This window comes from Lithobates pipiens, unplaced genomic scaffold, assembly GCF_037356315.1.
Source record: "Lithobates pipiens isolate NorthernLeopardFrog02 unplaced genomic scaffold, aLitPip1_a1.2 Scaffold_35, whole genome shotgun sequence".
Classification (NCBI taxonomy): domain Eukaryota; kingdom Metazoa; phylum Chordata; class Amphibia; order Anura; family Ranidae; genus Lithobates; species Lithobates pipiens.
This window is the reverse complement of record NW_027507811.1, coordinates 23572985-23690195: the sequence shown is the minus strand read 5'-3', so window position 1 is coordinate 23690195 and position 117211 is coordinate 23572985. Positions and strand designations below refer to the sequence as shown.

The following is a 117211-nucleotide window of genomic DNA, read 5'->3' as shown; positions in this document are numbered from 1 at the left end:
CTAACCTGCCTGCTTAATCTAACTCAAGCTATCCCTCTGTCCACGCCAACAACACTACACACAGCCGCTCTGTAAGCAGGCTTATATAGTGTGGGGCGTGGACTTAGTCCCCCAAGCCGTAATTGGCCAAAGGCTGTTTGGCGAATGGGAGAACTCCCGATGTTCGCCCCGAACATCGAGCTCATCCCTACTGTCTATATAGATCCTCGTAAATTTACAGGACTGAGCAATACCATAGTTCTACAAGTTACCGGAGCTCTTGTACTTTATCTATGATAATTTAACTTTGTCACACCTCTGCATCGGTAACGTCTTGTTAGTCTCATTTTCCGTCGTACTTTTCTTTTTGTTTAGGTTGTTATTTGTGTAAAATGAAAATGTTCAATAAACTGATTTTTTTTTTTAAATCCACATGGGATATTCCCATCACCACTATATTAGTTCTCCTCATGGTCACAGTGATAGGCTCCAAAATTTCAGTCAATATCTTCATCAGAGGTAACCCTCAAGTCCCATCATTGTGTCATGTCATGGTGATTACTGTTATCAGTCCTGCAACAACATGCAAGAAAACGAATGGTAATTAAACAATATCATGAACATAAATGCAAAGCCCCTGAAGATGTCATTGATTACGAAATGTGTAGGGTGGAGTGGAGGCCGGGATGCTAGTGTGCGTACATCCTCAAAGATTCTGGGAGTTGTAGTTGACATGCCTTTTTATGCAGAGCGTTCATGTGAGTGTTTTTAACCTATTTTAAATTAAATTTGTACCTGGCCTTGATTGCATGGAGGATTAAAGCGGACCATTGATCTGTACCATTAGGAATACTGCATTGCATTAGTGTTAGGAGATTCTGTCCAAATATGGACATACAGGGCATAGTTTCCAGTAAGTTTTCCCCTGCCATGCCAATCAACCACCCTGCCCACATCCGATTCACCCAGCTGCCTGGGCTCCATACAGGAGGACTGGTGGTACCCCCTTATCCACAACCCTGCCTGGGAGGATAAGGACATCTTGGGGAGACACTCCCCAACCTCCACCTTGTGCTCAGGTTGTATAGCATGTCAACAGCTATAAAGAAAGCAAGACATACCCTGTCTCTGAAAGATTCTTCTGCATGTGAGGAACCTCTGCCTCTCCAGTTAGGCCTCCCAGATGTTTTGAATACAGGGGATTACCAACTTTATTATCAAAGATGGCAATAGGGGGATTGAGGATGTGGTGTTTTGGTGCTTTTAAATTGTCACCAAACCCACATCATAAAAAACGATCAATAAATGGTGTATTCTATGCTGTTCATAGTCACTATGAGGTTAGTTTTCTGTATTCTGCAAAAAAAAAAAAAACCTGGTTGATCCTGTTGCTCTCTATCTCCCCCTTCTGTCCATGTCCCCATTTCAGCTAGGGATTTTTCAGAGCACTGTTTGCAGCTCTGCACATGCTCAGTGTTCAGTGAGTTTCTATTAGGGTTGCCACCTTTTCTTCAAGCCAAACCTAAACACTTTAGCACAGAGCAAATCCCCCCCCCCCTCATTGTATACACTATAGGATTTTTAAAAAGATCTGGGACATGTATGGGTTCCCCAAGGACAATAGTAATGCAGCTATACAGAACACTTTATATGGTTGCAGCCCAATCATTAAGGTTTTTTCTATTTTTTATTCTTACATATATATATATCATATCAGTGCTCATGCCCCCTATACTTTATACCTAGTAATGAAGCTATGTGCGCTGCACCAAACAGTGGGTGTGGCCAAACTGCTCTGGCTGACATCACCCCCCCCCCCCCCCCCCCAGTGATGCAGAGTAAACTCACTCATCCGTGTCTTTATGGACTTTGCTTTGTGCACTGGTGCGCAGTCATGTTGGAACAGGAAGGGACCGTCCCCAAAATGTTCCTACAAAGTTGGGAGCATGAAATTTTCCAAAAGGACTTGGTATGCTGACGCCGTAAGAGTTCCCTTCACTGGAACTAAGGGACCAAGTCCAACCCCTGATAAACAACCCCCACACCATAATCCCCCCTCCACCAAATGATTTGGTCCAGTGCACAAAGGAAGGTCCATAAAGACATGGATGAGCGAGTTTGGGGTGGAGGAACTTGACTGTCCTGACCTCAACCCCATAGAACACCTTTGGGAGGAATTCGAGCAGAGACTGCAAGCCAGACGTTCTCATCCAACATGCGAGCCAGGCCTTCTCATCTCATCCTGACCTCACAAATGCTCTTCTGGAAGAATGGCCAAACATTCCCATAGACACATCCCTAAACCTTGTGCAAAGGGTGGGCCAACCCAATATTGAACCCTACGGACTAAGACTGGGATGTCATTAAAGTTCATGTGTGTGTAAAGGCAGGTGTCCCAATACATTTAGTAATAAAGTGTATATATTTTCTTTTTCTTGTTTTCTGCCATGAGGCTGCTGATGAAGTTCCAATGTGCATAGAGCATTATGGTTCGGCACCCAGGAATTTGACTGAAATTCAATACATCCGTATTCTGGAAATTCAAGGACAACAGAGGATGCAGTTGTCGTTTTTTCCACAAGATGGCGATCTCTACATTTGCCAGAGGAATGTACAGAGGAAACTAAAACGGATATGGAGAGGCAGATGTGGCTTGAATTAGTGTTGGAGGGAAAAACAAGTCATTGTTGGAGCTGGCAGCAGAGGCGGTAAGAAGATTTTTTTTATATCTACACCCAGTAAATCCCCGTTATGTCCGTCCTCCTCTTCCTCCATAGTCACTGTGATGTCTATTATCTCCAGCAGATACTGATACACACATGATTGGAGTATAATAATCTGTACACAGATACATCCTAAAGATAAAACCATTTATCCAACTGTCCATTCAGAGCCTCTGGTTTATAGACCGGATACATCCTAAATATAGAACCATTTATCCAACTGTCCATCCAGAGCCTCTGGTTTATAGACCCGATACATCCTAAATATAGAGCCATTTATCCAACTGTCCATCCAGAGCCTCTGGTTTATAGACCCGATACATCCTAAATATAGAGCCATTTATCCAACTGTCCATCCAGAGCCTCTGGTTTATAGACCCGATACATCCTAAATATAGAGCCATTTATCCAACTGTCCATCCAGAGCCTCTGGTTTATAGACCGGATACATCCTAAATATAGAGCCATTTATCCAACTGTCCATCCAGAGCCTCTGGTTTATAGAGCGGATACATCCTAAATGTAGCGTTTGGTTGCTACTAGTAACTAACATCCACCATATAATTCCGCTGCCAGACTTCCATCTATAACCTCAGAGACAATGAACAGTCATTTGCGTTGTTTTGTTTTTGTTTATTGGGGGGGGGGGGGGTATAACTTGGTTGGGGGAAAGAGGATATGGGATGCCCACAGAACATGTTGCTTTTCCATCATATTAAAGAATTTGAGATATCTACAGTCACTTCCCCTGCATCACCATGCAGACTATTTCTCCTCCACTGCACCTCTCCAGCAGACTGTTGCTCCGAGGACTTCTATCCTCCTGCATAAACTTGACTGTAGATTATTATCTTCCCTATCACATCCTCTTCTATGAGCGAAAGAGTTTGCTCTGTACAGTCTCAATTGCGGGCTGCAATAGATGCTGTTACTAGGCCAGAGGTCTGCAGTTCCTCTCCCCGTCGGCCTAGTAATTTAGTAGCACTTGTAGCTTGGCGGACTACTGTTCCCAGCCAGTCCGGTTTGCAAATCCTGCGCCCTCAGGCCGCATGGACTTGACACTCTCCCCACAGTCTCTCCTCTGGCCTCGCACCCAGCTCCCCTGGCATGCCTCATCCAGTAATCCACTGTGGTCCACTCACCGACCTTATCCTTCCCCAAGTCCATGATGAAGAACTTTAACTGGACACACGTTCCGACAGCTTCTCCAGCCCTTCTGTTACAGAACACTCCATCCATGACCATGTAAGGATGTAGCTCCCTCCCAGCTCTCCCGGGCTCCTCCACTAGGCCTTGCACCCCCCCAGATGGAGATGGGGCCTCTGCTGCTGTCTAGTGCTCCATTCTCCAGGCCGACAGCTCCTCCCCAGTTGGCTGGGACCCAAGCTTATATGGAAGGCCTGCCCCCTGCCAATACCAAGTGGGGATTGGTCAGGGCTCCTCACATGAGCTCCCTGCCACTCCAGTCCTGTGCCCTGCCCCTCTTCCAGATAATTCTCCCTGGAAGCAGGGGAGGCGCCCCAGAACTAGAGCACAGGTGGTCACACCCACTGGTACACTAACCACTCCCTGCCCCCAGAGTAAAACAAGCAGGCCTAGCCTGAAGCATAGGCCTGCCTAAATTTACCTGCACTGACAATCTCCCTTGCAAAAATCCTACTCTAGCACCTACCTACGGTAGAGGGTGCTACATTCACCCCTCACCTAAATCACAGCTGTCCTCAGCTGCGAAAAAAAATAAAATTGCAAAATTATTATTAATTTGTTGGATGGGGAAAGGGTGAAAAGTTGGAAGGGCTATTCACAAATAAATAAGGTGCAAAAATAGAATATGCACAATCTGTTCACATATTTACACTGTACATTTTGGCATAGACATCCTAACTACAGGTCCCTGTAGCTAGCTACATACAAGACCAGCCAGAGCACTGCTCCCTGAGGAGGAATACTCTGCATAACACAGGTGCTTTTCAGATCTGTTCCTGTGGTGGAGATGGACAGCCGTCACATCCCTGGCGTTCCTTAACCACTTGAGATCTGCGCTATAGCCAAATGACGGCTACAGCGCGGATCTCCTTTTCCGGGACTACGTCTATTGACGTCGTCCCGTGCACGAGCGGCCTGCGCGCCCTGTGATCGGCGAGTCTATGAGACTCGCCTGATCACCGATCCGTGCAAGGGGTCGATCCCGACCCCTTATCACGTGATCAGCTGTCAGCCAATGACAGCTGATCATGTGATATAACGGAGCCGGTAATCGGCTATTATTCCTCCTCGGGCTGTCAGCGCAAGGAGAAAAAAAAAGCCGATCACCGGCGGCCGTGATCGGGACATTAGTCCCGATCATGGCCAGCCCTGCTAGTGCCCACCTGCCCCCTGCCAGTGCCCACCTGCCCCCTGCCAGTGCCACATTAATAAAAAGTAAGTGCCCCCTGTCAGTGTCACCCAGCAGTGCCCACAGTGCCACCCAGCAGTGCCACCCAGCAGTGCCCACAATCTGCCTCAACAAAGGTGCTGCACCCCAGTGCCACATATCCGTGCCCATCAGTGTCATCTACCAGTGCCCATCAGTGCCCAGCAGTGCCACCTATCAGAGCCACCTATCAGTGCCCATCAGTCCCATCTATCAGTGGTACCTATCAGTGCCACCCATCCGTGCCACCTTATCTGTGCCCATCTTTGCCCATCAGTGCCGCCTTATCTGTGCCCATCGGTGCCGCCTTATCTGTGCCTATTAGTGCCGCCTTAAGTATGCCTATCAGTGCCCACCAGTGCAGCCTATCAGTGCCCACCAGTGCAGCCTATGAGTGCCCACCAATGCAGCCCATCAGTGCCCACCAGTGCAGCCTATCAGTCCTGCCTCATCAGCGCACTTCAATGAAGGAGAAAAATTACCTGTTTGCAAAATTTTATAACAAACTATTAAACATGATTTTTTATTTTATTTTTTGCATCTTTTTTTGTTTGTTTAGCAAAAAATAAAACTCTGAGCTGTAACTAAATACCACCAAAAGAAAGCTCTATTTGTGGGAAAAAAATGATAAAAATTTCATTTGGGTACAGTGTTGTATGACCGCGCAATTGTCATTCAAAGTGCATCATTGCTGAAAGCTGAAAATTGGTCTGGGACTGAGGGGGGTTTAAGTGCCCAGTAAGCAAGTGGTTAAAGAAGACATAGACAAACATACAACCTAGCTATACAGATGAACTATACATTATCACCTCACCAGGCAGAGGGGGTTACAATCCTCTATGTGGTGACAGAAGAAATACATTCTCCATAATTTACAATAGTGGCATGTTTTTCCCTATTTCTCTGTCACTCCCTTAGGAGGGACCTAAGGGGACCTCCTGGTGGGCACAGCCAAAACATACATGCCGGTGACCATTAAGACCTTCTGATTGCTCCTGGGTGGAGGGGCCCCTCCTGAAGGGTAGGTAGAAAAAAGGTTTGACAGGGACAGTACACCCTAGTGTCCATGATACGCTCTCTTATCAGGCACCCTGGGCGGCAGGCAATCGCTGTCCTCTGCAGAAAGTTTTTTGGCTTTTGGAGAGAACCCACCCAAGCCCTGCCCTGATCTTGCAGTCCTGGTGGCCGCTCCTATTTGTGGGCTACACATAACAGCAGTCCTTCTCACAAATAGAAGCGTGGATCCGGCAACCTCCTCCGGCTATCCCCCCTCTCCTCTGACACTGAGTGACTCCTAGTAGACCGACCCGCCTTCACAACTAGGACCCTGTCTCGGTGGATTGCGTGGCCAAGTCTCCATTCTTCCCGAATGTCCTTAAAGCGGACCCACTCTCTGGCACCTGTAGGGGCTTGGGCACATGCAGATAGTCCCACACTCCCCAGAAGGCCTCAATGATGTCCATGATTTGAGGTGGGACATATGGGTAGTCCAAGCCCCACTCCAGGGCAACCCTCCGTTGTACCTCCCGCTGGAAACGGGAGAGCCTGGGCAGCTCCTTGGGTTTCCCCCTGCCAGGCAGGACACAGGCATCCTGGGCCTTGATGACCCACTGCCTCTGTGTGGATGCCCTGGTCTGGGTAGTAGAGGGCTGACTACTGAAAAGTCTATAACGAAGACCTCTAATCTGGTATAACAAACAGTATCAACTATTTAGAAATGCTGTGCAGACATTATTCATCCCGGTACAATGCAGATAATTCTCAGTTTATTACCTTACCCGTCTACAGAGAGCCTTGAGTCCCGTGTAGATCCCATGACCACATCAATGAAGATGACCAAAGATCAAAGTCACGTGACTGAGAGGATGTTAGATCTCACCCTGGAGATCATCTACCTGCTGATTGGAGAGGTGAGGAGGATTCTGGGAGGTCACATGACGTCACTTTTATCCCAGCCTGATTATGGAAATGTCTCAGCCTGAAGTTAGTAATCATTTACATTTCCCATGATGTTCCACAATAGGGTTACAGAGTAGTGAAGAAGACATCTGGTAAATATGTGACCTCCAGTAGGCACATCACTGTCCCTTCATCTGTAAAGATACTAGAGGTCACCAAGAAGATCATTGATCTGCTGACAAAAGAGGTAAGAGGTGTCGGGAATTCTGGGACATTATCCAGTAACAGACAAGGGATGTGTCCTGATGGTGAAGTGGAATAATAACGTATTGAACCAGGCAGGACTTCAGCAATGCAGGTTTATTAACAGCTGGTAACATACAGGTTTATGTTCAAAGTATTAGAAGATACTGGTCTAATTTATAGTTTTTTTTACAATGCAAGCATATTAGATATAGTTATTCTTATCCTCTAACTAAATTGAAACAATTGTAAATTGTTCTCACCTTGAACCAGAATGGGTCTTTTCTGCCAATTCTTGGGAATCCGTCACCTGATAGGGATCAGTTGGTCAACCAGTGGTCCGGTCCCCTCACAGAGTTTTGGGTTTCGGCTCGACCAAGTTTGTGAGGGAAATTCACCTGAGACCACACTCTGGAACATGGTAAGAAGTTTTCTCTATTTGACTCGTACGCGGAGACAAGTTACGGACAGATATTTTCCTATTGGTTCTGACTGCCTGTCATCCGTGCAATAGGGCTGCATAGTCAAACAGTCAGCCTGATAGATGCCTATCTGAACAGATAATTGCCCACTGGTTCTGACTTCTATGACCCGTGCAATAGGGCAGCATACATAGAGTTCAGCCTTATGAGCTCCTATCTGATTTGTCTGTCTAACAATTGTAAAACTTGTATTTATATACCCTTTTTACAAGCCTTATCTTAGCCATCTCTCCTAGATATGATTGGTTGCTAAGATCTATGTCAATGTAAGCCCTTGTACACATGGTCGGAGATTCCGACAACCAAATCCGTCGGATTTTTTCCGTCAGATTTTGTCCGACGGATTTTGTCCGAAACTGTTGTATACACACGGTCGCACAAAGTTGTCAGAAAATCCGATGTGATGATGTTATTTTGTTACGACGGGACTACGCTAGTAGCCAATAGCTTTGGTGTAGGAATTTGATCTGAGCATGCGTGGCACTTTGTACGATCGGAATTCTCTACACATAATCGGAGTATGTCCGATCGGAGCATTTTGTTGGGAAAATTTTACCGACATGTTGGAAAACTTGGTCCGTCGGATATTCCAACGGAAACAATCCAATGTAGACCACACACAGTCGGAATATCCAACAAAACAGTCCGATCGGACACATTCCGTCTGAATCTTCGACCGTGTGTACAAGGGCTCACACCTGTCCTACAACCAGACAAACTTAATTATTCCCAGAATTCCTATATGTTCATTAAAGTGATTTAAAACTGATTTTGTCCAATTAAAAACACCTGTGTAGAGACAGTATGACACCCAGCTGTGTTAAATCAAACCCACTCTTCATCTTGTTAAGATTTAACTAACTTCAAGGGTAACAGATTTACGACTTTGGGAGAATGAACTTTCAATAGCCACACCAAATGTGGTATGTCTTATTGTTTTTTTACTGTACAATCCTATGTGCAGGTATACCTATATGGGTTTCACAAAAAGTACTGTATTATCTACATTATATATACTGTGTGTGTGTGTGTGTATATATATATATATATATATATATATATACATACACATACATACATCAGTGTTATCCTATTCAATGTATTTTAACAGTTTTAATGAGGGCACAAGCAGACCTTTGTTTGACCCTGTCAAACTTAATTAATGTACTGTACATAACTTTCCCATATTCCACCTGTATAAGATGTTCTTATCTTATCTCTGTGATTTATATGCATTTCAAAACAATTCTATGTAACTTGAATCTATTCTAATGAACGTTCACACAGTAGAAATATCAGCATGAAGCAGAGAGGTCATCTAAATTTCAACATTTAAGAATGAAGACTTTCTATATCTATAGAATAACATAGTATGCATTAATAAATATTAATAACTATTGCTTTACTTATAATAATATTGATAAAACCACTACTATATAATAATAATAATATGAATAATTATATTATCAATAAAACATATGCAATTTAATATGAATAACATAAAATATATATCGGTTAATATAAAATTCTACTACAATGGTGACTGTATCATTGTGTGTGTCAGGTTCCTATAAGGTGTCAGGATGTCACTGTCTATTTCTCCATGGAGGAGTGGGAGTATTTAGAAGGACACAAGGATCTCTACAAGGACGTCATGATGGAGGATCGGCAGACCTTGAATGATGAAAAGTTAAGAATAAAGATATGTGGCTTAAATGAGATGACAATGAACCTCACTCTGGAGATCATTAACTTGTTGACTGGAGAGGTGAGGGGGATTCTGGGAGGCTCACATGAAAATCGCCCTGATCTCTATTGTTTATATGTTAAAGGTGACCAAATCTGCTCAATTTGGGTGGGCAAGATTATATTATATTTATTGCTGTATATCACAGGACTGTGCTGTAGTTATGAAGACAAGAATGAGAGAAAGAGGCCCCATCGCCACATCTCCACCAACCTTCCTGTCTCTTAAGAGAAAACGCAAGAAGAAGATTCTAGAAGCCACCAAGAAGATGATGGAGCTGCTGACAGGAGAGGTGAGCGGTGCCGGGAATTCTGGGACATTATCCAGTAACAGACAAGGGATGTGTCTGGATGGTGACTGTATCATTGTGTGTGTCAGGTTCCTATAAGGTGTCAGGATGTCACTGTCTATTTCTCCATGGAGGAGTGGGAGTATTTAGAAGGACACAAGGATCTCTACAAGGACGTCATGATGGAGAATCAGCCGCCCCTCACATCACCGGGTAAGAGGAGACTTTATTGTAAAGGAGAGAGCAGTACGGAGGCTCCACCTAGATATACTTGTAATACAGAAAGTATTCCAATTTTCAGTTTGCTTCTATGAGTATAAAGTATATAGTTTGAGCAGAGGAGAGGTGGAAAGCCACACTTCAGCATTGTAGGAGAGTTCCCACCCGTGGATCCCGTACCTACTGCCATCCATCACAGTTATCCTGTACTAATGCCTGCCGAGCCCTACTCCAGAGGCAACCGCCTCTCATGCACCCACGCTGCCCATATTTTAGCAAACTTTTTGGGGCAATTCTTTCCCATATATGTCAGTTTATACAGGGGCAGTGCTAGGTCTATCAGAGTCTGCCATTGTTGGACTGAGGGGGGAGGAACTTGTTCCATTATAGAAGGATCGCTTTCCATCTCCATTCCTCACTATGATGTCATATTCCCAACAAATGAGGAGGAGATACTGTACACCATATGAAAGGTCCATCTCCATTCCTCAATATAACGTCATGTTCCCAACAAATGAGGAGGAGATACTGTACACCATATGAAAGGTCCATCTCCATTCCTCAATATAACGTCATGTTCCCAACAAATGAGGTGGAGATACTGTACATCATATGAAAGGTCCATCTCCATTCCTCAATATAACGTCATGTTCCCAACAAATGAGGAGGAGATACTGTACACCATATGAAAGGTCCATCTCCATTCCTCACTATGATGTCATGTTTTGCTTTCCATCAGATGGACACCATGTCAGGAATACCTCGGAGGGAAATCCTTTTTTATCTCCAGATTCTGATCCAAAAAATGATCACATTGCTGAATATTCTCCTGAAATAAACCAAATGAGTCAAATTCTACACCACAGACCGTATCATGTGGAGACATCAATGGATCCCTCTAATCCTGAGGAATCTTCTGACCAATCACATCCTGTTACTTCAGACATCCATCTCCATTCTCACAGTGCAGATCCATCAACACCTCCATCTATACCCAAGGAGTCTTCTCTAATCCATGAAGGATTTCCCACAGGAGGGAGTTCATTATCTTGTTTGGAGTGCGGGAAATGTTTTAAGAGGAAATCTGAACTTCTTCTACATCTTAAAACTCACACCAGTGTGACCTTTTCATGTTCAGAGTGCAGGAAAGTTTTCTCTAAGGAAAGGAAACTTCTTACACACCAGAAAAGTCACAAGGGTAAGAATCCTATTTCATGTTCAGAGTGCGGGAAACACTTGAGTTTCAAGTCACAGCTTCTTACACACCAGAGAAGTCACACAGGTGAGCGTCCATTTTTATGCACAGAGTGCGGGAAAGGTTTCTCTAGCAATGTATACCTCCTTTTACACCAGAGACTTCACACAGGTGAGCGCCCCTATGCGTGTTCAGAGTGCGAGAAACATTTCACCAGCAAAGCAAACCTCATTTCACACCAGAGAATTCACACAGGTGAGCGCCCCTATGCGTGTTCAGAGTGCGGGAAACATTTCATCAGCAAAGCAAACCTCGTTTTACACCAGAGAATTCACACAGGTGAGCAGCTGCATTCGTGTTTAGAGTGCGGGAAAAGTTTCACTGTTAAAACAAATCTTCTTGCACACCACAGAACTCACACAGATGAACGTCCATTTTCCTGTTCAGAGTGTGGGAAAAGTTTCAAAAGCAAAGAAAACTTACGTACACATCAGAAGATTCACACAGGCGTGCATCCGTATTCATGTTCAGAGTGCGGGAAACATTTCACCAGCAAAGTAACCCTCATTTTACACCAGAGAAATCACACAGGTGAGCGTCCATATTTATGCTCAGAGTGCGGGAAAGGTTTCTCTAGCAATGCATACCTCGTTTTACACCAGAGAATTCACACAGGTGAGCGCCCCTATGCGTGTTCAGAGTGCGAGAAACATTTCATTAGTAAAGAAAAACTTGTTTTGCACCAGATAATTCACACAGGTGAGCAGCTGCCTTCGTGTTTAGAGTGCGGGAAACACTTCAATTTCAAATCGCAGCTTCTTAAACACCAGAGAATTCACACAGGTGAGCGTCCTTTCCCATGTTCAGAGTGTGAGAAATGTTTCACCAGCAAATCAAACCTCCTTATACACCAGAGAATTCACACAGGTGAACGTCCATATTTATGCTCAGTGTGCGGGAAAGGTTTCTCTAGCAATGTATACCTCGTCATACACCAGAGAATTCACACGGGTGAGCGCCCCTATGCGTGTTCAGAGTGCGATAAACATTTCACCAGCAAAGAAAAACTTGTTTTACACCAGAGAATTCACACAGGAGAGCAGCTGCATCCGTGTTTACAGTGCGGGAAACACTTCAATTTCAAATCACAGCTCCTTATACACCAGAGAACTCACACAGGGGAGCGCCCCTTTGCGTGTTCAGAGTGCGGGAAAAGTTTCAGTAGCAAAGCATACCTCCTTAAACACCAGCAAAATCACACTGACAAGCATTTGTATTCAGGTTCAGAGCGTGGGAAACGTTTTTCTGATGAAGTAACACTTAATAAACGCCAGAGAGAGAGTCCGTATTCATGTTCAGAGTGCGGGAAATGTTTCACTTGGAAAGGACACTTACATAATCACCAGAAAACTCACACAGGTCAGCGTTCTTATTCGTGCGCAGAGTGCGGGAAATGTTTTGTCAAAAAGAGAACACTTGTTATACACCAGAGAAGTCACACAGGAGAGCGTCCGTATTCATGTCCAGAGTGCGGGAAATGTTTCACTCATAAAGGACACTTTCGTAATCACCAGAAAACTCACAATGACAAGCATTTGTATTCAGCTTCAGAGTGTGGGAAACGTTTTTCTGATGAATTAACACTTAATAAACGCCAGAAAGAGCGTCCGTATTCATGTTTAGAGTGCGGGAAATGTTTCACTCATAAAGGACATTTTCGTAATCACCAGAAAACTCACAATGACAAGCATTTGTATTCAGCTTCAGAGTGTGGGAAACGTTTTTCTGATGAATTAACACTTAATAAACGCCAGAAAGAGCGTCCGTATTCATGTTTAGAGTGCGGGAAATGTTTTGCTTGGAAAGGACACTTATATAATCACCAGAAAACTCACACAGATCAGCGTCCTTATTCGTGCGCAGAGTGCGGGAAATCTTTTGCTGAAAGATCAAGCCTTCGTAAACACCATAGGGTGCACACCCGTGACTATGCATTCTCATGTTCAGAGTGCGGGAAAGGTTTTATTACAAAAGAAAACCTTCTTGTACACCAGAGAAGTCACATAGGGGAGCGACCTTTTTCCTGTTCAGAGTGCGGGAAATGTTTTGTCAAAAAAAGAACACTTGTTATACACCAGAGAAGTCACACAGGAGAGCGTCCGCATTCATGTCCGGAGTGCGGGAAATGTTTCACTCATAAAGGACACTTTCGTAATCACCAGAAAACTCACACAGGTGAGAAACCTTATTCATGTTCAGAGTGTGGGAAAGCTTTTGCTGACAAAGGCAATCTTCGTAGACACCAGGTACTTCACACAGGAGAGTATCCATTTTCATGTTCAGAGTGCGGGAAAGGTTATATTGAAAAAGCGGCCCTTCTTTCACACCATTTCATTCACACAGGTGAGCGACCTTATTCATGTCCAGAGTGCGGGAAATTTTATAGCTACAAAGGAAACCTTGATAGACATCAGAAAACTCACACGGGTGAGCGTGCTTATTCATGTTTAGAGTGCGGGAAACATTTCGTTCAGAAAAGACACTTGATTTCACACCAGAGGAGTCACACGGGTGAGCGTCCTTATTCATGTTTAGAGTGCGGGAAATGTTTCGCTCGTAAAGCACACTTGATTTTACACCAGAGGAGTCACACGGGTGAGCGTCCTTATTCATGTTTAGAGTGCGGGAAATGTTTCTCTCAGAAAGGAAGCCTTCTCATACACCATAAATCTCACAAAAGGAAGCATCCTTGACCATGTTCAGAATGCGGGAAAACTTTTGTTCATAAAAGAAATCTAAGTAAACATCAGAGAACGCACACCCGCTAAATCCGAATGACGAATGTACGGCGATTTTTCACAAAATGATTTTTAGGGTTTAATGAAGAAATGTAAGAACATTTTTTAGTTTTTAAGGAGGTACAACTCTGTAAAGGTGACATGGCGGGTGTCTGGTTTGCTTAGACATCTCCTGGCTTCTTCTATTTTTTGGACCCTCCAGTTGTGATCTCCACCTCCCACAGTTCCTGGTTCTGTTCCCGCACACCTTGAGGGGCGTCTAGGAGATCATAGGCTTCTCTAATCAGCCGCGGAGGCTCCGTCTTCCATAATAATTATTCTCTTCTGTGTTCTATATACAATGTCGGCGAAGAGTTCCTCTACAGCCTCGGCGCTAGAGATGTTTTTTTCGGCACCATCCAGAGAGAGGAACCTAGACTTAGGCCGGCCATACAGTGGGGGGAAAATAATGATTTGATCCCCTCCAGATTTTGTAAAATTTCCCACTTACAAAGAATTGAAGGATCTATAATTTTTATCATAGGTGTATTTTAAATGATAGAGACAAAAGAATATCAAGCAAAAATCCAGAAAAAAAACAGATGTTATAAATTGAGTTGCCGTTCAATGAGTAAAATAAGTATTAGATCCCCAAGCGAAACATGACTTGGTACTTGGTGGAGAAACCCTTGCTGGCAAGCACAGAGGTAAGATGTTTCTTGTAGTTGTTGACCAGGTTTTTACACATTTCAGGAGGGATTTTGGTCCACTTTTCTTTACAGATCTTCTCTAAATCTTAAGGTTTCTTGGCTTTATCTTGGCAACTCGAAGTTTCAGCTCCCTCCATAAATTTTCTATAGGATTAAGGTCTGGAGACTGGCAACGCCACTCCATGACCTTAATGTGCTTCTTCTTGAGCCACTCCTTTGTTGCCTTGGCGGTATGTTTTGGGTCATTGTCATGCTGGAAGAACCATCCATGACCCATCTTCAGTGTTCTGGCTGAGGGAAGTGTAACGGAACGTCCCACACTACTCTTGAGTGTTTCCGTCATATACCGCTTCCTCCAGTCTGAATATAGATATTAGATATTATAGCCGCATATTACAACCAAGAACTAGACAGGACTCATTTTGGCTGCAAAGCTGGAACATGAACTGTTTATTTGAATACAAGTACAGACTTTTATACACTTGAGAAGGAGATTCCCCTCTTCTCATTATTTTACCCTAACAATACAAACTGTAACCAAAAATATAAATTTACATGAGCTAATTAACTAGTCATTTAACAAGCCTAGGTGACTCAGAGGTCTGACCTTCCAGGTCACACTTGTTGTCTCCTAGCACAAACTACAATACACAATATCATAAGTATAAACACAGGACACCTTCACACAATAGCAGGAGACCACCGGTAGCAGAATATCCATCTCCAACATTGTACAGAGGCCAATGTGATCAGCGCTTTCAATTAACATGTATAGTTCAAATCAAATAAACCAGGAATAGCCTTTGTATATTTCCTGTGAGATATTGTGGATAAATATTACTGTCCCATTTGCTTGGTCACCCTGTGCCCCCAATAGACAAAGGGTAACTTAGACATAAGAGGGCATGGAGAGCTGAAACAAAGGTTTCCCTTAACAAACCAGGGCCCATAGCCAGTAGGCAGAGGCTAGTATTAAGTCCCCTCCAAACGCCTCTGTCCTGGGTGAGTCTATCACAGGAAGAAGGTTTATTGGCCCCTCAAGTCGGTCTATACCTTTAGCAGAAAAAAGGCCCCAAAGCATAATGTTTCCACCTCCGTGCTTGACTGTAGGGATGGTGTTCTTAGGGTCATAATCAGTATTTTCCTTCCTCCTTCAAGCTCAATTTTGGTCTCGTCTGACCACAGCACCTTCTACCAATTCTTCTCCGAATCATTTGGACATTCATCGGCAAACTTTAGACAGGCCTGTACATGTGTCTTCTTTAGAAGGGGGACTCGCCGTCTTTGAAGGAAGTAAAATGCTCATTAGGAGTCATGGAGTGGCCTAGCCAGCACTGGTAATGGACTAAAGAATTTTTTGTAACCAAAACATGTACGTTGTGCGTCCTGTGCCCAAAATACTTTCATCGAAGAGCACCTGGCATGTGTAGTAGGTCCTGCTCTTCTGCTGCTCCCCCGTTGCACCTGCCAGCAATTCCCTGCTGTCAAAATGGCAGCCTGGCGTCCTCGTGTAAAAAAATGGACAGCTTAACACAACATTTATAAATTGTTCAGATAGGAGATAGAGAGATATAAAGTAATATTGTGACTGCTCTGTTACATTCATCTGTGGATCAAATAGATGAGCTTCAATCTGTTTATTATACTAGGTATGTTAGCCTGGCTATACAAAAAAAACAATATATATATAAAAAAAAAGTTTGAATAATAAAAGGGCTTATATTTTTTTTCAATTTTGTGCTTTTTTTGTAATACAACACAAAAAAAGAACAGCAAAAAAAATTTAAAACTTAAAAAATAAAAATTGGTTATTACAAACGGATATTATTAAAATACATACATATACACAGTATATATATATATATATATATATATATATATATATATATATATATATATATATATATATATATATATATATATATATATATATATAATATACACATATATATGTGTGTGTATTTTAATAATATCCGTTTGTGATAACCTTTTTTTTTATTTATTTTTTACTTTTTGCCTTTATTCTTTTTTGTTGTTCTTTTTTTTTACTGTTGTACAGTATTACAAATAAAAGCTAACAAAAAAAAATCATATGTAAATTACTTTGCAATGCTTTGTATAAGGATAATAATTTTGTATTTTTAAATTTGACAAATGATATAATGGGTCTTCAAAACGTTACTGCACTTTTTTTTTAACTTCAACAAATAAAAAAAAAAAAATGCAGAAACTTTTTGAAGAACCCACGTAGAATGCAATGGGTATTTGCTATTTTTTTTTTATCTTATACTTTGTAGTGTGTTTTTTCTTTTAGTTGTGTTACATTTTTTTTGTCTATGGTTTGTATAAAATATTAAATACATTTTTTTTCAAAAGAAAGCCTTGCGTGTCTTAAAAAAAAAAAAAGTACCGTATGTATCATTTTGGTTTTAGTAATAGCAAAGTTATTGATGAATAAACCGGCCCATGGCAGTGTGTCCGTTAGGGATGAGCTTCGAGTTTGTTCGATTGTGTGAAGAATGAACATTATGGGCCATTCGTGCCAAATTTGAGCGGCGCGTCACGGCCACTAATGCACTGCGCAGTGGTTTGCTGGCTGATTATTGGCCAAGCATGCACTATGACCCCCATGCTTTGGCCAATCACAGCGCCGTAAGCAAACCGAGCCATAACTGGTCAGTTAGCTCTAGTATGTGTGTGTGTATAATATATATTCCAGGCTTTGTGTGTGTGAGATATATATTGTATACAGTTTAACTAGATCTCACTGCAGAGCGTTCCTGGTGTGTACTGTTCCTAATATACTACAGGCAGGCAGTTCATCCAGTTAGCTGCAGTATATATTGACTACTGTATCCTGTGCAGCTAGATCTTACTGCAGATCGTTCATGTTCTGTTCCTATTATACTACAGGCAGGCAGTTGATCCAGTTAGCTGCAGTATATTCAGTACTGTATCCTGTGCAGCTAGATCTCACTGCAGACCGTTCCTGTTGTTCTCTTCCTAATATACTACAGGCAGGCAGTTTATTCAGTCAGCTGCAGTACATTCATTTTGTGTGTGTGTATATGTATGTATGTATGTATATATATATATATATATATATATATATATATATAAAATCTATCCTAGCTTTGTGCAGCTACATCTCACTGCAGGCCATTCCTGGTGTACCTATTCAAATACATTACAAATACAGTATGTCTGGAAGGCCAACAAGGAGAGGCAGATGCTCACAGGCCACTAAAGGAGGGCAAGCAGACTCTGTGTCTACAGCCAACATTGCTGGTCCTGGACACGGTGCATCCTCAGCATGTGACCGTGGGGCACGCTTGTCCTTTTTTCGGCAGCTGGCTGTGTTGAGCCACAACATGCAGAAGAATTGGTAGAGTGGATGACCAAGCAGTCCTCATCCTCTGTCACCCAGACTCAGAGTCTTTGGCTGCCAATGCAGCTGCCAAAGCGGCCTCTTCCATCAGCTCAATGTAATCAGTCACTCCTTCCCTAGCCCCACCATCATCCCCTGAGGAGTCCCCCGAACTGTTCGACCACAGTGTTGGGTACATGCTGCAGGAGGATGCGCAGCGTTTTGAAGGCTCTGATGATGGTACGCAGATTGAGGAAGACAGTAATGTGAGCCCAGAGAGAGGGGGTGCCCAAGGACAACAAACTGGCAGTTATGTTCCCCCTGCTGCAGCATACTGCCAGGTTTGCTCCAGTGATGAGGAGGGAGGGGGTGATGAGGTCACTGACTCTACATGGGTGCCTGATAGGAGAGAGGAGGAAGCACATCTCCAATGAGGCAGGATGCCCTCCAGGGCCAGCTTAAGGGTAGCCAACTGACTGCATCACACCGCAGAGCTCCGCATGTGCAGGGCGCTGCTGACTCCACACATTTTTCCAAAAGTTCTTTGGTGTGGGCCTTTTTTTGAGACGTGTGCAGTAGATCGCACCATTGCTGTTTGCAACATATATCTGAAGAATATCAAGCATGGCCAAAACACATGCTTGACCAGACATATGTCGAGCTCCCATGAAGTCCGTTGGCAAGCGTACTTAAAAGACCCACACCAAAGAACAAGGCGGACCTCTCCTTGCTCCTCATTAGCTGGGATCTCCAACCCCACTATACCTTCGGTTCTCTCAGAAACCTGCACCGAGAGGAATGAAGGTGTACAATTAGGTGTGCCAAGTACTTGCGGGCAATCTGCTATCACTACAACAACGTCTGATTGTAGCAGGCAAATTTCCCTACCCCAGTTGCTAAACCGGCAAAAGAAATTCGGTCCCAGTCATCCACATGCCCAGCGGCTGAATGCTAGCTTGGCTAAATTGCTAGCACTCCAACTGCTGTCTTTTCAGCTGGTAGACTCTGCCCCCTTTCGTGAATTTGTGGAATGTGCGGTACCTCAGTGGCAGGTTCCCAAACGCCACTTTTTTCACGGAAGGCGATTCCTGCTCTCTACCAGCATGTGGAAGGCAATGTCTTGGCCTTGCTAGACAGGACGGTCAGTGGTAAGGTGCATATTACCGCTGACTCATGGTCCAGCAGGCATGGACAGGGACGTTACCTGTCTTTCACGGTGCATTGGGTGACCCTGCTGGCAGTTGGGAAGAATGCAGGACAGGGTGCAGTATTGTTGGAGCTTGTTCCGCCACCACACCTCCAAAATGCTACTAGTGGTGATTTGTCCTCGGAACCAACGGTGCTCCGTAGGCGTTCAAGGGGCTACGCAAGCACTCAGGCAAAAAGATGCCATGCAGTGCTTGAGCTGGTGTGCTTAGGGGACAGGAGCCACACTGGGGCAGAGATTCTGTCAGCTCTGAAGGGGCAGGTTCAGAGGTGGTTGATGCCACGCCAGCTTCAGGCAGGAATGGTGGTGTTTGCGACAATGGCACTAGCCTCCTCTCCGCCCTTCCAACAGGGACATTTCACCCATGCTCCCTGTTTGGCTCGCATCCTTAATTTGGTGGTGCAGCAGTTTTTGTGAAGGTACCCGGGCTTACAGGATCTCCTGAGGCAGGCCAGGAAAGTCTGTGTGCATTTCCGCCGGTCATATAATGCCAGTGCTTGGCTGGTTGACCTCCAAAAGGAATACAACCTGCGCAAGAATCTGTGACATGCCCACCAGATGGAACTCAACGTTGGCCATGCTGCAGCGTCTGCACATGCAATGAATACCTGTGCGACTATGGCACCGGGACAGGGTCAGGGAAGCTTGGCTTTTTTTTGCCACGCCAGTGGCTCATGATCAAGGATGCATGCACTGTCCTGTCACCATTTGAGGAGGCTACGAGGATGGTGAGCAGTGACAGTGCATGCATCAGTGATACTGTCCCTCTTGTCTACCTGTTGGAGCACATGCTGCGAGTAATAATGAAAAGCGCACTTGAGGCAGAACAGAGGGAGGAAGAGGAGGACTTCCTTACCTTTCAAGGCCCCCTTTATCCAGACAGGTTTTCCTGTGGACCAGCCGATCACACAGGTAGAGGAGGAGGATTGTGTCAGCATGGAGGTGGAGCCTAGCACTCAGCATCAGCAGCAGTCTTCAAGGGATCATTTACAGTCCCCAGAAACCCATGGACTTGTAGGTGGCTGGGAGGAGGTGGCTGCGGATCATCTCGTCCTTAGTGACCCAGAGGACTCCTGACCAAATGCCTCAGCAAACCTATGCTGCATGGCCTCCCTGATCCTGCAAAGCCTGCGAAAGGACCCTCAGATTTGTGGTATCAAGGAGAGGGATCATTACTGGCTGACAACCCTCCTTGATCCACGTTACAAGGGTAAGGTTGCGGAACTTATCCAGCTGTCGCAGAGGGAGCAGAGGATGAAACATCTTCAGGAGTCCTTGCAAAAAGGTTTGTGCAACGAGTTTCCAGAGCCTGGGAGGTTGCAAATTCCTGGTCCTGGACAACGTGTTGCTGAGGCTTCGGTTAGTCACAGAAGGAGGGGTGGAGAAGATGGTTGTCTGACATATGCGGTCAGACAATTTTTTAGTCCGCAGCCCCAAGGTCTGATCGGTTCCAGCAACCATCGCCCGCGTCTGATTTACATGGTGCAGGAATGCCTAGGGGCAAGATCAGACTTGGAGACCTTTCCAACTGAAAATCCTCTGGGTTACTGGGTCTTGCGGATGGATCACTGACCAGAGCTTGCACAGTATGCAATTGAGCTACTGGCCTGTCCTGCATCCAGCGTTCTTTTGGAACGCACATTCAGTGCTGCTGGAGGCTTTGTAACCGATCACAGAGTGCTCCTGTCCACCGACTTGGTTGATCGGCTCACCTTCTTGGATCACCAGCTACCAAGCACTTGATGCTTATGTAACCGAATATTTTTTTTTTATGAATGTGAGATCCCTTCAGGACTGCCTATGCTAATGCTGAGTGACTATCCTGTTATGCTGAGTGACTATCCTATTCCTCCTCAATGTTCATATTGATAGTTGTGTGTAGTTACAATTTTTGCCATAATATTTTGCAGCAGGACTTGTTACTGCGCTCAACTAGAGAATCTGTGAGGGGTTGCAGTGTTGTGGCACCAGCACCAGTGCCTAAAGCCCAATTTTTCTGCCCCTGTTCAACAGGGGCATGTAATTACAATTTTTGATCTAATATTTCACAGCAGGGCCTGTTCCTGCGCCCACCAAGAGTAAATGTGAGGGCTTACAGTTTTCTGGTACCACCAACACCTAAGGCCCAAATTTCTGCAGAATATATAGGGCAGGCCCCTAATTTCAAACATCCGACTTACAAACGACTCCTACTTACAAACGGAGGGAGACAACAGGAAGTGAGAGGAAATCTACCTCTAGGAAGGGAAATTCTCTCCTGTAAGAGTTAATATGGGAAAAATGTGTCTCCTTGTAAAAAATGTCTTATATATTGTTGATAAGACAAACTTATGATTGTGAGACGAATTTCCTTAATTAGTTCTGAGTCGGCGTAAATCAAAATGTGTGTTTTATTGTACACACCAAAATAGAAAAATAATACTTACAACAATAGTACAATGATAAAATTCTAGTATTGTTCATTAGTTTCAAAAGGTATAAAAAGAGTTCTTAGACAATAGACTATGTGGTCTATTGTCTTAGCTTTTAGAAATGGCCGAATAACCCTTTGTATGCTGAAGAATAACTGAAGAAAGTCTGTGTGCTGAGATGTATGTTGTATTCAGAGCTGGGTAGGTGAAGAAGGGACTCGTCTTCCAGCAAGCTTTTGCTTATATGAACTCAAAGCTTCTAAATTTGCGCCAAAAGAATACACACATACCTTCCATCCTATTAACATCACCTCCCCTTATGTTTCTCACAAGGGTGAGGGCTAAAGAGTGGTTATCTGAGCTTTTCAACATCTGGTATGCTTCAGCTATACAGACTTTCTCCTAATGACAGGAAGTGGGAGAAGGAGAGCCTTAGACTGTAAACAAAATATCAGTTACATAGGAAAATGTCTTTAAAAGCATATATAAGATTTACAATATCCATTAAAATCCTGACAGGTTTTAAATATTTACTTTTTCAGTTTCAGCATGTCATCATCTGGAGATATTAATCTGAAGTTCTCTTTCACATAATTATGGAGAATTCATATTCTAAATAAAGTATAATAATTACATTTTAGATATTAAGAATATAACACTCTTCCACTGATGCTTTATCACCAATCCTTGTTTCCCTAAAAACCCCAAATTTTCAAAATCCAATTGTCATTGGGACAGAAAGTGAGGTGAAATCTTCTGAATAGGGGCACAGACAGCAAAACAAATGTTACAGGGGTGATAACCCTTCCCTATGTTTTCCAAATAGCTTAAAAATAGATTTTTTGACTGGAGCTACACTTACAAAATGTACCAGTTCAAAATTACAAACAGATTCTACTTAAGAACAAACCTACAATCCCTGTCTTTCTTGGGACCGCCTGTATACTGCTGTTCAGCTAATGTGGGTGTGGGGGTTTCCCTTAATATCCATACAAGACCCAAAGGGCCTGGTAAGGGGGGGGGGGGGTTACCCATGCCGTTTTTCTCAATAATTTTTATCCATGTTGCCGGGACCCGACATTACATTACAGCCGCAAGCAGTTTTAAATGACTTTTATTTCTTTAGAAATGTCATTTTGTGCAGGGACTGTTCTAAAATTCGCACTTTTGATTTCTCACGTTCGAGTCCCATAGACTTTAATGGTGTTTACGTGTTCAAACTAATTTTTTTGCCTGTTCGCAGCTTCTGCTGCAAACCGAACCGGGGGGTGTTCGGCTCATCCCTACTTTTAAGTTGTCACCAAACCCACATCATAAAAAACGATCAATAAATGGTGTATTCCATGCTGTTCATAGTCACTATGAGGTTAGTTTTCTATATTCTGCAAAAAAAAACCTGGTTGATCGTGCTGCTCCCTATCTCCCCCTTCTGTCCATGTCTCCATTTTAGTTTGGGTTTTTGCAAAGCGGTGTTGGCAGCTCTGCACATGCTCAGTTTTCAGTGAGTTTTTATTAGGGTTGCCACCTTTTCTTCAAGCCAAACACAAACACTTTAGCGGCACAGGGCACCCCCCCCCCCCCAATTGTATACACTATAGGATTAAAGATTTAAGGATTAAACGATAAAAGACTTGGGACACATATGAGTGCTCCAAGGGTAGTAGTAATGCAGCTATGTGCGCTGCAGCAAACAGTGGGTGTGGCCAAACGGCTCTTGCTGACATCACCCTGCCCACCCAGTGATGCCGAGCCTGCCCCAAGACAGCCACCCTCAGCTTCCGGACGGCAACAGAATTGTGTGTGACTATCTCATTTACTAGGGGAATAATGTGTTCACAGGCAGACTGAAACCCGGACACATGATTTAAAACTCGGACAGTCCAGGTGAATCCTGGACAGGCAGTAACCCTAGTTTCCTTGCCAAGCATTTCTTCCCTATCACATCTGAGCAGCCCATGTGACAACAGAGTCACACAGTGGTAAGTGACAGCCCACTCCTTCCCTCCGCCACACCCACTAACCAGCTAAACACAATGGGGGTGGGATATTACATGTAGATTAATGGAGGCTTCACCTCCCTGTTATTCTAAGACACAGGCTGGAGGGGCGTGACACAGCCTATGACTGGCAGAAATCCACCCACACCCTGCCAAAAAATAATAAAGATTTGATTTCAAATATATATTGGTATGAAAATTTAAAACCGTTTACTGATATTAATCACATGACATCCAAGAAGATTTATCCCCCTTTCATTACCAGGCCATTGTTTGCGATATGGCACTGCGTTACTTTAATTGACAATATATTAGGATAAAATATGTCTCCCTTAAAAAAATAAAACTTAAAATATTCTCTCTAACCCTCTAATCTTTAATCCTAAACCCCAACCCTATAAGCGTTAAACCATACATACACTATATTGTCAAAAATATTGGGATACTGGCCTTTACACGCACATGAACTTTAACCACTTAAGGACCGCCGCATGGCAATGGTCGTCGGTGCAATGGCACTGACAGGCACAAGCACATACATGTACGTGCTCGCCTTCCAGCGGGTGGGGGATTGGACCCCCTCCTGCTAGATGCGGCGGTCCGTTTCGCTTCAGGAGCGATCCGGGATGAGGGGATGGCTGTTGGTTTCTGGCCACCCCCTCTCGATCGCTCCTGGCGAATGAGAAGCTTCCTCCCACTGTGTATAGTCAACACAGGCAGGGAGGAAGTGATGTCATTCTCCTCGGGGCGGTCTTTTTGACCGGACTACGAGGAGAAGTGAAAGTAAGTGTGCACCAACACTACACTAACACGTAGGCACACATAGGCACACAAACCCCCCCATCACCCCCCCCCCCCGATCGCCCCCCAATCCCCCCCCCCCCAGTCACAGTGTCACTGATTGCAGTGATCATTTATTTACTGATCACTGCATTCAGTGCCAGTTGTGACAGTAAAAACTGTCAGGACAGTTAGTGTTAGGTCCAGGGTAGCCCCCTACCACCCCCCAATAAAGGTTTAACCCCCTGATTGCCCCTAGAGTTAACCCTTTCACCCCCTTTTGCCAATGTCACTAAGCGATCATTTTTCTGATCGCTGCATTAGTGTCACTGGTTTCGCTAAGTAGCTAGTTATTTTTTTAGGTTCACCGCCAGGTTTTTATAGTGCTAGGTACCCCGATAAACTACCCAATAATGGTTTTAACCCCCTGATTGCCCCTAGTTAACCCTTTTCGCCCCCTTTTGCCAGTGTCACTAAGCGATCATTTTTCTGACCGCTGCATTAGTGTCGCTAGGTAGCTAGTTATTTTTTTAGGTTCACCACCAGGTTTTTATAGCGCTAGGTACCCCGATATACTACCCAATAATGGTTTTAACCCCCTGATTGCCCCTTGTTAACCCTTTCACCCCCTTTTGCCAGTGTCACTAAGCGATCATTTTTCTGATCGCTGCATTAGTGTCACTAGTGTCGCTAGGTAGCTAGTTATTTTTTTAGATTCACCGCCAGGTTTTTATAGCGCTAGGTACCCCCATATACTACCCAATAATGGTTTTACCCCCTGATTGCCCCTAGTTAACCCTTTCACCAGCGATCACAGTATAAGTGGCGCTGGTTAGCCAGTTAGTTATTTAGGTTCCCCGTCAGGTTTTTATATAGCGCCAGGGACCCCCATATACTACCTAATAAAAATTTGAACCCCCTGATTGCCCCTAGTTAACCCTTTCACCAGTGATCACCGTATAAGTGTTACGGGTGACTCTGGTTAGTTTGCTTTTTATAGCATCAGGGCACCCACCAATTATTACCCAATAAAGGTTTAACCCCCTGATCACCCGGCGGGTGATATCAATTAGGTTTTAGGGTCAGGGTCTGCGTCGCCCCAGGCAGCGCTAGGTTAGTGCCAGTACCGCTAACACCCACACGCAAAGCATAAACCTCCCGTAGTGGTATAGAATCTGAACAGATCAATATCTGATCTGATCAGATCTATACTAGCGTCCCCAGCAGTTTAGGGTTCCAAAAAAACGCATTGTTAGCAGGATCAGCCCAGATACCTGCTGGCACCTGCGTTTTGCCCCTCCGCCCAGCCCACCCAAGTGCAGTATCAATCAATCACTGTCACTTACAAAACACTAAACACATAACTGCAGCGTTCGCAGAGTCAGACCTGATCCCTGCGATCGCTAACAGTTTTTTTTGGTAGCGTTTTATATTTAAATCCAGAAGGCAGTGCTTGGTTTTCGGGGTCCCGTACTTGGCTAGGCTCCCAAAAAGTCCCCCACATGTGGTATCCCCATACTCAGGAGAAGCAGCAGAATTTATTTTGGGGTGTAATTTGACTTATGCCCATAGCATGTGTGAGCAATATATCATTTAGTGACAACTTTGTGCAAAAAATAAAAAAATTGTAATATTCCTGCAACTTGTGGCAAAATATAAAATATTTCATGGACTCAACATGCCTCTCAGTAAATAGCTTGGGGTGTCTGCTTTCCAAAATGGGGTTATTTGGGGGGGTTTTGTGCTGTTTTGGCATTTTATGGCCTTCGAAACTGTGATAGGTAGTGAGGAGTGAAATCAAAAATTTGCACCCTTAGAAACCCTGAAGGCAGTGATTGGATTCCGGGGTCCCGTACGCGGCTAGACTCCCAAAAAGTCCCACATATGTGGTATCCCCGTACTCAGGAGAAGCAGCAGAATATATTTTGGGGTGCAATTCCACATATAACTATGGCATGTGTGAGCAATATATCATTTAGTGACAACTTTTTGTAAATTTTTTTTTTTTGTGTCATTATTCAATCACTTGGGACAAAAAAAAATATTCAATGGTCTCAACATGCCCCTCAGCAATTTCCTTGGGGTGTCTACTTTCCAAAATGGGGTCATTTGGGGGGGGGGGGTTTGTACAAATAGAACTAGTTCCCCCACAAACAGGGTTTTTAGGCAGCAAGAGACAGTAACAGAAGCCAATAGAAGTAGTATAAAAGGTATTTTAATAATAATTGGTAAAAACAAACATGAGCTCTTCACCTGAACACTTGAATAACAGACAAAATCATGTATATAAAGTACATATAATGTCACATGTAAGTAAAATAACAGACACAACTATGTTACACTGTATGAGTAGATACCAGTGAGAGCATAAAACTAACGCGTTTCAACCCCAAAGGGGGTCTTCTTCAGAGATGGTGGTCTGTTAAAAGAAAAACAAGATTACACTGAATAAATAAATCCGGTATTGTACATGTTAGGGATACCCAATATTAATTTAAAATGGTTTACCCAATAATGTACTTCCAGGTAGGTAAGGTGGATTATAGTGCTTCGGAAAAAAGGTTCCCCCATAGGGCAATGTCTCAATTTCCTTTACGCATCTTGAGTGGTACCTGGTCCGTATGTATTGCCAAGATGCCAGATGGAAGAGGAGGTAGCGTCACAAACCCACTGGCGTGACTCGCGGGAGGTCACACTGTTACCTTGCCCCCCAGAAGAGGAAACTCCGGGGGGGGGGTAGGTGCAAGTAAGGGTACACCGAAGATATGGCGGGTCACACCTGCAGCGAGATCCCAACAATGGCAAAAAATTAATTAAATAATTGAAAGCGAGGATTATTTAATATTGGAAACATGGAGTGCATACATGATATGGGGCTAATGATATCATATCCTCATTATGTATGCCAAAGGTTGTACACATGTATATATATATACATACATATTTGCACCCCCAATTGTCCAAATGTCCATATAGCATGCTTTCTAAAACCCGGACAAAGAAAGAAAAAAGAGGGGGAAAGGGGACCATGCCTGGGAGTCCAAGGAGCTTAAGAAAAAGGGGAACGAAGGAAAAAATAGCCTGGAATGAGTAAGTGTGTGAATGTGTGCTGCTGTGTGAGCCATGACACGCAAGAGAAGGGGGATGGGGAAAAAAAAAAAAAGGAAAAAAGGGAAATGAAAAGGTGATGGGAAGTGGACTGGTGAAGACGGTGTAAGTGTACACTTAAGCAGAGAAAGAAAAAGTGCGCAAGGGAAAAGTGAAAAAAAATAAAAAATAAATAAATAATAATATATAAGGATCATGCATCAAACAAACAAGAAAACACCGCATGTGAAGGTGTGCAAAAACAAGATGAGCTAAAATAGGTGACAGTGGTAGGGGACATAATCAATAAGAGTGTCAAGTGCATGATGATATATACATACAAGAAAAGTGTGTGTGTGTGGTGTGTGAGAAAATACCAAACAGGTGTATTAGCGTCATTGGAATAGCCAGGCAAGTGGTGAGATTATTACCTAAATTGTAAGACCTAATGGGAGACTGTTCCAGAAGGTAAAGATGAGGGACGGCGACTTAGGCGTTAGTCCACAAGTGGTAACTGGCGCAGTCCCTACAACGTGTTTCCTGAAGTCCGATCTGTAAATTAGTTAGATCAGTCCTCATATTAGACAGCCAGTAAAAAGGCTTATTTTGGTGCAGTGCGTCACCAAATATAGGTCAAATACAAAGGGGAAATAGATGCTCACCAAACAACAGGTACAGGTTTCTTTCCTCCTGGATGAATGTACACCTCCTATGCAGGGGCGGATCCAGAGTCTAGTCTCGGGAGGGGCACTGCCAGAAAATAAGTTTTTTTTTGCGGGCAATTTATCGGGGACATGGCTGGTGCTAGCGTTTCAATCATGACGGCACCATGGTTAATATGGTGTCAGGATGTTGGAAGCGCATTATTTCTATTATTACATTGTTATATAGAATGTTATATAAAATGAAATGGTTCAACTCACCATAATGCAGAATCAGTGAGAGCCCAGAGTGTGTCACCCGTCACCAGTTGCAGATCGTCACTTGCCATGCCACACGTTGTGGACTGTCACTTGCCACGCCACCTGCCACCAGATGCCGATTGTCACTTGCCACGTCATCTGCCACACGTTGCAGATTGTCACTTGCCACCAGATACGGATTTCCACGTCACCTGCCACACATTGCGGACTGTCACTTGCCACGTTACCTGTCACACGTTGCAGATTGTCACTTGGCACGTCACCTGCCACACGTTGCAGATTGTCACTTGCCACACCATCTGCCACCAGATACAGATTTCCACGTCACCTGCCACATGTTGCGGACTGTCACTTGCCACGTCACCTGCCACATGTTGCAGATTGTCACTTGCCATGTCACCTGCCACACTTTGCAGATTGTCACTTGCCACGTCATCTGCCACCAGATACGGATTGCCACTTGCCATGTCACCTGCCACACATTGCAGACTGCCACTTGCCACATCATCTGCCACATGTTGCAGATTGTCACTTTCCACGTCATCTGCCACCAGATACGGATTTCCACATCACCTGCCACACGTTGCGGACTGTCACTTGCCACGTTACCTGCCACATGTTGCAGATTGCCACGTCACCTGCTACACGTTGCGGATTGTCACTTGCCACGTCACCTGCCACCAGATACAGATTGCCACTTGCCATGTCACCTGTCATTTGTTGCCAATTGTCACTTGCCACGTCACTTTCCTGCTGTCGGGGCGGAGGGAGTGATTGTGATGAGTATGGACAAGATGGAGGGATGAGGTGATGCAGGTAGGAGGGGCCAGCACACTCAACACACTCAGGGGCGGACGCATAAAGGGAAGATTGCTGGCGCTCTGCCTCTGTCACACAGTGCCCCTATAGTGTCATATTTTGCTCCCCATCACAGAATGCTCCGGAAGTGATGTTGCAGCCAGAAATTTAGCACTGCGCATGCACGATGCGTTCCAAACACTTGCACCATGCGTTTCAAATGATTTGCAACAATGCAGACCAGTGAAACAGTCCGATAATGTCAGAGAAGTGAGGGGAGGTAATCCCCTCCCTGAGCCACAGTTACCTGCTCTCTCTCCGCCGCTCTGTCTAAAGTTAATGTCACGATTACCTCCCCTCACTTCCGTGACATTATCCGACGGTTTCACTGACCTACATTGTCGGAAACCCTCTGAAACGCATGTGTAAGCATTTGGAACGCATCGCGCATGCGCAGTGCTAAATTTCTGGCCGCAACGCCACTTCGGGAGCATTCTATGATGGGGAGCAAAATATGACACTACACCGCTCCTCCAGGCAGCTCCTGTCACGTGACGTCGGCTCTGAGTCTGAGACTCCGAGTCTGACGTGAGTCACGTGACTGTCTCAATGACATCACTCGTTGCTAGACGCCAGGCGGGCAGGCGCTAGCAACGAGTGCAGGGTTGCCAAGCCAACGGCTCAGCTCCACCCACCTCCTAGCTCCTCCTGGTCCAGTGCCGCCGTGTAATACACCAGAGTCTCTCTCTCTCTCTGCGCCGCTGATCGCTGATGAGACAGAGAGAGAGACTTGGGCATAGCAGCGCTGCAGCCTGCAAGTCAGTCGGTGACAGTGTGATATTTTCGGGGGGGGCAATTGTCCTGTTGCCCCCCCCCTGGATCCGCCCCTGCTCCTATGAAGGAAGGTTCGTATATAAAGCCTGGGGATTGGCTACAGGTGCAAACGCCCACCAATCAGTCGGTGTATCCAAACGTATTGGCTGCCTGAATAGGATCAGCCTCGTGTGGCCGCCCCGGCGTCCTGGAAGGCCGGAAACCGGCCCCGAAATTTCGTCACTTCCGTCGCAAAAACGTGGCGTCACAACATCGCGCACGTTCGCTCGATCGAACGGACGCGCGCAAAGTATATGTCACGCACGTTCGCCCAAACGAGCGGACGTGCCTGAGGTGTGCGCCTGGAAGTGTCCGAGGATGCCGCCGGCTAGGGAATATGTGTCCACCATCCCTCAACAAGGGGGGAGGGGGAACCAGTGGAGAGGCCTGTCCGTAAAATACAGGCAGAAACCACTCCTACCCTTGCCGGGGAGTCAGAACAGGGGGCAGACCCATTATCCCCTCCTCACCTCTGTAAATTGGCAAAGGACCATTAGAGATTTCGAGGGAAGAGAGACATATTCTCAACGGGAGGGAAAAAAATTATTATATTATAAAATAAAATAAAAATTAACTAGTTGCCGACCGCCGGCCGTCAAATGACGGCCAGGCGGCGCAGCTACTGTGGCGGGAGGCCGTCATATGACGGCCTCCCGTTTAAACAGGGAATGCGCGCGATCGTGCGCGCGCATCCCTGTTTCTTCGGTGGCGGCGTGTCACGGAGACACCGCTCGCCACTGAAGGGGGTGAACAGCCATTCGTTATGGCTGTTTACCACGTGATCGGCCGTGATGAAGTCACGGCCGATCACAGATGGTAACACCCCCAACGTGCACGACGCATGTGCGCGATCGCGAGCGCGCTGCGCGTGCACGTCGGTGGCGGCGTGTTCCCCGGGAACACTGCTCGTCACCGACGCTGGTAAACAGCCATTGGCCGGCTGTTTACCCACGTGATCGGCTGTGATCCTTTCACAGCCGATCACTCAAATGTAAACAAACCGCGGTAACGGGATGTTACCGGGTTCTCCTCCTCACACACTGATCGTGTGTGAGGAGGAGATTGCGGTAACATCTCGTTACCGCATACAGTGTACACCAGACATACTGATTGCCCCCCCCCCCCCCCCCAATAAAGAAGACCTGTCACCACCCCTCATAGTACCTGTCAATCACAGTCCATCAGAGTACCTGTCACAGTCCATCAGAGTATTTGAGTACCTGTCACAGCCCATCAGAGTACCCGAGTACCTGCACGACCCATCAGAGTACCCGAGTACCCGTCCCGGCCCATCAGAGTACCCGAGTACCCGTCCCGGCCCATCAGAGTACCCGAGTACCCGTCCCGGCCCATCAGAGTACCCGAGTACCTGTCCCGGCCCATCAGAGTACCCGAGTACCTGTCACGGCACATCAGGGTACCCGAGTACCCGTCACGGCACATCAGAGTACCCGAGTACCTGTCACGGCCCATCAGGGTACCCGTGTACCTGTCACGGCACATCAGGGTACCCGAGTACCTGTCACGGCACATCAGGGTACCCGAGTACCTGTCACGGCACATCAGGGTACCCGAGTACCTGTCACGGCACATCAGGGTACCCGAGTACCTGTCACGGCTCATCAGAGTACCCGAGTACCTGTCCCGGCCCATCAGGGTACCCAAGTACCTGTCCCGGCCCATCAGAGTACCCGAGTACCTGTCCCGGCCCATCAGAGTACCCGAGTACCTGTCACGGCACATCAGAGTACCCGAGTACCTGTCACGGCACATCAGAGTACCCGAGTACCTGTCACGGCACATCAGAGTACCCGAGTACCTGTCACGGCCCATCAGGGTACCCGAGTACCTGTCACGGCACATCAGGGTACCCGAGTACCTGTCACGGCACATCAGGGTACCCGAGTACCTGTCACGGCACATCAGGGTACCCGAGTACCTGTCACGGCTCATCAGAGTACCCGAGTACCTGTCCCGGCCCATCAGAGTACCCGAGTACCTGTCCCGGCCCATCAGAGTACCCGAGTACCTGTCACGGCACATCAGAGTACCCGAGTACCTGTCACGGCACATCAGAGTACCCGAGTACCTGTCACGGCACATCAGGGTACCCGAGTACCTGTCACGGCACTTCAGGGTACCCGAGTACCTGTCACGGCACATCAGGGTACCCGAGTACCTGTCACGGCTCATCAGAGTACCCGAGTACCTGTCCCGGCCCATCAGGGTACCCGAGTACCTGTCCCGGCCCATCAGAGTACCTGAGTACCTGTCATGGCACATCAGAGTACCCGAGTACCTGTCACTGCACATCAGAGTACCCGAGTACCTGTCACTGCACATCAGAGTACCCGAGTACCTGTAACAGTCCATTAGAGTACCAAGTACCTGTCACAGTCCATCAGGGTACCCGAGTACCTGTCACAGCCCATCAGAGTACCCGAGTACCTGTCACAGTCCATCAGGGTACCCGAGTACCTGTCACAGTCCATCAGGGTACCCGAGTACCTGTCACAGTCCATTAGAGTACCGAGTACGTGTCACAGTCCATTAGAGTACCGAGTACCTGTCACAGTCCATTAGAGTACCGAGTACCTGTCACAGTCCATCAGGGTACCCGAGTACCTGTCACAGTCCATCTGAGTACCCGAGTACCTGTCACAGTCCATCTGAGTACCCGAGTACCTGTCACAGTCAATATGAGTACCTGTCACCGCCCTTCAGAGTACCCAAATACCAGTCACCAAACCATCAGAGTACTTGTCACCAGGCCATCCGAGTACCTGAGTACTTGTCACCAGGCCATCAGAGTACCTGAGTACTTGTCACCAGGCCATCAGAGTACCCGAGTACCTGTCACCAGGCCATCAGAGTACCAGAGTACCTGTCACCAGGCCATCAGAGTACCCGAGTACCTGTCACCAGGCCATCAGAGTACCCGAGTACTTGTAACCAGGCCATCAGAGTACCCGAGTACCTGTCACCAGGCCATCAGAGTACCTGAGTACCTATCACCAGGCCATCAGAGTACCCGAGTACCTGTCACCAGGCCATCAGAGTACCCGAGTACCTGTCACCAGGCCATCAGAGTACCCGAGTACCTGTCACCAGGCCATCAGAGTACCCGAGTACCTGTCACCAGGCCATCAGAGTACCCGAGTACCTATTTGCAGCCCATGTCTCATAGAATATACGTTGGGGTGTTTGCTTTCCAAAATGGGGTCATTTTGTGGGTAATTGCACTGTCCTGGTGGTCCAGGACCTTCAAAAGTGTGATGGGTAGGAATGAAATAAGATGTGTCATTTATGCTCCTAGAACGCCTGAACGTACTACTTCAATGTTCGGCCTCTCTATGTGGCCAGGCTGTGTAAAAGTCACACACATGTGGTATTGCCATACTCGGGAGGAGTAGCAGAATGTATTTTGGGGTGTAATTTTTGCTATATACATGCTATGTGTTAGAAATATCTTATAAATTGACAATTTTGTGTAAAAAAAAATGCGTTTTAATTTTTTCCCACATATTCCAAAAACTTCTGGAAAAAAATTAACCATTCAAAAGACTCATTATGCCTCACAGATTATACGTCGGGGTGTTTGCTTTCCAAAATGGGGTCATTTTATGGGAAATTCCATTGTCCTGGTACTCCAGGGACTTCAAAAGTGTAATAGGTGGTTGAGAAATGAGATGCGTCATTTTTGCTCGTAGAACGTCTGAAGGTACTACATCAATGTTGGGCCTCTGTATGTGGCCAGGCTGTGTAAAAGTCTCACACATGTGGTATCGCCGTACTCGGGAAGAGTAGCAGAATGTATTTTGGGGTGTAATTTTTTGTATGCATATGCTGTGTGTGAGAAATAACCTGATAATATGACAATTTAGTAAAAAAAATAAAAAATCTTCATTTTGCAAAGAATTGTGGGAAAAAATGACAACTTAAAAAAACTCACCATGCTACTTACTTAATACCTTGGGATGTCTACTTTGTAAAAAGGGGTCATTTGGGGGGTATTTGTACTTTCCTGACTTGTTAGTGTCTCAAGAAATGAGATACACCTGATGTACTGAAGGCCTGATCAGAAGTGATCAATTTTCAGTGATTGGCACCATAGTTTGTAGACTCTATAACTTTCACAAAGACCAAATAATATATACTAATGTGGGTTATTTTTACCAAAGATATGTAGCAGTATAAATTTTGGCCAAAATTTATGAAGAAAAATTACTAATTAGCAATAATTTATGACAGAAACTAAGAAAAAGGCATTTTTTTCACAAAATTTACGTTTTATTTTATTTATAGCACAAAAAATAAAAAACCCACTAGTGATTAAATACCACTAAAAGAAAGCTCTATTTGTGTGGAAAAAAGGACGCAAGTTTCATATGGATACAGTGTTGGATGACTGAGTAATGGTCATTCAAACTGTGAGAGCGCTGAAAGCTGAAAATTGGTCTGTCAGGAAGGGGGTGTAACTGCACTATATTGAGGTGGTTAAGCGATGTCGAAAGCCGAGACTAGCCAGGTACCCCCTGAGCACCCACCTGGGATCTTCGGGACTGATCAAGGAATGGGAAGTGTAGGGGTGAAGAGAATGGGAAAAAAAATATATATATATATTATAATAAAAAGGAGGTTGTGCTCGTGGGGGGGGTTTGTACTGCCCTCCCCTTTTAGCACCTCAAGAAATGAGATAGGCAGTCGTAAATTAAAAGCTGTGTAAATTCCAGAAAATGTACCCTAGTTTGTAGACGCTATAACTTTTGCGCAAACCAATAAATATACGCTTATTGACATTTTTTTTACTAAAGACATGTGGCTGAATAAATTTTGCCCTAAATGTATGACTAAAATTGATTTTATTTGATTTTTCTTATAACAAAAAGTAGAAAATATATTTTTTTCTCTTAATTTTCGGTCTTTTTCCATTTATATCGCAAAAAATTTAAATTGCAGAGGCAATCAAATACCACCAAAAGAAAGCTCTATTTGTGGGAAGAAAAGGACGCAAATTTTGTTTGGGTACAACATTGCATGACCGCGCAATTACCAGTTAAAGCAGTGCAGTGCGAAATTGTAAAAAGACCTCTGGTCATTAGGCTGAAAATTGGTCCGGGGCTGAAGTGGTTAATGGCATTCCAGTCTTAGTCCGTACGGTTCAATATTGAGTTGGCTCACCCTTTGCAGCTATAACAGTTTCAACTGGGAAGGCCGCCCCCAAGGTTTAGGAGTGTGTCTATGAGAATGTTTGACCATTCTTCTAGAAGCGTATTTGTGAGGTCAGGCACTGATGTTGGATGAGAAGGCCTGGCTCTCAGTCTCCACTCTAATTCACCCCAAAGGTGTTCTATCGGGTTGTGGTCAGGACTCTGTGTAGGCCAGTCAAGTTCCTCAATGCTAAACTAGTTCATCCATGTCTTTGTGGACCTTTCTTTGTGCACTGGTGGGCAGTCATGTAGGAACAGGAAGGAGTCATCCCCAAATTGTTCCGACAAAGTTGGCAGCATAAAATTGTCCAAAATGTCTTGGTATGCTGACACCTTAAGAGGTCCCTTCACTGGAACTAAGGGGCCAAGCCCAACCCCTGATAAACAACCCCACACCATAATCCTCCCTCCACCAAATAATTTGGACCAGTGCACAAAGCAAGGTCCATAAAGATATGGATAAACGAGTTTGTGGTGGAGGAATTTGACTGGCCTGCACAGCGTCCTGACCTCAACCCCATAGAACACCTTTGGGATGAATTAGAGAGGAGACTGTGAGCCAGGCCTTCTCATACAACATCAGTGCCTGACTTCACAAATGCTCTTCTGGAAGAATGGTCAAACTTTCTCATAGACACACTCCTAAATCTTGTGGACAGCCTTCCCAGAAGAGATGAAGCTGTTATAGTTGCAAAGTGTAGACCAACTCAGTATTGAACCCTACGGACTTAGCCCTTGTACACACGGTCGGCCATTCCGATGGACAATGTCCGATCGGACCGTGTTGTCGGATAATCCGACAGTGTGTGGGCTCCATCGGACTGTTTTCGTTGGAGTATCTGACGGACCAATTTTTCCAGCTGGGCTATAAAATTTTCGGACAACACGATCCGATCGGACTTTGTCCGATCATGTGTAGAGAATTCTGATCGGACAAAGTGCCACGCATGCTCAGATCAAATTCCTAGACCAAAGCTATTGACTACTAGCCTGAACGTAGTTCTGGCCTAAGAAATGACGTCATCACGTTAAGTACGATCTGATTTTCTGACAACTTTGTCCGACTGTGTGTATGCAACAGTTTCGGACAAAATCCGATGGTTGTCGGAATGTCCGACCGTGTGTACAAGGGCTAAGACTGGGATGCCATTAACGATCATGTGTGTGTAAAGGCAGGTGTCCCAATACTTTTGGTAATAAAGTGTATATATTTTCGTTTTCTTTTTTTTTGTTTTCTGCCATGAGGCTGCTGATGAAGTTCCACTGTGCATAGAGCATTATGGTTCGGCACCCAGGAATTTGACCAAAACTCAATACATCCCTATTCTGGAAATTCAAGGACAACAGAGGGTGCAGTTACCGTTTTTTTCCGCAAGATGGCGATCTCTACATTTTCCAGAGGAATGTACAGAGGAAATGAAATAGGAGATGGAGAGGGAGATGTGGCTTGCATTAGTGTTGGAGGGAAAAACAAGTCATTGATAGAGCTGGCAGCAGAGGAGGTAAGAAGATTTTTTTTATATCTATGCTAAGGATGAGCTCCGGCGTGTGCACAGCCCATGTCCAGAGCCTGCCAGGAAGTTGGCACTGCACTAATTACAGGCAATGAGATACCCGATGCACGGCTGCATCTTTCATCCCTAATCTACACCCCCTGTCATCCTCTTCCTCCATAGTCACTGTGATGTCTGTTATCTCCAGCAGATACTGATACACACATAGTTAGTAAGGTTGAATAAAGACACCAGTCCATTCAGTTCAATCTGAGTGTCTACAATTGTCCCTATCCCTGTACATTGCACACTCACATTGGTCCCTACCCTCAAGGAGCCCACAATCCAAGGTCCCCATTTATATACTAGGGCCAATTTTGGACAGAAGCCAATTAACTTACCTGCATGTCTTTGGATTGTGGGAGGAAACCGGAGTACCTGGAGGAAACCCACAGGCACAGGGAGAACATACAGACTCCAGGCAGGTAGTGTCGTAGTTGGGATTTGAACCAGTGACCCTTTTTACTGCTAGGTGAGAGTGATAACCACTACACCACTGTGCTGTCCACACATGTAGCACTTGGTTGCTACTAGTAACAAACATCCACCATGTCACCCTGCTGCCAGACCTTCATCAATCAACTCAGAGACAATGAACAGTCATTTGTGTCGTTTTGTTTATTGGGGGCAGGGGCATTGCTGGGTCTACAAAAGATCTGGGGGTAGAGCCCATAGCAGCGTAGTAAAGAAAGTCATACGCTTGGGCGGGCATACACATGTATATAATATCAGGGGCAGACTGCCCGAGGGCCACTAGGGGGCCCCATCAGGGTTGCCAGCCTCAATAAAACATGGGACAAAAAAAATCTGTGTTTTTTTTTTTTATATATCTGTCTCTGAAATGCCCCTTACCGACATCCTTTTGGTCTAAAAATCCTGAGATTATAGCTGCCCCACCTCTCCAGTACCTTCTCAGCCAATAGAAACATGTCTGTGTATACTGTGTGATTGTATACTGTGTGTGTGTGTGTTTGTGTATACTGTGTGGCCCCATAATCTCCTATTGCCTGGGGGCCCCATAATCTCCTATTGCCCGGGGGCCCCATAATCTCCTATATCCCGGGTGCCCCATGAGTTGTCAGTCCACCCCTGTATAATATACCTACGTAAGTAAGTGTGTGTGTGTGTATCTATCTATCCCCAGGGAGCCCCCCCCCTTACATCAGGGTCCCCGGAGAGCCCCCCCTTACATCAGGGTCCCCGGAAAGCCCCCCTTACATCAGGGTCCTTGGAGAGCCCCCCCTTACGTCAGGGTCCTTGGAGAGCCCCCCCTTACGTCAGGGTCCTTGGAGAGCCCCCCCTTACGTCAGGGTCCCCGGAGAGCCCCCCCTTACGTCAGGGTCCCCGGAGAGCCCCCCTTATGTCAGGGTCCCCGGAGAGCCCCCCTTATGTCAGGGTCCCCGGAGAGCCCCCCCTTACGTCAGGGTCCCCGGAGAGCCCCCCCTTACGTCAGGGTCCCCGGAGAGCCCCCCCTTACGTCAGGGTCCTTGGAGAGCCCCCCCTTACGTCAGGGTCCTTGGAGAGCCCCCCCTTACGTCAGGGTCCTTGGAGAGCCCCCCTTACATCAGGGTCCCCAGAGAGCCCCCCCTCCCCTTGGGGACCCCTGCAGAGACTCGGGGCTATAGCCCTAAAAGCCACCCCCTAGCAACGCCACAGATTGGAAGATATAACTTGGTTGGGGGTAAGGAGGATATGGGATACCCATAGAACATGTTGCTTTGCCATCATATTTAGTGAACATTGGTTATTTGGATTAGCCTTGAAGAACTGATGTACTTCTAACATTTAAAGTCTTTTCCTCTGCATCAACACCATGCAGACTATTGCTCCCAGGAATTCTCTCCTCCTGCACAGACTTCCGCTGTAAAACAATTAGATCCCGTCCCATCATCTTCAATTATGACAAAAAAAGGAACCACTCTGAATAAATCCCAGTTTGCTGGCTGTAATTGGTTGGACTTGGTGGTAGTTGACTGCGAAGTTACTAGGCCAGAGGCCTGCAATACCCCTCCGCGGAGGCCTAGTAAATTAACAGCTTATTCTGGATAATGGACTACTGATCCCAGCTAGCCCGACTTTCAAATCCTGCGCCCTCAGGCGGCATCGATTTGACACACTTCCCCACAGTCTCTCCTGTGTTCCGGGACTCCTCATCAATGACCGTGTAAAGATTAGAACTTCATCCATGACCATGTATGGACGAAGTTCCCTCCCAGACTTCCTGGTATGCCTCCGCACCCAGCACTCCACGGTGGAACACTTATCAACATTTTCCTATCCCAAGTCCATGATGGAGAACTTTATCTTGACATACGTTCCCACAGCCTCTCTCCAGCCCCTCTGATCCAGGAATTCCTCATCAATGACCGTGTAATGATGAGGAAAGGTGAAGTTCCCTCACAGCTCTCCCAGGCTCCTCCACTAGGCCTCACACCCCCTCCCAGATGGGGCCCCTGCCACTGTCTAGTGCTCCATGGTTCACTTCTGCCAACCGACAACTCCTCCATGATGGAGAATTTTATCTGGACATACGTTCTGACAGCCACTCTCCAGCCCCTCTGATCCAGGAATTCCTCACCAATGACCATGTAATGATGAGGACTTCACCAATGACCATGTAAAGGTGAAGTTCCCTCACAGCTCTCCCGGGCTCCTCCGCTAGGCCTCACATCCCCTCCCAGATGGGGCCCCTGCCACTGTCTAGTGTTCCATTCTTCGCTTCTGCCGGCCGACAACTCCTCCATGATGGAGAACTTTATCTGGACATACGTTCTGACAGCCACTCTCCAGCCCCTCTGATCCAGGAATTCCACATCAATGACCGTGTAATGATGAGGACTTCACCAATGACCGTGTAAAGGTGACATTCCCTCACAGCTCTCCCGGGCTCCTCCGCTAGGCATCACCACCCCCCCCCCCCGCCACTGTCTAGTATTCCATTCTTCACTTCTCCCGGCCGACAACTCCTCCCCAGTGGCATGTTACCTCAGCTTATATAGGAGGCCCGCCCCCTGCCGATACCAAGTGGGGATTGGTCAGGGCTCCCACATGAGCTCCCTGCTACTCCAGTCCTCAGCCCTGCCTCCTTCTCTAAAACAATCTCCCTAGAAACAGGGGAGGCCCCTCAGAACTAGAGCGCAGGTGGCCACACCCACTGCTACACTAACCACTCCCTGCCCCCCAGATCAAAACAAACAGGCCTAGCCTGAAGCATAGGCCTGCCTAAATTTACCTGCGCTGACAGTTTCCCTAGAAAAATCATATTCTAGCACCTACCTATGGTAGAGGGTGCTACACTCATGATTGGAGTATAATAATCTGTACACAGATACATCCTAAATATAGTAAGGTGACCAGATTTTTCAAATGAAATCCAGGGATATATTTTTTTTTTTATTGGAAAATCGTAAACTATTTTAGTTTTTACTTCTTCAAATTTTTTGGGATCTGACTACCAAATGTTAAGAAGATAGAGAAAAAACTTTTCAATGTACCTCTATATACTGTCATCTCCCCCTCCTGTCTCTCTCTGTATCAGTGGCGGTGCCTCCATTAAGGATGCACAGGTGCCGCCCCCTCTCTCCAGCCACCCCCCTCTATGACTATTGGATAGATTCATGCATTCTTACCTATTCAGGCATCAGGCGCCAGAATTCCAGCGGCAGGTGTGCTTTTAAAGCACCTGATTAGAGCCATAGGCTTTAATATGCTTAAAAAAAGGTGAACTTGGTGCGCAAAGCATTTGCGCTCAGAGTCCATCCAGGTGTGTTAGAACAGCGAATGAATATTCGCTTTCCTAACACTGACCCATCTCTCCACCAATCAGGTGCACTGCCTTTGGAAGCCTATCAGGAAGAGGGGAGGAGATGCATGGAGAACACAGGAGCCACTGTCTGACCCGCTGTAAGGTCCCATAGCGGGCGAGTGGGGGGGTTACAGAGGCAGCATTTGATGGGGCACAGTGGCTGCATTTGATGGGGCACAGTGGCTGCATTTGATGGGGCACAGTGGCAGCATTTGATGGGCACAGTGAGGCGGTAATTGATGGTATTTTATTCTGAATTTTTAAGTTTGTTTGTGCCCCCCCAAAAAGGTTGAGCACCAGCCAGCACTGCTCTGTATACTGTATCTCCCCTCTCTGTATTATACATACATACACACTGTGTGTGTGTGTGTGTGTATGTGTATAATCGTATGGAAAGTACATTAAGATTAATTATTTAGGCTTGTGAAATTTTTGTGAAATTGTGCTTGGTAACTCCAGAACTTGCACTCATCATGCTTAAATGTGATCACCTTGGAGAAGAACTGATTCTTTATAAACTATAATTTAGTGAATTCTCTAGTGTTTGAAACTCTGGATTTACAACAAACATTGTTTCTTGCATTCAGCTCTATGAAGCAGGTTTTACTATTTTAATAAGGTATATAGTCCCAGGCTCCAGCCACGATGATGAAGCAGCACCTTCCTTCCTTCCTTCCTCCTCCTCGGCTCTGTTCTTCTTTTTCTCCCATGCTGGGGTGGCCGCTACACTGACTCCCAGGCCAGTCCCTCCTCCCTCAGAAGAACACATTAAACTTGCACTGCTCTGGCTGCGAGTCCCTGTCAGACTCAGTCAGTCACTCGGCGGCTGCCTTCCTCCTGTGCTGTTGTTCACTGCTTCCCCCCCCCCCCCGACCCACGCGCACTGCCTGCCTGGGCTGTGGTGGGCGGCTGTTGCACAGACAGAGAAGAGATCACACAGCAGGACTCCACTAAAGTGGGGGGTGCTGAGCCCTGGCCGGGGCTTCAATACACAGTACACACATACAGGAGGAGAGAGAGCAGTGTGACAAATGGGGCGGAGCTCTGCATATCGGCTCCACCCATCCCCGACATCAGAGCTGCAGTTTGACAGCTCCACTCACTGTCATTGTGCGCACAGACCGATCTGAGGCATTTTGAAAGGGGGGGGGCAGTACAGTATGTGTAGTATTTGACAGGACACTGTACATCTCCGGCTTGCCCACCAATCCCTGGCTGTGCAGGATGGATGGTCACACTGCTGAATAGATGAATCCGAGGACAAAATTGGGGACAGACATGGTACGAGGACTGACCCTTCAGTCCAGGGACTGTCCCTGGAAATCAGGGACGTCTGGTCACCCTAAAATATAGAGCCATTTATCCAACTGTCCATCCAGAGCCTCTGGTTTATAGACCGGATACATCCTAAATATAGAGGCAATTATCCAACTGTCCATCCAGAGCCTCTGGTTTATAGACCGGATACATCCTAAATATAGAACCATTTATCAAACTGTCCATCCAGAGCCTCTGGTTTATAGACCGGATACATCCTAAATATAGAGCCATTTATCCAACTGTCCATCCAGAGCCTCTGGTTTATAGACCGGATACATCCTAAATATAGAACCATTTATCCAACTGTCCATCCAGAGCCTCTGGTTTATAGACCAGATACATCCTAAATATAGAGCCATTTATCCAACTGTCCATACAGAGCCTCTGGTTTATAGACCGGATACATCCTAAATATCGAGCCATTTATCCAACTGTCCATCCAGAGCCTCTGGTTTATAGACCGGATACATCCTAAATATAGAACCATTTATCCAACTGTCCATCCAGAGCCTCTGGTTTATAGACCAGATACATCCTAAATATAGAGCCATTTATCCAACTGTCCATCCAGAGCCTCTGGTTTATAGACCGGATACATCCTAAATATAGAACCATTTATCCAACTGTCCATACAGAGCCTCTGGTTTATAGACCGGATACATCCTAAATATAGAGCCATTTATCCAACTGTCCATCCAGAGCCTCTGGTTTATAGACCAGATACATCCTAAATATAGAACCATTTATCCAACTGTCCATCCAGAGCCTCTGGTTTATAGACCAGATACATCCTAAATATAGAACCAGGCTGAAATTGAGCTAGAAATAGAATCTCTGCTTTTCCTTCCAGTTAGGCTGATAACGAAGACCTCTAATCTGGTATAACAAACAGTATCAACTATTTAGAAATGCTGTGCAGACATTATTCATCCCGGTACAATGCAGATAATTCTCAGTTTATTACCCGTCTACAGAGAGCCTTGAGTCCCGTGTAGATCACATGACCACATCAATGAAGATGACCAAAGATCAAAGTCACGTGACTGAGAGGATGTTAGATCTCACCCTGGAGATCATCTACCTGCTGATTGGAGAGGTGAGGAGGATTCTGGGAGGTCACCTGACATCACTTTTATCCCAACCTGATTATGGAAATGTCTCAACCTGAAGTTAGTAATCATTTACATTTTCCATGATGTTCCACAATAGGGTTACAGAGTGGTGAAGAAGACGTCTGGTAAATATGTGACCTCCAGTAGACACATCACTGTCCCTTCATCTGCAAAGATTCTAGAGGTCACCAAGAAGATCATTGATCTGCTGACAGGAGAGGTGAGGAGGATTCTGGGAATTTTGGGACATTATCCAGTAACAGACAAGGGATGTGTCTGGATGGTGACTGTATCATTGTGTGTGTCAGGTTCCTATAAGGTGTCAGGATGTCACTGTCTATTTCTCCATGGAGGAGTGGGAGTATTTAGAAGGACACAAGGATCTCTACAAGGACGTCATGATGGAGAACCAGAGGACCTCGAATGATGAAAAATTAAGAATAAAGATATGTGGCTTGAATGAGATGACATTGAACCTCACTCTGGAGATCATTAACTTGTTGACCGGAGAGGTGAGGAGGATTCTGGGAGGATCACATGAAGTCACTCTGATCTCTGTTGGTAAAGGTGACCAAATCTGGTCAACTGGGGTGGGAAAGATTATAATATTATATTTATTGCTGTATATCACAGGACTGTGCTGTAGTTATGAAGACAAGAATAAGAGAAAGAAGAGGCCCCATCGCCACATCTCCACCAACCTTCCTGGCTCTTAAGAGAAAACGCAAGAAGAAGATTCTAGAAGTCACTCACAAGATGATGGAGCTGCTGACAGGAGAGGTGAGCGGTGCCGGGAATTCTGGGGACATTATCCAGTAACAGACAAGGGATGTGTCTGGATGGTGACTGTATCATTGTGTGTGTCAGGTTCCTATAAGGTGTCAGGATGTCACTGTCTATTTCTCCATGGAGGAGTGGGAGTATTTAGAAGGACACAAGGATCTCTACAAGGACGTCATGATGGACAATCAGCCGCCCCTCACATCACCGGGTAAGAGGAGACTTTATTGTAAAGGAGAGAGCAGTACGGAGGGTCCACCTAGATATACTAGTAATACAGAAAGTATTCCAATTTTCAGTTTGCTTCTATGAGTATAAAGTAGATAGTTTGAGCAAAAAATTTGGATAATTAACAGAACTTCATATTCTCTGGTTAGAAGAGATTATTTTAATAACGGTACACCAGGGGGATGTCTGTTTAACCACGTTCAGACCGGACCATTTTGCTGGTCGAAGACCAGACCACTTTTTGCGATTCGGCACTGCGTCGATTTAACTGACAATTGCGCGGTCGTGCGACGTGGCTCCCAAACAAAACTGACGTCCTTTTTTTCCCACAAATAGAGCTTTCTTTTGGTGGTATTTGATCACCCCTGCGGTTTTTATTTTTTTGCGCTATAAACAAAAATAGAGCGACAATTTTGAAAAAAAAACGCATTATTTTTTACATTTTGCTATAATAAATATCCCCCAAAAATATATATAAAAAACTTGTTTTTCCCTCAGTTTAGGCCCAACGTATTCTTCTACATATTTTTGGTGAAAAAAAAAAAAAAACGCAATAAGCGATTATTGATTGGTTTGCGCAAAAGTTATAGCGTTTACAAAATAGGGGATAGTTTTATGGCATTTTCATTAATATTTTTTTTTTTTACTAGTAATGGCGGCGATCAGCGATTTTTATTGTGACTGCGACATTATGGTGGACACATCGGACATTTTTGACACATTTTTGGGACCATTGTCATTTATACAGCAATCAGTGCTATATAAATGCAGTGATTACTGTGTAAATGACACTGGCAGTGAAGGGGTTAACAAGTGGGTGGCAGTGTAGGGGTTAAGTGTTCCTAGGGGTGTGTTACTAACTGTTGGGGGCTGGGCTTTCATTTAGTGAACAATGATCTCTGCTCCAATCACATGGAGTAGAGATCAGCGTCACTAGTTGCTAGGCAGAACGGGGAGATGCTGTTTACAACGGCATTTCTCCATTCAGCCACCCCGTGAGACGATCACAGATACGCCCGCAGCGATCAAGTCCGCGGGACCCGCGACTGGACTCACGGGGGTCCCGACCGGCACGCAAGCGCGCCACCGGCGGCGCGCTCGTGATGGCAGGGCGGCATTAAAGATTGGACGTACCTGTACGCCAATATGCCTGCCCGTGCCATTTTACGTGCATCATATGAAAGGTCCGTCTCCATTCCTCAATATAACGTCATGTTTTGCTTTCTATCAGATGGACACCACGTCAGGAATACCTCGGAGGGAAATCCTTTTTTATCTCCAGATTCTGATCCAAAAAATGATCACGTTGCTGAATATTCTCCTGAAATAAACCAAATGAGTCAAATTCTACACCACAGACCATATCATGTGGAGACATCAATGGATCCCTCTAATCCTGAGGAATCTTCTGACCAATCACATCCTGTTACTTCAGACATCCATCTCCATTCTCACAGTGCAGATCCATCAACACCTCCATCTATACCCAAGGAGTCTTCTCTAATCCATGAAGGATTTCCCAAAGGAGAGAGTTCATTATCTTGTTTAGAGTGCGGGAAATGTTTTAAGAGGAAATCTGAACTTCTTCTACATCTTAAAACTCACACCAGTGTGACCTTTTCATGTTCAGAGTGCGGGAAAGTTTTCTCTAAGGAAAGCAAACTTCTTACACACCAGAAAAGTCACAAGGGTAAGAATCCTATTTCATGTTTAGAGTGCGGGAAAATCTTTGATTTCAAGTCACAGCTTCTTATACACCAGAGAAGTCACACGGGTGAGCGTCCATATTTATGCTCAGAGTGCGGGAAAGGTTTCTCTAGCAGTGTATACCTCGTCATACACCAGAGAATTCACACAGGTGAGCGCCCCTATGCGTGTTCAGAGTGCGAGAAACATTTCACCAGCAAAGCAAACCTCGTTTTACACCAGAGAATTCACACAGGTGAGCATCTGCATTCGTGTTTAGAGTGCGGGAAAAGTTTCATTCTTAAAACAAATCTTCTTGCACACCAGATAACTCACACAGGTGAACGTCCATTTTGCTGTTCAGAGTGCGGGAAAAGTTTCAGGAGCAAAGCAAACCTTCTTACACACCAGAAAATTCACACTAAAAAAGTAATACTTAATAAACACCAGAGAGAGCGTCCGTATTCATGTTCAGAGTGCGGGAAACGTTTCATTCATGAAAAAAGTCTTCATAATCACAAGAGAATTCACACAGGTGAACGTCCATTTTCATGTTCAGAGTGCGGGAAAAGTTTCACTCAAAAAACAAGTCTTCTTTATCACAAGAGAATTCACACAGTTGAATGTCCATTTTCATGTTCAGAGTGTGGGAAAAGTTTCAGTAGCAAAGCACGCCTCCGTACACACCAGAAAGATCACACTGACGAAGTAAAACTTAATATACACCAGGGAGAGCGTCCGTATTCATGTTTAGAGTGCGGAAGATGTTTCATTCAGAAAGCACACTTACGTAATCACCAGATATCTCATACAGGAGAGCTTCCTTACTCTTGCTCAGAGTGCGGGAAATCTTTTGCCGACAAACAAAAACTTCGTAGACACCGTTCACGTCACACAGTTGATTATGCATGCACATGTTCAGAGTGCGGGAGAGGTTTCACTACGAAAAATAACCTTATTGCACACCAGAGAACTCACACAGGAGAGCGTCCATATTCATGTCCAGAGTGCGGGAAAAGTTTCACTTTCAAAAGACACTGTCGTAATCACCAGAAAACTCACACAGGTGAGCAACCTTATTCATGTTCAGAGTGCGGGAAAGCTTTTGCTGACAAAGGCAATCTTCGTAGACACCAGATACTTCACACAGGAGACTACACATTTTTATGTTCAGAGTGCGGGAAAGGTTATTTTGATAAAACAGCCCTTCATTTACACCATTTAACTCACACAGGGGAGCGACCTTTTTCATGTCCAGAGTGCGGGAAATGTTATAACAACAAAGGAAACCTTGTTAGACATCAGAGAACTCACACGGGTGAGCGTGCTTATTCATGTTTAGAGTGCGGGAAACGTTTCACTCAGAAAGGACACTTGATTTCACACCAGAGGAGTCACGCGGTTTAGCGTCCTTATTCATAGTTCAGAGTGCGGCAAAAGTTTCATTCATAAAGCACATCTAATTCAACATCGGAGAACACACACACCCGCTAAATCCACAGACGAATGTACGGACGATTTTTAACAAAATGGGTTCAATGAAGAAATGTAAAGAGGGGGACAACTCTGTAAAGGTGACATGGCAGGTGTCAGGTTTGCTTAGACATCTCCTGGCTTCTTCTATTTCGTCGGACCCTCCAGTCGTGATCTGACACACCATTTATAAACTGGGAGATGGAGAGATACAGAGTAATATTGTGACTTCTCTCTTACATTCATCTGTGGATAAAATGGGCGAGATTCGAACTGTATATTATGTTAGGTATATTAGACTGGCTAGCAAAAAAAAAAATACTAAATATATATATATTATATATTTTAATATATATATATATATATATACACACACACACACACTTGCATATACATATAATATATATATATATATATATATATATATATATATATATATATATATATATATATATATATATATATATATATATATATATATATATATATATATATATATATATATATATATATATATATATATATATATGTGTGTGTGTGTGTGTGTGTGTGTGTGTGTGTATATATATATATATATATATATATATATATATATATATATATATATATCACACTTGCATATACATATAATATTTGTGTGTGTGTATATGTATATATATATATATATCACAAAAGTAAGTACACCCCTCCATATTTTTGTAAATATTTTCTTCTATCTTTTCATGTGACAACCCTGAAGAAATTACACTTGTCTACAATGTAAATTAGTGAGTGTACAGCTTGTATAACAGGGTAAATTTGCTGTCCCCTCAAAATATCTCAACACACAGCCATTAATGTCCAAACCACTGGCAACAAAAATGAGTACACCCCCAAGTGAAAATGTCCAAATTGGCCATTTTTCCCTTACCCGGTGTCATGTGACTTGTTAGCGTTACAAGGTCTCAGGTGTGAATGGGGAGCAGGTCTGTTAAATTTGGTGTTATCGCTCTCACTCTCTCATACTGGTCACTGGAAGTTCACCATGGCACATCATGGCAAAGAACTCTCTGAGGATCTGGAAAAAAATATATTTTGCTCTACATAAAGATGGCCTAGGCCAGTGATTCTCAACCAGGGTTCTGTGGAAAGCTCAGGTTCCTCCAGAGGTTGCTAAGGGTTCCTTCAGCATTGGGCCATTTCTGCCTCTCAGATAAGTTCCCACTAACCCCATTGATCTTTTTATCTATCTGTAATGCCCCGTACACACGAGCGGACTTTTCAACATCCAAAGTCCGAAGGACCGAGTCCGTCAGACTATCTGATCGTGTGTGGGCTGCAACGGACTTTTGATTCGCCAAAGTCTGACGGACTTTAGAAATGAAGCATGCTTCAAATTTTCCCGAAGGAACTCCGCTGGACCCGGTCCCCTTCGAAAACTCCGCTCGTGTGTATGCTACTCCGACGGACTAAAACCGACGCTAGGGCAGCTATTGGCTACTGGCTATGAACTTCCTTATTCGAGTCGGGTCGTACGTCATCACGTTCGAATCCGTCGGAGTTTAGTGTGATCGTGTGTGGCCAAGTCCGTTCGGCCGAAAAGTCTGTCAGAACTCCGGCGGAACTCCGGCGGAACTCCTTTGGAAGTCTGTCGGACATAAGTCCTCTCGTGTGTACGGGGCATTAGGAGGTAATTCTTCCCAATGACCACAAGTGTAGGGACCATTCTTCCCACTGACCATCACACTAATGTATCATGAGTTGTAGATTTCGAATTTTTAGCAGGGTTCCCCCGAGACTGGAGAACTATTTCAAGGATTCCTCTGTGTTGAAAAAGTTGAGAAAGACTGACCTAGGCTATAAGAAGATTGCCAAGACCCTGAAACTGCGCTGCAGCACGGTGGCCAAGACCATACAGCGGTGTAACAGGACAGGTTCCACTCAGAACAGGCCTCAAAATGGTCCACCAAAGAAGTTGAGATCACATGCTCAGCGTCATATGCAGAGGTTGTCTTTGGGAAATAGATGTATGAGTGCTGCCAGCATTGCTGCAGAGGTTGAAGGGGTGGGGGGTCAGCCTGTCAGTGCTCAGACCATACGCCGCACGCTGCATCAAATTGGTCTGCATGGCTGTCATCCCAGAAGGAAGCCTCTTCTAAAGATGATGCACAAGAAAGCCCGCAAACAGTTTGCTGAAGACGAGCAGACTAAGGACATGGATTACTGGAACCATGTCCTGTGGTCTGATGAGACCAAGATAAACTTATTTGGTTCAGATGGTGTCAGGTGTGTGTGGGGTGACAACCAGGTGAGGAGGACAAAGACAAGTGTGTCTTGCCTACAGTCAAGCATGGTGGTGGGAGTGTCATGGTCTGGAGCTGCATGAGTGCAGCCAGCACTGGGGAGCTACAGATCATTGAGGGAACCATGAATGCCAACATGTACTTTATTGTTATTTTTTAGTGTTGTATTAGAAAAAAAACACAAAAATTTTAAAAAATAAGCCTTTTTAATATTCAAACTTTTTATTTTAGCTTTTATGCATTTTACTTGTTGTTTTTTTTCTGTTGTATTACAAAGAAAAGCTCCAAATTAAAAAAAAAAAGTCCTTGTTTTCATGTGTAAATGACTTGCAATGCTTGGTACAAAGGTTAATCATTTAAAAAAATAATCCTTTTTAATATTGAAACCTTTTTTTTTGTAAGCTTTTATTCATTTTGCATGTTATTTTTTTGTGTGTATTACAAAATACGCACAAAAGCCTTTTTAATATCATTTTATTTATTTGTGGCTGTTATTTTTTTTTTTTTTTTTGTGTTGTGTCACAAAAAAAGCCCTTTTTAATATCCATTTTTATAGCTTTTATTCATTTTGGTTGTTATTTTTTTTGTGTTGTATTACAAATATAAGCCCAAAATTTTAAACTGACTTTGCAGTGCTTTATAAAAAGGACAGTAATTGAATAAAAAGGCTTTTAATATTCCAAAAAATAATGTAAGTTTTTGTTTTGTTAATTTTGTTTATTATTTGTTTAATGTCATATTACAAAAAAACAAACAAAAAAACACGGGATTGAAAAAAAAATTGCGTTTTACCATTCAAACTTAAAAAAAAAAAAATTATTAGCTTTTATTCATTTTTTTATTTATTTTTATTTTTTTTATATTTTTTTTTGTGTTATATTACAAAGAGAAAAAAAGTCTGTTTTTATTTGTAAATGACCTGCTTTGTATAAGGATAATAATTTAGTCTTTTTAAATTTGACAAATGATATGAGGGGGTCTTCAAAACATTTCCACACTTTTTTTTAAACTCCAACGAATTAATAAAAGTGCGGAAACCTTTTGAAGAACCCTTGTAAAATGCAATGTGTATTTGTTATCTTTTTTTTATTTTTATTTTTTATCTACTGTACTGTAGTGTGTTTTTTCTTTTAGTTGTGTTACTTTTTTTGTCTATGACTTGTATAAAATATTAAACTCATTTTTTTCCCATTAACATCAAAAGAAAGCCTTGCGTGTCCTAGAAAAAAAAAAAAGTACCGTATGTATTTTTTTTGGTTTTATTATTAGTAAAGTTAAACCGGCTCACAGCAGAAATGTAACTATTGGACGGATCCATAAGCCCTTGTACACACGGTCGGAGAATCCGTCGGAATGTGTCCTATCGGACCGTGTTGTCGGATAATCCGACTGTGTGTGGTATGCATCGGACTGTTTCCGTCGGACCAAATTTTCAAACTTGCTGGAAATATTTTCCGACAAACTGGTTCGACCGGACATACTCCGATCATGTGTAGAGAATTCCAATCGGACAAAGTGCCACGCATGCTCAGATCAAAGCTATTGGCTACTAGCCTGAACGTAGTCCTGTCGTAACGAAATAACGTCATCACGTTCTGAAAGATCGGATTTTTCGACAACTTTGTCCGACCGTGTGTATGCAACAGTTTCGGACAAGATCCGACGGACAAAATCCGATGGATTTGGTTGTCGGAATCTCCGACCGTGTGTACAAGGGCTAAGAGGCGTTCAGGTGACTTCCTTATAAACAAAATAATTTTGTAGGACATCATCTTCTGGACTTGATCCAAGAAACAAAATTTTCTCAAAGTTTCAAAATGTTTTTATAAGGAAAAGTTTAGAAGACCTTGTTTAGTCTTAATACGTCAAGACTGACTATCCCGATGGACATGGTTTCTGGGTTCACAACAGAAATGTAACTATTGGACGGGTCCATAAGAGGTGTTCAGGTGTGAGAGCTGAACTGGATAACAGGTTGGTTTATTCTGTAGGAGACACGTAGACTTCCTTATAAACAAAAGAATTTTGTAGGACTTCATCTTCTGGGCTTTATCCAAGAAATTAATTTTCTCAAAGTTTCAAAATGTTTTTATAAGGAAAAGTTTGGAAGACCTTGTTTACTCTTAATACGTCAAGATTGACTATCTCGATGGACATGGTTTCCGGGTTCACAGCAGAAATGTAACTATTGGACGAGTCCATAAGAGGTGTTCAGGTGTGATAACAGGTTGGTTTGTTCTGTAGGAGACACGTGGTCTTCCTTATAAACAAAATAATTTTGTAGGACTTCATCTTCTGGACTTGATCCAAGAAACAAAAAATTCTCAAAGTTTCAAAATAATTTTATAAGGAAAAATTTAGAAGACCTTGTTTTAATACGTCAAGACTGACTATCCTGATGTACATGGTTTCTGGGTTCACAACAGAAATGTAACTATTGGAGGGGTCCATAAGAGGTGTTCAGGTGTGAGAGCTGAACTGGATAACAGGTTGGTTTATTCTGTAGGAGACACGTAGACTTCCTTATAAACAAAAGAATTTTGTAGGACTTCATCTTCTGGGCTTTATCCAAGAAACAAACATTTCTGAAAGTTTCAAAATGTTTTTATGAGGAAAAGTTTAGAAGACCTTGTTTAAATAAGTCAAGACTGACTATCCCGATGGACATGGTTACTGGGCTCACAACAGAAATGTAACTATCGGATGAGTCCATAAGAGGTGTTAAGGTGTGATATCAGGTTGGTTTGTTCTGTAGGAGACACGTGGACTTCCTTATAAACAAAAGAATTTTGTAGGACTTCATCTTCTGGACTTGATCCAAGAAACAAAAAGTTCTCAAAGTTTCAAAATGTTTTTATAAGGAAAAGTTTAGAAGACCTTGTTTTAGTCTTAATACGTCAAGACTGACTATCCCGATGGACATGGTTTCTGGGCTCACAGCAGAAATGTAACTATTGGACGGGTCCATAAGAGGTGTTCAGGTGTGAGAGCTAAACTGGATAAGAGGTTGGTTTGTTCTGTAGGAGACACGCGCACTTCCTTATAAACAAAAGAATTTTGTAGGACTTCATCTTCTGGACTTTATCCAAGAAACAAAATTTCTCAGAGTTTCAAAATGTTTTTATAAGGAAAATTTTAGAAGACCTTGTTTAGTCTTAATACGTCAAGATTGACTATCCCGATGGTTTCCAGACTCTCCCGCTCTAAGTGCCAAACTGGATAAACATCTCGGAAGGCTGAATAAACCTTCACGATTTGGGTTTGGATGAAAGAGTTAATCGTTTCCATATGTCTGCTCCTGAGAGCCTGGCTGGGAAGTCCTAAGGGACTAGGCCAACCTAAGCCCGAGTCCTTTGGATGATTGATGGTTTTGAGTTTGTATATTCTTAAGGAATTCCTATGTAATGTACACCTCACGTTGTTATAACTAGGATTGTCCAGTTGAGTTGAGATGGAAGGGCTCCTCCACCTCCTCCCTCATCTTTACAGCTAGAAGTGGAAATGCCTCGTACACATAACGAAAAAGTCGGACACAAAGTACAGCTTTCGAAGGGATCGTATGATAATCTGGTCGTCAGTACACAGCTTTCCATAGCTAATCACGGCAGTTCATGCGAAATTATCCAAAGGGACAAAGCTAAAAACGTTCTTGTACGATACCAACCGCTTGCAATTTTAATGCTACAGGGTGTAAACTCTGCGCAGGATGATGTAGAGTAAAACCTCGGACTGTGAGTAACGCGGTTTACGAGCGTTTCGCAATATGAGCTGTTTCCCTTTTTTTTTTTTTTTTTTGTCTCGCAAGACAAGCAGGATTCAAGCCTCTGGGGTGTGCAGTACCACATTTGGCCAGAGGTGCGGGGGTGCGTCGGTGATGTTTGGAGACACTCGGAACCGCTCGGAGACACTCTTAAAAACACTCCGTTCCCGCGTGTTTCTGTGTCTCTGAGCATCTCTGAGTGGTCTCAGAGCTTTTCTGAGTGTCTCCAAGCTTTTCCGAGTGTGTTTACGATTGTCTCAAAGTGGTCTCCAAGCTTTTACGATTGTCTCTGAGCCTCTCCGAATGGTCTCCAAGCTTTTCCAAGTGTTTCCGAGTGTCTCTGGCGCCCCCCACCTCTGGCCACATGCGGTACTGCATAGACAAGCAGTGGTTGTGGAACAAATTATCCGAGTTTCCATTGACTCCTGTGGGAAAACTCGCTTTGATATACGAGTGCTATTGGATTACAAGCATTCTTCTGGAATGGATTTTTCTGCTGTGGTTATTCACAGCAGAAGCGGATCTGCAGGGGCCGGGCACTGGATGTCCTCCGGCACCCGCTGATCGTCTGTAAGCCACACAGAACGGAGATCTGCCTGTTCTGGTTCAGGTGGGAAGGGATCCATCTCTTTCCCTAGTAAAAGTACCTCCCACAGAACACAAAAACACTGGCTAGGCACACCGTTAACCCTTTGATCACCCCTGATGTTAACCCCTTCCCTCAGTGTCATTAGTACAGTGACAGTGCATATTTTTACCACTGATTACTGTGATGAGTGTCACTGGTTCACAAAGTGTTAAAAGTGTCAGTTAGTGTCCGACTGTTCGCCGCAATGTCGCTGTCCTGCTATAAGTCGCTGAATGCCACCATTACTAGTATAAATATAAGTAAATAAATACAAATTCGATAAAAATATCATCAAAATAAAAGTAATCGAAAACCATTTTTTCAAAGGGAAAGTGTAAAAATCTAAAAATTTAAATAAAATAAACCATAAAAAAAAAAAAAAAAAATTGGGCTAACTTTAGTGTTTTTTTTTTTTTTTTTTTTTTTTATTCACGAAAGTGTTTTTCCCACGCCTTTGAAAAATTGCTGCGTAAATACCATGTGACATAAACGACTGTCGTTTTATTCCCTAGGGTCTCTGCTAAAAAAAAAAAAAAAAAACATATAATGTTTGGGGGCTCTGAGTAATTTTCAACCCAAAAAAATTATGATTTTTACATGTAGGAGAGAAGTGCTAGAATTTACCCGGATTGGGACTGGTTAACCACTTCAGCCCCGGAAGGATTTACCGCCTTAATGACCGGCCCATTTTGTTTGCGATACGGCACGGTGTAGCTTTAACTGACAATTGCGCGGTCGTGCGATGCATAAAAAAAAAAAAAATCGGCGTCCTTTTTTTCCCACAAACTGAGCTTTCTTTTGGCGGTATTTGATCACCTCTGCGTTTTTTTTTTTTTGTTTTTTTTTGTTTTTTTTTGCGCTATAAACAAAAAAAAGAGCGAGAATTTTGAAAAAATAATATTTTTTTACTTTTTGCCATAATAAATATCCCAATTAAAAAAAAAAAAAGTTATTTTTTCCCTCAGTTTAGCCCGATATGTATTCGTCTACATATTTTTTGGTAAAAAATGCATTTTTATTATAATTTTTTTTTTTTTTTACTAGTAATGGCGGTGATCTGCGTTTTTTATCGTGATTGTGGTGGACAGATCGGACACTTTTCACACTTTTTTTTTTTATACCACTGACTTTTAAAATTTGCACAGGGGAGCTATTCTGCCCCCGTCAGTTGGCAGGCGTTCCGCTAGTGGTTAAAGTAACGCAGTGCCGTATCGCAAAAAATGCCCTGGTCGTGAAGGGGGGTAAATCAGTACAGTTTTTTTTTTTTTTTTTTGTCCAACATTACTATACAATACTTCCGAATTTGTATTTTGTCATACAAGAATTTACGATATGAGACTAGCATGCGAAAAAAAAAAACAGATGGTCATCCCTTCGATTGTCTCATCTTGTGTACGAGGGTTTCTACTCAGATTTCAACTGGCTGAACTAGACTTCCAACCCCCACTGCGACATTCAAGTAGGGGGGGGGATGGGTGGCAGTAGAAGCCTCATGCTTGCCCGCCTTTAAAGCTTTACGCTTTAAGCTGGCCATAGATCGATCGCATTTCAGAGGAAAATTCTTAGGAAAAGTCTCAGGAGAACGTGTACGAAAAAAATTGTATATTGTTCAAAAAGATGAATTTGTTTCGAACATTTCATTTAATGATATGACTTTACTGAACAAAAAACACATACTGTACGCTGTTAAAAATTTGTTAATATGTCCAAATGGCCATCATTTCTGTAATAAATAACCACTTGCCTTTTTGGAAGGTTTACCCCCCTTTTCATGACCAGGCCATTTTTTGCGATATGGCACTACGTTATTTTAACTGACAATTGCGCAGTTTCGCAACGCTGTACCCAAATAAAATATGATGTTTTTTCTTCTCACAAATTATTATTATTATTATTATTCAGGATTTATATAGCGCCAACAGTTTGCGCAGTGCTTTACAATATGAGGGCAGACAGTACACTTACAATACAAATCAATACAGGAGGGATAAGAGGGCCCTGCTCGTTAGAGCTTACAATCACAAATAGAGCTTTCTATTGGTGGTATTTGATCGCCTCTGCCTTTATTTATTTATTTATTTATTTATTTTTGCGCTATAAACCAATAATTTTGAAGAAAAAAAAACTTTCTGCTATGAAACATATCCAATAAAAATCAAGTTTCTTCATCAATTTAGGCCAATGTGTATTCTGCTACCTATTTTTGGTAAAAAAAATCCTAATAAGCGTATATTGATTGGTTTACGCATAAGTTATAGCGTCTACAAAATATGGGATTTTTTTAAGGGAATTTGTATTTATTTACTTATTTTTATAAGATTTGACATGACATCATCTGTCGCCTCTTCCTTACTGGAAATATCTGCTGAAATATCTCCCACCCCCGGTAAAAGTGATCTTACAGCGGATCCGCCACAGAGACCACTTTTATACAGGTACGTTCATTTGCGTGAAGTGGTTAAAAAAAGCTTACACACTAAATTTTTTGCAAAAAAAAAGGCTTTTGCCTGCTAGGCAACAGCCATACCTCCAGACATTCTGAGATGAGAATGAGGGACACTTGGGGCAAAAGTATTTAGGCATAGAACACACCCCCTGCCACACCCCCTTAAAGGAGAATTGAGACCCTTAGTTTTTAATATCTTTATAAATGATATTGGGTCTGGGATTAAAAGTAACATTTCAGTCTTTGCAGATGACACCAAGCTATGCAGTGGAGTAACGTCCTTACAGGATGTCTCCAATTTACAAGCCGACCTCAACGCTCTGTCTAATTGGGCGACTATGTGGCAAATGAGGTTTAATGTTGATAAATGTAAAGTTCTGCACTTGGGGTCTAAGAATATGCATCATACATACTAGGGGGAGTACAACTGGGGGAATCCGTAGTGGAGAAGGATCTGGGGGTTTTGGTAGATCATAAGCTCAATAATAACATGCAATGTCAATATGCGGTTTCCAAAGCGAGCAATGTCCTTTCTTGTATTCAGAGAGGTATGAACTCCAGAGAGAGAGATATAATTTTGCTCCTGTTCAAATCATTAGTAAGACCTCATCTGGAATATGCAGTTCAGTTTTGGGTACCAGTTCTCAAAAAGGATATTGGGAAACTGGAGAAAGTGCAGAGAAGGGCAACCAAACTGATAAGAGGCATGGAGGAGCTCAGCTATGAGGAAAGATTAGAGGAACTGAATTTATTCACTCTTGAGAAGAGGAGATTAAGGGGGGATATGATCAACATGTACAAATATATAAGCGGTCCATATAGTGAACTTGGTGTTGAGTTATTCACTTTACGGTCAACACAGAGGACAAGGGGGCACTCTTTATGTCTAGAGGAAAAGAGATTTCATCTCCAAATATGGAAAGGTTTCTTCACAGTAAGGCCGCGTACACGCGATCGCACATACCGACAACAAAATCCATGTTTTTTTTCCCGACGGATGTTGGCTCAAACTTGTCTTGCATACACACGGTCACACAAAGTTGGTCGGAAATTGCGAACGTCAAGAACGCGGTGACGTACAACGAGCCGAGAAAAATGAAGTTCAATAGCCAGTGGCGGCTCTTCTGCTTGATTCTGAACATGCGTGGCACTTTGTGCGTCGGAATTGTCTACACATGATCTGGATTTACGAGAACGGATTTTGTTGTTGGGAAAATTTGAGCTCCAGATCTAAAATTTTGTGTGACGGAAATTCCGATGGAAAATGTCCGATGGTGCCTACAAAAGCTCTGATCGCACATTTGCCGTCGGAAAGTCCGACCGTGTGTACGCGGCATTAGAGCTGTGAAAATGTGGAATAGACTTCCTCCAGAGGTGGTTCTGGCCAGCTCAGTAGATTGCTTTAAGAAAGGCCTGGATTCTTTCCTAAATGTACATAATATAACTGGGTACTAACATTTATAGGTAAAGTTGATCCAGGGAAAATCAGACCAAAATGGGGGACAAATGAGGAGGAAAGAGGGGCAGAGGGACATTGTTCCAAATTAAACTGAAAAAATTTCACCAGCACACCAAGGATCTCCAAGAATGGGTCCAGAGCTTTATTAAAGATCGCATAGTTATAGCAGTGAGCAACGTTTCGGAGCCTCAAAGGACCCCTTCATCAGGCATGTGACGATTTGTTCCAAATCAGGGACAGTCCCTCGAAATCCGGGACAGTTGGGAGCTATGCAACAACATGTGCATTTCCAGACATCATCAGGCTTGCTAGACCCATGACTTCAAATCTGTCCATGGAGCTTGCATGATCAGTTTGAAAACGGACTAGCAAGCAAATCAGATGATTATGTTGTTGATTAGCAGTCAAAAGCTATTTTTCAAAGATGTGGTGTGTAGGCTTTGTTTCAGTTCCTGCAGTGGTGAAAATAACACATGTAATTAATATTGTGGAAATTTGAAACTCAACACTAAAAAATAACCTAACCTGCAGTCTCCATATTCTCCACAAGGTGGTGATCTCATGGGAAGTGATGTAAGGTACAGACAGGAAGTGATGTAAGGTACAGACAGGAAGTGATGTAAAATACAAACAGGTGCTAAGGCACATGTGAATCGAGAGACGTATAGAGGTGACATTGCTGGAACTGGTAGCAGAGGAGGTAATAAGATATTATTTTATATTTACACCCAGTAACCCCCGTCATGTCCGTCCTCTTCCTCCATAGTCACTGTGATGTCTTTTATGGTTTATATTACAGATTCACATTAACCATTTGACCCCCAGGCTTTTTGTAGCACTTTTGGTTTACATGTAACAATAAGTATTTTTTGCTAGAAAATTTCTTACAACCCTCAAAAATATAATTAGTTTTTTTTTTTTTAAAGCAGAGGCCCTAGAGAATATATCAGTGGATGTTGCAATCTTCCACATCAAAGGGTATTTTCTTTCAAACGCAATTTTTTTGGAGAAAAATACACTTTTTGGAATTTTAATGCAAAAATACACAATACCTAACCAAATTTTTTGGTAAACTATAAAAAATGATGTTACGTTGAGTAAATAGATACCAAACATGTCACGTGCAATGGTGACAAATTACGTAAATTTTACTATCCATAGGCGACGCTTTAAAAACACTTACAGGTTACCACTTTAGATTTACAGGAGGTCTGATGCTAGAATTACTGGCCATGATGTTCGTAGTGATACCTCACCGACGCATGTGTTTGCCTTTGCGTGCAAGCACAGGTGGTCGGGGGCACTTTAAAAATATATAAATTTTTTTATTTTAAGTATTTTTTTTACACTGTCGCTTACAATTTTTTCTTTTTTTTTTAAATCACTTCTATTGCTTTTACAAGGAATGTAAACACCCTTGTAACTATAGGCATGTGATAGGTCCTGTTTATGAAAAGATCTGTGGTCTATAAGGCCTCACGTACACAGGGTGTTAGAAAAAACGAGCTGCAGAGACACTACCAACGCCAAGAAAAAGTGGCTGTAAAAATTTGCTTTTAGTGGCTTTTTGCATTGACGTTAATGCCCTTTTAGCCACATTCGTTTTTAGCAGCGTTTATTGGCCTCTATTTAAAATCAATGGTTCCCAATGAGAGTCGTCTTCTGATTTGGCTTTCAGCCCATTGATTTGAATAGAAGTCACATCCATGATCCGGCTGGTGGCACAATATGTGCTCTGAGGATCTCAAATTTTTTATAAAAATGGAGTGGGGTTCCCCCCCCCCCCCCCAACATCCATACCAGGCCCTTTGAGTAAGGTATGGATTTTGAAAGGGAACCCCATGCCAAAAAAGAAAAAAAAAAGAGGATGTGGGTACCCACAAAATACATACCAGGCCCTTATCCAAGCATGCGCCTGCACCCCAAAGCACCTTGTCCCCATGTTGATGGGGGACAAGGGCCTCTTCCCGACAACAGTGGGCAGTGGTTGTGGGGGTCTGTGGGCAGGGTGCTTATCGGAAAATGGAGGCCCCCTTTAACAAGGGCTCCCCCCATGTGAATGAGTATGAGGTACATTGTACCCCTCCCCATTCACCAAAAAAAAAGGCAGTGTAGCGTAAATAAAAACGAGACGGTTTTGACAAGTCCTTTATTAAAAATCTTCCTCTGGTCTTCTCCTTCTGGTGTTCTTCCTCCGGTGGGTGCTGTCTTCCCCGCAGCTGCTGTTTTCTCCGCCGCCAATCCATGGGCACGCTCCATGGCTTTATAAGAACCGGCAGAGAGAGAAGCTGGCAGGACGATGGGAGACAAAGGTGGGAGCCCTCTTGTTAAAGGTGGCCTCCAGGTTCTGATAAGCCCCACTGCCCGTAGACCCCCACAACCACCGACCAGGGTTTTTGGGAAGAGACCCTTGTCCCCATCAACATGGGGACAAGGCACTTTGGGGTGGGGGCCTCAGAGCCCCCCTGCCCCAAAGCACCCACACCTCCCATGTTGAGGGCGTGGGGCCTGGTATGGTCTGAGGGGGGTGCTAGCTCACCCCCCCTCCTCTTTCATCATGATAACACGCGACATAGTTGCGACTTCCATTAAAATCAATGGGCTGAAAGTCGGATCAAGTAAGATAGCTCTCATAGGGAACCATTGATTTTGACAAAAAACGCTTGACACGGCTTAACGCTGTATTTTAGTGTTTACAAGCATTTTGCATTTGAAATGCTGATGAACTACAGTCCTGACCATGATTTATCTGCTTTCAAAATGTCTGTAAACTCACCTGCCTCTACTAACTAATATAAACGACTGAGTGTACATGTATGGAGCACACACTCCTGCCGCGAGCTCCGTGACCATGCCCACGGGACCCGCAGACTTGATGTCCGCCGGTGTCCCGCAGTCGTGTCATGGAGCTGCAGAACAGGGAGATGTAAACAAGGCATTTCCCTGTTCTGCTTTGTGACAGGACACTGATCTACTGCTCCCTGTCATTGGGAGTAGTGATCAATATCGTGTCACTTGTGGCCCCCCCCCCCAAGTTAGAATCACTCCCTAGGACACACTTAACCCTTTCCTCGCCCCCTAGTGGTTAACCCCTTCCCTGCCTGTGTAATTTACACAGTAATCAGTGCATTTTTATAACACTGATCTCTGTATGAATGACAATGGTCCCAAAATAGTGTAAAAAATGTCCGATGTGTCCACCTTAATTTCGCAGTCACGATAAAAATCACAGATCATTGCCATTACTAGTAAAAAAAATATTAATAAAAATACCATAAGCCTATCCCCTATTTTGTAGACGCTATAACTTTTGTGCAAACCAATCAATATACACTTATTGCATTTTTTTTTACCAAAAGTATGTAGAAGAATACATATTGGCCTAAACTGAGAAAGAAATATGTTTTTTTATATATTTTTTGGGGATATTTATTATAGCAAAAGGTAAAAAAAAATGCTTTTTTTTTCAACATTTTCGCTCTTTTTTTTTTTTTTGCTTATAGCGTAAAAAATAAAAACCGCAGATGTGATCAAATCCCACCAAAAGAAAGCTCTATTTGTGGGGGAAAAAAAAGGATGTCAATTTTGTTTGGGAGTAATGTCACACGACCGCGCAATTTGCAGTTAAAGCAACGCAGTGCCGAATCCCAAAAAATGGCCCGGTCATTGGGCAGCCAAATCCTTCGGGTTGAACTGGTTAAATTGCAGTTTACATTGAAGTAAACCGGAAGTGGGTTTGGCATTCCCAAACTTTTATTTATACTATTTGGCCTCCCAATAGGTCCACATTCATGACTGGCTGCACCCGGTTGCGGCAAACGCCTGTACATGCACCTTATGGAGCTATTGCCTCCTCTCTAAAGACCCTCTATAACATTATATTTCAGAGATCGAGTTTTCCGACCCGCCCAGGCACATCTATGCTAAATACCTCACTCTCCCTGTTTAAAATAATTATCTCAAAAATGTCAAAGGTGTCATGGTTCTTAAAAAGAACTATGAAAGAACTATGCTCTACACCTGACCCACAACTTTGGTACTCCAAAGGGGTTAAATACCTGTGTCATCTGTATGACACGCAGGGATTTAAATACTTTCAATACGGAGCAGGTCAATACGGATTGATTTTAATCTACCACGCTCATATATTCTTCTATTACCAACTCCGACAAGTCATGACCCTGTCATCATACCTCAGTTAGGGAAAATACTACGACACCCTGACCCTACTAAATTTATCTTCACATACTATGCTGCCCTTATGACTGACTGTAACCCTAGATTTCGAGTGCCCCAGACAAAATTGGCCTCTATCGACATTACACTTACAGAGGATGACTGGTCGGAATTCAGTGACACATACAAGTCCTCAGCAATATCCCCCAAAGATCGTATCATAAATATAAAAAAATTTCACCTATCCCACCTTACCCCTGCCAGGTTACATAAAATGGGATTGGCTCCCACAGCAGACTGTTTTAGAGGATGTGGCCAAGCGGCAGACCTTTTACACTGTTTCTGGACTTTTGGATGAAGATAGTCTTTCATCTCATCGGCAATAGGCCTGCTAAACATTCTCCACCCCAAGAATTGCCTCTTGAACATCTTTGGGGATCTCCACATTTCAACCCATGTAAAGAGACTTCTTCGTATCCTCCATTTCTACGCAAAGAAAGCCATTCTATTGTCCTGGAAAGGGTCACAGATCCCGTTAAAATTGATCAATGATTCTTTGCCTCTATACAAACTCACGTTTGAGGTTCGGAAAAGAACCAAAGCCTTTCACAAAATATGGGGCAGATGGCTGGCAAGCCCTCTAAACCTTACTACTGGCTAGATACTCTGCTGTATACTGTTCTTAAAGGTGCAGTGCACCTTACCATGTCAACCTCCCTGGTTGCTTCATGACTGGAGAGGTGCATGTTGATCATTTCCTGTAACTTTGTACTTAACAACCACAAGAAACATGTAAATTGAAATCTGTTTGACCGCTCAAGTGTATTTTTCCAAAATGCAATCCTATGAATAACCAAAGTGTTTCTTTCTTTTATATGTTGATGTAAAAAACTCAATAAAAATATCTTAAAAAAAAAAAAAAGAAGTAAACCCGAAGTGATGTCAAGTCATCGCTTCCAGTTTCCTATATCATAGAGATGAACTGAGTGGTTCTGGTCTTTATTGCCTTTGTGATCAGCTGGTGGAAGTGCTGGCTGTTGGATCAGATGTCCCAGTGGGATGAGACAGCCCGATGAAGCTGCACAAGGAGGCGGGGGGGGGGGGGGGATGTCCTCTCCCACTGTTTGTAAAAGCAATTCAGGAGCTAGTTAGCCATCATTCCAGGATAACCACTTGAAATCTAGTGATGTATAGGTTCATTGCTGGTTGGCAAATGATTTAATACAGAACTATTTATCCAACTGTCCATCCAGAGCCTCTGGTTTAAAGACCACAAGCATCCTAAATATAGAGCCATTTATCCAACTGTCCATCCAGAGCCTCTGGTTTATAGACCGGAAACATCTTAAATATAGAGCCATTTATCCAACTGTCCATCCAGAGCTTCTGGTTTATAGACCAGATACATCCTAAATATAGAGCCATTTATCCAAATTTTACTCCAGAGCCTCTGGTTTGTAGACCCAATACATCCTAAATATAGAGCCATTTATCCAACTTTTACTCCAGAGCCTCTGGTTTATAGACCAGATACATCCTAGAGCCATTTATCCAACTTTTACTCCAGAGCCTCTGGTTTTTAGACCCAATACATCCTAAATATAGAACATTTTATCAAACTGTCCATCCAGAACTTCTGGTTTATAGACCAGATACATCCTAAATGTAGAACCATTTACCCAACTGTCCATCCAGAGCTATAGGGATAGGTTGGTGTTAAGCTAAAAATGAAATTTATGGTTTTCCTTCAGTTACATTGATAAACAAGACCTCTAATCTGGTATAATAAGCAGGATGAACTATGTAGGAACTCTGTGCAGACATTAATTATCCCAGTACAGTTCAGATAATTTTCTGTTTTAATATTTGTCCACAGAGAGGATTATCCTGTTTAGATTACATTACCACATCAATCAAAATGGCCAAAGATCAAAGTCACACGAATGAGAAGATAATAAACCTCACCCAGGAGATCATCTACCTTCTCATTGGAATGGTGAGGACTGGAGGATTCTGGGAGGGTCACATGGCAACACTTTTATGCAGAATTGATGTGGGGGAGGTTCTGGGATTGCCTGCATTTAGTCATTCACATTTTTTATGACGTCTGTCAATAGAATTATACAGTAGTCAAGAAGACATCCGGTGAGTATGTGACCTCCAGTAGACATCCCCATGAGTCAGGACAGAGAGGGACCCCGAGAAACATCACTGCCACTTCATCTGTGTCTCTGACTCCTCTGAGTGACAAGAAGAAGATTCTAGAAGTTACCAAGAAGATGATGGAGCTGCTGACAGGAGAGGTGAGCGGTGGTGGGAATTCTGGGACATTATCTAGTAACGGACAAGGGATGTGTCTGGATGGTGACTGTATCATTGTGTGTGTCAGGTTCCTATAAGGTGTCAGGATGTCACTGTCTATTTCTCCATGGAGGAGTGGGAGTATTTAGAAGGACACAAGAATCTCTACAAGGACGTCATGATGGAGGACCAGCAGACCTTAAATGATGGAAAATTAGGAAAAAAAAAACTTTCCTTGAATGAGATGACATTGATCCTCACTCTGGAGATCATTAACCTGTTGACTGGAGAGGTAAGAAGGATTCTGGGAGGATCACATGACATCACACTTATCTCACTTATTTACAGTATCTCACAAAAGTGAGTACACCCCTCACAGTTTTGTAAATATTTTATTATATCTTTTCATGTGACAATGCTGAAGAAATTACACTTTGCTACAATGTAAAGTAGTGAGTGTACAGCTTGTATAACAGTGTAAATTTGCTGTCCCCTCAAAATAACTCAACACACAGCCATTAATGTCTAAACTGGTGGCAACAAAAGTGACTACACCCCTAAGTGAAAATGTCCAAATTGGGCCCAATTGGCCATTTTCCCTCCCTGGTGTTATGTGACTCATTAGTGTTACAAGGTCTCAGGTGTGAATGGGGAGCAGGTGTGTTAAATTTGGTGTTATCGCTCTCACTCTCTCATACTTGTCACTGGAAGTTAAACATAGCACCTTGTGGCAAAGAACTCTCTGGGGATCTGAAAAAAAGAATTGTTGCTCTACATAAAGATGACCTAGGCTATAAAATTGGCAAGACCCTGAAACTGAGCTTCAGCACGGTGGCTTGTTATATTCTTAATATCTAAATTTTAATTGGCTTTATTATACTTTATTTAGAATATGAATTCTCCATACTGTGTGAAAGAAAACCTTGAATCGGTTAATCCTATGTTATGATGTGCGATGATTGAAAAAGTAAAATCTGTCAGGATTTTGATGAATATTGTATATCTTATATACCGTATATACTCGAGTATAAGCCGAGATTTTCAGCCTCTTTTTTGAGGCTGAAAGTGCCCCCCTCGGCTTATACTCGAGTCATCGCTATCTGCCCGCTCGATCAGCGTGTCGAGCAGACAGACAGCGGCCATTCTATTCAAAAGCCGCGCCTCCGGCTCCCCCTTCGCCTGTGATAGGCGGAACACTGAATTTCCCAGCAGCCTGTGTTCCGCCTATCACGGACATCGTATCATCCTCGTACTACGGACGAGGATGATACGAAGGCAGTGATAGGCGGAACACAGGCTGCTGGGAAATTCAGTGTTCCGCCTATCACAGGCGAAGGAGGAGGCGCGGCTTTTGAATTTTACAATGGCCGCCGAAGAGGGCACGGGACGGAGGCAAGGCAAGGCAAGGCAAGGCAAGGCAAGGCACGGCACGGCACGGGACGGGACGGGACGGAGGCAAGGCAAGGCAAGGCACGACACGACGGCAAGGCACGGCACGGGACGGAACGGAGGCAAGGAGGCAAGGCACGGGACGGAGGCTCGGGACAAAGGTAGGCTGGACACACACACACACACACACACACACACACACACACACACACACACACACACACACACACACACACACACACACACACACACACACACACACACACACACACACACACACACACACACACACATATACACACACACACACACACACAGGGATGGGTGGATGGATGGAGACACACACAGGGATGGGTGGATGGATGGAGACACACACACACAGGGATGGATGGATGGAGACACACACACACAGGGATGGATGGATGGATGGACACACACACACACAGGGATGGATGGACGGACACACAGGGATGGACGGACACACAGGGATGGACGGACACACAGGGATGGACGGACACACACACAGGGATGGACAGGCATGTCTCACCCTCGGCTTATACACGAGTCAATAAGTTTGCCAGTTTTTTTGGGGGTAAATTGGGGGCCTCGGCTTATATTCGGGTCGGCCTATACTCGAGTATATACGGTATGCTTTTAAGAGATCTAATTCTATGTAAGTGATACATTGTTTAGTTTTTACTTCCCCACCTCATTATATATATATATGCTTTTAGAGATCTATGTCTATGTAATTGATATGTTGTTTAGTTTTACTTCCCCCCCATCTCATTAGTATGTTAACAGATGGTAGCTTTACTATAGTAACCACTCTTTAGCCCACACACCCTTGTGAAGGAGGGTTTATTCTTTTGGCGCGAAATTAGAAGTCTGTTTTATATAAACAAAAGTTAGGTGGTAAGACTTCCTGTTGAATGCTACTCACACAACTAAGCAGACTTTCAGCAAACATACATCTCAGCTACTTTCAGCATACAAAGGGTTATTCCACCATTTTAGTACAATAGACCACATGGACAAACTTGATATCTTTAATAAGAAACATTTTTAACGATACTAATAATTTTATTATTGTACTATTTTTCCATTTAAGTGTGTACAATAAAATACACATTTTTGATTTACGCTGACTCAGAACTAATTAAGGAAATTCGTCTCACAATCTCAATCGGTCTCACCAGATATAATATTTGCAAATATTTTTACATGGCTACAGCGTGTTTAACAGGACAGGTTCCACTCAGAACAGTCCTTGCCATGGTCGACCTAAGAGTTTGTGTGCTCAGCGTCATATCCAGAGGTTGTCTTTGGGAAATAGACGTATGAGTGCTGCCAGCATTGCTGCAGAGGTTGAAGGGGTGGGGGGTCAGCCTGTCAGTGCTCAGACCATACGCCGCACACTGCATCAAATTGGTCTGCATGGCTGTCATCCCAGAAGGAAGCCTCTTCTAAAGATGATACACAAGAAAGTCCGCAAACAGCATGTTTAACAGGACAGGTTCCACTCAGAACAGTCCTTGCCATGGTCGACCTAAGAGTTTGTGTGCTCAGCGTCATATCCAGAGGTTGTCTTTGGGAAATAGACGTATGAGTGCTGCCAGCATTGCTGCAGAGGTTGAAGAGGTGGGGGGTCAGCCTGTCAGTGCTTAGACCATACGCCGCACACTGCATAAAATTGGTCTGCATGGCTGTCATCCCCGAAGGAAGCCTATTCCAAAGATGATACACAAGAAAGTCCGCAAACAGTTTGCTGAAGACAAGAAAACTAAGGACATGGATTACTGGAACCATGTCCTGTGGTCTGATGAGACCAAAATTAAACTTATTTGGTTCAGATGGTGTGAAGTTTGTGTGCTGGTAACCAGGTGAAGAGTACAAAGACAAGTGTGTCTTGTCTACAGTCAAGCATGGTGGTGGGAGTGTCATGGTCTGGGGCTGCATGAGTGCTGCCAGCACTGGGGAGCTACAGATCATTGAGGTAACCATGAATGCCAACATGTACTGTGACATACTGAAGCAGAGCATGATCCCCACCCTTCTGAGACTGGGTTGCAGGGCAGTATTCCAACATAACAACCCCAAACACACCTCCAAGACGACCACTGCCTTGCTAAAGAAGCTGAGGGTAAAAGTGATGGACTGGCCAAACATGTCTCCAGACCTAAACCCTATTGAGCATCTGTGGGGCATCCTCAAAGGTGGAGGAGCGCAATGTCTCTAACATTCACCAGCTCCGTGATTTCATCATGGAGTAGTGGATAAGGACTCCAGTGGTAACCTGTGAAGCTCTGGTGAGGGTGAGGGTGAGGGTTAAGGCAGTGCTGGAAAATAATGGTGGCCACGCCAATTATTTACACTTTGGGCCCAATTTGGACATAGTCACTTAGGAGTGTACTTACTTTTGTTGCCAGCGGTTTAGACATTTATGGCTGTGTGTTGAGCTATTTTGAGAGGGACAGAAAATTTACATTGTTATACAAGCTGTACGCTCACTACTTTACATTGTAGCAAAGTGTCGTTTCTTCAGTGTTGTCACATGAAAATGCATAATAAAATATTTACAAAAATGTGAGGGGTGTACTCACTTTTGTGAGAAACTATATATAGAAAAGGAGACCAAAACTGGTCCAGAGAGGTGAGGACGATTCTAATATGTATTGCTGTATATCACAGGACTGTGCTGTAGTTATGAAGACATCTCTTGAGAATATTACAAAGAGGAAAAGTCCCCGCATGTCTACAAGAACGAGAGCAAGACAAAACTCCATTACTGTGTCTCCACCTATCTTCCTGACTCTTAAGAGAAAAAGCAAGAAGATCCTAGAACTCATCAACAAGATCATTGAGCTGCTGACAGGAGAGGTGAGCGGTGCCGGGAATTCTGGGACATTATCCAGTAACAGACAAGGGATGTGTCTGGATGGTGACTGTATCATTGTGTGTGTCAGGTTCCTATAAGGTGTCAGGATGTCACTGTCTATTTCTCCATGGAGGAGTGGGAGTATTTAGAAGGCCACAAGGATCTCTACAAGGACGTCGTGATGGAGAATCAGCCGCCCCTCACATCACCGGGTAAGAGGAGACTTTATTGTAAGGCTCCATTCACACTAGACGCTCAAATCTGCGCCAAAAAAACGCTGGATAAAAAACGCTAATATTTAGCGTGTTTTGCCAGGGTTTTTGCAGTGTATAGGAGTAGACGTGTTTTTGTTAAGGATCGGGAGTCTGCCAGTGTTCTTAACAACCAGTTAATAGCTGGTTTGGTGTATAATGGCTGTTAACCTCCCTAGCGGCAATCCCGAGTCTGGCTCGGGCTGCAATTTCAGTACCACCAGCGGTATCCCCGAGCCAGACTCGGGATCGCATCGCTGTATACAGGGAGGATACAGGGAGAGGTTACTTACCTTGTCCCCTGGATCCAGCGATGTCCTCCCCGCTGTGTGTGCGAACTCCTCCGCTCGATTCACACAATGCCCGAGTGCCGCCGAGCTCCGTTCCCTGCGACGTTACGACGCACGAGAGCGGAGATCAGCGCCAAATTAAAAAAATACACAAAACACATACAGTACTGTATAAAAAAAATACACATCCCCTTTGTCCCTAGTGGTCTGTCCAGTGACCTGCATGTAGTTTTATATTATAAATACAGTTTTTTTCTGCCTGGAATTTGGAGATTGTCCATAGCAACCAAAAAGTGTCCCTTTATGTTAAAAGTGATTTTAGACCAACTAGAAAACAGCGATAATAAATTATAATCACTTGCAGAATTGAGCGATAGCGATTTGTGGGGAAATTCGTCATCAAACGCTAAATCTAATGACAGCGACAATTCTGCAAATGAGCAAATTTCAGTGTTTTTGGATTTGATTACATTATTGAATAATTTTTATTATTATTTATTATCATTATTTATTATATTATAAACTTTATCATACCCGGGATGTCTACTAGACTCTTGTTTGAACAGATTTAAGAGAGTTATTCCTAAGAATTGCAGGCCTACAATATAAAACGCCAAATTTCCATGCAAAATAATTGTACCGCTTTCAGCACCTAAAATCAGAAATAATCATACCGCCAGGCAGGTTAAGGAGCGGGCTGAGAAGCCGGCGCCCGTGTCCTGAACAACGGATGACACATCAGCTGACAGTTGAATGTAAACACAGCGATTGCCGGTAAAAAAAGGTTGGGAAAAAAACAGCGTGGTAAACCCCCCCCCCCCCCCCCACAATTCATATTGGGCTCTTCCAGGTCTGGTATGGATATTTAGGGGAACGCCACACCTAAAAAAATAAAATAAAATGGTGTCGGCCCCCCATAATTCATACCAGACCCTAATCCGAGCATGCAACCTGGCAGGAATTGGGTGCCCCCCCCACACTTTAACCTTACTAGACCACATGCACTCAACATGGGGGGATTTTTTGGGGTTCCTGCCCCCCCCAAAGCACCTTGTCCCAATGTTGATGAGGGCAAGGGCCTCTTCCCAACAACCCTGGCCCTGTGGTTGTGGAGGTGTGGGTGGGTGACTTATCAGGATTAGGGATGAGCTTCGTGTTCGAGTCGAACGTACGTTCGACTCGAACATTGGCTGTTCGTGCGTTCGGCGAATTCCGAACGTTTTGGCCGTTCGCGTCAAAATTCGAGTGACGCGCGCGCGGACCACAATGCACTGCGTTGGCGCAGTGCATTGCTGTCCGATGATTGGCCAAGCATGCACTGTGACCCCGCATGCTTGGCCAATCGCAGCGCCGGCAGCGAGGAGAGCCATGATTGGCCACAGGCATCCTGCCTGTGGCCAATCATAGCTCAGACTGTGTAGTGCACGCCCCACACTATATAAGGCCGCCTTTAAGGCGGCCTCCTGTAGTGTGTTACTTTGCATCTGAAGCAGTGGGTGTTCTGTGTACCTTCAACACAGTACACACCAATCGTTTTTGGCTGATTTCCTATCTTGCTGCTGTGTAGTGGTTGTTGTCTGTGCCCTGACTGCAGTATACACCACTATATTCACCTCACCTATATAGCTAGTGATCTAGCTTTAACCACTTAACAACTGCCCATTGCCGATTAACGGCTTCAGGGCGGTTGTTTAACTCAGAGAGGCCGTTAATTAACGGCCTCCCAGAATTCTGCTCTCGCGTGCCCCGAGGTGTGCGCACTCGAGAGCATCCGTGACCGCCGGGTCCATAGGACCCGGCGCATCACGGTAAACGGCCGCTCATAGCGGCCGTTTACCACGTGATTGCTCCGTCAAATGACGGAGTGATCACTTGGAAACAAACCGGCGTCATGTTATGACGCCTGTTCCTCCCTCCCCTTTCTGTACCGATCGGTACAGCGGAGGGGAAAGAGATCGGTGTCAGCAGCGATGTGGGCTGCATCTGCAGTGCCCACATCGCTGCTCACCGAATTTAACCCCTCAATTCCCTGCCAATACTCTGCAATACCAGTGCATACTCTGCATTACCCCGCCATTACTCTGCAGTACCTCGCCATTACTCTGCAGTGCAGTACCCCGCCATTACTCTGCAGTGCAGTACCCCGCCATTACTCTGCAGTGCAGTACCCCGCCATTACTCTGCAGTGCAGTACCCTGCCATTACTCTGCAGTACCCCGCCATTACTCTGCAGTACCCCGCCATTACTCTGCAGTGCAGTACCCCGCCATTACTCTGCAGTGCAGTACCCTGCCATTACTCTGCAGTACCCCGCCATTACTCTGCAGTACCCCGCCATTACTCTGCAGTGCAGTACCCCGCCATTACTCTGCAGTGCAGTACCCCGCCATTACTCTGCAGTGCAGTACCCTGCCATTACTCTGGAGTGCAGTACCCTGCCATTACTCTGCAGTACCCTGCCATTACTCTGCAGTACCCTGCCATTACTCTGCAGTAACCCCCATTACTCTGCAGTAACCCCCATTACTCTGCAGTACCCCCCATTACTCTGCAGTACCCCCCATTACTCTGCAGTACCCCCCCATTACTCTGCAGTACCCCGCCATTACTCTGCAGTACCCCCCATTACTCTGCAGTAACCCGAATTACTCTGCAGTACCCCCCAATACTCTGCAGTACCCGCCATTACTCTGCAGTACCCCCAATACTCTGCAGTACCCTGCTATTACTCTGCAGTACCCCGCCAATACCCCGCCAATACTCTGTAATACCCAGCCATACTCAGAGATACCCAGCCATACACGGTGATACCCTGAAGTACCCAGCCATAGACGACCCCCACCCCTCACCGCCCTCTGGTGCTTCTACCAACTCGCCAGTACGATCAAAGCCAGAATCTTTTTTTTTAATTTTTTATTTCAGGCTTCCCAGCCTAGAGGTGAGATGTGGGGTCATATTGACCCCCCAGATTTCACTGTAAAGAGGACCTGTCATCCCATATTCCTATTACAAGGGATGTTTACATTTCTTGTAATAGAAATAAAAGTGATCAAAAATATATTTTTGGGAAAAAAAATGTCAAACTAAAATAAAGTAAAATGAACAATAAAAAAATAAAATAAAAATTAAAGCGCCCATGTCCCCATGTGCTCGCATGTGCCACACATGTGAGGTATCGCCGAGAATGTTAGAGCGAGAGCAATAATTCTAGTCCTAGACCTCCTCTGCAACTCAAAACATGTAACCAGTAAAAAAATATTTAAAGCGTCGCCTATGGGGATTTTTTAAGTAGCGACGTTTGGCGCCATTCCACGGGCATGTGCAATTTTGAAGAGTGACATGTTTGATATCTATTTACTCAGCATAACTTCATCTTTCACTTTATGCAAACATTGGGCTAACAAGTGGTTAATAATAGAGCTTGCAGTCAGTAGTGTTAGGAGATAGTGCGTGCTGTCTGCGTGCTCTGTACCCAGTACATACCGCTATAATATAGGGCAGGCCCCTACTTTCAAACATCCAACTTACAAACATCTCCTACTTGCAAACGCAAGGAGACAGCAGCAAGTGAGATGAAAAAAGATGGACGACAAAACAAAATTATACAGGGGTGATAACCCTTCCCTATGTTTTCCAAAAAGCTTAAAGATATTTTTTTTGACTGGAGCTACACTTTAAAAATGTACCGGTTGAAAATGACAAACAGATTCAACTTAACACAACAAACCTACACAGTCCCTGTCTTGTTTGCACCGCCTGTATACTGCTGTTCTGAGTATATAGGGCCTGGGGGCCACACGCATTTCCTTTTTTTAATATGGGTACGGGGTTCCCCTTAATATGTGTACAAGACCCAAATAGGCTGGTAATGGGCAGGGAGGGCTACCCATGCCATTTTTCTCAATGATTTTCAACCATATTGCAGGAACCAGATATAACATTAAAACCGCAAGCAGTTTTAAATGGTGTTATTTCCGTTTAATGTCATTTTGTGCAGGGACTGTTCTAAACACGGGAAACACGTGGCACTTCACAGGCATACTATAGACACCCCCCAGGCACCATATTTAAAGGAATATTTCACTTTTTTTTTTCACTTTAATCGTCATTAAAATCACTGCTCCCGCCAAAACGGCCGTTTTTAAAACTTTTTTTTGAAGTGACCCATGTCCCCTGAGGCAGGAGGCAGATCGCCAAACCCTTTTTAGGACACTATCTTGCATATTAGCCGTTAAAATTAGCACTTTCCAATTCGAACGTTCGAGTCCCATAGACTTCAATGGGGTTCTAACGTTCGTACCGAACGCGGGGGTCGTTCGCAAGTTCTGGTGCGAACCGAACCGGGGGGTGTTCGGCTCATCCCTAATCAGGATCTGGAAGCCTTCTTTAACACTGGGACTCCCATGCAAATGAGTAGTGTGTACATCCCTACTCATTCACCCAAAAAGTGTCAAAAGTAAATAAAAACAAACGTGGTATTTCACATGTCGTTTTTTTAAAAAAACAATGTCCCTCGGTGTAGATCCATCGTCAATCACGATGAACGATGGCCGACGACCTGAAAACCGAAAAAAAAAAGGTCTGTACCAGACTAAGGCCATCTCCATTCTTCACTATGATGTCATGTTCCCAACAAATGAGGAGGATATACTGTACACCATATGAAAGGTCCATCTCCATTCCTCTAAATAACGTCATGTTCCCAACAAATGAGGAGGAGATACTGTACACCATATGAAAGGTCCATCTCCATTCCTCAATATAATGTCATGTTCCCAACAAATGAGGAGGAGATACTGTACACCATATGAAAGGTCCATCTCCATTCCTCAATATAACGTCATGTTTTACTTTCTAACAGATGGACACCATGTCAGGAATACCTCGGAGGGAAATCCTATTTTTTCTCCATATTATGATGTGAAAAATTATGAGATTGCTGAATATTCTCGTGAAGTAAACCAAATGAGTCAAATTCTACACCACAGACCATATCATGTGGAGACATCAATGGATCCCTCTAATCCTGAGGAATCTTCTGACCAATCACATCCTGTTATTTCAGACATCCATCTCCATTCTCACAGTGCAGATCCATCAACAGAAGAGAGTTCATTATCTTGTTTGGAGTGCGGGAAATATTTTAAGACAAAATCTGAACTTCTTTTACACCTCAAAACTCACACCAGTGTGGCCTTTTCATGTTCAGAGTGCGGGAAAGTGTTCCCCGAGGAAAGGAAATTTCTTACACACCAGAAAAGTCATAAGAGTAACAATCCTATTTCATGTTCAGAGTGCGGGAAACAGTTCAATTTCAAATCACAGCTTCTTATACACCAGAGAAGTCACACAGGTGAGCGTCCATATTTATGCTCAGAGTGTGGGAAAGGTTTCCAGAGCAAGGCATACTTCCTTACACACCAGAAAATTCACACTGGCGAGCGTTCGTATTCATGTTCAGAGTGTGGGAAAGGTTTCAGTAGCAAAGGAAACCTTAATTTACACCAGAAAATTCACACAGGTGAACGTCCATATTCATGTTCAGAGTGTGGAAAGTGTTTCACTTTTAAAGTAAGTTTTGTCGCACACCAGAGAAGTCACACAGGTGAACGTCCATTTTCCTGTTCAGAGTGTGGGAAAAGTTTCAGTAGCAAAGCATACCTCATTACACACCAGAAAAATCACACTGACAAGCATTCATATTCATGTTCCGAGTGTGGGAAAGGTTTCAGTAGCAAAGGAAACCTTAATTTACACCAGAAAATTCACACAGGTGAACGTCCATTTTCCTGTTCAGAGTGTGGGAAAAGTTTCAGTAGCAAAGCATACCTCATTACACACCAGAAAAATCACACTGACAAGCATTCATATTCATGTTCCGAGTGTGGGAAACATTTTTCTGATCAAGTAACACTTATTAAACACAAGAGCATTCACACAGGAGAACGTCCTTATTCATGTTTAGAGTGCGGGAAATGTTTCACTCTGAAAGTACACTTTCTTAATCACCAGAAAACTCACACAGGTCAGAGTTCTTATTCATGCTCAGAATGTGGGAAATCTTTTGCTAACAAAGGACACCTTCTTGTACACCAGAGAAGTCACACTGGAGAGCGTCCGTATTCATGTCCAGAGTGCGGGAAATGTTTCGCTCAAAATGGACACTTAAGTTATCACCAGAAAACTCACACAGGTGAGCAACCATATTCATGTTCAGAGTGTGGGAAAGCTTTTGCTGACAAAGGCACTCTTCGTAGACACCAGGTACTTCACACAGGAGAGTATCCATTTTCATGTTCAGAGTGCGGGAAAGGTTGTGTTGATAAAGCAACCCTTCTTTTACACCATTTAACTCACACAGGTGAGCGACCTTATTCATGTCCGGTGTGCGGGAAATGTTATAACAGCAAAGCAAACCTTGTTAGACACCAGAAAACTCATACGGGTGAGCGCGCTTATTCGTGTTCAGAGTGTGGGAAACATTTCACTCGGAAGGAACATTTGCTTCAACACCAGAGGATTCACACGGGTGAGCGTCCTTATTCATGTTTAGAGTGTGGGAAATGTTTCGCTAAGAAAGGAAACCTTCTTGTACACCATAAATTTCACGAAGAGAAGGGCCCTTATCCATGTTCAGAGTGCGGGAAAACGTTTGTTTCTAAAGGAAATCTAAGTCAACATCAGAAAACGCACACCCGCTAAATCCACCGACGAATGTATGGACGATTTTTTTTTTTTCAAAATGATTTGTAGGGTTCAATGAAGAAATTTAAGGTGGTACAACTCAGTAAAGGTGACATGGCGGGTGTCTGGTTTGCTTAGACATCTCCTGGTTTCTTCTATTTCTTGGATGCTCCAGTTGGGATCTCCACCTCCCACAGTTCCTAATTCTGTTCCCGCACACCTTGGGGGGCGTGTAGGAGATCATAGGCTTCTCTAGTCAGCCATAGTGACTCCGTCTTCCATAATAATTATTCTCTTCTATGTTCTATAGACAATGTCGGTGAAGAGTTCCTCTACAACCTCGGAGCTAGAGATGTTTTTTCGGCACCATCCAGAGAGAGGAACCTAGATTTAGACCGGCCATAAATGGGTTGAATATCCAAACTTATTTTCTTTTGAAAATGAGAAATTTCGTGCAATTTGTAATCTGATGGTGCCACCATTTCATTTCAAAATTCGACCAACCAAGCCTTCAATTTCGCCTCATGTTGCTACAGAGAAGACTTTTCTTGGCCGGAAATCTTCTTTTCTTTCCAGGTCACAGCTCCATGCGCATTTCTTTTTTCGATTTATATTTCTCAGAAGATTCTCCCGTCATTGATTAGAAATTCGTTAGGTTTTCCCAAAATTTCCAACATGCCCGATCACTCAAATTTGAAGGCCACACGAAAATCGGCCATTGATGCGGCCAACTAATGTTGCGAAATTTGAACAGAAATTTGAAGAAAAGTTCTTAGTTGTGGAATTCGACCCGTTAGACCGGTCATACATGGGTCAAATTCCGAAAGAATTTTCTTTTCGAAAATTTAACTAATGAGAATTCCAAACAAATTTTCTTTTGAAAATCAGAAAGTTTGTTTGTTTTTGCCACCATTGATTTTAAAATTCCACCAACCAAGCCTTAAATTTAACCTTGTGTTGCTACAGAAAATAATTTTTGTGGCCAGGAATTTTCTTTTCTTTCCAGGAATTTTTATTTTCTTGTGCTCATGCACATTTCTTTTTCGATTCTTTTTTTTTTTTTTTTTTATAATTCTCAAACAATTCTCCCATCGTTGATTAGAAAATTGTTTTTACCAAAAAATTTCCAACTTGCCCGATCACTCAAATTTGAAGGCTGTTCGAAAAATTATTCATGTAGCCCAGTAATGGTGCAAAATTCGAACAAAAATTCTTAGTCTGGCCATACATGGGTCGAATTCTGAACACATTTTCTTTCGAGTCAGAAATTTTGTGCGTTTTGTTAATTAGATGGTGCCACCATGGATTTTAAAATTCGACCAACCAAGCCTTCAAATTCACCTCATGTTGCTTCAGAAAATAATTTTTGGGGTTGGGAATCGTCTTTTCTTTGCCCGATTTTTTTTTTTTTCTTGCACTTATCCACATTTCTTTTTCAATTATATTTCTCATGTGATTCTTCCATCATTGATATTAGAAATTAGTTAGTTTTTCCAAAAATTTCCAACAAGCCTGATCACTCAAATTCAACGGGCCATGCGAAAATCAGCCACTAATGGTGCGAAATGTGAACGACCCAATAAGCTGGCCATACATGGGTCAAATTCCAAAAGAATTTTCTTTTGAAAATAGAATTAATGCAGGCCATACATAGGAATTTCGAACAAATTTTCTTTTGAAAATCTGAAATTTTTGTGCGTTCTGTAATCCGATGGTTATAGATTTTGACTAAGCGAACCTTGATTCGTGAAATGCGTTGCCATGCCTGTATAGAGGTCTCATGATGTCTTATGATGTATCTTGATGGTTTTTTATCTTCAATAAAGTAATCATCACTGCTTCATACCTGAGTGTACACACCTGAGTGTGGTCAACCTTTCTTGAACCATTGGCTCTTATGCAGGCTGCTGGACCTTTACCACAAGATTGAGATTACTTGTATCAGTTATCTATAATTCTATGGTGCCACCATTGATTTAAAAATTCGACCAACCAAGCCTTCAATTTCACCACATGATGCTACAGAGAAGACTTCTTCTTCTTTTCTTTCCAGGTCACAGCTCCAGGCGCATTAGAAATTTATTTCCAACATGCCCGATCACTCAAATTTGATGGCCACAGGAAAATCGGCCATTGATGCGGCCAACTAATGTTGCGGAATTTTAACAAAAATTCTTAGTTGCTATTTTCTAAAGCAAATGCGTTTGGAATTCGGCCCGTTAGGCCGGCCATATATGGGTCAAATTCCGAAAGAATTTTCTTTCGAAAATCTAATGAGAATTGAGAATTCCAAACAAATTTTCTTTTGAAAATCAGAAAGTTTGTTTGTTTTGCCACCATTGGTTTCAAAATTCGACCAACCAAGCCTTCAATTTCACCTCATGTTGCTACAGAAAAGAATTTTCATGTCCGGGAATCTTCTTTTTTTTCCCGGGAATGGTCTTTTCTTGTGCTCATGCGCATTTCTTTCTTGATTTTTATTTCTCACAATCTCCCATCATTGATTAGAAAATTGTTTGTTTTTCCAAAAATTTCCAACATGCCTGATCACTCAAATTCAATGGCCACACGAAAATTATTCATGTAGCCCACTAATGGTGCGAAATTCGAATGGAAATTCTTATGCTGGCCATAAATGGGTAAAATTCTGAACACATTTTCTTCAGAAAAATCTGAAATTTTGTGCGTTTTGTTATCAGATGATGCTACCATTGATTTTACTTAATTTTATTAATTAATTTGATTTAATTCGACCAAACCTTCAATTTCACCTGTTGCTTCATAAAATATTTTTTTGTGGCTGGGAATCTTCTTTTCTTTTATTGTGCTTTTTTCGAAAATATATTTCTCACGATTCTCCCATTATGATTAGAAAATCGTTAGTTTTTCAAAACATATCCAATATGCTCGATCACGCAAAATCGACGGGCGCACAAAAATCAGCCATTGCTGCAGTCCACTAATTGTGCGAAAAAATTTGAACAAAAATTCTTAGTTATGATTATCGAACGAAAACGCGTTCAGAATTCGACCCATTAGGTCAAATTCCGAAAGAATTTTCTTTAGAAATTCTGAAGCATCAGGTGAATACATGAGAATTCCAAACAAATGAAAATCAGAAATTTTGTGTGTTTTGTGATCGGATGGTGCCACCATTGATTTTGAAATTTGGTCAACCAAGCCTTCAATTTCACGTGTTGCTTCAGAAAATAATTTCTGTGGTCGGGAATCTTCTTTTCTTTTCTGGAATTTTCTTTTCTTGCACCTATGCACATTTCTTTTTCGATTTATATTGCTCTCATCATTGATTAGAAAATTTTTTGATTTTCCAAAAATTTCCAATGTGTCCGATCACTCAAATTCGATGGCTGCATTAAAATCGGCCTTTGCCGTGGCCCACTAATGCTGTTAAATTTGAATGAAAATTCTTAAGCTCCCTACACACTATGACAAAATTGGGCAACCAAATGGCTGGTTTCTCTCAATGTTTTTTCACAGAATGTTGGATCCGAGGATAGAAATAATGTATGAAAATTCTCAAAATTTTCATTCGGAAGGTCGAAATCGGCTGTCGAAAGTTGTCAGAGATGCTATCAGAAAATCGTAGGATCGTTCCTCAGATGAAAATTGTTCGCCCGATTTTCTTATAGTGTGTACGAGCCATTAGATAATATTTTCGAAAGAATATTCTTACAAACATCGACCCGTGTATAATGGACTAAAGAATTTTGTATAACCAGTCATGTACACTGGGCGTCCCATGCCCAAAAAACGTCCATAGAAGAACACCTGGCGTGTGTAGTAGGTCCTGCTCTGCTGCTGCTTATCCCTTGCACCTGCCAGCAATTCCCGGCTGTCAAAATGGCAGCCTGGACTCCTTGTGTAAAAAATGGACAGCCTGACACAGAGTTTTTAAACATTGTTGAAATATGATAGAGATATATATATACAAATATAGAGGTCTAGAGCAATGGTTCTCAACCCGGCCTCAAGTACCCCCAACAGGCCATGTTTTCCTTTATCTTGCACAGGTGCTTTAAATCAGAGTCAATGGCTTGGTATTTTGGACAACAAATTTATCTAAGAGAAATTCCCCAAACATGGTCTGTTGGGTGTACTTGAGGACCGGGTTGAGAACCACTGCTCTAGACTTCACATTATACGAGGTCTAAAACTGCATTTAGATGAACCAAAATCCAACATGGATGGATGGATGGATGCCTCCAAGCCACTTGACCTTTTAGATCCTCCTCACACTGATATAAAGCCACAGGATGACCTCAAATTAGTTTGTTAAAATAAAACTATAGGCAAACAATTTAATTTTTTTTTCATTTTGGATAAAGCAAGCGAGGGCTATAACCCCTGTCAGATTTTTTTTCACCATCTGTGTCCTATTATGGAGATTTGCCTTCACTTCCTGTCCCATAGCCAAACAGGAAGTGAGAGGAAATCCCTGCAAATGAAGGGAATTCCAGAACTAGTGTCCCAATTGGAAGATTTCTCCTCTATCACTTTTCTGGGGGACAACCCAAAATATGGGGATTTCTTTTACTTTCACTTTCAATGATAATGGTAAACAGGACAAACTGAGAGGGTGAATCTCCTTGATGGGGGCACAGACCGCAATAAAAACTGACCGGCGTTCTAATCCCTCTCCACTCTATCCAAAACTAACAAAAAAAGTTTATAAAAAAGTTATACTTTAAATCAGATTTTATCACCATAGGTACATACGAAAAGAAAGATAAAGGCATCCCATAGTGATGTACTGTATAACAATTTATTAAAACCAAATGGAAGGGTATTCACAAACAGGGAGCAATATAAGCATTAAAAGACCGCACCGCCAGCGTGATGACGTCACTGCTATTCTCCACCCAGCGGCCTCCCTTTATCACATGGTGGTTGGTGCACTTTGGATCCATCAAGATTTTTTGCATGTGGACTTTATTTTATATTTAACTCTTTTGAACTTTATTTGTTTGCTGTAATTATTATTTTTTTATTGCTGAATGTGTGTGAGACACTTTTTCTCCATAGATTTGTTTAAATATTTGTTTGCAATATCAGTGAGTGCTGCTGTCACAATTACATTTTCTATTGAATTGCTTTGAGCTTGTCTAGCGCAGGATACTCATATAAATCCTTGGTTTGAAAAAAAAAAAATGTATATTTATTAATAAAATGTGTGCCTATTTAACCCCCTAATTAATCCTTAGTTTATCCCTGCCACAATTAACTCATTCTTCTCCTTTTCTGCTGAACTATTATTTTTCTGATGTTTTTTCTAATATTGTTCAAACTTTTATTTTTTTTATTTTTTTGTGTTGCATTACAAAAAAAAGCACAACATTACTTTTAATTTAAAGTCCCAGTATATGGAGATATACATTCCCCCCCCCCCCTTTTTGTACATTGAAAAAATAAGCCTTTTTAATATTCAAACTTTTATTTAGTTATTCATTTTGCTATTTGTTTTTTTCTTTTTGCTATTTGTGTTGCATTACAAAAAAAAGCACAACATTGAAAAAAATAAGCATTTTTAATATTCCAACTGCTTTTATTGATTTTATTTATATATTTTTTTATTGTGTTTGTATTACAATAAAAAGCCACACTATATTACCAAAAGTATTGAGACACCTGCCTTTACACGCACATGAACTCTAAGCCCTTGTACACACGGTCGGAGATTCCATCGGAATGTGTCCAATCGGAGCGTTTTGTTGGATATTCCGACTGTGTGTGGTCTGCATCGGACTGTTTCCATCGGAATATCCGTCGGACCAACTTTTCCAACTTGCCGGAAATATTTTCCGACAAAATGCTCCGATAGGACATACTCCGATCATGTGTAGAGAATTCCGATCGGACAAAGTGCCACGCATGCTCAGATCAAATTCCTACATCAAAGCTATTGGCTACTAGCCTGAACATAGTCCCATCGTAACGAAATAACGTCATCACGTCGGATTTTCCGACAACTTCGTCTGACCGTGTGTACAACAGTTTCGGACAAAATCCGACGGATTTGGTTGTCGGAATCTCCGACCGTGTGTACAAGGGCTAATGGCGTGCCAGTCTTAGTCCGTAGGGTTCAATAGTGAGTTGGCCCACCCTTTGCAGCTATAACAGCTTCAACTCTTCTGGAAAGGCTGTCCAATACTTTTGGCAATATTGTGTGTGTGTGGGTGTATATATATATATATATTCTTAATAAAGTTAATAAATAATATTTAATAAATGACTTTGCAATACTTTGTACAAGGATAATAATTTTATTGTCTTTTTAAATGGGAGAAATTATAGGATGTCCCATTGATTGTGCTCTCAACCAAACTGTCAAACCACCAAATGGCTGGTGGAAAGTGAATGGAAGTGAAAATTTCTATGTAGCACCCTGATGTTTAGGTAGAGTTGCTCCTAAATGTACCTGCCGGGTATAGTTGCCTTAGCCAATTGTTAGGGATCAATTGATTTCACCCTAACTGAAATTCTCGCACTTCTCTCTTCTATCACTAGATGGCATTAGATAAGACAAGGGCAAAGCAAGGACAGATTAGAAGTATATGGGGTATCTGAGCCAATGGGCAGGGGTTTTCTAGAATCCCTTGGCCTGCTGGGAGAACCTATATATTTGGGTAGAGTCAGGTGATCTATGTTCTGTGCCACCTGGACGGCTGTCTGGGTGGATGTGTGTTGTGCTGCCTGGGCTGCTAGGCCGAAGTTTGGGCCTATACTGGAGGCGTCTGGCTGTCTGAGGGCCTATCCAGAAGCAAGAGAGCTAGGGTTGCCAAATATATATAAAATAAAAAATAAAAAAAGGGGGGGGGGGGGCGAGTGGCAGGTATGGAGTCCTCCCAGTTGGTCTGGTTGAAGTATAGACTACCGGGTAATAAGTTGGTGGGGGTCTGTGGTCAGTTAGTGGTCCCCGAGGCAATTTCTGATGGCTGGGGACAGATGCTAACCTAAAGGTATTACAGACCAAAAAGTTGAAGATGGGGTCGTCCGGCACTGGCAACCAAGGTATTGGGATTGGAGCTGGAATGTTTTTGTAAATGACGGTTTTCAGTTGATTTGTTTTTTGTTTGTAAATGGCCTGTTCGGCCTTTATTTCCAGCAGGTGTCAGTGTCATTATTTTAATAATAATGGTAAGTCTGTAAACATGTTTGAGTTGGGGTAGACTCCTTAACGTGTATGTTAGGCCAAAACCTGAACTAGATTTGCATAGAGTGGGGAAGACTGGGCTTTAACTGCTATCCGGGGCTCTGTATAGGGGTCATGTGCCAACCAATCAGTGACATCAGTTGTGGATGTGTGACAGTTCTCTGTGGTCTAAACCTAGTTCATTTAAACAAAACACTCTCTGGGGACAGCAAGATGCCAGTTACAACGAGCTGCACTGAAGGCCCTCTCTGACATGAGAGAGATCAGACCAGGAGGTAAAGAAAGGAAAGACCCGGAGACACATCTGCTCTAACCTTGCCTCCCTAACACTGGATGTAGGAAGTACTTGCCACTGTTCCAGAGGAATGTGGTATAGAGAGGAACATGCAGGAACAGGAGAAAGAGCAGGAGGGGCAGTACTGGTGTTGCAAGATCTCTCTGCCATATGGTGCCCCCATTGAGCTTTGAGGTAGACCTTCATGTGATTTCACATGTACAGTATGTAGTGCCCAAGCAGCTCCTGCTCTTGCCAGAACCCGTACTTCAGACAGATACTGTATAAAAGATAACAAGTGTACTGTCAGCAGTAGAGCTAGTAAACAAATACTACAACTGTGGACCCATTCCCTCCGAGTTATCCTCCTCAGCACCCAAGTTAGACCCATTCCCTCAGAATTGTCCTCCTGAGCACCCACGTTGGATCCATTCCCTCAGAGTTGTCCTCCTCAGCACCCATTTGAGCCCATTCCCTCACATTTGTTCTCCTCAGCCCCCAGGTTGGACCCATTCCCTCAGAGTTGTCCTCCTCAGCACCCAAGTTGGACACATTACCTCCGAGTTCTCCTCTTCAGCACTCAAGTTAGACCCATTCCCTCAGAGTTGTCTCCCTTGGCACCCAAGTGCAATTTGACATGATATTATCTGCCACCTCTTTCTTACTGGAACTATCTGCAGAAGCCATGCAAACTGTGATTTTTTTTTTTTCTTTCCTTTCATAGGTTGAACCAGATGAACTTGTGTCTTTTTTTTTTCAACCTGATTAACTATGTAACATGTGATGATGTATAACCACAAACATCAGATCATGGGCAGTAATTCTAGTACCAGACCTCCTCTGTAAATCTAAAGCGGTAACCTGTAAAGGCATTTAAAGCATTGTTTATGGATAGTAACATTTACGCCGTTTGTTGCCATTGCACAATTTTAAAGCGTGACATGTTTGGTATCTATTTACTTGGCGTAATATCATCTTTAATACCTTACAAAAGAATTGGGTTATGTATTGTATTTTTTTGCATTAAAATTCAAAAAAGTTAATTTTCCTCCAAAAGTTGCATTTGAAAAACCTTTGCGCAAATAATGTGTGATATAAAAAAAATGCAAAACTTAACAATTTATTTTCTAGGGCCTCTGCTTTAAAAAAATATATATAATACTTGGGCGATCTAAGTCATTTTCTAGCAAAAAACAAAACAGCTGATTGTTATTTGAACACAAAGTGCCAGAAAAGACCTGGACTGGAGGTGGTTAAACAAAGCTTACACACTAAATTATTTGCAAGGAAAAAAGGCTTTTGACTGTTGAGCAACAACATGTGCATTTGAAGACATTATCGGGCTTGCTAGACTAGGGATGAGCCGAACACCCCCCGGTTCGGTTCGCACCAGAACTTTTGAACGGACCCCAAATTCGTACGAACTTTAGAACCCCATTGAAGCCTATGGGACTCGAACGTTCGAAATTAAAAGTGCTAATTTTAACGGCTAATATGCAAGATGCTTTCCTAAAAAGGGTTTGGGGACCTGGCTCCTGCCCCAGGGGACATGGGTCAATGCCTAAAATGTTTTTAAAAATGGCCGTTTTGGCGGGAGCACTGATTTTAATGACGATTAAAGTGAAATATTCCTTTAAATATCGTGCCTGGGGGGTGTCTGTAGTATGCCTGTGAAGTGCCATGTGTTTCCTGTGTTTAGAACAGTCCCTGCACAAAATGACATTTAACAGAAATAACATCATTTAAAACTGTTTGCGGTTTTAATGTTATATCTGGTTCCTGCAATATGGTTGAAAATCATTGAGAAAAATGGCATGGGTAGCCCTCCCTGCCCATTACCAGCCCCTTTTGGGTCTTGTACGCATATTAAGGGGAACCCCGTACCCATATTAAAAAAAGGAAATACGTGTGGCCCCCAGGCCCTATATACTCAGAACAGCAGTATACAGGCGGTGCAAACAAGACAGGGACTGTGTAGGTTTGTTGTGTTAAGTTGAATCTGTTTGTAATTTTCAACTGGTACATTTTTAAAGTGTAGCTCCAGTCAAAAAACCTATTTTTTAAGCTTTTTGGAAAACATAGGGAAGGGTTATCACCCCTGTATAATTTGTTTTGTCGTCCATCTTTTTTCATCTCACTTGCTGTTGTCTCCTTCCATTTGCAAGTAGGAGATGTTTGTAAGTTGGATGTTTGAAAGTAGGGGCCTGCCCTATATGCTCTGCAGAAATGGCGGAACAAGGTGTTGGTTTTGCCACAACATTGTAAGCCCTCAAAGTGACTCTTGGTGGACGCAGGAGCGCCCTGCTGTGAACGATTATATCAAGAATTGTAATTAAATGCCATTGTTGAACAGTGGTAGAAAAATTGACCTTTGGTGGTTGTGGTGCTGGTGCCACAACACTATAAGTCCTCACAGTTACTCTGGGTGGGCACAGGAACGGGCCCTCCTGTGAAATATTATATCAAGAATTGTAATTACATGTCCCTGTTAAACAGGGGCAGAAAAATTGTGCCTTAGGCACTGGTGCTGGTGCCACGACACTGCAACCTCTCCCATATACTCTAGTTTTAGTGCAGGAATTAGCCCTGCTGCAAAGCATTGCATCAAAAATTGTAATTAAACGCCCCTGTTAAACAGGGGCAGAAAAATTGGGCTGATGGCATCACCCAGAACCAGAAATGTTCTTCCAACATATCAGCGGAGGAGGAAGAGGATAGACAATCGGCATAACAGGACAGTCACTCAGCATCAGCATAGGCAGTCTTGAAGGGATGTGATATTTCCAAAAAAATTATTCGGTTACATCAGCTTCAGGTGCTTGGTAGCTGTGGGTGATCCAAGACTGATTCATCTTGATGAAGGTCAGTCGATCAACTGAGTCGGTGGACAGGCGCACCCTGTGATCGGTAACAAAGCCACCAGCAGCACTGAAGGTGCGTTCCAAAAGAACGCTGGATGCAGGACAGGCCAGTAGCTCAATTGCATACTGTGCAAGCTCTGGCCAGTGATCCATCCTCAAGACCCAGTAAGCCAGAGGATTTTCGGTGGGAAAGGTGTCCAAGTCTGACCTTGCCCCTAGGTATTCCTGCACCATGTAAATCAGACGCTGGCAATGGTTGCTGGAACCGATCATACCTTGGGGCTGCGGACTAAAAAATTGTCTAAAAGCATCGGTCAGATGGCCACCTTCTCCACCGCTCCTTCTGACCGATGCCTCAGCAACACGTTGTCCAGGACCAGGAGTTTGTAACCTCCCAGTCTCTGGGAACGCGTTGCAGAGACCTTTCTGCAAGGCCTCCCGGAGATGTCTCATCCTCTGCTCCCTCTGCAACGGCAAGATAAGGTCGGCAACCTTACCCTTGTACCGTGGATCAAGGAGAGTGGCCAGCCAGTAATGGTCCCTCTCCTTGATCCGAACAATACAAGGATCCTTCCGCAGGCTTTGCAGGATCAGGGAGGCCATGCAGCGTAGGTTAGCTGAGGCATTCGGTCCGGAGTCCTCTGGGTCACTAAGGACAACATCATCCGCAGCTACCTCCTCCCAGCCACGTACAAGTCCACGGTTTTCTTGGGACTGTAAATCATCCCTACAAGACTGATGCTGCCTCCACCTCCATGCTGACACAATCATCCTCCTCCTCCTCCTCATCCTCTTCCTGTGTTATGGGTGGCACAGCAGGAACACTGTCTGGATAAAGGCAAGGAAGTCCTCCTCTTCCTGCCTCTGTTCTGCCTCAAGTGCCCTGTCCATTATTCCACGCAGCGTATGCTCCAAGAGGTGGACAAGAGGTACAGTGTCACTGATGCATGCACTGTCACTGCTCACCATCCTTGTGGCCTCCTCAAATGGTGACAGGACAGTGCATGCATCCCTGATCATGCCCCACTGGCGTGGTGAGAAAAAACCAAGCTCCCCTGACCCTGTCCTGGTGCCGTAGTCGCACAGGTACTCATTGATGGCCCTCTGCTGCGTGTGCAGCCGCTGCAGCATGGCCAACGTTGAGTTCCACCTGGTGGGCATGTCACATAAAAGGCGGTTCTTGGGCAGGTTCAACTCCTTTTGGAGCTCAGCCAGCCGAGCACAGGCATTAAATGATCGGCAGAAATGCACACAGACTTTCCTGGCCTGCTTCAGGACATCCTGTAAGCCTGCCCAAGAACCACTGCACCACCAGGTTAAGGACGTGAGCTACACAGGGCACATGGGTCAGTTGTCCTTGTCAGAGGGCGGAGAGGAGGTTGGTGCCATTGTTTCAAACCACCATTCCTGGCTTAAGCTGGCGTGGCGTCAACCACCTCTCGGCCTGCCCCTGCAGAGCTGACAAAACATCCGCCCCAGTGTGGCTCCTGTCCCCCAAACAAACCAGCGCAAGCACGGCATGGCATTGTTTTGCCTGCGTATTTGCGTAGCCCCTGGAACGCCTACGGAGCACCGCTGGTTCTGAGGACAGAGCACTGGAAGAGGCCATGGAGGAAGAAGAAGAGGAGGGGGTGGAGGAGAGAAGTGTGTCACAACCAATAGTAGCATTTTGGAGGCATGGTGGCGGAACAACCTCCAACACTACTGCACCTTGTCCTGCATCCTTCCCAGCTGCCAGAAGAGTGACCCAATGGGCCGTGAAAGACAGGTAACGTCCCTGTCCATGCCTGCTGGACCATGAGTCAGCGGTAATCTGCACCTTACCGCTGACCGCCCTGTCCAGCGAGGCAAGGACATTGCCTTCCACATGCCGGTAGAGAGCCGGAATCGCCTTCCCTGAGAAAAAGTGGCGTTTGGGGACCTGCCACTGAGGAACCGCACATTGTACAAACTCACGTAAGGGGGCCGAGTCTACCAACTGAAAAGGCAGCAGTTGAAGTGCTAGCAATTTAGCCAAGCTAGCATTCAACCACTGGGCATGTGGATGGCTGGGAGTGAACTTCTTTCCCCGGTCCAGCAGCTGGGGCAGGGACATTTGCCTGCTATAATTGGACGTGGGTGTACTGCTAGCAGAGTGCCCGGAAGCACTTGGCTGTGACACACCTAATTCTACACCTTCATTCCTCTCAGAGCAGGTTTCAGAGAGGACTGAAAGTCTAGTGGGGTTGGAGATCCCAGCTGATGAGGAGCAAGGAGAGGTCTGCTTTGTTCTTTGGTGTGGGTCTTTGAGGTACGCTTGCCAACGAGCTGCATGGCAGGTCAACATATGTCTGGTCAAGCATGTGGTGCCCAAGCGGCTGATGTTTTGGCCACGCGAGATACGCTTGAGACATATGTTGCAAATAGCAGCGGTGCGATCTGATGCACTCGTCTCAAAAAAGGCCCACACCAAAGAACTTTTAGAATAACGCGTAGAGGCAGCGCCCTGCACAGGCGGAGCTCTGCGGTGTGATTCAGTCGGTGTGCTGCCCCTAAGCTGGCCCCCGGAGAGCATCCTGCCTCGTTGGACATGTGCCTCCTCCTCCTCCTCTCTCCTACCAGGCACCCACGTGGAGTCAGTGCCCTCATCATCCCCTCCCTCTTAATCGCTGGAGCAAACCTGGCAGTATGCTGCAGCTTGTGGAACATGACTGCCAGATTGCTGTCCTTCTTGAGCATCCCCTCTTTCTGCATTCACGCTACTGCCTTCCTCTAGCTGAGTATCATCATACAGAGGCTACAAAACACTGGGCATCCTCCTGGAGCATGTACCCAACACTGTGCTCAAAGAGTTCAGGAGACTCCTCAGGAGGACATGGTGGGTCTAGGGAAGGAGTCACTGATGATGACATTGAGAGGAGAGAAGATGATGCATTGGCAGCTGCTTTGCTGGTACCCGGAGACTGGGTGAGAGAGGATGAGGAGGATGAAGAGGGCTTGGTCATCCACTCTACCAAGTCGTTGGCATGTTGCGGCTCAACATGTCCAGCTGCCGAAAAGAAGGACAAGCGTGTCCCATGGCCACGTGCTGATGATGACGATGCACCGCGTCCATGACCAGCACTGTTGTCTCTAGACACAGAGCCTGCTTGCCCTCTTTTATCGGCTCGCGCTTGTCTGCCTCTCCTTGCTGGCCTTCCAGACATGGTAATGGCCTGAAGGGAGTTGGGAAAACCAGCAATTGGTTAGTGTATATTGTGCTGGAGGCACACACAACTTCCACTAACTCCTGCAGATGGCAGATGGCTCAAATAGAGAAGAGCTATGTAGGTGGATATAGCGGTGTATACTGGGTTCAGAGCACGCAGACAGCACGCACAAGCTCCTACCGCTGACTGCAAGCTCTATTTAAAACGAGCAAGATAGTTTGCTATATAGGTGGATATAGCGGTGTATACTGGGTTCAGAGCACGCAGACAGCACGCACAAGCTCCTACAGCTGACTGCAAGCTCTATTTAAAACGAGCAAGATAGTTAGCTATATAGGTGGATATAGCGGTGTATACTGCGTTCAGAGCACGCAGACAGCACGCACAATCTCCTAACACTGACTGCAAGCTCTATTATAAAAGATAGATATATCGCTAGCTATATAGGTGAATATAGCGGTGTATACTGCGGTCAGGGCACGCAGACAACAACCACTACAGAAGAGCAAGAACGAAAAATCAGCCGATAACGATCGGTGTACACTGTGTTGAAGGTACACAGAAAACCCAGTAACTGCTACAGACGCCAACACTACACAAGGCCGCCGTGCTGGTGGCCTTTTATAGTGTGGGGCGTGTACTACACAGCCTGAGCTATGATTAGCCACAGGCATCCTGCCTATGGCCAATCATGGCTCTCCTCGCTGCCGGCGCTGTGATTGGCCAAGCATGAGGGGTCACAGTGCATGCTTGGCCAATCATGAGCCAGCAATGCACTGCGCCATCGCAGTGCATTGTGGGCCGTGAGCGCCACACGAATTTGGCGCGAATGGCCCATAAAGTTCGGAATTCGCCGAACGGGGCGAACAGCCGATGTTCGTGTCGAACATATGTTTGAATCGAACACGAAGCTCATCCCTATGCTAGACCCATGACATCAAATCTGTCAATGGAGTTTGCAGGATTAGTTTGAAAATGGACTAGCAAGCAAGTCAGATGATGATGTTGATCAGCAGTCAAAAGCTATTTTTCAAAGATGTGGTGTTTAGGCTTTGTTTCAGTTCCTGCAGTGGTGTAAATAACGCACGTAATTAAAATTCTGTAAATTTGAAACTCAACACTAGAGAAAATTGAGTACTGTCCATGATACTTTTTTTTAACTGGACACTAAAAAACAACCTAAGCCGCAGTTTCCATATTCTCCACAAGTTGGTGATCCCCTGGGAAGTGATGTAAAGTACAGACCGGAAGTGATGTAAGGTACAGACAGGAAGTGATGTAGAATACAACAGGTGCTGGGACACATGTGAGTCGAGAGACGTATAGAGGTGACATTGCTGGAACTGGCAGCAGAGGAGGTAATAATATATTATTTTACAATAACCCCCCGTCATGTCTGTCCTCTTCCTCCATAGTCACTGTGATGTCTTTTATGATTTATATTACAGATTTGTTTTAACCACTTGATCCCCAAGCTTTTTCCCTTTCAATGATTTTTATTGAAATTAAGTTTTATCAATAAGAGGGTTCACTGTGATACATATTTCGTTCACAATCATGTTACAGTTGTGGATCTCAAATTAGTGCAAAAGAAACCATATGTACTTATATTAAAACACTTATCAACAAACTAGTGAATCATAGAATAACCAACCTTCTCTTTCCAAGACTGTTCATTATATATCTGATAACACTATCAATAACCTTTACATCACACAATAAAGAAACCGTTGCGAGGTAGAATCCGGTTATCCAGCCTGGAATCGTAGCAGATATTTAATGGTTAATGTATGCTGGTTTGGATAATCCATGGAGCCCACTATCACATTAATGGGAACCCAACCATGGGAACAAAATAGCCCTTTATGTAAAAGGAAAAATAGGAAATAGAAAGGTGGATGAAAGAAGAAAAGAGACGAAAGGTAAAAAGGGAGAAAATAAGGCAGGAGAAAAGAGGGAAAGAGGGGAAGACAATTTTAGCTGCCATCAAAATAAAAGAAATGAGGGACCTGAGATGCTTAGGCAGATCATTCGAGAGGTCAGAGAATAGGGCTGTTTTAACATTTTTAGATATATTCACTCCGGTCACCGAGTATAGCAAATTAAAAATTCTTATCCAGAATCTGTTAACTTTTGGACATGTCCACCAGGTGTGGAACACTGTGCCCACTTGACCGCACCCTCTAAAACAGAGGGGCGAAGCATCCGGGTGTATTTTAGCTATCCGCGTCTCCCCAAGCTTTTTCTAGCACTTTTGGTTTACATGTAACAATCAGTATTTTTAGCTAAAAAATTTCTTACAACCTCAGAAAATATAAAATATATATTTTTTTTAAGCAGAGGCCCTAGAGAATATATTGGCGAATGTTGCAATCTTTCACATCACAGGGTATTTGCGCAGCAGATTTTTAAACGCCATTTTTTCGGAAAAATACACTTTTTGGAATTTGAATGCAAAAATACACAGTACATAACCCAATTTTTTGGTAAAATATAAAAGATGATGTTACATGAGTAAAAAGATATCAAACATGTCACGTACAATGGTGACAAATGATGTAAATGTTATGATCTGTCGGCGGTGCTTTAAAAGCATTTACAGGTTACCGCTTTAGATTTGCAGGAGATCTGATGCTAGAATTTAAAATAGTTAAACACCACGCTTAGCTTATTCAAATTCAAACATATTTGGCATAAATGGGTAAATCAAGCATAACTATAGTTGTAAAAGTCCCATTTGGTGAAATAAAGTGCTCGTGCATAGATGAATAATCAATGCTCCAATATTCAGTGTTCAGACAGAGGTGCCCCACATGGATGTACACTCACCCCTAAACATTGACCTCCTATCGCTAAAATGGTCACTTGCGCTTTGTGGGGAATGAAGACCCCTAGATGATGACTTCTAAGGTCAGCTGTGCTTAAGGTAATCCTCCATGGATAGGAAGAAAAAAATAGGGGGCTCCCATAGTATAAAACCATTATTTATTAAAAGAATTTCAAAGTAAATTAAAGGGGTTGTAAAGGTAAATGTTGTTTCACCTTAATGCATTCTATGCATTAAGGTGAAAAAACATCTGAGACTGCCTGCGCCCCCAGCCCCCCCCCCCCCCCCGTTTTACTTACCCGGCCCCTCGAAAATCCCGTGCTCGCCCCCGCTGTCCTCTTCACCGCTCAGCCTGGCCGCTGATTGACTGGAGTGGATGGATGGAAAGCGGAGCGCGGGGGGGGCGGGGCTGTGTGATACAGCGAGTGGCTATAGCCGCCGGCTGTATCACGGGAGTGCTCCCGCAGGTGCTTCTCACCATGCGAGGGAGCTCGCATGAACGTGAGAAGTACCTGTGGGAGAAGGCAGAGACAGCCGCGGAGGGACCCTAGAAGAGCAGGATTGGGGCCACTCTGTGCAAAACGAGCTGCACAGTGGAGGTAAGTATAACATGTTTGTTATTTAAAAAAAAAAAAAACTTTACAATCCCTTTAAGTAGGATGCACTCACATGTTCTGGTGCCTATGCCTGGCACCCGGTGTGATAAGCATGTGTTTTAATGGATGGTGCGTCCAAAGCGACTGCTAACGGCAGGAAAAAGCGACTGTAAAAATGCGCTTTTAGTAGTTTTTTTCATTGGCGTTAATGCGCATTTAGCCCTTTTTAGCTTTTAGCAGCGTTTCAATGCCTCTATTTAAAATCAATGGTTCCCTATGAGAGCCGTCTTCTGATTCGACTTTCAGCCCATTGATTTGAATAGAAGTCATGATCCGGCTTGTGGTGCGACATGAGCTCTAAAGGATCTGGAGGGGTTAACCACACACCAAAACATAAAAAAACAGCGTGGGGTCCCCTCCCCTCAACGTCCAAACCAGGCCCTTTGAGTATGGTATGGATCTTGAAAAGGAAACCCCATGCCAAAATAGAAAATAAAATGGTGTAGGGTGCCCTCCCAAGACCATACCAGATCATTCAGTCTGGAATTGATTTTGAGGGGAAACCTCATGCCAAATAAAAAAATGGTGTGGGACCCCCCCCCACCGAAATCCATACCAGACCTTGTTCAAGTATGCATTCCCAGCAATTCAGGAAAAGGGGGAACGAGCAATCACCCTCCTCCTCCTGGACCATACCAGGCCACACACCCTCAACATGGGGAGTGTGCGTGCTTTGGGGAGGGGGGTCTGCGCCCCCCACCCCAAAGCACCCTGTCCCCATGTTGATGGGGACAAGGGCCTCTTCCTGACAACCCTGGGCAGTGGTTGTGGGGGTCTGAGGGCAGTAGGCTTATCAGAATCGGGAGTCCCCCTTTAACAAGGGCCCTCCTCCATGTTAATGAGTAGGGTAGTATGTACCCCCTACCAATTCACCCAAAAAAGGGCAATTCTGTGTAAATGGATGGTTTTGAGAAGTCCTTTATTTAAAAATCTTCATCTGGTTTTCGCCTTCCGGTGTTCTTCAACCAGTGCTGTCTTCTCTGCCACCGACTCGGTCTTCCTCCAACTCTGTCTCCCATCATTGTGCCTGCTCTGCTCTCTGTCTGTTCTTATATAGCCATGGGGCATGGCCATCACATGACGTCACAATTGGCAGGGTCTCAGGTTGACATACCCCATACTCATTCACACTGGTGGGGAAGATCTGGGTGTCCCCTTGTTAAATCCAAATTTTATTCCAGAGCCTCTGGTTTATAGACGAGATACATCCTAACTATAGAGCCATTTATCCAACTTTTAATCCAGAGCCTTTAATTTATAGACCAGATACATCCTAAATATAGAGCCATTTATAGAAGCTGTCCATCCAGAGCCTCTGGTTTATAGACACAATACATCCTAAATATAGACCCATTTATCCAACTGTCTATCCAGAGCCTCTGGTTTATATACCAGATACATCCTATATATAGAGCTATTTATCCAACTGGCCATCCAGAGCCTCTGGTTTATATACCAGATACATCCCCTAAATAGGGATGAGCTCGATGTTGGGGTCTGTTCGCCCATTCGCTGAACAGCAAACATTATGGGGCGTTCGTGGAAAATTTGTACGCCACGGAACGCCCCATAATGCACTGCGAGATCGCAGTACATTGCTGTATAATGATTGGCCAATGCATGCTCCTGACCTGCATGCTTTGGCCAATCCCAGCGCCTTCTGCTCAGAGAGCCATAATTGGCCAAAAGTAGGGTGCCTTTGGCCAATCATGGCTCAGGGGGACTAAGTCCACGCCCCACACTATATAAGGCTGCCTACATGGCAGCCCTGTGTAGTGTTGTTGGTGTGGATGGAGAGATAGCTTGATTTAGATTAAGCAGGCAGGTTATTCAGTTAGAGGCAGTGTATTTTATTGAGATATATATATATATATATATATATATATATATATATATATATATTCTGCATCCAGTGTAGTCTATAACTACAGTGCATTTCTGCTGGTGTACACAATACAGTGCAGCCGTGGTGCAGTTGCTACTACTTTTCTGGTGGTGTACACAGGACACAATACAGTGCAAATGGATGAAGGGAAGATTCTGGACAGCCGCACTCAAAATCAAATGCCTTTATTAAAAAAAAGGAGGTAATAATCCAAAAAGTACAAGCCACAGCAAACAACGGATCACAGGAGTTGACGTGTTTCACACTTTCGCTGTAATGTATAATCATTTCCGATGGTCAAACAATGGCAGTGCTCGGCTGGCTGACATTCAAAGGGAATGCAACCTGCCCACCACCTGCCTCATTTGCAACATGCCCACCAGGAGGAACTCAACGTTGGCAATGCTGCAGCTGCTGCACACGCAGCAGAGGGCTATCAATGAGTACCTGTGTGAGTATGGCACCAAGACAGATTCAAGGGAGCTTGGTTTCTTTTCACTACACCAGTAGCCACTGATCAAGAATGCATGCACTGTCCTGTCATCATTTGAGGAGGCCACGAGGATGGTGAGCGGTGACAATGCATGCATCAGTGATACTGTCCCTCTTGTCTTCCTGTTAGAGCACACGCTTTGTGGAATAATGGGCCGGGCACTTGAGGCAGAATAGTGGGAGGAAGAGGAGGACTTCATTACCTCTGAAAGCCCCCTTTATCCAGATAGTATTCTTGTGGGCCCAGCAGTCTTAAAAGGATCGTTTTCAGTCCTCAGAAACTCAGGGCTGAAAGTGCCGCTGGAGGGTTTGTAATGGATCATAGAGTGCGCCTGTCCACAGACTTTGTTGATATGCTCACATTCATAAAAATGAATCATGTCTTGGATCAGTAGTTATTAAGCACCTAATGCTGATGTAACTGATTGAATTTTCTATGAATGTTGAATCCCTTGAAGACTGCCTATGCTGAGTGACTATCCTATTCCTCCTCAATCTTAATAGGTCACCACCATTACTGCCCAAGGCCCAATTTTTCCACCCCTGTTTAACAGGGGAATGTAATTACAGTTTTTGATCTAATATTTCACAGCAGGGCCCATTCCTGCACACAACAAGAGTATCTATGAGGGGTTACTATGTTGTGGCACCACCACCACCCAAGGCCCAATTTTTCTGCCCCTGTTTATCAGGGGCATGTAATTATAATTTTTGATCTAATATTCCACAGCAGGGCCCATTTCTGTGCCCCACCAAGAGTAACTGTGAGGGCCTTCAGTGTTGTGACACCACCAAAGGCCCAATTTTTCTTACCCTGTTTAACGGAGGCATGTAATTACAATTTTTGATGTAGTATTTCACAGCATGGCCTGTTTCTGCACTTACCAAAAGTAACTGTGAGGGCTTACAGTGTTCTGGTACCACCAGCACCTAAGGCCCAAATTTATGCAGAGCATATAGGTTAAGCCGTATAGTGTATATATACTGCTGTTCAGAGTATATAGTGCCTGGGGGACCCCCACGCCATTTTTTTTATTTGGGTGCGGGCTTCCTCTTAATATCCATACCAGACCCAAAGGGCCTGGTAATGGAGGGGGGTTGGGGGCCATGCTGTTTTTATCAATGATTTTCATCTATATTGTTGGGACCAGACATTACATTACAGCCGTAAGCAGTTTTGAATTATTTTTTTTCCTTTAGAAATGTCATTTTGCTGTGGTATTGTTCTAAACAAGGGAAAACTATGCCACTTTACAGGCATACTATAGACACCCCCAGGCCTGATATTTAAAGGAATATTTCATTTTTATTGTTTCACTTTAAGCATTATTAAAATCACTGCTCCCGAAAAATGTTAGTTTTTAAAACTTTTTTTTGCATTGATACATGTTCCCTGGGGTAGGACCCGGGTCCCCAAACAGTTTTTATGGCAACAATAACTTGCATAGAAGCCTTTAAAATTAGCACTTTTGACTTTTCACGTTCGTGTCCCATAGACTTTAACAGTGTTTGAGCGTTCAAACAAACTTTTTGCCTGTTCACATGTTCTGCTGCGAACCGAAACTGGGGGTGTTCGGCTCATCCCTAATCCTAAATATGGAACCATTTATCCAACTGTCCATCCTGAGCCCCTGGTTTATAGACCAGATACATCCTAAATATAAAACCATTTATCCAACTGTCCATCCAGAGCCTTTGGTTTATAGATCGGATACATCCTAAATATAGAACCATTTATTCAACTGCCCATCCAGAGCCTCTGGCTTATAGACCAGATACATCCTAAATATAGAGACATGTATCCAACACTGATAAACAAGACCTCTAATCTGGTATAACAAGCAGGATGAACTGTGGAGGAAATCTGTGCAGACATTAATTATCTCAGTACAGTTCAGATAATTTTCTGTTTTAATATTTGTCCACAGAGAGGATTATCCTGTTTAGATTACATGACCACATCAATGAAAATGGCAAGAGATCAAAGTCACATGAATGAGAAGATATTAAACCTCACCCAGGAGATCATCTACCTTCTCATTGGAATGGTGAGGAGGATTCCGGGAGGGTCACATAGCAACACTTTTATGCAGAATTGATGTGGGGGAGGTTCTGGGATTGCCTGCATTTAGTATTTGACATTTTTTATGATGTATCTCAATAGAATTATACAGTAGTCAAGAAGACATCCGGTGAATATGTGACCTCCAGTAGACATCCCCTTGAGTCAGGACAGAGAGGGACCCAGAGAAACATCACTGCCCCTTCATCTGTGTCTCTGACTCCTCTGAGTGATGAGAAGAAGAAGATTCTAGAAGTTACCAAGAAGATCACTGATCTGCTGACAGGAGAGGTGAGCGGTGGTGGGAATTCTGGGACATTATCCAGTAACAGACAAGGGATGTGTCTGGATGGTGACTGTATCATTGTGTGTGTCAGGTTCCTATAAGGTGTCAGGATGTCACTGTCTATTTCTCCATGGAGGAGTGGGAGTATTTAGAAGGACACAAGGATCTCTACAAGGACGTCATGATGAAGGACCAGCTGACCTTAAATGATGGAAAATTAGGAAAAAATAAACTTTGCTTGAATGAGATGACATTGAACCTCACTCTGGAGATCATTAACCTGTTGACTGGAGAGGTGAGGAGGATTCTGGGATCACATGACATCACGCTTATTTACAGTATTTTACAAAAGTGAGTACACCCCTCATATTTTTGTAAATATTTTATTATATCTTTTCATGTGACAACACTGAAGAAATTACACTTTGCTACCATGTAAATTAGTGAGTGTAAAGCTTGTTTAACTGTGTACATTTCCTGTCCTCTCAAAATAACTCAACACACAGCCATTAATATCTAAACCGCTGGCAACAAAAGTGAGTACACCCCAAATTGGGCCCAATTAGCCATTTTCCCTCCCCGGAGTCATGTGACTCGTTAATGTTACAAGGTCTCAGGTGTGAATGGGGAGCAGGTGTGTTGGATTTGGTGTTATGACTCTCACGCTCTTATACTGGTCACAGGAAGTTTAATATGGCACCTCATGGCAAAGAACTCTTTGAGGATCTCTACATAAAGATGGCCTAGGCTATAAGAAGATTGCCAAGACCCTCAAACTGAACTGCAGCACAGTGGCCAAGACCATACAGCTGTTTAACAGGACAAGTTCCACTCAGAACAGACCTTGCCATGGTTGACCAAAGAAGTTGAGTCCATGTGCTCAACGTCATAGCCAGAGAATGTCTTTGGGAAATAGACATATGAGTGCTGCAAACATTGCTGCAGAGTTTGAAGAGGTGGGGGGTCAGCCTGTCAGTGCTCAGACCATACGCCACACACTGCATCAAATTGGTCTGCATGGCTGTCATGCCAGAAGGAAGCCTCTTCTAAAGATGATGCACAAGAAAGCCAGCAGTTTGCTGAAGACAAGCAGACTAAGGACATGGATTACTGGAACCATGTTCTGTGGTCTGATGAGACAAAGATAATCGTATTTGGTTCAGATGGTGTCAAGCTTGTGTGGCGGCAACCAAGTGAGGAGTACAAAGACAAGTGTGTCTTGTCTACAGTCAAGCATGGTGGTGGGAGTGTCATGGTCTGGGGCTGCATGAGTGCTGCCGGTGTTCTGTCGAGAAGGGCCCCCATAGAATAGCGCATGTGCCATACGGAACAGCACAACAGCTGATTTGCCGATCAGCTGAGCTGACGTAACCAGGGAGCATGTGCACATTGTAGGAGGTATCTCTCGATGGGAGATACCATTTCACAGGCACACTTTAAACCTATACAAACAGAGGGGGAGACCGTAGTTCTCAGACTGTGCATCGCTGCTGCTGGAGGGTGGCTAGTGGCTGTGTTGAAGAGCTGATTTTGTCTGTGTTGCAAGCCAACCTTTCACACAGACAAAACCGGCCGTTCAACACAGCAAACCCGCCCTGCAACACAGATAAAAGTGGACCATCAGCACACTGTAAAGCCTCCCCGCAACTGCGAGCCACAATGTGAGAACTACGGTCTCCCCCTGTTGTTTGTATAGGTTTAAATTTTGTCCGGGATATGGTATTTCCCATCCAGAGATGCCTCCTACGATGTGTGCTTGTGCCCTGGTCACGCCACTCCAGCTGATCTGCAAATCAGCTGAAGTGCGGCTCTGTCTTGCGCATGCGGGGGCACTTTTTGACCGAACACCGACACTGGGGAGCTGCAGTTCATTGAGGGAACCATGAATGCCAACATGTACTGTGACATACTGAAGCAGAGCATGATCCCCTCCCTTTGGAGACTGGGCCGCAGGGCAGTATTCCAACATAACGACCCCAAACACACCTCCAAGATGACTACTGCCTTGCTAAAGAAGCTGAGGGTAAAGGTGATGGACTGGCCAAGCATGTCTCCAGACCTAAACCCTATTGAGCATCTGTGGGGCATCCTCAAAGGTGGAGGAGCGCAATGTCTCTAACATCCACCAGCTCCGTGATGTCATCATGGAGTAGTGGACGAGGACTCCAGTGGTAACTTGTGAAGCTCTGGTGAACTCCATGCCCAAGAGGGTTAAGGCAGTGCTGGAAAATAATGGTGGCCACGCCAATTATTGACACTTTGGGCCCAATTTGGACATTTTACTTAGGGGTGTACTCACTTTTGTTGCCAGCGGTTTAGACATTTATGGCTGTGTGTTGAGCTATTTTGAGGGGACAGAAAATTTACATTGTTATACAAGCTGTACGCTCACTACTTTACATTGTAGCAAAGTGTCGTTTCTTCAGTGTTGTCACATGAAAATGTATAATAAAATATTTACAAAAATGTGAGGGGTGTACTCACTTTTGTGAGATACTATATATAGAAAAGGAGACCAAAACTGGTCCAGAGAGGTGAGGACGATTCTAATATGTATTGCTGTATATCACAGGACTGTGCTGTAGTTATGAAGACATCTCTTGAGAATATTACAAAGAGGAAAAGTCCCCGCATGTCTACAAGAACGAGAGCAAGACAAAACTCCATTACTGTGTCTCCACCTACCTTCCTGACTCTTAAGAGAAAAAGCAAGAAAAAGATCCTAGAACTCATCAACAAGATCACTGATCTGCTGACAGGAGAGGTGAGCGGTGCCGGGAATTCTGGGACATTATCCAGTAACAGACAAGGGATGTGTCTGGATGGTGACTGTATCATTGTGTGTGTCAGGTTCCTATAAGGTGTCAGGATGTCACTGTCTATTTCTCCATGGAGGAATGGGAGTATTTAGAAGGCCACAAGGATCTCTACAAGGACGTCGTGATGGAGAATCAGCCGCCCCTCACATCACCGGGTAAGAGGAGACTTTATTGTAAGGCTCCATTCACACTAGACGCTCAAATCTGCGCCAAAAAAACGCTGGATAAAAAACGCTAATATTTAGCGTGTTTTGCCAGGGTTTTTGCAGTGTATAGGAGTAGACGTGTTTTTGTTAAGGATCGGGAGTCTGCCAGTGTTCTTAACAACCAGTTAATAGCTGGTTTGGTGTATAATGGCTGTTAACCTCCCTAGCTGCAATCCCGAGTCTGGCTCGGGCTGCAATTTCAGTACCACCAGCGGTATCCCCGAGCCAGACTCGGGATCGCATCGCTGTATACAGGGAGGATACAGGGAGAGGTTACTTACCTTGTCCCCTGGATCCAGCGATGTCCTCCCCGCTGTGTGTGCGAACTCCTCCGCTCGATTCACACAATGCCCGAGTGCCGCCGAGCTCCGTTCCCTGCGACGTTACGACGCACGAGAGCGGAGATCAGCGCCAAATTAAAAAAATACACAAAACACATACAGTACTGTATAAAAAAAATACACATCCCCTTTGTCCCTAGTGGTCTGTCCAGTGACCTGCATGTAGTTTTATATTATAAATACAGTTTTTTTCTGCCTGGAATTTGGAGATTGTCCATAGCAACCAAAAAGTGTCCCTTTATGTTAAAAGTGATTTTAGACCAACTAGAAAACAGCGATAATAAATTATAATCACTTGCAGAATTGAGCGATAGCGATTTGTGGGGAAATTCGTCATCAAACGCTAAATCTAATGACAGCGACAATTCTGCAAATGAGCAAATTTCAGTGTTTTTGGATTTGATTACATTATTGAATAATTTTTATTATTATTTATTATCATTATTTATTATATTATAAACTTTATCATACCCGGGATGTCTACTAGACTCTTGTTTGAACAGATTTAAGAGAGTTATTCCTAAGAATTGCAGGCCTACAATATAAAACGCCAAATTTCCATGCAAAATAATTGTACCGCTTTCAGCACCTAAAATCAGAAATAATCATACCGCCAGGCAGGTTAAGGAGCGGGCTGAGAAGCCGGCGCCCGTGTCCTGAACAACGGATGACACATCAGCTGACAGTTGAATGTAAACACAGCGATTGCCGGTAAAAAAAGGTTGGGAAAAAAACAGCGTGGTAAACCCCCCCCCCCCCCCACAATTCATATTGGGCTCTTCCAGGTCTGGTATGGATATTTAGGGGAACGCCACACCTAAAAAAATAAAATAAAATGGTGTCGGCCCCCCATAATTCATACCAGACCCTAATCCGAGCATGCAACCTGGCAGGAATTGGGTGCCCCCCCCACACTTTAACCTTACTAGACCACATGCACTCAACATGGGGGGATTTTTTGGGGTTCCTGCCCCCCCCAAAGCACCTTGTCCCAATGTTGATGAGGGCAAGGGCCTCTTCCCAACAACCCTGGCCCTGTGGTTGTGGAGGTGTGGGTGGGTGACTTATCAGGATTAGGGATGAGCTTCGTGTTCGAGTCGAACGTACGTTCGACTCGAACATTGGCTGTTCGTGCGTTCGGCGAATTCCGAACGTTTTGGCCGTTCGCGTCAAAATTCGAGTGACGCGCGCGCGGACCACAATGCACTGCGTTGGCGCAGTGCATTGCTGTCCGATGATTGGCCAAGCATGCACTGTGACCCCGCATGCTTGGCCAATCGCAGCGCCGGCAGCGAGGAGAGCCATGATTGGCCACAGGCATCCTGCCTGTGGCCAATCATAGCTCAGACTGTGTAGTGCACGCCCCACACTATATAAGGCCGCCTTTAAGGCGGCCTCCTGTAGTGTGTTACTTTGCATCTGAAGCAGTGGGTGTTCTGTGTACCTTCAACACAGTACACACCAATCGTTTTTGGCTGATTTCCTATCTTGCTGCTGTGTAGTGGTTGTTGTCTGTGCCCTGACTGCAGTATACACCACTATATTCACCTCACCTATATAGCTAGTGATCTAGCTTTAACCACTTAACAACTGCCCATTGCCGATTAACGGCTTCAGGGCGGTTGTTTAACTCAGAGAGGCCGTTAATTAACGGCCTCCCAGAATTCTGCTCTCGCGTGCCCCGAGGTGTGCGCACTCGAGAGCATCCGTGACCGCCGGGTCCATAGGACCCGGCGCATCACGGTAAACGGCCGCTCATAGCGGCCGTTTACCACGTGATTGCTCCGTCAAATGACGGAGTGATCACTTGGAAACAAACCGGCGTCATGTTATGACGCCTGTTCCTCCCTCCCCTTTCTGTACCGATCGGTACAGCGGAGGGGAAAGAGATCGGTGTCAGCAGCGATGTGGGCTGCATCTGCAGTGCCCACATCGCTGCTCACCGAATTTAACCCCTCAATTCCCTGCCAATACTCTGCAATACCAGTGCATACTCTGCATTACCCCGCCATTACTCTGCAGTACCTCGCCATTACTCTGCAGTGCAGTACCCCGCCATTACTCTGCAGTGCAGTACCCCGCCATTACTCTGCAGTGCAGTACCCCGCCATTACTCTGCAGTGCAGTACCCTGCCATTACTCTGCAGTACCCCGCCATTACTCTGCAGTACCCCGCCATTACTCTGCAGTGCAGTACCCCGCCATTACTCTGCAGTGCAGTACCCTGCCATTACTCTGCAGTACCCCGCCATTACTCTGCAGTACCCCGCCATTACTCTGCAGTGCAGTACCCCGCCATTACTCTGCAGTGCAGTACCCCGCCATTACTCTGCAGTGCAGTACCCTGCCATTACTCTGGAGTGCAGTACCCTGCCATTACTCTGCAGTACCCTGCCATTACTCTGCAGTACCCTGCCATTACTCTGCAGTAACCCCCATTACTCTGCAGTAACCCCCATTACTCTGCAGTACCCCCCATTACTCTGCAGTACCCCCCATTACTCTGCAGTACCCCCCCATTACTCTGCAGTACCCCGCCATTACTCTGCAGTACCCCCCATTACTCTGCAGTAACCCGAATTACTCTGCAGTACCCCCCAATACTCTGCAGTACCCGCCATTACTCTGCAGTACCCCCAATACTCTGCAGTACCCTGCTATTACTCTGCAGTACCCCGCCAATACCCCGCCAATACTCTGTAATACCCAGCCATACTCAGAGATACCCAGCCATACACGGTGATACCCTGAAGTACCCAGCCATAGACGACCCCCACCCCTCACCGCCCTCTGGTGCTTCTACCAACTCGCCAGTACGATCAAAGCCAGAATCTTTTTTTTTAATTTTTTATTTCAGGCTTCCCAGCCTAGAGGTGAGATGTGGGGTCATATTGACCCCCCAGATTTCACTGTAAAGAGGACCTGTCATCCCATATTCCTATTACAAGGGATGTTTACATTTCTTGTAATAGAAATAAAAGTGATCAAAAATATATTTTTGGGAAAAAAAATGTCAAACTAAAATAAAGTAAAATGAACAATAAAAAAATAAAATAAAAATTAAAGCGCCCATGTCCCCATGTGCTCGCATGTGCCACACATGTGAGGTATCGCCGAGAATGTTAGAGCGAGAGCAATAATTCTAGTCCTAGACCTCCTCTGCAACTCAAAACATGTAACCAGTAAAAAAATATTTAAAGCGTCGCCTATGGGGATTTTTTAAGTAGCGACGTTTGGCGCCATTCCACGGGCATGTGCAATTTTGAAGAGTGACATGTTTGATATCTATTTACTCAGCATAACTTCATCTTTCACTTTATGCAAACATTGGGCTAACAAGTGGTTAATAATAGAGCTTGCAGTCAGTAGTGTTAGGAGATAGTGCGTGCTGTCTGCGTGCTCTGTACCCAGTACATACCGCTATAATATAGGGCAGGCCCCTACTTTCAAACATCCAACTTACAAACATCTCCTACTTGCAAACGCAAGGAGACAGCAGCAAGTGAGATGAAAAAAGATGGACGACAAAACAAAATTATACAGGGGTGATAACCCTTCCCTATGTTTTCCAAAAAGCTTAAAGATATTTTTTTTGACTGGAGCTACACTTTAAAAATGTACCGGTTGAAAATGACAAACAGATTCAACTTAACACAACAAACCTACACAGTCCCTGTCTTGTTTGCACCGCCTGTATACTGCTGTTCTGAGTATATAGGGCCTGGGGGCCACACGCATTTCCTTTTTTTAATATGGGTACGGGGTTCCCCTTAATATGTGTACAAGACCCAAATAGGCTGGTAATGGGCAGGGAGGGCTACCCATGCCATTTTTCTCAATGATTTTCAACCATATTGCAGGAACCAGATATAACATTAAAACCGCAAGCAGTTTTAAATGGTGTTATTTCCGTTTAATGTCATTTTGTGCAGGGACTGTTCTAAACACGGGAAACACGTGGCACTTCACAGGCATACTATAGACACCCCCCAGGCACCATATTTAAAGGAATATTTAACTTTTTTTTTTCACTTTAATCGTCATTAAAATCACTGCTCCCGCCAAAACGGCCGTTTTTAAAACTTTTTTTTGAAGTGACCCATGTCCCCTGAGGCAGGAGGCAGATCGCCAAACCCTTTTTAGGACACTATCTTGCATATTAGCCGTTAAAATTAGCACTTTCCAATTCGAACGTTCGAGTCCCATAGACTTCAATGGGGTTCTAACGTTCGTACCGAACGCGGGGGTCGTTCGCAAGTTCTGGTGCGAACCGAACCGGGGGGTGTTCGGCTCATCCCTAATCAGGATCTGGAAGCCTTCTTTAACACTGGGACTCCCATGCAAATGAGTAGTGTGTACATCCCTACTCATTCACCCAAAAAGTGTCAAAAGTAAATAAAAACAAACGTGGTATTTCACATGTCGTTTTTTTAAAAAAACAATGTCCCTCGGTGTAGATCCATCGTCAATCACGATGAACGATGGCCGACGACCTGAAAACCGAAAAAAAAAAGGTCTGTACCAGACTAAGGCCATCTCCATTCTTCACTATGATGTCATGTTCCCAACAAATGAGGAGGATATACTGTACACCATATGAAAGGTCCATCTCCATTCCTCTAAATAACGTCATGTTCCCAACAAATGAGGAGGAGATACTGTACACCATATGAAAGGTCCATCTCCATTCCTCAATATAATGTCATGTTCCCAACAAATGAGGAGGAGATACTGTACACCATATGAAAGGTCCATCTCCATTCCTCAATATAACGTCATGTTCCCAACAAATGAGGAGGAGATACTGTACACCATATGAAAGGTCCATCTCCATTCCTCAATATAACGTCATGTTTTACTTTCTAACAGATGGACACCATGTCAGGAATACCTCGGAGGGAAATCCTATTTTTTCTCCATATTATGATGTGAAAAATTATGAGATTGCTGAATATTCTCGTGAAGTAAACCAAATGAGTCAAATTCTACACCACAGACCATATCATGTGGAGACATCAATGGATCCCTCTAATCCTGAGGAATCTTCTGACCAATCACATCCTGTTATTTCAGACATCCATCTCCATTCTCACAGTGCAGATCCATCAACAGAAGAGAGTTCATTATCTTGTTTGGAGTGCGGGAAATATTTTAAGACAAAATCTGAACTTCTTTTACACCTCAAAACTCACACCAGTGTGGCCTTTTCATGTTCAGAGTGCGGGAAAGTGTTCCCCGAGGAAAGGAAATTTCTTACACACCAGAAAAGTCATAAGAGTAACAATCCTATTTCATGTTCAGAGTGCGGGAAACAGTTCAATTTCAAATCACAGCTTCTTATACACCAGAGAAGTCACACAGGTGAGCGTCCATATTTATGCTCAGAGTGTGGGAAAGGTTTCCAGAGCAAGGCATACTTCCTTACACACCAGAAAATTCACACTGGCGAGCGTTCGTATTCATGTTCAGAGTGTGGGAAAGGTTTCAGTAGCAAAGGAAACCTTAATTTACACCAGAAAATTCACACAGGTGAACGTCCATATTCATGTTCAGAGTGTGGAAAGTGTTTCACTTTTAAAGTAAGTTTTGTCGCACACCAGAGAAGTCACACAGGTGAACGTCCATTTTCCTGTTCAGAGTGTGGGAAAAGTTTCAGTAGCAAAGCATACCTCATTACACACCAGAAAAATCACACTGACAAGCATTCATATTCATGTTCCGAGTGTGGGAAAGGTTTCAGTAGCAAAGGAAACCTTAATTTACACCAGAAAATTCACACAGGTGAACGTCCATTTTCCTGTTCAGAGTGTGGGAAAAGTTTCAGTAGCAAAGCATACCTCATTACACACCAGAAAAATCACACTGACAAGCATTCATATTCATGTTCCGAGTGTGGGAAACATTTTTCTGATCAAGTAACACTTATTAAACACAAGAGCATTCACACAGGAGAACGTCCTTATTCATGTTTAGAGTGCGGGAAATGTTTCACTCTGAAAGTACACTTTCTTAATCACCAGAAAACTCACACAGGTCAGAGTTCTTATTCATGCTCAGAATGTGGGAAATCTTTTGCTAACAAAGGACACCTTCTTGTACACCAGAGAAGTCACACTGGAGAGCGTCCGTATTCATGTCCAGAGTGCGGGAAATGTTTCGCTCAAAATGGACACTTAAGTTATCACCAGAAAACTCACACAGGTGAGCAACCATATTCATGTTCAGAGTGTGGGAAAGCTTTTGCTGACAAAGGCACTCTTCGTAGACACCAGGTACTTCACACAGGAGAGTATCCATTTTCATGTTCAGAGTGCGGGAAAGGTTGTGTTGATAAAGCAACCCTTCTTTTACACCATTTAACTCACACAGGTGAGCGACCTTATTCATGTCCGGTGTGCGGGAAATGTTATAACAGCAAAGCAAACCTTGTTAGACACCAGAAAACTCATACGGGTGAGCGCGCTTATTCGTGTTCAGAGTGTGGGAAACATTTCACTCGGAAGGAACATTTGCTTCAACACCAGAGGATTCACACGGGTGAGCGTCCTTATTCATGTTTAGAGTGTGGGAAATGTTTCGCTAAGAAAGGAAACCTTCTTGTACACCATAAATTTCACGAAGAGAAGGGCCCTTATCCATGTTCAGAGTGCGGGAAAACGTTTGTTTCTAAAGGAAATCTAAGTCAACATCAGAAAACGCACACCCGCTAAATCCACCGACGAATGTATGGACGATTTTTTTTTTTTCAAAATGATTTGTAGGGTTCAATGAAGAAATTTAAGGTGGTACAACTCAGTAAAGGTGACATGGCGGGTGTCTGGTTTGCTTAGACATCTCCTGGTTTCTTCTATTTCTTGGATGCTCCAGTTGGGATCTCCACCTCCCACAGTTCCTAATTCTGTTCCCGCACACCTTGGGGGGCGTGTAGGAGATCATAGGCTTCTCTAGTCAGCCATAGTGACTCCGTCTTCCATAATAATTATTCTCTTCTATGTTCTATAGACAATGTCGGTGAAGAGTTCCTCTACAACCTCGGAGCTAGAGATGTTTTTTCGGCACCATCCAGAGAGAGGAACCTAGATTTAGACCGGCCATAAATGGGTTGAATATCCAAACTTATTTTCTTTTGAAAATGAGAAATTTCGTGCAATTTGTAATCTGATGGTGCCACCATTTCATTTCAAAATTCGACCAACCAAGCCTTCAATTTCGCCTCATGTTGCTACAGAGAAGACTTTTCTTGGCCGGAAATCTTCTTTTCTTTCCAGGTCACAGCTCCATGCGCATTTCTTTTTTCGATTTATATTTCTCAGAAGATTCTCCCGTCATTGATTAGAAATTCGTTAGGTTTTCCCAAAATTTCCAACATGCCCGATCACTCAAATTTGAAGGCCACACGAAAATCGGCCATTGATGCGGCCAACTAATGTTGCGAAATTTGAACAGAAATTTGAAGAAAAGTTCTTAGTTGTGGAATTCGACCCGTTAGACCGGTCATACATGGGTCAAATTCCGAAAGAATTTTCTTTTCGAAAATTTAACTAATGAGAATTCCAAACAAATTTTCTTTTGAAAATCAGAAAGTTTGTTTGTTTTTGCCACCATTGATTTTAAAATTCCACCAACCAAGCCTTAAATTTAACCTTGTGTTGCTACAGAAAATAATTTTTGTGGCCAGGAATTTTCTTTTCTTTCCAGGAATTTTTATTTTCTTGTGCTCATGCACATTTCTTTTTCGATTCTTTTTTTTTTTTTTTTTTATAATTCTCAAACAATTCTCCCATCGTTGATTAGAAAATTGTTTTTACCAAAAAATTTCCAACTTGCCCGATCACTCAAATTTGAAGGCTGTTCGAAAAATTATTCATGTAGCCCAGTAATGGTGCAAAATTCGAACAAAAATTCTTAGTCTGGCCATACATGGGTCGAATTCTGAACACATTTTCTTTCGAGTCAGAAATTTTGTGCGTTTTGTTAATTAGATGGTGCCACCATGGATTTTAAAATTCGACCAACCAAGCCTTCAAATTCACCTCATGTTGCTTCAGAAAATAATTTTTGGGGTTGGGAATCGTCTTTTCTTTGCCCGATTTTTTTTTTTTTCTTGCACTTATCCACATTTCTTTTTCAATTATATTTCTCATGTGATTCTTCCATCATTGATATTAGAAATTAGTTAGTTTTTCCAAAAATTTCCAACAAGCCTGATCACTCAAATTCAACGGGCCATGCGAAAATCAGCCACTAATGGTGCGAAATGTGAACGACCCAATAAGCTGGCCATACATGGGTCAAATTCCAAAAGAATTTTCTTTTGAAAATAGAATTAATGCAGGCCATACATAGGAATTTCGAACAAATTTTCTTTTGAAAATCTGAAATTTTTGTGCGTTCTGTAATCCGATGGTTATAGATTTTGACTAAGCGAACCTTGATTCGTGAAATGCGTTGCCATGCCTGTATAGAGGTCTCATGATGTCTTATGATGTATCTTGATGGTTTTTTATCTTCAATAAAGTAATCATCACTGCTTCATACCTGAGTGTACACACCTGAGTGTGGTCAACCTTTCTTGAACCATTGGCTCTTATGCAGGCTGCTGGACCTTTACCACAAGATTGAGATTACTTGTATCAGTTATCTATAATTCTATGGTGCCACCATTGATTTAAAAATTCGACCAACCAAGCCTTCAATTTCACCACATGATGCTACAGAGAAGACTTCTTCTTCTTTTCTTTCCAGGTCACAGCTCCAGGCGCATTAGAAATTTATTTCCAACATGCCCGATCACTCAAATTTGATGGCCACAGGAAAATCGGCCATTGATGCGGCCAACTAATGTTGCGGAATTTTAACAAAAATTCTTAGTTGCTATTTTCTAAAGCAAATGCGTTTGGAATTCGGCCCGTTAGGCCGGCCATATATGGGTCAAATTCCGAAAGAATTTTCTTTCGAAAATCTAATGAGAATTGAGAATTCCAAACAAATTTTCTTTTGAAAATCAGAAAGTTTGTTTGTTTTGCCACCATTGGTTTCAAAATTCGACCAACCAAGCCTTCAATTTCACCTCATGTTGCTACAGAAAAGAATTTTCATGTCCGGGAATCTTCTTTTTTTTCCCGGGAATGGTCTTTTCTTGTGCTCATGCGCATTTCTTTCTTGATTTTTATTTCTCACAATCTCCCATCATTGATTAGAAAATTGTTTGTTTTTCCAAAAATTTCCAACATGCCTGATCACTCAAATTCAATGGCCACACGAAAATTATTCATGTAGCCCACTAATGGTGCGAAATTCGAATGGAAATTCTTATGCTGGCCATAAATGGGTAAAATTCTGAACACATTTTCTTCAGAAAAATCTGAAATTTTGTGCGTTTTGTTATCAGATGATGCTACCATTGATTTTACTTAATTTTATTAATTAATTTGATTTAATTCGACCAAACCTTCAATTTCACCTGTTGCTTCATAAAATATTTTTTTGTGGCTGGGAATCTTCTTTTCTTTTATTGTGCTTTTTTCGAAAATATATTTCTCACGATTCTCCCATTATGATTAGAAAATCGTTAGTTTTTCAAAACATATCCAATATGCTCGATCACGCAAAATCGACGGGCGCACAAAAATCAGCCATTGCTGCAGTCCACTAATTGTGCGAAAAAATTTGAACAAAAATTCTTAGTTATGATTATCGAACGAAAACGCGTTCAGAATTCGACCCATTAGGTCAAATTCCGAAAGAATTTTCTTTAGAAATTCTGAAGCATCAGGTGAATACATGAGAATTCCAAACAAATGAAAATCAGAAATTTTGTGTGTTTTGTGATCGGATGGTGCCACCATTGATTTTGAAATTTGGTCAACCAAGCCTTCAATTTCACGTGTTGCTTCAGAAAATAATTTCTGTGGTCGGGAATCTTCTTTTCTTTTCTGGAATTTTCTTTTCTTGCACCTATGCACATTTCTTTTTCGATTTATATTGCTCTCATCATTGATTAGAAAATTTTTTGATTTTCCAAAAATTTCCAATGTGTCCGATCACTCAAATTCGATGGCTGCATTAAAATCGGCCTTTGCCGTGGCCCACTAATGCTGTTAAATTTGAATGAAAATTCTTAAGCTCCCTACACACTATGACAAAATTGGGCAACCAAATGGCTGGTTTCTCTCAATGTTTTTTCACAGAATGTTGGATCCGAGGATAGAAATAATGTATGAAAATTCTCAAAATTTTCATTCGGAAGGTCGAAATCGGCTGTCGAAAGTTGTCAGAGATGCTATCAGAAAATCGTAGGATCGTTCCTCAGATGAAAATTGTTCGCCCGATTTTCTTATAGTGTGTACGAGCCATTAGATAATATTTTCGAAAGAATATTCTTACAAACATCGACCCGTGTATAATGGACTAAAGAATTTTGTATAACCAGTCATGTACACTGGGCGTCCCATGCCCAAAAAACGTCCATAGAAGAACACCTGGCGTGTGTAGTAGGTCCTGCTCTGCTGCTGCTTATCCCTTGCACCTGCCAGCAATTCCCGGCTGTCAAAATGGCAGCCTGGACTCCTTGTGTAAAAAATGGACAGCCTGACACAGAGTTTTTAAACATTGTTGAAATATGATAGAGATATATATATACAAATATAGAGGTCTAGAGCAATGGTTCTCAACCCGGCCTCAAGTACCCCCAACAGGCCATGTTTTCCTTTATCTTGCACAGGTGCTTTAAATCAGAGTCAATGGCTTGGTATTTTGGACAACAAATTTATCTAAGAGAAATTCCCCAAACATGGTCTGTTGGGTGTACTTGAGGACCGGGTTGAGAACCACTGCTCTAGACTTCACATTATACGAGGTCTAAAACTGCATTTAGATGAACCAAAATCCAACATGGATGGATGGATGGATGCCTCCAAGCCACTTGACCTTTTAGATCCTCCTCACACTGATATAAAGCCACAGGATGACCTCAAATTAGTTTGTTAAAATAAAACTATAGGCAAACAATTTAATTTTTTTTTCATTTTGGATAAAGCAAGCGAGGGCTATAACCCCTGTCAGATTTTTTTTCACCATCTGTGTCCTATTATGGAGATTTGCCTTCACTTCCTGTCCCATAGCCAAACAGGAAGTGAGAGGAAATCCCTGCAAATGAAGGGAATTCCAGAACTAGTGTCCCAATTGGAAGATTTCTCCTCTATCACTTTTCTGGGGGACAACCCAAAATATGGGGATTTCTTTTACTTTCACTTTCAATGATAATGGTAAACAGGACAAACTGAGAGGGTGAATCTCCTTGATGGGGGCACAGACCGCAATAAAAACTGACCGGCGTTCTAATCCCTCTCCACTCTATCCAAAACTAACAAAAAAAGTTTATAAAAAAGTTATACTTTAAATCAGATTTTATCACCATAGGTACATACGAAAAGAAAGATAAAGGCATCCCATAGTGATGTACTGTATAACAATTTATTAAAACCAAATGGAAGGGTATTCACAAACAGGGAGCAATATAAGCATTAAAAGACCGCACCGCCAGCGTGATGACGTCACTGCTATTCTCCACCCAGCGGCCTCCCTTTATCACATGGTGGTTGGTGCACTTTGGATCCATCAAGATTTTTTGCATGTGGACTTTATTTTATATTTAACTCTTTTGAACTTTATTTGTTTGCTGTAATTATTATTTTTTTATTGCTGAATGTGTGTGAGACACTTTTTCTCCATAGATTTGTTTAAATATTTGTTTGCAATATCAGTGAGTGCTGCTGTCACAATTACATTTTCTATTGAATTGCTTTGAGCTTGTCTAGCGCAGGATACTCATATAAATCCTTGGTTTGAAAAAAAAAAAATGTATATTTATTAATAAAATGTGTGCCTATTTAACCCCCTAATTAATCCTTAGTTTATCCCTGCCACAATTAACTCATTCTTCTCCTTTTCTGCTGAACTATTATTTTTCTGATGTTTTTTCTAATATTGTTCAAACTTTTATTTTTTTTATTTTTTTGTGTTGCATTACAAAAAAAAGCACAACATTACTTTTAATTTAAAGTCCCAGTATATGGAGATATACATTCCCCCCCCCCCCTTTTTGTACATTGAAAAAATAAGCCTTTTTAATATTCAAACTTTTATTTAGTTATTCATTTTGCTATTTGTTTTTTTCTTTTTGCTATTTGTGTTGCATTACAAAAAAAAGCACAACATTGAAAAAAATAAGCATTTTTAATATTCCAACTGCTTTTATTGATTTTATTTATATATTTTTTTATTGTGTTTGTATTACAATAAAAAGCCACACTATATTACCAAAAGTATTGAGACACCTGCCTTTACACGCACATGAACTCTAAGCCCTTGTACACACGGTCGGAGATTCCATCGGAATGTGTCCAATCGGAGCGTTTTGTTGGATATTCCGACTGTGTGTGGTCTGCATCGGACTGTTTCCATCGGAATATCCGTCGGACCAACTTTTCCAACTTGCCGGAAATATTTTCCGACAAAATGCTCCGATAGGACATACTCCGATCATGTGTAGAGAATTCCGATCGGACAAAGTGCCACGCATGCTCAGATCAAATTCCTACATCAAAGCTATTGGCTACTAGCCTGAACATAGTCCCATCGTAACGAAATAACGTCATCACGTCGGATTTTCCGACAACTTCGTCTGACCGTGTGTACAACAGTTTCGGACAAAATCCGACGGATTTGGTTGTCGGAATCTCCGACCGTGTGTACAAGGGCTAATGGCGTGCCAGTCTTAGTCCGTAGGGTTCAATAGTGAGTTGGCCCACCCTTTGCAGCTATAACAGCTTCAACTCTTCTGGAAAGGCTGTCCAATACTTTTGGCAATATTGTGTGTGTGTGGGTGTATATATATATATATATATTCTTAATAAAGTTAATAAATAATATTTAATAAATGACTTTGCAATACTTTGTACAAGGATAATAATTTTATTGTCTTTTTAAATGGGAGAAATTATAGGATGTCCCATTGATTGTGCTCTCAACCAAACTGTCAAACCACCAAATGGCTGGTGGAAAGTGAATGGAAGTGAAAATTTCTATGTAGCACCCTGATGTTTAGGTAGAGTTGCTCCTAAATGTACCTGCCGGGTATAGTTGCCTTAGCCAATTGTTAGGGATCAATTGATTTCACCCTAACTGAAATTCTCGCACTTCTCTCTTCTATCACTAGATGGCATTAGATAAGACAAGGGCAAAGCAAGGACAGATTAGAAGTATATGGGGTATCTGAGCCAATGGGCAGGGGTTTTCTAGAATCCCTTGGCCTGCTGGGAGAACCTATATATTTGGGTAGAGTCAGGTGATCTATGTTCTGTGCCACCTGGACGGCTGTCTGGGTGGATGTGTGTTGTGCTGCCTGGGCTGCTAGGCCGAAGTTTGGGCCTATACTGGAGGCGTCTGGCTGTCTGAGGGCCTATCCAGAAGCAAGAGAGCTAGGGTTGCCAAATATATATAAAATAAAAAATAAAAAAAGGGGGGGGGGGGGCGAGTGGCAGGTATGGAGTCCTCCCAGTTGGTCTGGTTGAAGTATAGACTACCGGGTAATAAGTTGGTGGGGGTCTGTGGTCAGTTAGTGGTCCCCGAGGCAATTTCTGATGGCTGGGGACAGATGCTAACCTAAAGGTATTACAGACCAAAAAGTTGAAGATGGGGTCGTCCGGCACTGGCAACCAAGGTATTGGGATTGGAGCTGGAATGTTTTTGTAAATGACGGTTTTCAGTTGATTTGTTTTTTGTTTGTAAATGGCCTGTTCGGCCTTTATTTCCAGCAGGTGTCAGTGTCATTATTTTAATAATAATGGTAAGTCTGTAAACATGTTTGAGTTGGGGTAGACTCCTTAACGTGTATGTTAGGCCAAAACCTGAACTAGATTTGCATAGAGTGGGGAAGACTGGGCTTTAACTGCTATCCGGGGCTCTGTATAGGGGTCATGTGCCAACCAATCAGTGACATCAGTTGTGGATGTGTGACAGTTCTCTGTGGTCTAAACCTAGTTCATTTAAACAAAACACTCTCTGGGGACAGCAAGATGCCAGTTACAACGAGCTGCACTGAAGGCCCTCTCTGACATGAGAGAGATCAGACCAGGAGGTAAAGAAAGGAAAGACCCGGAGACACATCTGCTCTAACCTTGCCTCCCTAACACTGGATGTAGGAAGTACTTGCCACTGTTCCAGAGGAATGTGGTATAGAGAGGAACATGCAGGAACAGGAGAAAGAGCAGGAGGGGCAGTACTGGTGTTGCAAGATCTCTCTGCCATATGGTGCCCCCATTGAGCTTTGAGGTAGACCTTCATGTGATTTCACATGTACAGTATGTAGTGCCCAAGCAGCTCCTGCTCTTGCCAGAACCCGTACTTCAGACAGATACTGTATAAAAGATAACAAGTGTACTGTCAGCAGTAGAGCTAGTAAACAAATACTACAACTGTGGACCCATTCCCTCCGAGTTATCCTCCTCAGCACCCAAGTTAGACCCATTCCCTCAGAATTGTCCTCCTGAGCACCCACGTTGGATCCATTCCCTCAGAGTTGTCCTCCTCAGCACCCATTTGAGCCCATTCCCTCACATTTGTTCTCCTCAGCCCCCAGGTTGGACCCATTCCCTCAGAGTTGTCCTCCTCAGCACCCAAGTTGGACACATTACCTCCGAGTTCTCCTCTTCAGCACTCAAGTTAGACCCATTCCCTCAGAGTTGTCTCCCTTGGCACCCAAGTGCAATTTGACATGATATTATCTGCCACCTCTTTCTTACTGGAACTATCTGCAGAAGCCATGCAAACTGTGATTTTTTTTTTTTCTTTCCTTTCATAGGTTGAACCAGATGAACTTGTGTCTTTTTTTTTTCAACCTGATTAACTATGTAACATGTGATGATGTATAACCACAAACATCAGATCATGGGCAGTAATTCTAGTACCAGACCTCCTCTGTAAATCTAAAGCGGTAACCTGTAAAGGCATTTAAAGCATTGTTTATGGATAGTAACATTTACGCCGTTTGTTGCCATTGCACAATTTTAAAGCGTGACATGTTTGGTATCTATTTACTTGGCGTAATATCATCTTTAATACCTTACAAAAGAATTGGGTTATGTATTGTATTTTTTTGCATTAAAATTCAAAAAAGTTAATTTTCCTCCAAAAGTTGCATTTGAAAAACCTTTGCGCAAATAATGTGTGATATAAAAAAAATGCAAAACTTAACAATTTATTTTCTAGGGCCTCTGCTTTAAAAAAATATATATAATACTTGGGCGATCTAAGTCATTTTCTAGCAAAAAACAAAACAGCTGATTGTTATTTGAACACAAAGTGCCAGAAAAGACCTGGACTGGAGGTGGTTAAACAAAGCTTACACACTAAATTATTTGCAAGGAAAAAAGGCTTTTGACTGTTGAGCAACAACATGTGCATTTGAAGACATTATCGGGCTTGCTAGACTAGGGATGAGCCGAACACCCCCCGGTTCGGTTCGCACCAGAACTTTTGAACGGACCCCAAATTCGTACGAACTTTAGAACCCCATTGAAGCCTATGGGACTCGAACGTTCGAAATTAAAAGTGCTAATTTTAACGGCTAATATGCAAGATGCTTTCCTAAAAAGGGTTTGGGGACCTGGCTCCTGCCCCAGGGGACATGGGTCAATGCCTAAAATGTTTTTAAAAATGGCCGTTTTGGCGGGAGCACTGATTTTAATGACGATTAAAGTGAAATATTCCTTTAAATATCGTGCCTGGGGGGTGTCTGTAGTATGCCTGTGAAGTGCCATGTGTTTCCTGTGTTTAGAACAGTCCCTGCACAAAATGACATTTAACAGAAATAACATCATTTAAAACTGTTTGCGGTTTTAATGTTATATCTGGTTCCTGCAATATGGTTGAAAATCATTGAGAAAAATGGCATGGGTAGCCCTCCCTGCCCATTACCAGCCCCTTTTGGGTCTTGTACGCATATTAAGGGGAACCCCGTACCCATATTAAAAAAAGGAAATACGTGTGGCCCCCAGGCCCTATATACTCAGAACAGCAGTATACAGGCGGTGCAAACAAGACAGGGACTGTGTAGGTTTGTTGTGTTAAGTTGAATCTGTTTGTAATTTTCAACTGGTACATTTTTAAAGTGTAGCTCCAGTCAAAAAACCTATTTTTTAAGCTTTTTGGAAAACATAGGGAAGGGTTATCACCCCTGTATAATTTGTTTTGTCGTCCATCTTTTTTCATCTCACTTGCTGTTGTCTCCTTCCATTTGCAAGTAGGAGATG

At 43.6% G+C, this 117211-nt stretch overlaps 4 protein-coding genes across 4 annotated transcripts in view; all 4 read left to right on the top strand.

The window, feature by feature from the left end:
• The window catches only part of LOC143956168 (uncharacterized), a 49384-nt gene extending 33410 nt beyond the window's left edge, over window positions 1-15974 (top strand). The window contains exons 6-7 of the mRNA XM_077466308.1: window positions 9865-9988; window positions 10734-15974. Of these exons, the coding sequence (XP_077322434.1) occupies window positions 9865-9988; window positions 10734-13942 (3333 nt within the window). The 3' untranslated portion in view covers window positions 13943-15974. The remainder of the gene's footprint in view (window positions 1-9864; window positions 9989-10733) is intronic.
• On the top strand, window positions 2568-9856 carry LOC143955413 (uncharacterized; the record flags this gene model as incomplete). Its single annotated transcript, XM_077465464.1, has 5 exons — window positions 2568-2687; window positions 6904-7025; window positions 7139-7261; window positions 9304-9507; window positions 9635-9856. Coding segments are annotated over exons 2-5 (645 nt in total), but the record flags the coding sequence as incomplete, so codon positions are not given.
• A 20105-nt stretch (window positions 15975-36079) lies between the features above and the next one.
• Window positions 36080-82022, top strand: LOC143956388 (uncharacterized). The gene is made up of 9 exons (XM_077466606.1): window positions 36080-36831; window positions 42982-43103; window positions 43217-43339; window positions 43428-43631; window positions 43753-43899; window positions 43987-44110; window positions 45359-46914; window positions 73388-73404; window positions 74384-82022. The coding sequence occupies exons 2-9, from the start codon at window positions 43008-43010 to the stop codon at window positions 75846-75848; spliced, it is 3732 nt and encodes a 1243-aa protein (XP_077322732.1). The 5' UTR covers window positions 36080-36831; window positions 42982-43007; the 3' UTR covers window positions 75849-82022.
• An 8567-nt stretch (window positions 82023-90589) lies between these two features.
• On the top strand, window positions 90590-113782 carry LOC143955218 (uncharacterized). Its single transcript, XM_077465302.1, has 7 exons — window positions 90590-90682; window positions 97113-97232; window positions 97349-97537; window positions 97624-97827; window positions 100105-100296; window positions 100383-100499; window positions 105632-113782. The coding sequence occupies exons 2-7, from the start codon at window positions 97137-97139 to the stop codon at window positions 107606-107608; spliced, it is 2775 nt and encodes a 924-aa protein (XP_077321428.1). The 5' UTR covers window positions 90590-90682; window positions 97113-97136; the 3' UTR covers window positions 107609-113782.
• Window positions 113783-117211: the final 3429 nt, after the last annotated feature.

Excerpts from the sequence above, each read along its gene's own strand:
- LOC143956388 (XM_077466606.1), top strand. The coding sequence starts at position 43,008 with ATGACCACATCAATGAAGATGACCAAAGATCAAAGTCACGTGACTGAG. Across the intron at positions 43,632-43,752 it reads TTAACTTGTTGACCGGAGAG|GACTGTGCTGTAGTTATGAA; the intron begins GTGAGGAGGATT and ends TGTATATCACAG. Across the intron at positions 43,900-43,986 it reads TGGAGCTGCTGACAGGAGAG|GTTCCTATAAGGTGTCAGGA; the intron begins GTGAGCGGTGCC and ends TGTGTGTGTCAG.
- LOC143955218 (XM_077465302.1), top strand. The coding sequence starts at position 97,137 with ATGACCACATCAATGAAAATGGCAAGAGATCAAAGTCACATGAATGAG. Across the intron at positions 97,828-100,104 it reads TTAACCTGTTGACTGGAGAG|GACTGTGCTGTAGTTATGAA; the intron begins GTGAGGAGGATT and ends TGTATATCACAG. Across the intron at positions 100,500-105,631 it reads AGAATCAGCCGCCCCTCACA|GTACACCATATGAAAGGTCC; the intron begins TCACCGGGTAAG and ends GGAGGAGATACT.